At 39.9% G+C, this 144,179-nt stretch overlaps 3 protein-coding genes across 6 annotated transcripts; 1 reads left to right on the top strand and 2 right to left on the bottom strand.

The window, feature by feature from the left end:
• Positions 1-2,195: 2,195 nt before the first annotated feature.
• On the top strand, positions 2,196-73,524 carry RB1 (RB transcriptional corepressor 1). Its single transcript, XM_058018306.1, has 27 exons — positions 2,196-2,284; positions 2,467-2,584; positions 12,487-12,599; positions 14,500-14,634; positions 15,532-15,570; positions 16,346-16,413; positions 17,931-18,041; positions 20,271-20,419; positions 21,154-21,231; positions 24,831-24,940; positions 25,859-25,936; positions 28,688-28,775; positions 29,230-29,346; positions 30,037-30,093; positions 30,177-30,208; positions 30,287-30,363; positions 30,576-30,778; positions 65,882-66,000; positions 66,423-66,562; positions 67,222-67,367; positions 68,200-68,304; positions 69,276-69,389; positions 69,474-69,640; positions 70,517-70,547; positions 70,859-71,004; positions 71,254-71,303; positions 72,281-73,524. Exons 1-27 carry the CDS (start codon positions 2,196-2,198, stop codon positions 72,352-72,354), a joined length of 2,754 nt encoding a protein of 917 aa, XP_057874289.1. The 3' UTR covers positions 72,355-73,524.
• On the bottom strand, positions 43,623-46,508 carry LPAR6 (lysophosphatidic acid receptor 6). Its single transcript, XM_058018308.1, has 2 exons — positions 45,266-46,508; positions 43,623-45,057 (listed from the first exon to the last, which is right to left on the bottom strand). Exons 1-2 carry the CDS (start codon positions 45,932-45,934, stop codon positions 45,037-45,039), a joined length of 690 nt encoding a protein of 229 aa, XP_057874291.1. The 5' UTR covers positions 45,935-46,508; the 3' UTR covers positions 43,623-45,036.
• A 1,518-nt stretch (positions 73,525-75,042) lies between the features above and the next one.
• Positions 75,043-108,131, bottom strand: RCBTB2 (RCC1 and BTB domain containing protein 2). Of its 4 annotated transcripts, none has more exons than XM_058044135.1 (13): positions 108,043-108,131; positions 100,204-100,264; positions 98,098-98,256; positions 97,463-97,613; positions 95,767-95,933; positions 94,947-95,105; positions 93,882-93,989; positions 91,649-91,791; positions 89,747-89,937; positions 86,136-86,262; positions 82,703-82,839; positions 81,964-82,094; positions 75,043-78,693 (listed from the first exon to the last, which is right to left on the bottom strand). In XM_058044135.1, exons 2-13 carry the CDS (start codon positions 100,240-100,242, stop codon positions 78,553-78,555), a joined length of 1,653 nt encoding a protein of 550 aa, XP_057900118.1. In that variant the 5' UTR covers positions 100,243-100,264; positions 108,043-108,131; the 3' UTR covers positions 75,043-78,552. The 4 variants fall into 4 exon arrangements, with proteins under 4 accessions (XP_057900118.1, XP_057900128.1, XP_057900107.1 ...); XM_058044145.1 differs by lacking the exon at positions 108,043-108,131 and adding an exon at positions 107,847-107,894; XM_058044124.1 differs by lacking the exon at positions 108,043-108,131 and adding an exon at positions 104,160-106,174.
• Positions 108,132-144,179: the final 36,048 nt, after the last annotated feature.

Raw genomic sequence — 144,179 nt, forward strand, 5'->3', positions numbered from 1 at the left:
CTTTTTAAAAGGAGCAATGCCCTGAGGGCCATGAGACAAATTCTTTGCCTGCCATCTGGACAGTGCAGGGCCTGGATGCAACAGCATGTTAAAGCAGCTGTGAAGAAAGCAACCCAGGAGGGTGTGTTTGTTTCCTTCTCGCTGACAGCTGGCATGCTCTCCACTGGCTGGGACCAAGTCTTCTGAGATGCTTTGCTCTCATTTTGAATTCTTTTGTGCTCCTAAAGCCAGTTGTGAGGAGAAGGCAATGGACTCAGCTGTGGTATAAGGGTTCAGCTTACTTTTCCAAGCTGGTCTGTCTACTTGTCTGTGGTTCAGTGGTTGATGACAGACAGTCCTAAACCCCAAACCTGCCACAGCATTTGGTACCATCTGAATACAAGAAGTATTTAAATGTGCGTAGAAGAAGGGTAAAATTACTGCCACAGTTTTACTAGAATCATAATCAGGAATGTCCAAATCCCACAACAGTCTACAACTCAAACATTTAATTTGGAGTTTATGTACTTTGATTTGTTCTGTATTCACTTTTCTGTAATTGGTTTAATTGAAATTATAAAGCAGAAAGCCAGACACTCTTCTCCTGTTTTAAGTTAATGAATCTAAAGGATAAGCCAAATTACTAGAATGTGTGAATGTAAAAATACTAGGGAATTTTAATTGTGCAACATATTAATGCTCATGCTGATTTTTATTTGGGTTTTTCTTAAATCCAGAGTTTTGACAGCAGTCTCACTAAAAGTAGTTGCTTTACAGGTGAATGACAGATATGTGCAGGTAGTAAGAATCCTTACATACAAATATTTTTCCTTTTCTAAGAAGTTGTCATCATGTAAGTCTGAAATGTTCTTGTTTGCAGCAGAGATTGGCCTTCTAAATGTGAGTATGCAACTGCCGACAATAAAGCAGACTTTTAAGATCTTTGAATCAGTGCACTGGCAATTTGAATCTCATTGACTTAAAATCCAGGAGATGCCCACAGCCCGAACTTCTTACATTAAAGGTAATTTTACCACACAGTGATAAAAATAAAATTTCAGTTAGGACTTGGACGAGTGTCAGATTGAGAGGTCACTGAATCACCGAATCAATTTAGGTTGGAGAAGACCTCTGAGATCATCGAGTCCAACCTTTGACTGGTCACCCACTACCTTGTCCACGAGACTGTGGCACCAAATGCCATCATGTTAGTTGTTTCTTGAACATCTCCTGGATGGTGACTCCACTGCTGCCCATGGGGCAGCCCATTCCAATGTTTAACAACCCTTTCGATGATGAAATTCCTCTTGATGTCCAACCTAAACTTCCCCTGGTGCAGTCTGAGGCCACGTCCTCTTGTCCTGTCACTTGTGACCTGGGAGAAGACGCCAACCCTCGCCTCGTGGCAGCCTTTGCTCAGGCAGCTGCGGAGAGCATGAAGGTCTCCCATGCCTCCCTTTTTCCAGGTTAAACACCCCCAGCTCCCTCAGCCGCTCCTCACAGGACTTGTGCTCCAGACCCTTCCCCAGCTCCCTGCCCTTGTCTGGACTTTCTTCTCATGAGTAATGGGACACAGTTGAGTTATAACTGCAGCAGTGCTGAGTATGAAGGCACAATCTCTGCCCTGCTCCTGCTGTCCACATTGCTGATCCAGGCCAGGATGCCATTGGCCTTCTTGGCCCCGTGGGCACACTCTGGCTCACGTTCAGCTGCTGCTGACCAGCACCCCCAGGCCCTTTTCCCCTGAGCCACCTTCCAGCCACTGTGTCCCCAGCCTGTCGCTGTTTTGGCCAAAGTGTAGGACCTGGCACTTTGGCTGAACCAACACATCCTAAAGGATCTGCAATTCCTGCCCTGCTCTGCACCTGTGCAGTCATTCTGTACAGTTTATTCTTATGCAAGATCTGCGTTCCTTCCCGTCTCACGGAAAAGATGTATCGGCTGTACCCGCTGAGTACCCGACGCGCCGGGCACGGCGGGGCGCGGGCGGCTCCGTGAGGCGAGGCCGGGCCGCGGGGCCGCCTCCGCCGCTCGGTCCCGCCCCGTGCCCGGGGCCGCGGGCGGGGCGGGGGCGCGGCCGCCGGCGCGGAAGTGACGGAGGGTGGCGGTGACGCCGTTTTCCCGCGGTTCGGGCGGCGGGCGGGGGCCGGGAGCGGGAGCCGGCGGCCCCTGGTCAGTGCCGCCCGCGGCGGGCGCTCCCGGCAGCCGCTCCCGCCATGCCGCCCAAGCCCCCGCGCAGGGCGGGCTCCGCCCGGACGCAGCGCCCCAGCCCCGACGGCGGCTCCGCGCCGCCCGCCGCCCCCCGGTAAGCGGTGCCCGGGCCGGGGGCGGGCTGGCGGCGGGCGGGCCGGCCCGGGGCTCTCGGCGTCCGGCGGTCCGGGCTGTGGGGCGGTGGCATCCGGGGCGGCCGCGGCAGCGGGCGGTGTGGGTTCCGTGGGCGCCCCGCGGTCCCGTGTCCCCGCTGGCGATGTGCGATGCTTTTCCCAGGGTCGAGGTGGGCGAAGCGGACTTCGTCGTGCTCTGTGATGCGCTGAAGGTGTCGGAGAGCGTGAGGGAGAAGGCGTGGAAGACGTACGAGAGCTTGTCGGCAGCGGACGGAGCTCTGGTGAGTAGCGCTGCTCGTAGCATCGCTCGGCAGCAGAGTTCTGTGCCCCAGCTCACATACTGAGCCGAAACTTCGCTGCAGCGGCCGCCGAGGGTCCCACGGCCAAAGCTCATGTACTGTGACTTAGCTTTTTCCAAGTGAAGGTAGACTTGGAAAGAAGTGGGATGTTGCCATGCTCATGTCTGTGTAAACTAGCTTCTGTAGATTGCCCTTTTTTGTTAATATTTTGTTATAAAGGTACGTGCTCAGGAGTCCTTTTAGGTTACTAACAAGTGGCAGTAGAAAACAGCAGCATGCGATCAGCTAATTCTTTGAACTGCAAGTTATTTCAAATATGTCTTAGTCAGCTTTATACAGGCAGTCTTTCTGCGTGTTTCTGTGTATTTTTTCCCCTCTGTATCCTTTATGAGGCTGCAGAAAGGGTATGGAGATTACTATTGTAGAGACAGGAACGTTTCCTTTTTTTGTTGCATAATGTTAAACCTGTGCTTATCGTTGAGGCATTTCCGTTCAAAGTTAGTCATTGGGCATGTGTAAACAGCTTAATAAAGTGTTAGGGCCTTTCTTGATTTTTGCTTTTCCTTCTCCTCAGTATGACTGCTGTGTCAACAAGCTGGCTCAGAGAACAGCTATAATACAGCTAAATCATGGCAGAAGCTTTGTTAAAGAGTCCGGATGCAGTTTTAGAATACCCAGCTGGGGTATTATTCCCACAGTGAGCACTCGTGTTGATGTGCGTGTTCTGACTTCTGCTTACCCTTCTGCAGCTTGAGCTGTCGCTACTAATAGTTTGTAATCTGTGTTTTTTAAACTGCAGTGTGGCTATACCAAGTCTTGATACATTCACATCACAGAGTAAAAACAGCATGGAAGAGAGACTGTGCACAGCTCTTTCAGTAACAGATACAATTTCTCGTCACGGATGTTCATGGAAGCATTTACCTAAAAGCATAGTTGAGTTCCCCTGTAAGAATGAAAACAGGAGTAGTCAGGTCCCTTGACTGAAAAAAAAGCAGGGCAGGTTGCAGTATAATCCTGCAAATTTCATTTACAGGTGAAGTTTTGTTTTCACTGATTATTACTTAGCAGTGGCCAGATAAGATACATGGTGTTTGAAACCTTACAGCATCTCATTGCTTCCTTTACCTATTCAGAACCAGATCTTCGTTATGATATATAACTAATATTTGTTGTCTTGCAAGTAAAATTGATTGTTGAGAGCCTTTCAATGTACAGGGAAAAAAAATTCTACATTATATTTCAGTCCAGGGCCTTTCCCTCAAACTTAGAGATGTATCTGCAGGGTGTTGAAATGAGTAAGCTGTCAAGTGTGTGCCTCCGTGGGGATCTGGAAGGTGCTGGAGTTGCTACTTCTAGCTGAGAGCAGGCTTCATCTGACTCTGAAGTCAAGCAAGTTTACAGCCTGGCTAATTGCTGCTTCTTTTCCCAAGTCAAGCTGCTGTGGTGAGCCTGGCTTCTCAGGATGACTGTCTAGTTCAAGTTGCAGGGATTCAGGAGGAGGCTGTTCTTTTCTTCCCTCTGGAAAGGTGTTATGTTGGAGGGGCTGTCCCAGGGTTTGTCCTGCAAGCACCAGCTGCACGTGATTTCATCAGTGAGGTTCAGCAGTAACCTGTTCAGTTCTGAGCTGGAGCAGAAGCTGTGTAGCAGCTTTCTCTTCTCAAGCAAAAAGTTGAACAGCAGGCCACCAGCTGAGACAAATACTTACCAGAACACTTCTGTTTTGCAGTGTAGTTGGTTTGACTTGAGGAAGCTTAAATCAAAAGGCTGCTGATAGAAATAGAGGTGGCATCCAAAAGTCCCCCTCTCAAGCCATTTACAAAGTACAAAGACCTGAAACCTTGTCTTTCTTGGCTCACTGGCCTTATTTTATTGTGGTTGATGTTAGAATTGTGCCTGCCAAATCTCTGAGGATGTGAAGAGCACGTGTAGTGGTAAGTGGGAAGCAGTGTGGCCCAGACTGTAGGTGCTGTGGTAACTGGCAGATACTCAGGGTGCAGATGTGGTTTGGATGCAGTCTGAACATCTGCTGTATCCTTGCTCAGTGAATGTTTAGTGACTTGAGATGAAAACATCTTGTAGTGCTGTCCTTTTTGAGTCGCTCAGGGTGCATGTGCAGTGACTGCACAAACTGGTTGCATGTGGCTTAAAAGTATAAAGCAGTTATTTTTGGCAGGCATATACACAAAAATTGCTAGAATGTAGTGACTTACCAGCCTAAATGTGCCTGTGCTACAGTGAGATATTTTACTAACCAGGTAGGCATCAGCCAGGAGGAGAGAACTTATCTGCTGCTCCCTGGAATGAATGCTAATGCCTACTGGAGCCACTGTTTTTTTTCCTTCAGGATGTCACACCTTTCCACTCTGATATTTTTTCTTTTGAGCATTTGAGCTACTAGTGATGATACTTTGAAATTTCAGCTTTCTTATCTTGCACTTCTTTCCATGCTCTGTAGCTTTCCTTGCAGTGCTCTCCAGTTATCTGTGTCCACAGCATGTGAGTCAAGGATATACAGATGCACCCTCTTCCAGCTGGGCTGTGAGTCCTTGAAACAGCTGAACCTCTTTGAGAGGTGTGGAGGAGGAGGAAGGTGGCAAGAGAGAGATGGTAACACAACTTTTCTGGAAAATGTGGCTGACCTGTAGTTGTAAAAGCCAGGTCTGCAGAGGGGGATTGCTCAAAAGCATCACAGCTGTCTGTTAAATATTTTGTTAAATATCCTGGTGTTTTCCTTCATAGTAGGAGAATATTAAAGCTTCACTCTGTGACAGCCAAGTTTAATGACATTCTTCTACAATAAAATGGTAACTCAAAATGTCTTAGAACCCCAAATGCTGAATCAGCACTCTTGGTGTGTGGGCTGAAGGAAGGTATCTGATGTCTAATCAGAAAGATGTTTCTTTTTAAATTCTTTTGCTGTCTAGTGAACTCCCACACAAGCTTATTGTGAACATGGAAGTGTTTATCTAAACAAGAGCTTTTCATTGGTGTCATACAAATATTTTTGTTCTCTCTATCATTTCTTTATCAAACCAAGCTACCTAGATGAACAGAATCTTTTAGAGCTGTAGTTTTTATAGTCTTAGTTTCAAAACTTTTACACACTTATTTTTATGTCTTAGCATTGGCTCTGATCCTTGCTTCTCTTGTACTCTTAATTTTTTGTAACTCTCCTGAAATCTGTATTATGAACCAAAATGCTTATAAATTCTAGATGGAATGAATAGATTTAGTGGAATTACTGATGTACCTTGGTGAGCAGCAGGTGATTGGTGTAAGGGATATTAGAAGCAGTCCAGGAAGCCATACTAATACTGCTGTGAAGAAGCTCAGGGCATTTGTTATGTTCTGCTACTGTTTGTTTTGGTAGAGAGCAGCAAAATGAGAATCTCAAGTAGAATATGGGCTGATACAAGCAGGAAAGAAAAGCTTGAGCAAATTGTTGCTGAATATATTGGAAAGAACCCATGTGGGGAACAGGATGATTTGGTGACTAAATTGGAACCAAACTTCTCCAAAGAAAATGAAAGTGGTTTAAGAAGTTGATAGAATTTGGAGTCTGCCAAGGACCTTAAGGCATTAGGGTCTGCTAATGCTTGGAGCTCATCAGCTTAGTTAGCTGTAATATGTGGGGCGTGGGTAGGAGCTCCATTTTTTGTTGGCTGTTCATAGCGCTGCTGGAAAATGTGGCTCACTGTTCTCCTGCTGCAGCTCAGCTGTTCAGAGTCAGGAATTCCTGAGCCATTTTTATCAAGTATTTGTCTAACCCACTATTTAAAAAATTGTCGTGGTGCAAGATCTGCAGTCTGCCTAGTTAGGTTTTCCTAGTTTAGCTTTATTTGCCCATTTATTTTATTCCCCCAAGTACTGTGCTAATTTGTTCCTGTTGTAATTCAAGCCAGTGGTGTAAAATTCTGTACCAGCCAATTCTGTACCCCATGAGAGATGTATTATTGCTGCCTTTTCTTTTCCTTCAGAAAGTCTCTAGCATATGAAGATGTTCTAGGCATTTTTTCTTGTCTCTAATTACTTTTCTTGTCTCTAATTACTTTTCTTACCTCCTGAAATTCTCCCCAACTGGTACGCAGATACTGCAGAGCACTTGATTTGTGCAGGAGTTGAACTGCTTTCTTAGTGAAGAAATTAACAGGTAAACTGTTGCTTAAGTTGAGGAATGAAGTAAAGACTACTGAAATATGGAAGGTTGGTCTGCATAGACAAAAGAGTTCATGTTCAGCAGGCCAAGTGTCCCCAGTCCATAAAATTTCACATTTAAAGTGAAAAAATTCCTTTTGGTTGTGGTTTCTTATTAAAAAGAGAATATTTTAATTGGTAAGCCACCTCATCCTCATGTTAAAAGGCAGAGAGGCTTCTTGCTTTTGACAAAAGCATGAAACACATATGAGCTAATGAAGTATTTTCTGTCTAGACTTTGTCTCTAATTTATAGAACTGTAGCTGAACTGAACCTGAATCCATTGAAACTTTGGATGCATGAGCAAAATTACAGCTATTTTAGGATCCTCTGTTATTAAAAAAAGAAGAGCTACTGAAAGTCCCAAAACAAACAGATCATCTCCATGGCCTCTTGCTGATGATATTCAGTATCTTAGCAGCAGATGGGCCACTTGTATGTGCCCTTGGACTTGAAAAGCTCAAGCAACTGGTGTAGAGTTTTTTTTTACTCATCTTCTGCCTATCCTGAGGAGAGATTGATGACTTCTCCAGTCTTGCTGCATGTAAAAGTGTAATGGGAACTTTGCATATCAGATGAACTATTTTTACTACTTCACTACTTTCGATTGCCTTCATTACTTTCAGCTAGTATTTTGTTTGAATTTGATCTCCTCTGTTGTGAACTAATAACAATCTTCTATCCCAGACAATGTTCAATAGAAAATTTAAACCTGAAAAAATGAATATTGCTGAAAAAATGAAGGATCTGTCTTTACACAGAACTCCTTATATGTAGACAGGGCTTATAATGGTCGCAGATTTTTTTTCCCCCCTGGGGTATTCTTCCTGCAGGTTTTTATTCTGAACAGTTTTCTATTGTCAGAGCTTCTTGAGTCTACTCTCCAGTCCTCTTCCACCCACTGTAATCAGAAACACGTAAAGTCAGTAAATGGTTTGAGTTGCAAGGGACCTTTAAAGGTCACCTCGTTCCAGCCCCCTGCCATGGGCAGGAACACCTTCCACTAGAGCAGATTGCTCAGGGCCCCATCCAACTTGGCTTTGAACACTTCAGGGATAGGGCATCCACAACTTCTCTGGTCAGCCTGTCCTGGTGTCTCACCACCCTCACAGTAGAGAATTTCTTTCTAATCCTGATCTAAACCTGCTCTCTTTCAGTTCAAAGCCATTTCCCCTTGTCCTATTGCTACATGTCCTTATAAAAAATACCTCTCCCGCTCTCTTATAGCTCCCTTGAGGTACTGGAACATGCTCTAAGATCTCCCTGAAGCCTCTTCTTCTCCAGGCTGAACAGCCCCAACTCTCTCCAGCTCCCTGATCACCTCTGTAACCTCCTTTGGACTATCTCTAACACATGTCTGTGTTCTTATACCATCAAGCTAGTTCTCCATATTGATTGGAATGTAGTAACAGAGATTTTATGTTAGGAAGCCAAGTTCCATATCTTCCTCTTCAAAAATCAGGTGCTTGATATTTGCAGTGAGACATCCTATATCCCATTTGGTTCAAGTATCCATCTGTGTTTGCATATTTTTCGTGTGCATTTCCCTTGACCTTCTTTTACTCAACAGCGTTTGAAGTTTCTATTCCTGGGTCACTTTTGTAGGCTGTCACCAAAATTATCATCAGTGTTAGCAGAAGAGTAAACATCTCTAACTGCATACTAGAGCTGGGACTTCCTGTGACCATCTCCTCCTTGGGACTGATTAACTCTGGAGAACCTCTGGAGGCAGGGAACACAAGTTATTCCTGTTAGTGCCTTTTAACACCTTTCAGCTACATTTGGAAAGAAGAGAAGCAAGAATCCCATTTTACAATAATTAAATGTTGGATGAGCATTTTAAGCTAATGACTTCTCCCAGGTTGTTTTCACTAGATTTAAATAAACTAGTCATCTGGTAAAAATCATATTCAATAAAAGTAATGGTAAGTCCAGAATGAGAAATGTTTTGTAAGAGTTTTAGATCTTTTCCTACAGAAAACTATATTGATTCAACACAACGTTGCCCAAAGTTATAGCATGGGTCCCTTGGAATCCTAAATAAAAGATGATAAAAAGAGAAAGAAATCTATGTGGACTACTAGATGTTAAATAATTTTAGGGCTAGTGATTGGTAAGTATGCTTTGCTTCATGATGAGTTGCATTAAGGTCACTGCAAGTCATCTTTCTGAAACTGAAGGACAGCCAAGGGCAGATGTTGAGCTGTTGTCCTGCCCATTTTCTGTAGTGATGCCATATCAACAAAGATCTTGAGTCAGACTGGTGTAGGACAAAACCCTCAGAAATTAATTTCTGGCTATGAATTTGTCTTCATTTCATTCCTTTCATTTCATTTAATTTCTTCAATGCATTCCCATGCATCCAAATCCCTCTGAGATGAATCATCTACTTTGGCTGTAAACAAAGCAAAATAGCTGGAAGAAGTGATGCTGCTGTGTTTTTTGTTCAGCAGTCAACTTTAACTCATAGGAAAGAAGAGGACTTTGGGAGGGAAGGAGTGTGAAGAGTGTGACTTGCCAGGAAGACATCATCTTATTTCCTCTCCCTTTCCCCTGCCCCATGATGTTTATATTTGTTCTGGTTTCAGCTGGAATAAAGCTGATTTTGTTCCCAGTAGCTGGTATAGTGCTGTGTTTTGGATTTAGCATATGAGAATGTTGATAGTGCTGATATTTTAGTTCTTGCTAAGTAGTACTTGCCCTAAGTCAAGGACTTTCCAGGTTCCCATGCTCTGCCAGTGGGCATGCACCCAAAGATCTGGAGAGACCATGGCCAGGACAGGTGTCCTGAACTGGCCAGAGGGGTATTCCATACCAAAGAACATCATGCCCACTATATAAATTGCCTTGGAGTTGTGCTGGGAGTTGCTGATTGCTGCTCAGGGATGGGCTGGGTGTGGTGAGCAAATGTATTGAGCATCACTTGTTTCTGTTGGGTTTTATGTCTCTCTCTGTCTTTCATTTCCATTGCAATTATTATTAATGTTGTTATTATTGCTGCATTTTATTTTGTTCCAGTTATTAAACTGCTCTTTTCTCAAGCTATGATGGTTAGTTTCTGACACACCTCCTCACTGTGGGGATGAGAAGTGAGCAAGCAGCTGTGTGGTGCTTAGTTGCTAGCTGGGGTTAAACCATGACAATATTTATGGATTAAAAACACTGCAATTTTCATGCATGGCTATGGCAGATACCTTATTTTCTGAGAAAACTGCAGTTCACCTGTGTCTTTGGTTGTTTTAACCAGCAGCAGCTGGTGGGATAGTCCCAGTCTGGTGCTCTTTCATGTTTTCCTGTCTCAGCTGTGTTATAAGGCAGGCATGCTGAGGTGCTGCTCACCTTTTCTTGGCTACTAGGAAAAAAACCCCAACCCACAATCTATTTATCTTGGGTTGTGTGTAATTTTTCTTGTTAGGCCAGTAGTCAGCCAACATCTTGTGTTGAGGAGAAGTTGTCCAAAGCATCCTGTACCTTCAGCAATGGGTGTGGGAGTAGTGCTGATACTGGAGTTTGGCCATCTGTAATGGTTTGAATCTCATGGATGGCTAGGCTGCCTCTGAGGCTGCCTTTTTGTTTAATGCTAGAAACAAATGAGTTATTACCCCCAACCATACTGGACAAGGGGTTTACAGGTTGTTCTTGCAAAACCAGACCTCTCTGCTATCAATTAAAGCATTGCTGTGGCCTTCTAGCACTCATCCTGCCAGAGTTGAGCTAGGCTGCCCAGGAAAGCTGGGCTTGTTTGCATAGGCAACAAACCAGGAACAATTTCATTGCTTGGTGGCACTCAGTCCTCCTGCCCCGCAAGATGTTGTATTTACAGGACAACATCATGGCCTGAGTTTGCAGGAGCATGGAGTGAAATGAACTTATTTAATAAACAAGGTCAGCTGGCTCCAGGGGCAGGGGTATGCTCACTGTGAGTAATCTTCTCTCTTGGTAGTTCACTAGCTAGCATTAACCTGCATAATTTGTTATATCCCTTTGTATATCAGCAAATGCATCTCTGTCTGTCAATAGCTTATTTCAAAGTAATTTTCTCTTGTGCAAGGAGATGTGATTTGTAGAAACACTCAAACAGGAATGCAGGAAGAAAATAGTGACTTAAATAATTGTCAGTTATCACACTGTTGAGGGTGGCTGGTTAGTTTTGTATTGAAGCCTGTTCTATAACTATTAACAATTGCTCAAGCCAGTCAAAGTTTTTCTTCTTTGGAGAAAGCCCCCAGCCACTCTTCCCTGTTTTATAAATGCTGTTCCCAAGAAAGACAGAGAGCAACTGTCACCAAAGCAAAACAAAATGTTGGCAGTATTAGTGAAATTGTATCATTTATGGGTACAGTGGGTTATTGGTCATGGTTACACTGCTGAATAAGCAAGGACGTGAGTGGATGCTGACAGTGCAGAGGATTTTGGAGCAGGTTTGGAAGACTGGATAACATGGAGTGAGGTTGGTCTGGTGCAGTCTTACTCTTATTACCTTTGGGGAACATTTTCTAGAGTGAGCAGGCCCCTGCAACTTGCACTGGTATTGTCTAGGAGGTAACTAGGTGGAGTGATTGGGGAAAGGATAAAAAAGTAGGCTGGGGAGTGGCCTAAAGCTAGGCAGTGTGGAAGAGCAGGAATGCAGTGTTTCCATTCCCTTGCTCCTGGTGCTCCATTTCACCTCTGTCCTCCAACACATGTCATGTCCAACCTAGAGCTGTGGAGAATGCATTCAGATCCTGCTCCCTTGCTGTGGGCCTGGGTGGTGTTGCAGTTTTATTTACAAGGATGCTGGATACCTGAAAAGCATTTTACAAGTTTGCTATTTCTGCAGTTTTGGCCTGCACCCATGCCTAGTTCTGTCTTCAAGATAGCTTTGTTTCCAAAACTTGGGATATACCTGCTTAAGGGTTTTTTTCCCATGATTCTACAAGTCATTGTTCTTCAGGGGTTTTCCACTGAGTTGCTGTTTTGGTGGAAGGGTATTGGAATCTTAAGTGATACCTGTCGGGCTTCAAGTGAATGGCTCGTGAGCCATCATCAGGAGTTCTGCTCCATGTGGATGCCATGTCTGTCATTGTGGGTTGGCTTCTTTTGATGAAGGATGATTGGTTATAACTTGCACTTTCTAAACAGCAGAAAGCAGACCTTAAATGTAGATGTATGGTAGGAAAATGGCTGGAAGTGCTTGTTACTATCAAACTTTACTAAGCAGAGATGGGTTTGTGGTTCAGCAAACCACGGTGATGAGTGGTTGACAAAGCTGTACTCATTTATGAGTGTTTATTGCCTGTCATTGTAAAGATTTCAATTTTGTTTTTATGATTTGGCTTCTTATTCCTTAACTTTCAGTGTGTTGTTATGATCAAATATGGTAATTTAGGAAAAAAAAAGGAATCATTACTTCTGCTCTGCAAAAACATTCCGTGGAACCAAAGCTTGTATTTTGAAGCTTTGCTGAATTGTATGGGTAAAATTGATCCTGTACTGTAGGAATAAAAGTTGAAATGCTCAGTCTTTTACCTGTATTGTAAAACCTGGAATGGTTTTCTGTTATAAAATAATTGGCTGTCATAGTCAAATGTTTGTTTGAGGATGTTTTGTTTAACCATTTCCAATCATGTTTGGACTAGGTATTGTCTTCCATGCATTACCCATTTCTGTTGATTAATAAAACCTCTTTCCTCTCTTTTTTCAAAAAGGCTTGCAACACAAAGAAAAAGGAAACATGGGGTGTATGTATCTTTATTGTAGCAATTGATCTGGATGAAGTGACATTTACTTTCACTGAGCTTTTGAAAAGTATAAAAATGAGGTAAGTGAGTTCAAGTGTGTGAATTTAGGTTTTAACGATTAACTTGTCAACATTTTTATGAAGGGAATGTTTTTAAGGCATAGTGAATCTTTGTGCATATCAGACTAGTTGATTTTACAATGAAAGTTACTTACAGAAATTATGAATATACTGGTAAACTAGAAGTTGAGGGAGCAGTGATATTGTTGGATTAATCTGTAGTTGGCTTTGGTTGTATCACGCATCTCGTTGTTCTTGCTCTTCATAAAGTATTCATTGGTTCAGGTTGGTGCAAATTGCACTTAAAATATTTCTTTATTTCTTTCCCTCTATGATGATTTTCCATAAAACCTTCTTCCCAGCATTAGGCTTAGGCTAAGTCAAGAAGTGGGGAAAAGAAACATTACTCCTCAAACAGTTTACCAGCATGCTGCTCTTTCTCAAACATTTTAATGCCTAGCTAAACTTTGTATAGTTCATATACTCTTTCATATATTCTTTTATTTGGGGGTGTGTTACTTGTTGTATTGTATATTAATTAATTTAATAATACAGAAATTAAGATTATAGTATCTGCTTTTAAGGTGAATTTAGGTGGGAACAGCAACCTTGTGTTACATTCATCTAAGGAAAGGATTCCAGTGCCATCTGCCTGGAACTGTGCCATGTGTGGAAAGCATGTGCAGGAGCAGAGCCTCTCAGTGCTCTAGGGCAGGAGGCCAAGTCCTGGCAATAACCTCAGGCTTGGGCCAGAATATCCTTTTCCTTGAAGTCATCTGGTATGGTTAGGCTTCTCCATGCCCTCTTCTACCTTGCATCATCTCCCAGAGCAGGGTCAGGTCCAATGTTTTGACTTAATCTCTTCATTGTTGACTGCCTTGGAACTGTGTGAAATCCAATTGCATTTGTGCAGCGACGTCCAGCATGTTCCACCCTAGTTCCACTGACAAATTGTGCTGAAAAGTGAGAGACTTTTTCCCTTAGAGTTTCAAAGTGTAAGCTGTTACTCTATGATTGTGATGCAATATTCAATTGCTTTTGAGCCCTGGGCTTTTTCTCAGCTATAAGGTCAAATTGGCAGAGATTTCTACTAGCCGTCCTCTAGAGCCTTCAGATGCATTTTGAGCTTTTGACTGGTTTTGTGTCTTGTATCTTTAATCTGACAAAGATCAAAAAAATCTCTGGGAATATTGTATTTTGATAAAGGATCAAAATATATTTGATACAGTTGAAATAGTTGAAAATATTTGATAGCTTCCTCCTCTTTAATTTTTAGCATTCTGCTCATTTTACTTAAGAATGTAACAAAATGCTTCCTTGGTGGCCATAATATTACATGAATGAGTAGGGAGAACTTTGATCCCTTGTGTAATATTTCCAGAGGGTGGAGATGTCCTGTTGAAAGACTTGAAATTCTATATAATTCAATGCATTCATCTCAGTTTTCATTCCTAGGTCTTTGTTTAGCATGGATGGAGCCAAGGTTCATGTTCTTAGAGTAGTAGGAGTGTTTCTAAAGCAGAACAGGAGAGCTGAGAGGTGTGTGCTGGATATTTGTGGTATTACCAGCACTGCAAGAACAAAGGTGTGTCTAGTTAGCAGATTCTGACTTCCAGAGATAATATCTGTGCTAGGCAGGAAAACCTTCCTTCTGTGGTAGAGCCTGTATTGTGAGATAGCTCTGAACAGTATTCCTGCTGTCTGGAAAATGTGAAGGTGGGGCTCAAGGTAAACAGGTAATGTTTCCCAAGGCAAAGGTTCAGTCACTGGTAACAGTAGTAAGAACGTGCTGGAGTCTAGTGAAGTAAGGCAATGGGTTTTCATGGAGATGTGGTTTATTTTCTCTTTCTTAAGAGCTATTTCAGAATACTTGTTTTCACAAGTTATGATAATGTGGCATCTTTTTTTTCCCTTTTTTCAGTGTATGCACATTTTTTCAGTTTCTGAAAGAGGTGGATGTTAACATGGATACTGTAAGCACTAAAGTTGATAGCACTGTATCAAGGCTGAAAAAGAAATACGATGTATTATTTGCACTATACCACAAGTTTGAAAGGTAGTGTATGCTTTTTTCATTTTGAAATTGATTTCTTTGTCTGTCAACATTTAAGTATTGGAATTTTTCAAATGGTTTGTTATAGGAGCCCATTTAAACTGTTGGGCTAATATTTGCAGAACAGTGAAATTGAGCTGTTTACATGCATTAAATAAACACCTCTTACATTTTACTCCATAACTATCACAATGCTGTGTTAAACAACCCCCTTGCTGCAGTACAAACTGTAGTAAGACTTGCATGGCAAGTGATTACTACTCACTTTAAACTTTTACAGATATAAAGAGGATTGGTTTGCTGTCTAAATATTTTTTTTACTTAACATTTTGCCTTCCGAATCACAAAAGAATCTCAAATATATCTTAACCTTTGAAAGGGGTAGGAGATCACCCTTTGGTAGTTTGTAGAATGAAGGCATGTATATCCTAGTTTGTTTTTGCATAAACTGATTTTTTTTCTTGAAATGGTATGTACCTAGAATAATTGGGAAGCAACATTACACCACAAGGCTTGCAGTGGCACTGAAGTACTAAAGATTTTTAAATGCCCTTTTATAGTGTGTTTTGTGCACCTGTAGTACACTTTGCTGTGTTGTACAAAACACTGAGTAACAATATATGTACAAATCTTGTTTTTCTAGAAGAAAGCGACTTAATTATACCAAGTTGAAATTGTTTTGCTGTCTAAGCTTTGACATAAATATGCAAACAACAACATCATTTCAGGCTTGGCAGGGCTATAGTTGATCTGTTGTTAACTGTTGAGTCAGCTTTTTGTTTTAAAGTTAGAAAAATGTTTTGTGAACTGATGTCTTTTTTTAACTAGATTCAAGTCAAAGATACTGCATAGTTTGCTTACCAAATCATGTTCAAAAATAAGAATTTTTTTATTTTCTAGGACTTGTGGCCTTATTTATCTGGAACAACCTAGTAGTGAGTAAGTTTGATTTTCCTAAATTGGGTTTGTCAAGATAAGATGTAAAACATGATGGCATGTTATCTTTTAACCCTTCAGGACTGGCCTAAGTTGTAGTATGCTGTGTGTTTACTTTAAATTTAGTGTGGATTTGAATTTCAATGAGATGATGGGAGATGCAGAAATTATCTATATTTTACATATATATCTCTATATTTGTGATTTATACACATTATGTATATAAGTATATTCTTACTTAAAAACATATAGAGTGTGTGTATGTATATATCAGTAGATATGTATCATGTTTTTATATATATTTTATATATCTATCCCTCATCCATGAAATATTGCCACCAGTGGCATATGTCTCGGCATGGTGGAAATGGACATTGGGATGGAGCGTGAGCTTCCTAATCACAGCAGCAGATGAGTGTCCTAAAAGATGCCCTAACAGCTTCCCAATGAGCTTGAGTTCATGCTGGGGCTGGAGAGCAGGGCATCAGTCAGAGACACATGAGAAGACAGCTCAGAGCAGTTGAATTGCCCACATTCAGTTTCTTTTCCGAGGATTATACAGATATTTCCTGATTCTTCAATGGCTTTACAGGGACTTAAGTTTTTCAAATGTGTAGTCATAATTACAGAGGGAATGGGATGAGATTTTTAGTAAGCGTAAGTCCATGGGAAATGTTGCATGTTGTTAAATAGTTCCATAGACAGAAGCGTGTTTTCAGACATTGTAGTTTAAATTATTACAGAGCTATCAATGTGAAGTATTTTTGTTTCCCTGCAGGATTTCTGCTGAACTCAGTTCTGTATTAGTCCTAAAAAATTACTGGATTACTTTTTTGCTGGCAAAAGGTGGGTTTTGTTTAAAACACAGTAATTTTGATGAATATTTTTGAAGTGAGTGTACTTGTTTTACATGCCCAACATGACACTAGTATCCTTATTACAAATAAGTATTGTACAGACCCAGCTTGGCTTTTGTAACTGCTCAGTAATATTTCTTCATATACAGTTTGGCTGTTCTTCTCGCTGTTAGACTTTCTGTTTATAAACATAAGCTTTCTAAAATTTCTATGATTTTTCCCTTTTTCTTTAAAGCTTGCTGTTCTTAAGTCTTCTTGCTGTATTTAAGTCTATTCTGAGGTTCTTTGTAGTCTGCCAGCATTTTAATAATGGATAATTATCTTTAAAAATGGCATTTTTCAAAAATAAGCTTATATATATATTATAAATTATATTTAATTAAACATATTTAATTATAAGGTATTACAGTAAGTCTTTGAAAGCATGGCCTTTGAATGCTACAAATCTTTCTTGAAAAGTTGTAAGTTACAGTTAATGAAATGTAACTTACATTTCATTAATGTAACTAATGAAATGAGTGATGAAATGTTTATAGTGGTCCATGGAGTTCCTGTCTCATTGTACTCCTACTAAAAAGGGTGAATCATGTCTCTCAAGTGCTGCATACTGCAGGTGTGGGTTATCAGTGAAGTGTATGCATCTCTGATATCAAAATCAGACTTGGATCACCTGAGTTTTTTGGAGCTTTGTCGCTAGATTTCTCCAAGCATAAGCATAAAGCAAAACCCGCAAAAGGTTTTTTTAGCCTGCCTTTTCTTGAGAACAAAGAAAGCTGAAATTTACTAGAAGATAGTTGGAGTTTCAGAAGAGCCTGGGGGATGCTTGCTACATCTGATAGAAAAGAAATACAAAAATTGCCATGTAAGTAGAGCACAGCCAGATCTGTACCTGTTCAAAACCACTATCGACTTCCTGATTTTTTTGTGGCAATGCACGCTGTCTTGGGACAGCTCTATAGATCTTCTCTGGCATATGAGTCATAACTTGGGAAAAACTGGAATTATGCAGCACTGAAAGTGCTCTTCATGCTATTACTTGTGTGACTTTTAAGTAATTTCATAAAAATTTGACAGGCTGAGCCTACAGCATGACAGCATGTTTTGAATTTCTTTTCACTGTATACTAGCAGCTCCTGCTTTCTGAATATTTAGCAGCTTTCCAAAAGCTTGCATGAGACCACAGAAAAAGAAAGCAGGGAGGAATTACATGGAAGTAAGGGGTTATTCTTTTACAGTAAAAAGAAGAATCAAGATTGAGCACTGAGGGCACGGTTTTGTACAAAGTAATTTTGTTTGTGTGCTGTCTCTAAAGCCATGAACTGAAGTGCCATGAGTTATAAAATCAATAACCTTTAAAGAGCACTGGCATCCTGTATGATGCTTCCTGGATTCTGTTTTTTTTTGTTTTACTATATGAACTTCCAAATCCTTGTTTTGCAAAATTACTTCTTGAATTAAGTCAGCCATTCTCAAAAAGGTTTTCTTTACTGTTTTAAATATTTGCAGGTAAAGTGTTGCAAGTGGAAGATGACCTGGTGATTTCTTTCCAGTTGTTGCTGTGTGTTTTAGATTATTTTATCAAACTGTCACCTCCTGCTATGCTCAAGGAACCATACAGTAAGATTTTTTTTTTTATTTCTCATTCAAGTAGAAAGTAAATTTATTATATTTCTATTAGCCATGCCAATATTCATAATTAACATAATTAAACTTCTTAAGCTTATTGAAATGCAATTATTTTTTGTTTTAGTCAAATTTACATGATAGTGAACTTGAATTCAATTACCTGAATGTGGCAGTATATTTAATATAATTTTTGCTGTGTCCTCTCCCCATACTAGTTGTTTAGGGACTTGTTAAAACAGCAAGTCTAATTTGGTAAAAGAATTCAGGTTCTGGGTGGATTATAACTCAGAACTATTATTTAGGTTTGTCTTGAGATAGAAAAGGGAAAAGTGGTGGTATCTTACTGTATTGCTGTGGTGGACTCTTACTTTATTGATGTTTAACAGTATGATAACAGCAGAAATGTACAAGATACTGGACTATACAGACATTTAAAACAAATACACAGTGGATATCAGCTCAAAATAAAAGAGTAAAGGTAAAATGTAGACAGCTTTGCTTTTATTACATCCTGTTTGCTATTGCAAGTGTCACTATTTTAAGTAAAAATAGAATGGGTCTTCTGTATAAAAACTTCTATTCAACAGTAAGCTTTTCCCCATTAAGTTTTTATATCTAAAACCTGGAAAACCTCACAAAAAAGTTGAAGTAAATATTTATACAAACTTTCAAAGATAGAATGCTATTTGAGTTAACTATTTTCTTCAGCTAGCTATGGAATTAATACACTGAAATATTTGGAGCCACAGGATGTGACTCAGATTTTTAGTAATTAGTTTATCCTCTGGTGGGTTAAGATGCAAGCCTTGTATATTTAGCTTAAATGTATTCTTTGGTAACTAAACATCTACCTAAGTTGTAATGTCATGCAATAGATACGGTATTCACTACTATATTCTTTAAATTCTGTATTTTGGAGATATTTATCTGACCCAGTGATTATTTGTTGCAGGTAAAGAAAAATAACCTTGATCTTATTCTAATGTGAATAAAGGATGAACTTGGGACAAGCAGATCCCTGCTTTCCTCCAGTACTATTTTGAATTTAAATTTGAATTTGAATTTAAATTCATTCCTAGTAGGACAGACATATATGCTGCTGCTTATTTCAGGTGTTATAAAGCAGATCCTTTTCAAAAACCACGGAATTAAAACTACCTGGTTTTGAATTCTGTGTTCACACTGATTTATTTTTTCATAGTAAAACTTTACAGAATAGGAGCTCATTTTTAGAAACAGTTTGGTTCTGTGCATCATACCTTGAAAAAAAATTCTGCCACTTGAGACTGAATTGCAGATATGAGTGTCACTGTCCTAGGGGCAAAGCACTGGGTTTCTGATGTGAAGCTGTGTATGAACTGTCAAACAGCTCTGCATTCTTTGAGAAAATAACACAATGTATTGTTCAAACCCTCGTGACCAAGAGGCTTCATGTTGTGATAAATGATGCCAGGCCTTATGATCTGACTAAGACTGAGGGGATTATGATGCAGCCACCTCTGCAATGTAGTTTGTCAGGGTTTCTCAGAACAGTTGTCAAATGCAGATGAAGTTACAAGTGAGAGCAGCATGCTGATTACAGTGTCAAGTTTAAACCAACAATATTTAATCATATTAATGTATGTTATTAATATAATTCACATATTTAAGCCATCTGTTTTGAGTTTAACAAAATGAAATATTTTTACCTCACAGTATTAAGGTTTTTTGATACTTTCTTCTAGGTAGACCTGTTTGTTTCTGCTTGTGTGTCTGGGGGTACTTGGGGAAAGGAGGAATTCCCTCCAGGACCATATTTCAGGTTCCCACCATCACTCAAGTTCTGCATTGATTTATTGACCTTCAGCTTCTAGTTTTATACTTCTTTAAAAATAGAAAAATAGTTACTCATCTGTGAAAAGATAAGGCTTTCCTAGCTTTGCAAAACAGATTTTCTGTTAAAGCTACTTGTAGAAAGTGCTGTTACTTTCTGTGCAGAGTAGCTTCTTAAAAACAAAATGTCCAAATACTGATACAGGAATTTAAAAATTAACTTTCTTTTTGTATACATTTTCTGTAATGAAGGTTTCTTACCTAGCTGAACGGATGAGAAAGAAAATATATTTAAGGGGAAGACTTGAAAAAAGTATATAAGAAGTAGCATCTTCTAGGATTAATAACTTGAATTTCCTCTTTCTTAAGATGGCTCTAACCTTGTGATGGTTCTGAATGTCTCTGCAGAGTCTTCTGTGCCTGCAGTGACTGTGAATGGTTCAGCTCGCACTCCGAGGAGAGGTCAGAGCAGGAGTTCACGCACTGCCAAGCAGCTTGATACCGACACAAAAATTATTGAAATCCTTTGTAAAGAGCACGATTGTAATTTAGATGAGGTAATGCCTGCGCTTCAGAGTCTGATAGATCTTGCTGCTAGACTCCATCTGGAATATGTATTTATTTAAATGGTCTTTTAAGTGTCATTATTTGGGCCAGCTTAACTATTCTGTCAAGCAGTTACCTTCAGTAGTGAAAGTATTTTACCATTTTATAGTTTCTCTACTCAGTAGTGTAAAAAACAAACAAAAACCACCCAAAACAAACGCTTTGGTACGGGTGATAATTTTGCCAGGGTAACTGATTTGTGAAGAATAGATTATGAAGTTACAGGCTGATCACAGCATGTAGCATATGGATGCAGGGCTGCTATGATGGAGTTTCACAGCTGCATCCCATGATGAGAAAATCTATGCAAAAAGCACATTGCTTCTGTGGAAGATCTTAAAAGGCCCCCATTTCCCTTTCACTCTGCTGTTAAATCTATTTCTGTGTAAAAAGGACTGGTTTTTGAATATTCAAATGGATGATGGAAGCAGAAATGTGATAGGGCTGGAAAGAGTGCAGTCCTTTTCCAGTTTAATCAATTAGTATTCCACAAAAGGGTTGTATTTGCTTGCTTACATATCACAGTGTTTTGAATGTATGGCAAGTTTTGTTCTTGCTTCATTGAAAACAAACCACAGTGCATTACAGAACTGTCTCAGTTTCTTGATTTAAAGATGTGAAAGCAGTGTATGCATGGCTGACTCTCTACCTTGCTAATGCTACATTTTTTCCTTTTTGTTTTTAGGTCAAAAATGTGTATTTCACAAGCTTCATTCCTTTCTTGAATTCTGCTGGTATTGTAGCTTCCAATGGACTGCCAGAGGTAAGTAGAGGAATTTAAGACATTGTGGTGGGCAGACCCTAGCTGGGTGCCAGGAACCCACCAGAGCCTCTTTTAACTCCTCTCTGCAGCAGAATGGGGAGAGAAAATATAACAAAAGTTCATGGGTTAGATTGCTCACCAAATACCATCACTGGCAAAAGAGATTCAGCTGAGGGATGTTAGTTGAATTTATTGCCAGCAAAATCAGAGCAGGATAATAAGAAGTAAAATAAATGTTAAAAACACCTTCCCCCCACCCCTGCCTCCTTCCCAGGCTCAACCTGCTCCCCATCAGCAGTGCCAGGAGATGGGGAGTCACTTTATCACATGTTCCAGCCACTGCACAGGGAGTGGAGTCCTTCCCGTGCTCCAGTGGGGTCCTTTCTACAGGAGAGCATCCTCCATGAACTTCTCCAACATGAGTCCATTCCACAGGCAACAGTTCTTCACAAACTACACCAGTGTGGGTCCCCCCAGGGGTCACAAGTCCTACCTGGAAGCCTGCTCCAGTGTGGGCTCCTCCAGCATGGGCCTCCCATGGGCTCACAGCCTCTCTCAGGCACCCACCTCCTCCTCAGGCTGTGCATGGATCTCTGAATCCCCATGGACCTCCCTGGGCTGCAGGGCACGTCCTGCATCACCATGGACCTCCCTGGGCTGCAGGGCACGTCCTGCATCACCATGGACCTCCCTGGGCTGCAGGGCACAATCTGCATCACCATGCTCTGCACCAGGGGCTGCAGGGGAATCCCAGCTCTGGCACCTGGAGCACCTCCTGCCCCTCTTTCTCCACTGACCCCAGTGTCTGCAGAGTTGCTCCTCTCACATACTTTCATATCTCTTTTCTCAGGCAGCAGTTGTTTCTCTGTAATTGCAGTTGTTTCTGTTTTTCCCTTCATAAATATGTTATCACAGAGGTGCTGCTATAATTCCTGATTGTCCTAGCCTTGACCAATAGAAAGGGTCAGTCCTGGAGCCATCGGGATTGGCTCTGGTGGACATGGACAAAGCTTCTAGCAGCTTCTCACAGAAGCCACCCCTGTAACCCCCCCAGTTACCAAAACCTTCCCATGCAAACCCAAAACAGGCAGTTCAACAACTGTGTTTTACTTCATGCCAAATTGCTTAAGACACCCTTTACCCGTTGGTGGAGTTCTAATAGGTTCTTCTAAAATCATGTGGCAAAATGAACTGTTTTTTAGGAATGTGGGCTAGCAGGGAATCCAGTATTCATAAAGTATATTTAGCCTATGCTTTTGAATTTAATAAATTAATCTCCTGAGGCTAAACCAGGCTTTGCTCAAAGCAAAAAGCTTTTACACCAAGTAAAACGTAAGAGTTGCATATCCATGACCTTGGTAAGGCCATTCATCTAAAATACAGCTATTACAATACTAGGTCTCTCAAGTCGCTCTATAAATGCTTAAAGTCTTAAATTGCACACCTTAGTTAAAATATAAATGAGACATGTTATTGTAGTGTTGTTGGAAAGATATCCAGAAGATTAGTCTCAGTTTCACAACTTGGCAGAGTTTGGACTGCTGTGTCTGTGCAGAATTGCTTTCATCTTGCCGAGCTGTTGCCTGGATGCAGCAGACTCTCTCTTTGTGCAATTGCATCCAGAGTGCATTTTAATAGGTAACTTCTTGCAGTGTGTTTACATTCATCATTATTAAAAATGTAAGTTTAGCTGTGTGTCACCAGTAGATGTTGTAACCTGAAAATAAGCAGCTCTGAAGCTGATCAGAGCAGTGAGTCTGCCGGGTTCAATCAAATGTATCTTCTGTTCAGTGTCATAGTGTGTTGGGTGGGGAATAAAGTACAGGACTCACTGAAGATCTTAATCTCTTCCTAAATTAATTCCAGGGTATCAGTAGCCTGTTTAGACTTTTTAATTGATGTGTGTATGTATAGTTGGGAAACCCTATATGAACTTCCAGGCAAAGGTCATTATACAGCTTATTCTCAAATCAGAGGGTTTTCATCCAAGACTGCTGAACTTCAGCATAATATCAAAATATTAGCATAAGACTTGCTGGTGAAACTTTTACAAAAGGATGCATTTGAAGAAAAATTGAGTCACACGATCTTTGCACCTTAACCTTGAGTGCCAGAGCAGAAAGTTAGAGCTGTATTTCAGAGGTAGTTGGTTCATACATGTAATCAGCTAACCAAAAATCATGGATGAGATCATCAGTACAATAGGTAGTAATGTGGTACATTTAAATTGACTTTCATAAAAAAACACTGTGCTTTTGAAAAATTTTAATGTTCCTTCCAGAGCAAGAAAAGCTTTTGAGGCTTAATGTTGGTATTTTGTTTGTCTTTCCCATGTATTTGCTGTCAGACTTTATGCATTAATGAATAGATCGATACAGAACTCTTATTTTTGACTGAAGGTTTCTTCCAAGTTGGCCCAGTACAGCCATCTTGTCTGAGAGCTGCTGGTTTTTTTTAGAAATTTATGAAGTACTGAAATATTTTTGATTAAAAGAGTGCATAATCCATTAAGAAGATAACAAAAAATGAAAATATAATTAAGTTTTTAAATAAAAGGAATAGTGATAATAGGAAGTGAAATATAATCTTTGGTTTAATAGACCTAATCTTAAAGTTTTAATTGTGAGATCAGTTTGGAGCAAGTCCATTTGGCAAAGGTAAAGAAGAGGGTAAGGAGCAAAGCTGTGTAGGAGGCATTTGCAGCTTTCTCTCTCTTGAGACTGAGAGGGGACTAATTTGGGTTCATATGCATTGTTGCCTGTTTTCCTAGCAGGAGTTTGCCAGTGCACAGCATCATTTAATAAGTTCAAGGGCTCAGGGAGCAGATAATTGAGGCGGCTGCATACTTCTACATGAGCACAGCAGCAGATTTGGAGGGCCAGATAAAAAAATTGCAGACTTCCAGTTAATGTTAGTCATTCAAAGTAAAAAGAAGTAATTAAAAAAACATTCAGAAAAATCCAGTAAACTTCTCCATGCAAAGTGAAGTCATATCAATCTGGGATTTGTGTCAATTAAGAATTTTTTAACAGTTACTTAAAACACTACAGTGTGGCCATGAAATAACAAGTCTATTTTTGTAGCAATAGGCATGTCTCTTAAGAGCTACTCCAGTGCAGATATATTAATATAAAATGAGGAAACTCCTATTGAGGTAAAAAAAAAGTTTGAGTTTAGGCCCTATTGCCCAAACCAGCAGAGACAGGGACTGATTCAATTGCCCAATAGCTGTTCTAAGAGCAAGCATTTTACATTTCCTGCTCTTGGTGACACTCTCTTTTCTAGAAGGAAAGATTTAAAAATATGGAAATGCTAGTTTGGTTTGCAGGTCTGTTTCCTAATCTAGTTGTTTTTACAGTGTCAAGACCTACATTTCATCAAAAAATTCTTATGATCTTGGATTGTTTTCTCTTATAAACAGTAATTTTCCTCTGGGTATGTTTCAACTGCTGTATAAGAAGTAACTTTGTGAGGTCCAAGGTCATTCTTTTAGCATTTCAACATTCCAGTCATGAAGTAGAAATAACTTATGTTATTCAGTAGATTGTCAAACTTGTTCCTGTATAATAAATTCTGGTTTTTTTCAATGTCTTTTTGAGGTTGAAGTTATCTTGAAACAGTATGACGAGCTCTATCTCAAGAACAAAGATATAGATGCGAGACTATTTCTGAATCATGATGAGACTCTGCAGCCTGCTGTCATTGCATGGTAATATTTCCATTTACTGATTTCATTCCATAAGAGAGTGCAAACTTGTGTTGCTCTCTGCCCCCTTGTGTTATAAATGGAGATCTCTCTATCCTGTTGACCTACTAGTTTTGTAGTTTCAGATAAGGAATTCTGGCATCACCAGCCTTGCTTTACATCATCACTTAAATAATTAGGGAACATATGACTGTGGCTGCCTGATTTGGAAGCTCTGCTCTAACACTTACTCCGTGCAAGGCCCTTTTCATTGAGGGAAAGCTGAGGAATCATGAGGAGGAGGCATGGCATGCCAGCTGATTAGATGTGCCAGAGGTAGTGTTATGGCTCTGAGCCAGCTGGCACTGAATGGTTTGGGTGGTGGATGCCCCATCCTGGGAACATGCAAGGTTGGGCTGGACAGGGCTCTGAGGACTCCCATTTAGTTGAAGATGTCCTTGGTCATTGAAGGTGGATGGGACCAGATGACCTTCAAAGGTCCCCTTCCAACCCAAACCATTCTATGACTGTTTGATTTAATTTGTTTTTCAGTCCTACACTTATATGCTAGCAATTGCTGACAATTCAACATCTCTATAATTTAATGTGAGCTCACCATGTGAGTCTGAATTTATTTATGGCATGAAAATACATGAACTTTAAAATGGGATTAAAATGCAACTAATACCATCTCTACATATAGATTAAGCTGTTTGTAAATGGAATTTTAGAAAAGAAGAAAAGTTTGGAAGGAAACTTTAGAGCTTGTCTAGTGCAACATACTGCTCAAAGCATCTACTTGGGAATTTAAACAACTCAAGTAATTGGGCATCTACATATTCTAATATGTTACACATTTTTCTCTTCAGATTAAGTCTTTATAGAAAACATTGTCTTTTGAACTGTATTAGTCTTTGATAAGATTGTTTTCCATTTCTGTAGCTCACAGTTGGAGAGGACACCACTAAAAAACAGTGCAGATGAGGAAATCAATATTATACTTCCACAGACTCCTGTTCGGTATGAGTTTTTCTCTGGAATGTGTTCTTTTGTTTAATATCATAGCTAAAAATATTTATCTTTAGCATAGTCTTTTTTTAATTTTTAAAGAAATGTGGCCTTGGTTTTGTTGGTTTTTTCCCCATGAACTATACTGTAGTTCTGATCACTGATACTTTTTATTTATAGTAGCTATAAAGATGGCAAAGATGCTTCCTTAAATTTCTTGACATAAGAAAAGTCCTGGAGTATGAAGTTTCTGTATTGCTAAAAATTCAAAATGTTCTAAACCAACTTTGTTCTTGAGAGAAAGTCTAGTGATGTTTAGATTCTTTCCATTCTCACTTGGGCTTTGCTCCGATTTTTCCAAAACTGATGCTATTTAGGGCAAATCATGTGAAGGCCTATTCGCCAGCACTGAATTTGGGCTGTAGTAACTTTTTCATGAAGACACAGAAGTGTCAGTAGATGGCAGCAAAGGTTTGATCACCATCTTAGAGTGGAAAGTGAATCCTTATCTCTCCTTTTAAACAGAGCCCTGTATAGTATATGCTGAAAGGACCATGCTTATTCCTTTGAGTTACCTTACAGTGTCATATATTTTAACCTAGACTCATGGACTCTGCTTTAAAGCCCCCTGAAACAGAGAATATAATGATTTTTATCAGTGGATTTGTATCTGGTCATTTATGTAGAAACTAGTGTATTAAAAGGGTGTAAGTACTAGTTACGAGCATAATGAGACTGAGTTGTATGTTTTCATTTTATGTTTTTCCAGTGTTCTTATGCTTTTCCTTATTATTAGGAGAGTTGTGGCAGAAGTGATTTTTACCAATACTTGGTAAAAAGTAGATTAAAGAAAAATGCATTATGTTGCAATGATTGAACATATTTTTGCTGGGTTTGCAGTTACTTGACTGATGTTATGAACCAAATTGAGGTTGAATGATACAGAGATTTGAAGCACACAAACTATAGTGGGCTGGCCAAACATCAGTGCACCCACTAGAACTATTTGCTCATGTTCTGCTAATACAGAAGGATAAGGATTAGGAGGAGAGCAATGCAGGCTTAAAACCCTAAAGGGTATTCAGAAAACTTTATTAACAGAACTAAAAAAAAAAAAAAAGAAATCTGAACAAACCTTCATAAACCTTCATAACACTTGTCTTTCCCCCAGTGCTTCTTTCCTTTCCCACTAACAATATAAAGAGACAAAACCTGTAACTTTCAGTCAATGTACTGCCTAGTGTTTTTTTTTTTTGAGTTCACTTAGGGGGAGAAGTCTCTCTTGCCATGCCATGGAGACTTTTCCACAAGAAGTAGTTTACTTGTGGTTTTAATTTTCACAAATAGCAGTCACCTGGAAAGTCTGTAATCTTGAAGTCCCTCTCACAGTTTGGTAGTCTTCCCACAGCTGCCATCATGGGGCATTTCAGCTTGTTGGGGTACAGTTTTAAGGATGAGCTGTTCTAGTATAGAAACAATAAGTTCTCCTCTTTAATCTCTGGAAACAGAGGTTTTCTTCTTCTGTCCTGGGGCAAGGTTTCTCATCTTTTTCATCTCTCTGGGTTCAAGCTTCTCATTGGAACACAGCTACTTCAACATTTGCTTGAGTGCTCATGGCTGCGATTAGAACGCTACATTCTCCCCATGCATTCCATGAGTTACAGGGGAAAAAAAAAACGGTCTGGTGTATCAACTATATCTTCACCATACCCTTACAAGACAATTTCAGCCCAAGACTGAGGTATCTCCTCATTCTCCTCCCATCTGGGATTCAACTCCTTCACTGACCTTGGTGTCTCCATGTTGTTTTCTCTAAGTGTTGTTTTCTCTTCACCCTTTCCTTTTCCTGTCACTTGAGAGAGGATTGATGCATGCAAGTTTCATCTGTGAGAGAGTTAACATCTCGCCTGGGCTCGTGGATGGTGATGTGCTCTCTGCTGGTGGTGACTGCTCTTGGCTGCATGGCTGTTTTCCAGCCCCTGCCACTCTCAATTCCAGCCATGGGGCTGCAGGACTGCCTCTGTTCTCTTTTCTGCTGTTTCTTTTCCTGCAGGATGGCTGGGCAGCTCACGGCCAGAGCAGGGCTTAGCTTGGCTCCATGTGAAGCTGACCAGAGCCAGCCTGGCCCCTGGCTGTGGTTGGGACTCGGCAGCAGCAGAGCAGGGCATGGCCCGGCCACTGTCCCGTCACCTGTTCAAAGGCTGGAAGCAACAGAGCTTTTCCTGGGGCTTGTTCATCTTTAAATGTGATTTCACAGGGTGTATTCAGCTCTCTTAAGTGGTTTAACAGAGTGTTAATATTCAAAACTAGCCAGCTGATTGGTCCTGTCAGGTCCAAAGGAAGCTGCCAAGATCCTTACAGGGAATCACTTCTGTAACTCCTGGATTTTTTTTCCTTAACTAAAAGCTAAACTGTGTTAAACTGTTTAACTGTGTTGAACCACTAACACACAAAATTCTACTGGAAAATCAAAAACAGCAGTGAAGAATTCAGGAAGTAACAATACCACAGAAGAGTCAAGCTATTTCTTAGGTGTTAAGCCATTCTTTTGATTATTAAAGTTATCACAATCCATGTGTAAGTAATTAGATAAATTGCCTTGTTAGAATTCATAGTCGTTACCACAGTAGATTTCCTCAAACAGTTTGTTTGATAACTGGAGTGAGAACAGGAATCATAATTTTTTGGTGTGTGGATTTGCTGTTCATTTTCTGGAAACTGTCAACCTTAATGCTTATTATGCATTTTATTGTGTTTTTCCAGAGCGGCAATGAATAACATTCAGCAGTTGATTATGATTTTAAACTCAGCAACTGATAAACCATCAGATACTCTCATCAAGTACTTCAATGTAAGTGACTGCAAAGATGATTTGTGTAGGATTCTTGGAATTACCAGTCAAGCAAAATAGACACCTGTAGATCGGATGCACATGTTTTTGAAAAAGTACATTTTATTTGGGTTGGTTTAAATGTCATCAGTCATTTTAGAAAGCATGCTCTTTAACTGTTTTGTAGTGGAACCTTTTAAGTGCTTAAATACTTCAGTTAGTGAGCAGCATATTAAAATTCTTTTATGTGTGTATTGAATGGAAAAGCAAGAGGGTATAGAAGGGAAACAAAAGAGAAAAAGATGTACAGCACTCTTTTAAATATCTCATTTTTATTTATGCTGATGACCTTATATTGAAAGGTGTTACAAAGGAAAGCAGGGCTTTTAATCATTTAAATGATTGAAATGTTTTTGAAGTAAAATGTCTTTTCTTTGTCTTTCCTTCCCCTTATTTGTTTCCTGTACTATTTTAGAATTGCACAGTGAACCCTAAGGATAGTATCCTGAAAAGAGTGGAAAGTTTTGAACACATCTTCAAAAAGAAATTTGCTGAAGCAGTTGGACAGGGATGGGCTGAAATTGGCTCACAGGTCAGTATTTGGGTTGAATATCACTCACTTGAGCTCTGTTAGCACTAGCTGGTATGAGACTAGACTTAGTGACTCTCCTCATTCAGTGTAGATCAGTAAAGGTAAAAAGTAACAGTATTCTTTTCAAATTGAGGAAGCACTGTAAAGATAGCATGTAAGAAATTCCTCTTAATATGTAAGGAGCAATAGTAATTGGGTGAAAATATGTTGGAAGTACTTTACTGAAGAATGGAAAATTTTTTTGGGCAAAATGCATTAAGTGAAACATATATTTGCATTCATTAGGTTAACTTGGCCTAAAACTGCCAAAGGTGACTCACTTCCTTATAAAGTCAGGAGAGCAGCTGTGCTTTCAACAAGGATTTTAGAAAATAAACCCAACCAAGTTTGTACTCGACAGTCTCCTTCCTGTCTGTCAGCCCTGCTTTTTTATCCTGTTAGCTGTGAATCAGTGTGAACACAATTCAGGTTGTTACACTTGGTTGAATCTTCACATGGCTGGGGTAGTCACACACCTTAGTAGCCCTTGAGGCCTCTCCAGTGTTACTGGCCAGTGGAAATGGGGACAGTAACTTGTTTATAGTGGCTCTGTCAAAAACTGGAATGTTCTGGATTGTTAAAACACAAGAGTCTTGCTGTTGTAGTCTGTCAAAACTCCTTGTAATATTCCTGAATTTCTCATTCTAACAGAGGTACAAGCTTGGAGTGCGTCTCTATTACAGAGTAATGGAGTCCATGCTGAAGTCGGTAAGTTTAGTGCTGCTATCTCAGTACTGGCTGTACCTCTGGAATTACTAAGAATATTCACAAGTTTGATTTATTTATTTCAGGAGGAAGAGCGCCTCTCAGTGCAAAATTTCAGGTACTTGCCCTAAGTTGTTATTGAAGTCTGCTAGTTTGAAGTCTTGGGTCAAATACTAATAACTTCCTTTCTCTTCAGCAAACTTCTGAATGATAACATCTTTCACACATCTCTTCTGGCATGTGCTGTTGAGGTTGTCATGGCTACATATGGCAGTAAGTTAAATCTAGAGTCCTTAATTGCATTGTTACTTATTGATAGTTATTACTATTTATTCTAATATAAATAGCAAAAACCCACCCGATACACAAAAAGTGACTCACTGAAATGTCTGAGCTAGCAATAATTCAATAAATACAAAAAGGAAAAAACATCAAAAGTGGAAGAATGTAGAATATGTGATAATTTTAGTCTGTTTTCTCTTCAGGAAATGCTTCACAAGGTGACAGTACCAGTGCTGAAACAGACTTGTCTTTCCCATGGATTCTCAATGTATTTGATTTAAAAGCTTTTGACTTCTACAAGGTGATTGAAAGCTTTATTAGAGCAGAACCCAACCTAACACGGGAAATGATAAAGCATCTAGAGCACTGTGAACATCGAATTATGGAGTCTCTCGCTTGGCAATCTGTAAGTAACACTTTCAGGTAGAATTTGCCCTTGTGTAATGTGCTTGCCTAGAAAAAAGACTTCATACCCAACTCTATAGAATAAGTTGTGGTCTTGCTGAGATTTGGTTCTAGAAAAATAAATTAAAAGAGCAAAACAGGATTTGTTTAGTCATGTCTTCTGGTTTTAGAAAAAGGAAGCATATCAGAGGAAGAAGTCAGCATAGGTCTGCTGATTTACATGACTGTAAGCCAGCATCATTTTACTAGTCTGGCAAAAATCATAAGGGTAATACCCTTTAACTGTGTTTTAGTACCAAAATCAGCAATAAATTCAATGCTTTTGTTTGAAAGTTAATTTTTATCCAGTTGGTGTTCCTACTTGGCAATAGGGCCTCTGTTCTGGGCATCTGATATATTTGCTAATAGTACTTAAAATATTGTTTTGCATTGTCCTTTGCATTCCAGTCACTTTGGTATTTTTGGATGTCGTTAAAATAAAATGCTGGAAGGCTGGATTGTTTTTTTAGGCTGTATTTCAGTAAATCAAACATTTGTTTCTTCTCATTGTTTGTTACTTATAAACCAGAAATAGGCTGTTTATGCCACAAAACAGGAGACTATAGAGGCTGGTAATTTTGACCAGACATAAAGGAAACCATTTTAGAACCAATCCCATATCTTTTAGTTCTGGAGAGGAAAGGGTATTTTAAGAGGCAGACACTATTTCAGGAAACTTGCAAGCAAAAGGTCTTTAGGAATTGTAACCTTAAGAGGACAAAAGATATACCAGGGTTTGACTCTCTACAAGCAAGAAGTGGCCCCTGCTGCCTTCTACAAAGCAGCTTGAAGCCAGCTTGCTGATCAGCAGTACACCAAATCCACCAGTTTTTACCCAATAAGTCAAACAAGGAATGCAGGATAATCTAATTTAGACCTGGACTTTCAGGCTGGAAAATCCAGAGAGTTTTGTTTTAAAAAATTATGGGCATTGCAGGCTTTTGTGAAACAAATGATAATGTCATCAACAAGCACAGGATTATTCCAGGATTTTTTTGAGTGCTCTGCTTGAATGTGTTTTAATGTTTTACTCTCTCTCCTTGAGTTTCTAGAGGGGCATTTGGTTCTGGTTTGGGGTGGCTGATTTTTCAGTTGGAGGGGACCTGCAAAGATCACCTAGTGCCAGAGAAGGATGTGGAGTGAAGCAAGAGAAAATACTTAGATGGCTGACTCAGGATGCTGTTGAGGCACCCTAGAAAGGTTTAACTGGTGAACAAAATAATGGTTTACTGTATTCTTCTGCAGTTCCTTATCTGGGTATTGCCTCCATGCAATGGTGTACAAGGTTTGCAAGTGTCTGCTTAATTAGCAATTCCCTCGAGAATGGGCAGGCAATTAGGGAAGTGTAGTTCATACCAGTAAATACCTCTGAACCTCCAAACACTTGATAAAGGAGTAGAGAAAAGCCAGATGCCTTCTTCTTACTCCTAAAGAATGTCTCACCATACGTGCTTTCTTTGAGTTAATTGTAAACAGTCCAAGAAAGATGGAATCTCGAGAAAGTTCAAGTGTCCACATATGGTTAGAGAGTGGTCTTGTTTTTTGAAGTTTTTAAAAATTGTTTCCCTCTCCAAGAAACTGTTTAAATGAAGAAGAAAAGCATGGAATGAGTAAAGCTTATGCAAAAAATGCCCAAAAAATCTTGCTTAGTAAATAAGAATAGAAACTTCTGAGAAACATTTATTTACAAATATTTGCTTAATGCAACTTTGATTTCCCCACTTACTTGCTGTCTATTTTTGTTAAGTTCTTGTGTCCTCCACCCTCCCAGGTAGTGCATTTCATTACAAGGCTTGTCTGCTTCAGTTTTTACTCATTCTCCTGACTGCTTTAAAAAGGAAGCCTTCGATGAGAGATTTAAAAGGATTGAGCAATTTAATACCAAATAGCTTGAATTTATTGCAGTTTTGCTTGTCACTGATCTTTTGTGAGGAAAAATGCCTTGTATAATTTCTCAGGGAAAAAAGTCTCAAAGGATCTGACCTTTACCTGACTTGGGAAGCTGCATCAAGTGAATGTAAAAGATTCTGTTTTTTACTGTTTTCTGAAGATAATATATTACTCCTTAGCTACTCATTGTGAATATGTTTATGGCTTTTACATAGCTAGCTGATTTAGTCATCTGTGCTTTAGGAAGGAAATGAAACTTTTCTAGGTCATCCTTTCTTTTAACAACAACAAAAAAAGCATAGCTAGACAAAATAAAGGGTGGAAACCAGTTAAAGGTTCTTCCCAATAATTCTTGATTTTTAAAAGGGGCAAATCCATACTGACTAAATCATGTGGAAAGCAATTCCTTTTTCTTAAATCTTTATCAAACCCTGAGAGAAGTCCTATTTAACCACTCAAATATTTACCAGTGAGGTTATGATGCTTCCAGATGAAGATTATGTAGAGATCAGTTTAGAATATATTAATAATGCTGCATAATTTTTATTTGCAAAATAGAAATACACTTTACAATATTCTTTACTTTGAATTTGTGCTCACTTACAGTATTTTGAGCGCTGTTTTGATTTCATAACTTTAAAGGGAACTGAAATTACTTTAGACTCAAAATGCTGAATAGCCTTTGTTTCATTTTTATCATACTTATATGATTTAAACCCTTCCACAGTTAAAATCTATTTCCTTTGAAAGGGATAGTTTGTTACCTGCCAGCCTGGGAGTTCATGCTCAGCCTTTTCCATAATTCTATCAATTTGACCTCCCTTGTGGCCACCCAAAAAAGTAATTGTTTTGAATATCTCAAATGAAGGTTATGTGAAGGAATTCCAGAATATCTGAATTTCCCGTGCTGAAAGCCATGTCAATTGCCATGTCACATCTTTGACTGAGGTATTGTTGCTGTTTGCTGCAGTTTGTTCAGAATAAACAAGGAAGAACAGGTTTTCAGGCAAGCAAATCAAACACAAAGTCTCTCAGTTTTCAGTCTATTTTGAGTGAAATACCTGTGAGGTGTTTTTGGTTTTGCTGTTCAAGGAAGTAGATGCCTGTGGAGTATGTTTGTTGTATCTGAAGAGCAATCCAGCTGTATTTCCCTGCCTCTCAGCTTCCATTCTGCTCACATGCTCCAAATGGGGAGGTACAAGTAAGGTCCTGTGTTTTTCATGCTGGTGCTTAGAGAATGTGCTCCTTGCAAATGCCCTTTCACAAGTGCAGTGTTGGGATAGTGAAAGGGTCTTGTTCTTCTGCACTGGAGCTGCAGGCCAACCTCAGCCTTGTGTGAAGGTAAAGCAGTTTAGAGACAGAAGCTCTCCACGCTTTCCTGGTTAGCTCTACAGACCATAGTGTTCTGTGAACTTGTTAGCTCCTCCATGTGAGCACTAGGAGTATTCCAAGTGGTATTTCTGGTAGGACTGGAGTTTGGGAAGGTTGCGTGGTAGCTGATAACAGGGGTGAGGGTCAGCTGCATCACCACCTGCAACCCTCCAACAGCTCAGAACAGAAAGTGAGGGTTCATTGTGACAGGCTAAAGGGAATTCAATTCCCAGCCTGCTTTGGTCTGGTAACTTCAGCTGTGGTTTTCATGTTTGTTTTTGTGTGAACAAACAGACGGGAAACTAAAGCAGTGCATTGCACTGCAGCTTTTGACACTGTAGCCTTCTTTGGTTGTACTGCTTTTTAATATGTGCTGTCCTAATTAGTGTTTTAATTTTTATAAGGAGGGAGGAACACCAGTATTGATATATGTTGTGATTTGGAATTGTAGTATGTTTTGGAGTTTTAATCACTGATGCAAGAAAAACACGGCTTCATGAAATTACTTCTCTTAATGGTTGAAATATGAGTAGAAGTAGACAAGTGTGCTTTGCTTTATTTATAATGTCTTTCATCTAGCATTGCTTAAACTGTGCTCCATAATGCTTCTCCTTGTGTAGCTTCTTTTTGGTGGTTTCTATTGTCAATTCAACATTTGCAATGAAATCTACAGTATTGTTTTATCACACAGCGTTGATTTAAAATAACTTGATGTTTGCAGTAAGTATTTGTCATCTAACTGTGTAGTCAGTGTTTATACTTAAATACCTCATCCCACACCAAAGACTTCTGTTGGTTTTAAATTATGCAGCTCACTGCAGCAGAGTGCCTTCGTGCTCATAACCATGTATTCCCAAAGAATATATTATTGCATTAATATGGTGAACTTGCTGAGCTGGAATAACAGCAGACCTACTTTGATCATGCATTAAAGAAAGAAAAAATAAATAATATGTTTAAGATTTGCATAAAAAGCGTTAGACAAATCCAGGTCAGGGTAAAGCTGTGAGCAGTTACAGGTCAGCAAGTGCTTTTTAGTACTTTGGAATAGTACAGGCTTAGCTATGCAACCTCCTGGTCCTTGTACAAGGACACAGTTATTGTGGAGTTCACTGTTCTCAAGTGTTTGGTACCTGTTTCCTTGGATGTACAATTTCAAATTAGGTTTCTGTGCTCCTCGTAAGGAGGAATTGAGCCAGAAAGGGGAGTTAATACATTTTCTTGTGGGTTGAATCCTTCTCAGTAGGGATTTCTGCTAGGGGTGTCTGAAGTCCTACAGCTTCTCTGAAGGTAGATGTCTACATGCAGTTTAAAACCCTCTTTCATTTTGGCATCTTAAGTGATTCCTTTTAAATCAGGAAGTAGGAATGGTCGCACTGTTAACATTTGATACATTAGGTTGCTGGATAAGTGGTTTGCTGTTGTGTTAAAACAATGAATCTAAAATCTTCTGATAGGCAGCCAAGTAAGGCCAGGCAGCAAGGGCTGGGTATTTTTTGGGCTGAGTTTGTACTACTGGCCTCAAAGGGACAATAGTTTGGGCTCAAGTATTGCCCCACAGTCATCAGGTGTTTCCCTGGTAATGTATTCCCTGGCCTGTTCTGACATTTGTCAGCTCTGCTCGGGACAATGCCTAGGCAAGATGTGGGGCATGATGCAGCTCAGGGACTATTTTCAGCTGCTGGTGTGGATTAGCAGTGGAGGATGTGTAGCTGTGTGGGTGCAAGCTGTGCTTTGCCCCTTGCCCACGAGGCCTGAGGACAGGCTGTGGCTCGCTGTGCTGCCAAGCCCAGATGCAGCCACGGGTTCAGCCACGGGCGACTCCCGCGCTGGCAGGTGAGTCACGCGTTCCCGGGCTGCCTTCCCTCTGGGCTGGGGGACTCGTGCCCGCTTCTGCACAGCACCTGGCTTCTCTTGGGAAAGCTGCTCTATGGCAGGCACACTCTTTCCATGCCTGCTGATGTTTGCCTTTCCTCAGGTACAGAAATGGGGGACAACAGCGCACAAAAAGTGCTGAGCGTGTCCAGAAGGACAACATCTGTAAGCGTGCTCACTGGCAGGATGCAATCCAGCAAGGGAGCTTCACCAGTGTAAAGATACAGACATCAGATTGCTCATGCAGACATCACTCATGTCTTGTGGGTTTCTGGATTTTAGGCACCTAGCATCTTGTCTCAGCTTGGAAGTTGCAATGGGCAATGATTTGTAATATGAAATTTTCTAAGGTTTTTCTTGCAGGGGACAAAACATGCTAAGGGTCACCAAAGGATGGCTTGGCATGTGCTCACCATGCTCCTTTTGACAAAGTTACACTAGGAGTATGCAGCTTTAACCCTCAGAAAGGAACTAAGAACATATTTGAGGTTTTCTGTCTGTACATACTAAATATATTTCTGCTTGCATCATGAGTGTGTTCCAGAAGCATGTGGGATGAGAGAGGTCACGACCACCACTGCTCCTCGGCGTGATAGTGCCAAGGGCTCATACTGATTCTGCTGAATGTGCTCTAAATTTTTTTTAAGGCTATGACATTTCAGTTGTCACAGCTGTGGCTGGAAAACCTTCTCTGATTTTGCCTTTATCATACAGGGCACAGTTTTAGGAGTCTGTAAGATGATTGCTTTTTGGGTATTTGTGAAGATAGCACATGGTATAATAATAGAAATATATGAACATATTTATGTTTATATGCTTTTTTAATTTGGCTATATATATACACACACTCTTTAATAAATGCTTGCCTTTCTAGTACTCCTTAAGAGTTTCCTTTAATGAAAACCATGCTGTGCTTTCTGAGAGTTGAAACTTTTATCTGCCTTAACAGCTGAAGGCAAATTGAAAAGCCAGGAAGAATAGCGAATTATAGTCTTCACTGTCTCTCCCATCACTTTGAAAATCTTCCCTGCCACTCCTATTTATCGTGAGGATGACTCAAGCGGTTATTCATGCTTGGGTGTTGCCATTTGAGCAAATCCTCCAGGCTACTGGAAGAGAAGCCAGAACATTTAAAGCTGGTCCTGTGTTTCCTGCTTTTGTCTGTGTTGACAGTGTGTTCACTTCTTGGTAGGCACTCACAAAGTGCATAAAGCACTCACTAGGACTGAAGGATTTTGGTTATCTTAGCACTGTTAACAGGTTTATCTGTTGTAGGTACACCAAGTCAGCCCAACCCTTAAGATGCTCTTGCTTCAAGTACAAACACGACCAAAGGGATTACCTAAGACACAGCAGCTATGCAGAGTTTTTATTCTGTGACATTTAGATGCCATTCTTGATTAAGAGTGTTAAGTTTTTTTCCTGCTGCTTTAAGGTATAGAGTTTCTTTAGTTAAGATAATATGAGTCCTACTTCTATAACTTAGATATATAGGTTTCTTCTGCACTTGAGACAGATCTGTACTTCTGGGAAGCAGTTCATTCTATTTATTTTAAACAGGTATTTTACAGTGGGATTATTCACTTTCCACTGTCATCTGCCTCAGTGACAAACCTAAACTAGATTTATAGTTTTGTCTGTTAAGGTTAGGAGTCATATGCTTAATTCTACTTTAGCAAGTTAGCAAGTCATATGCTTAATTCTACTTTTCAAAGCTGTGTTTCCTCCTTCCTAAGTCATATGCTTAATTCTACTTTTCATAACTATGTTTCCCCCTTCCTTAAAGCATGAAAGGGAGATTAGCAAGAGGTGGTTGTGTAATTATGCCTAGGTTTGCTTTAGGTGGCTGCTTGTGCTGTATCTTGCCTGTAATTGCTGTGTTTGCACGTGGAGGTCATGTACCCAGGCTGTGTCAGGATTGCTCTGGTTATAGATTTACAGCTGTGACAGGGAGCTGGGACTCACAGGCTGTGCTCAGTGGAGCTGCCAGCCCTCTTGGTGCCCCATAAAGATATCTTGGCTGTACACCAGTACTAAGTACAGATTTAGTCACAGAAATGTCTGCATTAGCATGGTAGACTTTTCTTTAGTCTGTTTTTCTTTAGGGTTGGCTGATTAAAAGGAACAAGGAATAGTGCAATAGTTTTCTGGGAATCCTTGCTTTTCAAGTTGTTGGGGTTTTAAAAATTTTTTTAAAGTTTATTTTAATACTGTTCAATGTTTTGTTGGTCATATTTCAGCTGTAGGAATTTGATTTTAGTCATACTATGTTTTTAGGTAGTTTGAACTTTTCATCCTGCAGCACTGCTATATCTGCATTATAAATACCGTGCAGGAATGTTTAAAGGTTGTCCATGAGGGAAAAATGTATTAGAATTCAGGGAGGTATCTTGGCACTTCTTCAGTTTTGTAAAATCTTGCTGACTTGTGGCAAATTTGATGTAACTGTCGCCTTAAATACAAAAGTAAATAAAGCTCGGGTTAAGTTCTGTGACTTGTATCCCTGTTGCTCCTTCCTTGGATGGCACTATGCTCTCCAACTTTGTAGTTTTAGGAATCTCTGTAGTGAAATAGGTAAAATTATTAAAATGAAGTTTGGGTTTGATTTTTGGGATTTTGTTGTTGTTGTTAGGTTGGTTTTGTTTTTGTTTTGGTCTGGCTTATTTTATCTGAGCGCCAAAGTCCTTTTATTACTCTTTCTTTCCTTACTGCTGTGTCATTTGACTCACTCTTGCTAACTTTTCTATGGAAGGTAAAATTAGTTTATGTTAAGAGGCAAAGTGGGTGCCAAACAAACATTCTTAAATGGAGGTTTGGGGTTTTTTTTTCCAGCTGTGTGCTCAATTTTCAAGCTCTTAAGGTGATACTAGTATCGTGTCAAACTGTCAAATTATATATTATTGGAAGATGTTTTTGTTTCTTTTCTTGCTGCACTTTGAGTTATTGCATTCATAAAAGCATGAGGTTTTAGATGCTTTTTTGTAGGCCAAATAAGTGCTTTTGTGCCTGCTTTTATACTATATAAATATATATTACTTCAGGTATGTGTTTGTGTCGCCATCTTACAGTAACTTTCCAGTAACAAAAAGCCCTTGTGGGGGATGTGGATGCCCCTGTTCACATCTGTTGAGCAGGCAGAGTGTTCAGCACCCTCCAGAAAGGTAATCCCTCTAGGTTTGCTGGAAGCTGTTCCTTTGGGGTGGGTTTGCCTGTCAGAGTGGGGTAGGTGCAGGCTGGAAGGTGCCCGTGGTCCAGCTGAGTGTGGAGCCTCTGCAGCTGCATCCTTGGCGTTCTCCTGAGCAGAGGCTGGAGGCTCACCCACGGAGACTCTGCCTGGTCTGAGCTTGGCTCAGGTTCCTTCCTGGACTGCCAGCAGCCTGTGCTTTCCCTTTGGGAGCCACCCTGCCCACAGCAGGGCCCGTGCTTGGCACGCTCTCTGCGCGCCTGTTGCACCTTCCAGCAGCCGGGAGGAACTCACAGATCTTATCTGGACACCAGTCTGTACTGATTTTTTTTTTTTTTTTTCATTTGCTGCCCAGGGGAGTGTGTGAAATACAATAGCATGCAGTATATGTGGTAAACTTTCTTTCACATGTAAGAAGTGTGAAATAACTTAGGTAGACCAGCAGTTTTTGGATTTGATTTCATTAATGAAACATTTTTTGTTAGGCTGAAAAGGTAGATATTTTGGTACTTGCTTCACTGCTTCACTATTCTCATTTTTGTCCATGTTTTGCTATGTACTTAATAAAATTTTCCAATTGACTTCCTTTTGTAAAGCATTGGGATTTGCAGAATTCTTCTGAAAAGCAGAGTTAACCTAGCCAAAGTTGTTTTCATGTGAGGTAGAGTTAATATTTTCACAAGTTGGTTGCATTAATTTTGAGTGCCTCCTGTTGCTAGCATTGTTATTTAAGAATTTTGTTCTTTAAGGCAGGAACTCACTGTTTAAAAAAGATAGAGTTAGGGGAAATATTAAAACTATGTATGTGCGAAAATATTCTTTTTATCTCATCATAAAAGAACTTCTTTCTAGTGGCCTTCCTTTGCCGTTGCTTGTGGTTTGATCCTCAGGTTTAAATTACAGAAAATTCCCCCCTTCTTATGCTGGACAGCTTTTAGTTCTGATAGAACTAGAGTGGGCAGGCTGCTTCTTAAGTAGAAAAAAAGAATTATTTAAAATCTGAATTCTCAGCTCTGGAATTTTTAGTTCTCCAGCAATGTGATAGGTTTTGTAAAAGACCGGAAAATGTGTGAAGAGTTCTTTTTGTTTGTTTTAATTTTGTAGAAAGTTCAGTTGTCTTACGGGAAGAGCTGGGCTTGCTTTTACAGGCAGCTGTTTGACAGGAACTGGATGGGGGTGAGGTGATAAATGTGAAAGGCTTCAGTATCAAACCAGAATTGTAAGAGCAAAACTTCTCCATGCAACTTCTTGCAAAAGTGTTAGACTTTGCAGGCTTGGCTTCCTGAACTTGGCTCCTCTTGAATGAACCCTGTAGAGTAAATGTGCTAATGCAGCGATAGTTGTGTTTATACAATGTTTTCAATATTCTGGTAATTGGATAACGAATGCAGCCCAGGCATTTCTGTCTTCTAGATTTAGAATCATTCTGATTTACATTTTGCCTTAGCTTTTGAAATGTATCATGTTTCATTTTGTCAGTGGTGCTCAAATGTCAGAAACCCTGCAGTCTAAATGATGATAGTCTGGTAAAAAAGGGAACTTGTCGGGATTCACAGGTCTGCCTAGATGCAAGAACCTTGTAATATTACATTTAGTGTTGGAAAAGTATGAACAAATTGGTTTTCATGGATAAAACTCTTAGAAAATAACTTGAGAGAATAAATAATGCTAGAGGATACTGTGCTCAGGCGGGATTGACAAAATTACCAGTCTCAAAGTGAACCTCACTAGATTCTCTAATTTTACTTGAGTTCTTAGTGTAATTCTAGAAATCTCATCTTTGGTTATGATGGTGCTTGAAATTGCAAGTGAAAATCTCTTTCTCATTTGCAAGAGATAATGGAAGAATGTTGGATCAGAAGTGATATGGAAAGATTGAATGACAGTCTAGTGCTCCCTGCCTCTTTCCAAAGAAGTGAGAGGGGCATTTATGAAACTAGTAGATTTGAAACTAAAGGATGTTTGGGTTTCTTAGTTTTTTTTTTTTAGTTCTGCACACACACAATGGGAACTTTTTACTACTGTGAACATTTACACACATTTACAGGAAGACAGAACAAACTCACAGGAGAAAAATTTCTCCTGAACACACGAATATATCTGACCCAGAAAATCCTGACATATGACTGATGAGGTGGGACAGCACTTGAGAAAGCCTTGTGTGCTTCTCCTACTGTTATCTTGTTCCCCAGGCATCCAGCCTTGTCTGCTGTTGGAGTCAGGATTGTAGATTAGCTGCATGTTTGGGGTCTGATCAGCTATCCTTATCTTTTACCTGGTCTCAAGAGCTCTTTTTCAATTTTTGCAATTCTTTGACTGAGGTTACTTCCTTAAGAAACCAAAGCTTGGAGGTTGATTTCATTTAAGGATTCCTTACCTGCCTGAATTATTTTCTATAGAGGTTTTTTACACACTTAAAAAAATATAAAGACATATTTGACTTGGTATTGGTATTTCTTCAAATGTAAAATATTTGCATACTGAAGTGAAAAAAAATCACTTGGCATTTAAAAAATTAAAACTTCAACCTGAATACAGAAAGTATAAAATAGGACATCTTCTGATTTTGATGTTGAAGTAATGATATGTTGAAGTAAGTTTAAGGTATTTATAGCAAATATTTTTTCCTTGTCTTTTAAAACTGCTGGTTAGTTAACTAGCTATCAATATTTGCCTGCCTTTAGATCTAAAACTTGCTTGGAATCAATTAAATTTGCCCTGCTTTTATTTTTATAGGAAGGGTGCACTTTCTGCACTCTGTAGATGAAGAAACCACACTACAAAGAACAGTTTTTGAAGTTTTTATCCTAAAACTGAACTCCTAGCTTTCCCTGGGTAGGCATATGAGTAAAAATAATGCACTTTTAGGAAGTGCTGGTTGCAACACATTCAGATCCTCAGGAGCTCTGACTATGTAAGACTTTTTTTCTTTGAAATGTCTTGGCGTGACTTAGGAATGTAACTTCTTATCTAGATTTTACATTTAAATTTTGTCATAAGACCTTACCAGAGAGACAAAAGAGTTGGTATCAAAGTCAAGAGCAGAGACAGGGAGTGCATCTGTTGAGGAATTGCTCCATCCACAGCTCTCCAGGATAATTTTGTTGCAGAACCAGAAAAGGCAGAGAAAACCTCATGCAGTCCTGAATATCCGGTACCCTGTCTTGCTGTCACCTTGTTGTGGGAGGTACAGTTTTACTCCCCCTCTTCTGAATCAGTCAGATCAGGAATTTTTCAAGTAATGGTTTGATTCGCAGCATTACAGATGATGCTTTTTGACTGTGTTGGGTTTTTTGTTAGGATATTTGTTGTGTATTTTTTTTTCCTCTCCTGTGAAAAAGTGAAAATGTTTAATAATAAAATACAGAGTTTCCTCAGACAGCTTCTGGACACTGAGCTATTAACTGATCAGGAAGCTGTTGTACTGTGTTGCACTGTGCTCTTTTAAAAACCAGAAGCTGCTGCCCTGGAGAGCGAGTGCAAAGCAAAGCTGCTGTCTGTGCTTCTGCAGACTACTTGAGGTAATATGCCAAGGAAAGTTTGGTTTGAAAGGGAAGTACTCATGTATGTGGCTTTGTCTGCTTGTTCTGCTTTTAAGTCAGTGATGGGTTTTTGTTTTTCCCCTGCAGTATTTTAATCTCAGGAGGAGCAGGTTCTGTCTGTCAGGGTGAGGCCCTGGGGTGCTCACTGCTGTAAGGGGTGTTGCTGAGGGGGTGCTGCTGGACAAGTTGTCACTCAATTGAGTAACAGCTATGAGAAGCTCAGGGGAGTAGTACCCTGGAGATGTAGCCCAGCAGTGACATTAGGGGCTTTTGTCTCGCACTTCTTGGAGGGAGTCTAATATTAAACACACCCTTTAGAGAGAGAGAGAGAGAGAGAGAGAGAGAGTCATTGAGACTTCAGAGATGCATGTCTGGGTTTGGACTTTGGATTTGTCAGCGGCATATGGAAAACAGAGTAACTCATGCCAAGAGTTTCATGCACTTTTTTGAATTTGGGTATGTATCAGAAGAGTTTAGGATTCCCAACAAAGATAATGGTTTATTTCAGATGCCATGCAGACGTTTATATCTATGCTGTCTTTGTAGCTTAAGCCCATCTTGTATGAATTTTCCTTTCATAAATTATGTGGATAAAGATTGAAAATGCTGTTAAATTTAAAATTCAATCAGCACTAGCTCCTAGCAGCCATTGAGTAACTCGCTTTCCCAGTAGTAGGAGGCAATGTATGGTTGATTTATAACAGTTAAACAGAAGCTTTGCATAGGGAAATAGACTCATTCAGATAACAGCATATCATATAGTTTGATGGCTCAATATGCATTTTTTCCTACATTGATTCACTCCTCTGTATACAGCCCTGGTACAAAAATGTCTCAGTGCTGTATGTGTGTTGCAGTTGACTGCCCTAAATCTTAAGTGCAAATTTGTTTAGACTCAGTTCTTATTCTCCATTGTTTTTAGGGAGGAAAAAACAACACTTATTTTACCTTTTAAATTTTATTTTATTTTGCAGTGATGTTAAATTAATTCCGAGGAAAATGTACACAGTGTTCTAGTAGCTGGGAAACATATATAGAAGGATGTTTTAAAGCAATTTTGTCTATGTATTCCTGTTTGTGACAGTAATATATGTAGATTTCTCCTTTTACGTGTTGCTGACTTTTCCAAGTGTCTTGATTAATTTTTCCAGCACGTAGCCCCGAGTACTTTGTACTTTTTAAAGTTTGAAGAAAGTAGCATTTGAAATTTTAAATGCTCATGTTCTAATGATTTTTAGGACACAAAAATTGAGAGGAAGTTGAACTCCAAAATTACAGCATCTTGAATTTCTTTATGGAACATCAAATAGTTTCCTGGAAGAAATAATCAACTTGATGCACATGTATATTTCTAGTAAGAAAAGGTCTTATTTTACCAAGAAACTGTACTTTGAGATCAAATTAACTTACTCAGAGGATGTTATTTTCCTCAAAAGTCATGCTTAGTTTAAGAACTCTTCACAAAAGAGTTTAATGAAGTGGTACTGTACCCAGAGCATTAACTTCAGTCATCACAAGTTACTTTGTTTTAATCACACAGGCTTGTGAGAGAGAGAGGTGAGAAGAAAAACCAGTTTGTCTGAGACATTTCCAAATGCTCTAAACTACCAGGAGACATAATTGCTTTATGAGGGCCAGGCTTGTGGAGAGAGCATGTATTTTTATCAGATAAACCTGGGAGAAACAAAGTTCTTGTGACTCACTGATTGAAGCCTGCTGTGAAGATAATGGTCCCTAAGTAGGAAAGTGCAGGGAAAAAGACGATAGGGGAGTGGAGTGAGAGAGGCAAGAGGAAACTGGGGAAGACACAGTAGCTGAAGTGATATGACAATATGGGGCAATTTTCCTGCAGTGTGGAGCAGGTAGCTTCACCCCCGTCCTCAGCAACTTGGAAACTGATATCATTATTAAATTGAGCAACTGTTTTAATTTCAGGAAGGAAAACAACGTACTTTTTCATTTGTGTTTGACTTGAGAAACAACCCTTGGACTTTGGTTAACCTCTAAACTCAAAAGTTCATTTCTAACATACAATCTGTCAGAACAAACCTTTGACACAGATTTTTAAAATACTTTTTCTGTGTGCTATTATGCTTAACACTTTTACAGCCTTGTAATAAACTTTTCAGATGTGAAGGAAGCACAGCCTTTACATATATGAATATATGTCCACAGCTGAAAAAATGTGCAGGCTTCTAATTCCAGTTTAGTCCCAACAGTCTTTTAATATAGTTTATATTGTAGAGTCACTGTCAAATATTTTCATTTTTATGGTCTGAAGGCTGTGTTGAATGAAGCTTTCTGAAACTGGCCTTTCAGAGAATCTGACATCCCGTGGTCTGGTGGACCGGTTCTTTTTTATGGAATTTTGAATGGTATCTGATGTGAAGTAATAGACAATGGGGTCAAAACAGCAGTTTGAAACAGCGATGCACAGAGTGATGGGGTACATAGTCCTGACTGCAGTCACCACTGAGCAATTGACCCAGGTCTGTGTTCTCATAAGGGAGTAGAGTATTAAGGTAATGTTATAAGGCACAAAGCAGAAGCAGAATATCACCAAATGGACAAAAATCATTTTGAGTACCTTTTTCTTGCTTACTTTATTCCGGCTTAGCGTGAGCGGTTTATTCAGGGTGCGTAGGACCATGGTGGAGCAGGTCACGTTCAGGATGAGCGGGATGAAAAACCCAACCGTTTCAATGAAGATAACAATCCGGGACAGGTAGGTTTTCCACGTGTCCTCTGAGAAGTTTTCAAAGCACGTCCTTTGCTCCGTGTTGTTGCGGCGGTTTGTGGACTGGAAGAAGCTTGCTGGTGTGCTGCCTGCTAGCACGGTTATCCACACTGCAGCGCAGACAATCTTGGCGTTCCGTTTGGTCCGCAGGGTCTTGGATCGGAAGGGGTGCACTATGGCTAGAAAGCGATCCACGCTGATGCAAGTCAGAAACAAGATGCTCCCGTACATATTCGTGTAAAAGAGGGTGACGGAAATCTTGCAGAGAATGTCTCCAAACGGCCAGTTTCTGGTTACAAAGTAATAAATCCTGAAGGGTAATGTAAACACGAAAAGCAGATCTGATATGGCTAAATTAAGCATGTAAGTTGTAGTCTCGTTTCGCACTTTCAAAGTACAAGTGAAAATGTAGATGGCTACACAGTTCGCTATGAGGCCAAGAACAAACACCATGCTAAAGATACACCCATACAGAGTATATTTAAAGGAGTCCTCAGTGGAACAATTAGAGCTTACCATTATAATGGTATGTTAAAAATTCCTGTGATTTGGCGTCTTCTCTGGTATTTTTATTGCAACTTTTTGAAATTCCAGAAGAGCTTGCAGGTCAGATGTATTTGAACAGTGTGCTTTGGCAAGTGTGTTATGCTGGGAAGCTTCAGGGAAGGAAGGTGAGCTCTGTGGCAGGGGAGTACATCTCCAGCAGAAACCACCAGGAAGTCTCTCTTCTCTGCCGAGTGCTATTTGTAATCACATAGCCAGTCTACAAAAGTCAGAAAGCGCGTCATTTGTGGCAGATGAGATCACCCCAAAGCTTGCTTAGTTCCATTTCCCACCTCGATTCAGTGAAGCCATTGTAGGACTTTCTGCCTCACTCTTGGCTGCGGGTTGTGCTGGCAAAGCCTCGTCCATCCGAATTCACTGGGAGAGTGTGCTTTAGGGAACGATTTCCCGGACGCTGCGAGGTGTCGGCGCTTGCATTTCCCCCTCTCCCTTCTTTCCATGCAACAAGTTTGTCGGCTCGCAGGCTGGCCCCATGGGGCGGGAGGCAGGAGCAGGAGGGAGCTGCCTGCCGGGGCAGAGACCGAATTCCAGAGCGTGTTTGTTCCTGCAGCCCTCGGCAGCTCCTGCCAGCCCAGCTCCTTGTGGGGAGCAGAGCAGAGCGCCCGGGCGATTTGTAGCGTGACATCACAGGAAGAAGAGGCTGGGCGCGCAAGAATGGTTTCAGTTTGGTTTGTTTGCCTTCCCCTGGCTCTGCTGTACCTGGCAGATGCAGCTTGGAGAGTGCTGCAGCTGCTTCTTAACTCTTTCCATGCCCCCGGAGAGGTCCTTTGTCAGTGTTGCTGGAGTCTGGAAAACTTCCTCTTCAGTTATGATGAGACTTTACAGTGTCTAAACTCTCATGCCCTTAAGTTCCTATTTTTCTTTGGCAACAGCAGTAATTGTGAGATTTCATATAGGATTGAACTAACATTGTGCCTTTTGTTAATAGCTTTGCTCATAATAGAGAACACTAGATTAATCACCAGAAGTCAGCTGAGTGGTTCTGTCTAAATTCCCCCAATACACCAGTACAAACCTCAAGAGGGACAAAGTAACATTGATAGGTAATTAAATAATTGCACCAAATAATTACTGAAAAAGAGAGGGTTACTCTTGGATATTCACAGGACTGAGATATGTTGCAGTGGGAGGAGAGATTTTTTTTTTACTTGTTCCATATTAGAAGGCACAGCCCAAGCTTTATTTCTAATCAGAAAGGTGGCTCTTTTGTTAAAAAAAAATTGACTCCAGTGGTTTTTTGAAATGTTGTGATACAGAAACATTTTCTTAAATATGCAAGCACAGAATTAATGCAACAAAATGCGTATAGTGTACTGTGCAATTGGTTCTGGTTATTTCAAGGGGGGCAGTTACCACATACGCACAAAATACTCCCATTAGTCACTAATAATTGAAACAAAAACATGTTGTAACTAATTGCACTGTTAAGTAAATATTAAAAAAAAGCAGCTCTTACTGCCTTTAGGGGCAGATATGAGATAAATCTCAGTTTAGACAGACTCATTTATTGAACAACAACTTGGATAGACTCACTTCTGGCATCAAACCCAGTCCATTTCTAAGTCTTAGAATAACAAATCTCTTCATATCTGGCTGGGTGGTATGGTTCTTTTGAACTGTATTTTAATCAGCTGCACCTAAGCAAGGCTCTGGGCAAAACCTTTCTAGTCTGCTGTGAAGGAGAGTAAATAATAGCACTTCACAGGATTTTGGCACAGTTTCTTAGTGTAAGGTATGTCAGATGAAATTCAGAAACATGCAAAAGTGGGTCTTGCTTATTTTATTTCAAGTTTTCTTTGTAATCTTCTGTGAAACATTTTCACCTTGATTTTGAGGTGAAATCAAGCAGTTTAACTTCAATAGGCTTATAACCACAAGAAACCTTTTTGGCTATTGAAATCCATGCTAAAATGTAAAGCATAGTGCATCTGGGACTTCTAAGTCAGTCGGAAATGAAAATGTGAGCTTGGCAGAGTCTCTCATATCCCACTTAACATGTACCTTAGCATAAAGGCTTTCCTCGCTTTTCTCACAAAAGCAGTCATCACACAGTAAATTTTGTTTCTGTTCCTGGCAACCTTGCATGGTAAAAGAAGGGTTTTCCTGCAAATGTTCTGCATTAGGTCACAGGAGCTCTGCTCAGTTTTACTGCTCCAACTTTGTTTGCACATGAAGATTCTGTAGGGCAGGCTCAGTTACTGGAATGAAAATCCCTGCAGTACAGAAATTTGGTGTCACAGGTCAAAGCCTCAAGCAATAATTCATGTTTAGGGAGAGAAGCTAATGGCAATGAGGGTGTATCTCACTGGTTAGAACTTATTTTGGTGTTTTGACGAAGGTGTGGGTGCACAGAGGCAGGGTGGGATGTCTGGTCCGTTTTACCACTGTAAATGTGTTTAAAGTAGTGGTCAGGGTGCATCCTCAGCCTATTCTCTATCTCAAAGCTCCTGCCTTGCTGTGGCTCCTAGTTGTTGCTCCTGTTACAAGCATGGATACTACTCAGAGTCTATTTTAGGGCTTTATGTGTATGGTTGTGTTGTCATTAGGACTCTGTTGCCCCTGAACCCTTCTGGTGCAGTACAGTACATGCACTTTGTGCTAATTGATGACCTAAGTGATATTTGTGTATGTCCAGAAACAGCATTCAGCTGCAGGCTTTCTCCACCTGCAGATGAAAGTGAGAAACCTCTGAATTGGCAGGTTTTTCCTTCCCTTCTTATTTCAGCAAGGAGAGTTACCACTGAGCAGACAGGCTGAGTCTTTTAGTGTAAGAGTGTGAATGGCAAAGGTGAATTGTATATCCACTCGCTTAATTTAGATGCAGCTGATTGTAACCAAGCAGTGTTTTAATTTCTGTGAGCTTGTCCAAGCTGAAGAACCTGTGTTAGTGCAGTGGGAGCAGCTGGGAGTCAGGACTGGCTTCCCTTCTGGCCAGGCTCCAGCACGAGCAAGGGGGAAGCTTCATTTTGCTCTCTCCTTTTGTTGGATCATGTTTTAAGATGTTGGCCTTTGTGCTGGCAGGTTCAGAAAATACTTCAGTAGCCCCCAACCCCTTCCATAACTGTTAAGCTTCTTAAAATTTAAGAAGAATTGACAGAGTGATGGCCTTGCTGATACTCCTTCACCACAGGCTGTTTTCCTTTAGGATGGGAAGGAGGGGGTGGGCAGGAGGAAGCAGCTGCAGGGCGGGCCTTGTACACTGAGGGGTTTTTTGTCTCCAAAGGAAACAGTGCTATTGCTGCAGGGAAATGCACATGTGAGTCTGTCTGCCTTTCTGCATCAGAGATGGGAATGAGTTAGGACCTGTCATTTGCTGCTAGTGCTATATGAGCAAAGCCTGCATTTCCATCAACAGGCTTCCTGTGGCTCCTGAAAGGGCACCAAAGGCAGAGTAAGAATGGGCTCCTTAAAGCCAGGAGCTGATGAGATGTTTGAAATCATCTCTCACTTCAGCAGTGAGCAAGTTTTTTTGTACTGGTTCGGGCAGTTACCGCATAACTCTGCTTCTCTGAGTTTAGATGCCTATTTAAGCGATTTTGGATTTGTGTGGCAAGCCTGCTCCACCTCAGGGGTTCAGAAGGAAAAGTGCTTATAACCTTAGCAGTGTCCTAGGAGAGTGGCTGTAGGACAGTCCTCCTTCCTCCCCAAGATGCCACTGAGTTGATTACTTGCTGTCATTTAGGACACAGGGGGCAGGATCCCTTCAATTGAGAAGCCCAGGTTGAGTGGCAAAAACCATTTCACTGAAATAAAACAAGTATTTGAAGGCTTTCCAAGCTTTTGGAGTTGTGCTGACCAGTGTTGTGTTCCTCTGGTGGTACCCTCACCTTCAGAGCTGGAATTAAACCAAAGTTGTGGTCAAAGATGAAATGCATTTGAACTTGTCTAATGTACTGCATTCGGTCTGTGCCCATGCTAATACTGAAAGTTCTTTAGAGGGGGGAGATAAAGCAGCTTCAAAATCAATAGCATTGTAATAAATTCTTAGTGTTTCCAAGGCCAGAGTATGCACTGTTAAATGAGGGTTGTCAGGTGCACAAAATGGTCTGTGTAAGACCATTATTCAATAACTACTGTTGTTGTAGTTTAGAGGCACACCTCTGTCATGGCAGGCATTTGTTCTCACTTGGGTTAAGCAGTTTTATGCAGAAGAACTTCTGCTGTCTGGTGCAGGGAAGGCAAGCCTTGGCAGGATAATATTTTCTTTGACTAAGTATTGTTATTTATTTAGTTATTTTAATGGATTTTAGCTTTTTTTTTGGGTCTATTTACTGGAGTTTCTCTTTGAACGTGTGTTTGTGCTGGAAGGAATTTGTTATGGTTGAGAAGCAGGGCTGAGAGCCAGGAAATCTTTTTGGCTGTGCCACAGATCTTCTGTTCCAATCCTGGCAGTTTTGTATGACTTGGTCCTCAAGCTTCCCTCCACATAAGAGCTCATTCACTTCCACACTGCAGTGATGTGAGACTGTCTTGATTTCTGTAGTTTGAAGCCCTGGGGTGGAGAGCCCTCTATTAAATATAATCTTGAGGTAATTACAGTGGCTACTGAATGTGACAAAAATACTGACATTAAAAATTTGTATTTTTAGATTAGATTCCAGCCAAGCAAAAGGATCCATTAAGAGACTTCATTAGTTTCACCTCCATAAGTCTCTGGAAAAATAGATATAGAGGAGCAGGGCTGGGTATTTTGACCTTCTCAGCTGTCTTTTGGGGCTGCCTGCTCAGCCACCCCAAAGTCACTCTAGGACTGCTTCTGAGAAGTGGCTCACTGCCATCTTAAAGTGCAGTGGTGGTCTCCACCTGTGAAGATAGAGTGAAGCTGTTATGGCACTGAAAATTTCCTGTTTTGTGTTGGTGTGACAGGCAAGTCTTCAAATGAGCATTATAAAACTTAGGATGAACAGAGTATTTTTATCTAGCCAGCCTAATCCCTTGCAACTTTTGCAGAGGCAGTTAAAGGCTCCTCAATGTCACGAAACTTGTTAGCATAATGCATATGAAATCTATACAAATTACAAGTAAAAGTTGATTGTGTAATTGCTTAAAAAGGGAAAAGGAAGCTCAGAATAAAATTCCAGACTTCTTTTTTCTTGTGCATTTGAAATGTTCCTCTTCCCTTTTTGAAATAGTTTCAGTTTCCTTTACAAGAGACACAACTGTTCCTCTCCTGCTCGTAGATAGAGGAAACAATTTCTCTCCTTCTGTATGAGTTTTTAGGCTGCTATAGTACTTTTTTTCCCCCTCCACTCTTGGGCTGATGCTGGAAGTCTAGTTGATCTCATGGTAGTATAGTAGAGGTTAGATAAAAGATGAAATCTTTCCAAGCTTTTATGTGTGGATTGATTGGTGTAAAAGGGATGGACTAAACAGCAAAGGAAAGGATCATAGAGATCAAAAGCTTGAAAAGTGGATGTTGATGTTCTTCAGAGGGAAGAAAAATGGAAAAAAGACTATAAACAATCTTAACAGCATGATTTCAGTGGATAGGAATAGAATGAAAGCAATCTCTAAAATGCCAGGTAGGAAGAGAAATGCCTTAAGTAGAAAAAATACCTGAGTTCCTAAATTTTCATTTGCATTTTTTTCTAACTTTAAAAAAGTGTGTTTTCAGATACTCTGCAAACATGATTGAAATAACATCAATACTTGAAATTTCTGTCTGCTGTAGATGCAGGAAATAAGTTAAATGCCTTTCCCAAACACTGTGGCAAGTTCTGGCTCTTCTCATTCTTATACTTTCTAAGTCCCAGGATTAAAAACTCAAAGTTTGAGTTGGCAGAAATTTGCCAGATGTTCCATGGCTAAATTTTTTTACTCAAAGTACTTTTCAAGTGCAGAACATGACTGTTTTAAGAAAACCTAAAAAAAATTTAAAAATCACTTGCCATAGTAAGCAAACATTAGAAATTATAGGAAAGAAGAAGTCTTATCTATTATTTTGGAAACTCTTCTAAGCGTAGCAGGTGAAATGATCCAGGTAACAGAATTTGTAGAAGGACATCTGTAATTTGTCGTTCTAAAGCAATTGCTTGCTATTTTTCATATCTTTAGTGTAAGGTTTTGCCCAACATATGTTCTCTGGGCAGGATTAAGGTAGTCTGGTTCTGTGTCAGGATTACTGGTGTTACTGCACTGGTTCTTGAGGACATGTTTTACTTTCATGTCAAATTACTTGCAAATCCTGCATCCAGTGTTTACAGCCTCTTTTAGTTTTGGCCAAATGGAGGCCTCTGACTTTATACACAGAGGATTTTAGCCTCTATTTGTCAGAGGCAGCAGGAAGCCCACAGTCACATTCCTGTACTGCTTTTTATAAAGTATAGCATTATTAAGTTATTGAAAGAATTTGCCATAGTCATTCAATAAGATCTGTGTGAGTTCATACTGTTTAAAAAAACCCAAACCTCATGATATTAATTTGGTTTCCTTCACAAAACTGGAACATAAGAAGTTGAGGGGGGAAGAAAAGTTTCATAAGAATTATTCAAGCTGGTAAGCTAATTAGTTTAGATAAATACTGACATGAAAATGCTTGTCAGGGGAAAACTGCTGCCAAAAAGCAGAACTTGGGCTTGATTAATGTGAAGAACTATTACTTTCTAAATGTGTAAGTCAGCAAATAACCTCTTTAAATTCTGCATGATAAGATCACTTAAATGATTATTTAGCATATCATTAGTACTGGTAAACAGCAATTACAAATACTTCAGCTGACTTTCCCGTACAACTGCTCTTTCCTTCCAGCCCATATCCTGAAGTTTTATTGAACCAATTTGGTACTTTATGAACCATTTTAATGCACTGTTTACCACATTTAGCAGTTGCTTTTTCAATGTGGCAATCAGCTAATACCTAGAACATAACAAAGAAAATGTCAAAACTTTGGAGGATGGACAAAGGTCGTGCTTCTCAAGTGACAATTAAAACTTTTTCTGCTGCAGTCTTGGAGAAATGGAGTGATGTTCTCAAATGCAAAATGATCAATTTTCATTGAATCTCTGTTAATAACCTTCCTGGAAGTGGCAAGGTGTTTTTCTGGGAGACATCTGCCATTTGACCCTGGCAGAAGAGGGGAGACTGGAACCCACATCTCATGCACTGAGCAAGTGTTCTTGTTGTGAGGGATTTTTATCCTTTGCTGTCAGGGAGTGGGCCCTCTGGAGGAAAGGTGTTCCATATGTGGAAGTGTTCAAGCCCGTGGGGAGATGGGGTTTTGAGCCACCTGGTCTAGGCAAAGGTGTCCCTGCCTCTGGTGAGGGTTTTGGAGCTAGTTGATATTTAAAATCCTTTTCAACCCAAACCATTCTGTGATAATGTATTTAGCTTCAGAAAAAGGCACTACACTGAGAACAGAAGCTTTGTGCTGTGTTTCCTGGTGAGATATCCTTGCAGTAGTATTTTGCTCCTCCAACGAAGGTGGTAGAGGAAGTTCCCGGTAGTGTTGTGCAGCCAACAATGTCCTGCTCACGCTTGCTCGAGTCTCTGGGTTTTGCCAAACTTCTTCAGCTGCTGTCCGTGGTGGTTTAGTAGGTATGAGGTACCTGTTGTGAAAGTATCACAAGGGTCCTACTTCTGCTCACAAATATTCCCTTAACTTTCTCTGTACATCTTGAACTCCTTGAGTTCCGATACAGGTTTTTATGGTTGATTTAAACAGTTTAAATGTGGGCTGTTGCTCAAAGTAATCCTGCTACTGTCCATTTAAGCCTCTCTTCCCTTGTGCAGTGTGTACATGTGCAGTCAGCAAATGAGGACAGCTATTTGATTTAACACTAATGCTCACAAATACATAATCTGCAGTCAGAGCTGTGCTAATGCTGAAGCAAGGGATGAGGCATAAAGTGCAGATGTGTAACTTGGAGAAGCACCATTGTGCTTACACTGATTTCAGGCAGTGGTGAAACTGTGCTGGAAGTGTTTTGGCAATGGTCAACTTTGAGGCTTTCACATCTCTATTGTTTTGACTCTTGGCCAGATGTTACCCTGGTGTTGGGCGGTGTGAGGTTTAAAAGCCTCAGCTAAACTCAAGAGTGAGATCTGTGCTCTTGGTCTACTACCCTCTAATTTATTTTCATGTAAACTGTTTGGAATGATGATACTTATAATGTATTAAAAGAGAGCCATGTATGCCTAACTGATTTTTCACAAAGTAGGATAAAAATGAGCAGTAATGCAGACATGGTATGCATAGTCATGCTTTCTTACATAAGATTGATGGAGTTATAAAGGATGACAGCTTTCTAGGCAGATATCTGATCCAGAGTGCATTGAAGATGCTGTAATTTTTTTTACTGACTTAAGGCTGTTGGATGCTTTGGACCGACCGTCTTCACTCTCGATATTTGGTTTTTGTTGTCATTGTCTCAGGCCAACCAGTCTAGAGTTAGAAAATCACAGACAAATAAATATGCTACAGGTACCTCATATCACCTGCAGTTATAAAGTGGACAAAATAGAGAGTCAGGTAGCAGGGAGATGGATTCAGGTTGAGATTGTAATTTGTGGGTCTAGCCTCAGAAATTCATTAATTTGCAACCTCTTATTTCCTTGGAAGTAAATTATAAAACCTGTTTTGTTTTTGCTGTAGCTCAGACATTATTTTCTATGCTTTAGAGTAGCTATAGAAAATTCCCACTGAATGACAAATAAAGAACCTGTTGGATACTTAAACCCAACCAAAAATCTATATAGCAGAATTTCTACTGGATTGAAATATCTTAGTAGATGTACCTTGTATGAGCTTTTCTTAATAAATCATTTATATGTAAGGCTTCTTGCTGCTGTTCTGCTGTGCTTGTGGGCTCTCTTTGTGTTTTGGTTTCTAGATGAGTTTGGCACCAATATGTTTGTGGTGAAGGCAGTGGAGCTGCCTACATTGACCAAAAACATTTTCCTTACAGTGAAAGTAAAGACAGCAGAGTAGAAGTGCATTCAAATCAAAGTAGCTCCTTTAAATTTGACAACTGTTTCCATGTATTCTTTGTCCATCTTTCTTTGAAATGTCAGGAGTGTATATATAGGTGCACAGATAAACTCAAGTGTATATACCTAAGACAGTGCGAAAATGGTCTGCTTCTTTACCAGAAGTAATGTGGTGAAATCTCAAGGTCAGCTTGTGTTTTTAAGTCTTCCTTTTATTCTTTATACTTTCTGAGGCAGGCAGGTTATCCTGATTAAAGTGCAGCCTAGATCTTTGAGAGTTATGACTTCTTAATCTCATGTGAAAGTATGTGAGAGGCAAGTTTGGGAGAAATGGCTGAGCTCAGTTCAGGTTTGTTTTTTCTAGACCAAATATGAGAAGCTGTAAAATTCAACTAAACTTGGAATTGCATTATTGCCTGCATAATGTGAGACCTTTACAGGCTCTGGAGCTTGAGAGGTAAAGGGAAACATTTTTGGGGGGTTTCTATAAGCTCAGCACTTGAAAATCCCTTGTCAGGAGAGGGTATCTGCCCAGTCATCACAGCCTTCCTGCACCTGCTTACCCCACAGGAAGTAAACAGTAACAAGTTCAGTGTGATTGTTTGTAACTTCAGTAAAACAGAGGTGAAATACTTTGATTAAGTCTGCACAAAGACAGTTCATGGAGTGATCAAGACTTAAAATGAGCATGTGATGCCTTTTAAAACACTGCTTGGTGAGCTTCTGTTTTGAAATTGCTAAAAGATGCTACAGCCAGATTGGTAGTACTAGCAGAGAGCTCGAAATGCTTTTGTTGGAAAACACTGGCAAAATGTAGGGTTTCTGCAGGAATATGCTTCAATGAAATTTCTTCCAAAAAGTCTGACTGAAGTAAAAAATAAGGTTTTAAGAAGCTGATAAAGCTTTCCTTAAATTTAAGGGAGAAAAACTAGGATTAAAAGACTTGATTTTTCTCAAATTAGGATGCAAAGCATAGTGCTTGCCTCAGAAACACTGAACTTGGGTTTTGTTTTGTTTACAAATGACCAAGAATTTCTTAAAATAAAAATGCAGAGCTTTGATGGAAAAGCACATTATTATTGAAGGATTTCACATTTTTCATTTGTGTTTTATAGCAGGTTATTTGTAGTTTAATGAGATGAGGGAAGCATGTTTTGATCATTTAGTAATTGAGTTCACCTTATCACCTAAGTCAGTTTTACTGCTTTATTGATATGTACTCTTCATGTATTGCCTAATGTCATTGATTTGTTGCTTCGGGGAGAGTCTCGTGAGTTCTTTCTATGTACATGGTGCAGTTTTTAATTGTATGCCAAAGTCATATTATTAAAAGGAGCAAGCATTGTACAGAGGAAAGAGAGAGCAGAGGGCATAAAATTTTCTTGATTTTAAATCCACTCTCTACTCAGGAGAATCTGAGCACCAAAAAAAAAAAGGGACATCAAAAAGTCTTGACAGTCCTTGAAATCCTTTCTTTTGAAATGTTGTTCCAAAAGGAGGCCTGGCTTCCTCATTATCTTTGTGAAGGCCCAAGACGCAGATGCCTGTGCCTTGGCAGGATTTGGCTTTTTAGTCCCCATCTGGGTGTGTACTTCTGGACATGGCTTTTGTAGAGCCCCTCTGAGGCAGCTGGTTGCCCTCATGGGTCCTGCACCAAGCCTCCAACCCAAGTTCTGCCTTCAGGTTCCACAGTGGGTGGGCAAGGGGTGCAGGTGGGATGCTGAGGCTGGGTCCTGCACTGCACAGATGTGGAGCACAAAGGTTTCCTGTGGGGAGGGAGCTTTCTGCAGTGGTGCTACTCAGATGTGAAGGGGGGATGGGGGTGGATCTGGTTTGTGATGTTTTGGAAAAAACCCAACCAAACACAATATTTATCTTTCTGTAGCTGTAGATTGTAAACCTTGAAGAAGATAAATGTTGTTTTCCTATGTCCCTCTGAATGCATCCAAATAGGAATGCACTGGGCTTTAAACACCCTGCTGGAGCAGGGAGATCAGATGCCACACTGTGTTCCCTTTCAACCTTAACCATTCTGTGGTTCTCTAATTCCCCACATAATTTTGCTCTAAATATCCAAAGGGGAAATGTTGCACCTTCCAGTGGGTTCTTCCAGAGCCATCACTGATCAGTCTTCATAAAAGATTCCTGTGTGGCCATGAGAAAAGGCACTGAATATCACGTCCTGCATTATTTTCTGAAAAATAGTACTGGCCTAGTTCGCAGAAATGCGAGCTCAAACTTTTTGCAGATGTTGATGTGGTCAAGTGTGGTCTGCATTTACCACATCCACACACTCACTTAGACATTAGATAAATTGTTTACAATTTTTTGCACCTTTTTATTGGTTTTGCCATTCTTTGTCAGCTACATTTGTTGGTCTTAGAAAAAATTAAAACTGGTATATTGCATTGTTTTAAGGTTTATTTAGTCTGCTTTTAAAGGGTGCTAGAGTAACTTCATGTATATTCCATGTATATGGATATTCCAGATATTCCACATTTTAGTGTAAGATAGTTTTTTGACTCCTATCATTTGCTAAAGGATACTCTTACATTTGATAATAATAGTTAACAATTGTTTCTCTGCTTCAGATCTATGTGCAGCTAATGATGACCTAGTAATTCTGCTGACATAGTAATTCTTGCATTGTTTCTCCTGTGGTTATACAAATTTATGGTTTGTAGTTATGGAAGCCACCTAATGCTGTAGATCAGTGTAATTACCCTTGAGGTGAGTGGTGGGAAGTGAAGGAATCACCAGGAAAAAGCTGGGGTGGTAAGGAGATCAGCACTTTTTCTTTCTTTTATTTTAGTAGAAAGCTCTCTAGTATCTTTTATTCCTTTTGACAAGGGCATGTAGTGACAAGTGCTACGGCTTTGAACTGAAAGAGGCTGGGTTTAGATTAGATATTAGTAGGCAATTCTTTACTGTGAGGGTGGGAGGCACTGGCACAGGTTGCCCAGAGAAGCTGTGGATATCCCATCCTTGGAAGTGTTCAGCCCCAGTGGATGGGGCTCTGAGAAGCCTGGTCTAGTGGAAGGTGTCCCTGCCCATGGCAGGGGGTTGGACCAGATGACCTTTAAGGTCCCTTCCAACCCCAACTCATTCTGAGATCTCCCTCAGAATCAGCTTGCAACACTTTGAGAGAAAAGAGTGGAAAACCAATTAGTAATTGATAAAACCGTCAATGTATGCAGTTACTAAGAAGTGAGTATGAAACAGGTGTAACATTAAAAAATATATAGAAATCAGTGCTTTCTGGTAAGACAAGTTATTGAAAAGTTCAGGGTGTTTCTAGTGATTTTTATACTATTTTGTATCACATATTGTCAAAATTCAGCTATTTATTTTCAGTTTGGGAAGAATGTTTTGTTTTGTTTTTTAATGAACTCTAAATAATAGCCCAAGACCTTTTTTAACATTCTCTTGTTGGTTTGATTTCCAGTGCAGTCTTCCTTACCTCCGTTATGCTACATTTTGACTGATTGTCAAATAAGTGCTTGTAAGGCAAAAATGCTTAATTGGAAATATCTTCTTAAATTCTGCCAACTGAGCACTCAGAAGCTCAGCATGTGCTTCTGCTTCAGAAGCCAAGCACAGCAGGGTGGCTGCCAGGTCCTGTCTGCCTTGGGCTCATACCAGGGCACAGAAACTGAGCTTGAGATATCTCATTGTGATAGTCATACAAGTATTGGCTTAAATTGAGATCAAAACTCTCCTCAGAGGGTGGGTTTCTACCCAGAACGTTGACATGGATAGTTTTGTTAAAGCATGAGGTTTTTCTTTTTTGTCCCATCTAGTTTTCTTCATATTGAAATGTTTTCCAGAATTGGTTGATAAATCCATGACATAAAATGGTTTGCATGCTCATGTTATGTTTTCTTACAAAACATGGCATGTTGTTTAAGGAACTCCAACTTGTGACATTTTTGTCTTCTAGATTATATGAAGTACAATTCAAGATATTTTTAGTCCTTTGTTTCTTTTAAATATCACAAGCAGTCTGCTCCTAATGGTTTGAAGGCATGTAACAACCCCTACCTAGTATTAACTTTTCTGGGGAATTGCTCTTTCCGTGCATGCAGCTTGGTCACATCCTCTGCAGGTTACCTGTTACATCTTCTTTTGCTCAGTCTGTAATTGATTGACTCCTTGGGTACATCACTAAAAGATATTCTCCTGCTCTTTCAAAAACTGCTGTCTACAAAGTTTCTTGGCACACTTAGTGCTTTTAGGTTGTTAAGAGAATTGTTTATGGTACATTGTAATTTGTCCAGCTAATGAGAAATTGGAAAGAGCACTAAACTTGAAACTGAATCTTGGGCTTTGACCGAAAGTCTCAGAGCTGGCACTTCACTGTCATGGTTCCACTTGTACTTGTGAAAATATTTCCCAGAACTGCTCTTAATTGTTTTTCTGGGGACTGAGACTGTGTAAATGAAACTGATAGAAAATGTGAGGCAATACTATGGCAATTTGATTGTTACAGTTGTAATTATGTAAATAAGTTGTCTTTGCCAAGATAGACATTTTGTGACCCAGAAGTTCCTCTGAAGAAAATAAGTGCTTGAGTGCTGTTTTGCTCCCCAGTGTAAGAATTTTTCCTGCATAGAAATAACTATAAAACTGTTATTTCTAGTACTGCCTGATGTTTGTTAACATAATGGTCCCTTAAAGCATCTCTCCTCTACTTCCTGTGCTGAAAATCATTACACCCTGTAGTTTTTTCACAGCTTAAAGCTGTTGGAAAAATTTTCAACCTCAAGATTTTTTCTCTTGATATATTGTCATTTCCAGCAGTCAAGTGGTTCACATCAGGTGGGCTTTGGTTTATTGCTCACAACTTCATGTGCAGATAGTGGGGGGAAACTGGTATTAATTCAGTTGTCCTTGAGACCTCTGGCTCTTGCCCAAAAATCTTGAGATTTGTCCAAGAATTAGTCATACTGAAGCCTGGCTGTCCTGGGAGCTAGATGATAAACTTGCTAATTACTTCAGATACAGATTGTTTCTGCAGCAGCACTGCCAGTGCATTACACAGATCCCTCTGGAAGATGCTCATAGCAATTGTTTTGGGGAAAAAAGTGTGGCAAACGAGCCTAAAATTATATTTTCTTGGATAATGTGCAGCAAAAAAAAGCAAGGATTGCTGCATTTTGTAGTGCTTTCTGTACCTGCATGTGCACTTGTGTGAACTGAGCAGAAAAACTGCTGAAGGAAGTGGTGCAGGACCTGCAGACCCTGTAGTAGCAGCCTGCCCAGGGTCATCCTGAGCAGTGTAAACAAAACAGTTGTATGAAAGCATAGTTCTGCTTGTAGACTGTCTTTCAAAATTCCTTTTGAAGTGATTTTTAAAAGGTTAGCCTCACAGGCTTGGCAAACACGAGCAGTCCTAATGACCAGGGTTTGTTTTTCCCCTTGGGTATTGAGCTGGTGATTGGTTGCAGGGCCACAAACCAGTAACTGTGTCAGAAGTTCCCTATTTGTCAAGCATTATCACTGGTTAGTGTAATATTTTTGAACATAACCAATAGTTTTAGTCACTATGTTGACAGAAGGTCTATCATCTTTATGGCTAAAAAGTGTTTTCACATAATTCCTTCTGCATTGCTAGGAAGGATGTCTTCATGTTGCTCTTGTACTGCTCTTGTAGAGTGAGGTGGATCCCATGGACCTTTGCTAAGAGATGCTCTAAATCATAGAGAATTGGTTAATTTGGGTTCATTTGGTGAAGAGTAATTTTAGGAGCAGAGGGGCTGAAAAGTATGGCATTGATTATTCTGAAATAAAGTCTGATTTCTAACAAGATTTGCCAGGTCTTTCCAGAGACTTCCAAGGAAGAGTAGATTATTGCAAAGCTGTGAGGAGAATGGATTTGCAGCATCATTTAAAGCAATGAAGTTTAAGATGTATATTCAGGCTGTGGCAGCCTGGCTTTCCTTCTCTGGGGAGATTTGAACTCCTTTGTCACTAGATGAAAGGAGATCCTCACAAAGCTGGATGGCTCTTAAATGCTCAGGTTGAGTTGGATAGGAATAGGACACATATTAAACATACACACACTGTTTGGAGTTAAAAGCAGATCTGCCAGTATTCTTAAATGAATTAAACGATTAACACTGTAGTTTTTAATGTTTTTCTTTATAAATTTCATAAAAACAAGTCCCAGTATGAATATAATTTATATAAAACAACTCTTGTGTGAAATTAGGACACAATCCTTAATTTTGTTGATTTTTTTCATGATTATTTCAGTTTAGACTGTGACATCTACTTTGTTTTAGCAGGTCTGAATTATTTCAGAATTCTGGTAACTAATTGTTATGTGAATCTTCTGAAAACACAGTTGCAAACAAAAGCCAACTTTCTGGGCATGCAGTTTTCCCTTGGGAAAGAGGGTTGGAAATAGCTGGTGCTGATCCAGTCCTTGCACTTCCATTCCAAAGCTGTCAGTTCTAAACTGGCTCTGTTTTGCCTAAAAAAATCACTTCCATCTTTTATAACATTATGAAGAAGAACATGTCTTAGCATTATGTGTTGTATTGACTGGTATAATAATCTGAAAACAAGCAAAAGAAAAAAAGAAAGCCCGAGGCAAAAAAAAACCCCAGCACCCAAGGGACCTTGGCATTGAGATATATACATAGTTAAGTGCTAAACACTGCATTAAAATTTAATGTGAACAGATGACTAAAACCTGAAAATATATTAGGAAATTATTACCAAAAACAAAAACGTCAAGCATACAGAAAACAAAAGCAAATTTTTTTTAGTAGTGAACTACTAATAGCACTGTTTAGAGTAAAGCTGCTCAGGGCTTTTTCTCTGTGGTCAGTGGATACACCCAAATCCCCAGGAGGTTCTTCCCCATATATAAGGATTTAAAGTTTTTAAAAATATTTTCATGGAAACCAAAGTCCAATTAAACATGTAGTTGGGATAAAGCCAATATACAAAGATTGGAAAGCAGGGAAGCACCTGTGTGTCCTGTAGTTTAACTGTAGCCAAATAAAGAGTAGCAAATAAGAAATTCTGCCTGTTTTTTCCATAAAAGGAGCTTTCAGACAGGGAAAAATCACTGCAGATGCTTGTGATGTAAATGTTGCTGCAGGGAAGCATCCTGCAAAGCCACTCTTAACAAAGCCCCACTTAATGCATGGAGTTTAGCCTTGCAGAGTTAGTTAGCCCTGGGTGTTTTGAGAGGGGACTGAGTCAAACTTGAGCCTTATTCTTGATTCTGGTTCCAGCAGCCTTTTGACCCTGAGAAATTTTAACTCTTCTTTTCTTGCTTTCTCACTTTTTGCACTAATAAAATGGGGTTTCTGCAGCCATCTCAGGGAAGGTCTCGAACGAAAATCAGCATTTAGCTTAATTACTGAAATTCATTCTGTGGCTGCATCTAGTAACATTAATCACTTACTGAGCATTAAATTAATGCACAAATTTCAAATCTCCTTTCATGTTAAAGCAGTGCATTGGAGGTGACCTGTTCACCTTAAGTGCTACTTAAAAGCTTTAAAAAGCAATATGAAATTTGTAAAGGTAGCATGAATAACACGGCTTTAGAAACGAGTTCCTGATAAATATTCCTGTTCAATTAAGCTGGGCCTGGGGGTTAAAGTTCTTTTGTGATTATTACTTAGAGGACTGGTAATTGCTTGGTAAATGATGTTGTATTTCTCTCATTTGATTCTTGAATACCAAATTGTGGACTGAAGCTGAAATTTGCCCTGATAAGCTTGGAAACGCCCTGCAAGCTGCAGAATGCACTTTGAATTCACAGAATAGAAGCGTTTTTCATTTTCAAGTATAAAGAAAAGAGACATGGTTGTAATTAAATCTACCAGTTTTACAGCGTGGGGGTAGTTGCACTTGAGAAACCCCCTCTCTCTGTGTTTCTGCATTGTGGCACACACAGGTTTTTGTGAGGCATCGTTCTTGTCAGTGCAGCACCTACTCCTCCAACTTCTCCACTTCTCCAAGTGCAACCATGCACTTGGAAATGTTCCTGTGAGAGTGGTGGGGGTCCCTGGGGAAAGAGCAGAGGGGGCTGCACCTAAAGTCTGAGAGGAAGGTGGAAATGGTGATCAGCCAAACACCTGCTTTAAATGTCACCAGGTCTGAAAGCTAAATAACCTCTTTCTGCTCGTGCAGCTGCAGGGCTGACAGGTTTGTGCAGCCAGCGTAGGTGACAAGGCTGTGGTTTGCCCGGGGACATGCACTGAGCAGGCTTTCTCACAGCCTGCCATTGCTGGTGCTGGCAGCTCTGCACTGCTGGGGCCAGGTGGCCTGCAGCACCCTCTTTGTCTTGCCAGCTTTCTCACCACAGCATCAATTTGTATTTGTGGGAACCAGAAGAGATGTGTGGGACTCTCTGCATCTTGCTGTTTGAGCTCTATGGGTAGATGTTTCTGCACAAAAATGTCCTCTTGCTGAAGGTAGCCCATCTAACTGATGGAAAGCAGCAGTCAGTTCTCTGCATTCCTCTCAGATAAAATTCCACATGCTAATCAGGTTGTGGAATAGGTTGTTGTCAATAAATGCACAGCATCTTGTACTTTGTGTTCTGCTCTGCTCCCAGCCTTCGTGGTGTGGCTGCCCTGTCTGTTCTTCGTGTTTGTCTGGCTCTGTGATTCTCTGCAGAGCAGATTTAAATCTGGGTTTGCTTTCTCTGTTAGCTTTCTGATGGTTTAGTTGACTTATGTGGGGGTTGCCTGGTTGTTGAGGCTGGCAGGTAGAAGGGGAGTGGAAATGATGCAGAAATAGGCAGATCCTTCTGTGTGTAGCAAACTGCCGTGTCCCCATACCTTATCTAGTGGAATCACACTCAGAATAATGTGAGCAAAATTGGAGCAGGGGTGAGAGAGGACCTGGAACTGCTGGTCTCAAGTGCTAACTCAAGAACAGTAACTTTTTGCTTCTCTTTCTAGACCTCTCATTCCCTTTCATCAACCCCTTTTCCTCCTTCATTAAAATAATACTTTTCCAGTCACTAATCACTAAAATGTGATGTGAATGAAGCAGGGTTCACTCTTAGTCAAGATATTTCAGCAATGGTTGCTCTGGGAAACAAATCTCGGTTCCTCAGAGCAAAGTGAAGTGCTGGTGGGAATAATAAAAAAGGAAGAGGCCAAGTGGCCAGAAGAATGAGAAATGGAGCTCATATGCCTGTGTTTCCAGGAAGGGCAGCACTGAGGGACACAAGGGAGAAGTGTGTGCACCCTAAATGAAGGGAAAAATGATGCAAACCAGCCCAAGAGCTGAACTGGTTGAGAAATGATGGAGAAACAACTATGTGGTTATGAATCACTAACTGATGGTTTTTTCTGTTATGGATGAAACAGCTCCAGTATTGCCAAAATCATAATTTAAAACTTGCAGTGTGAAAAATTGTAAATCTTGTCACTCTCATCTTGTTATTTTGAATTTCTATTTGATACACTTAAAAAAGATGGGGTTTTTTTAGGAATAGGTCTAAATAAGGAATGTCTTACTGCTAGTTTCAATTCTAGTAAATGCAGTCTAATTTTACTAGGTTATTTCTTATTGCCTTAGCCAGGTGATGCTGCATGCTTTCATGCATGCTGTGCTCCTGTTCATAGCTATAGATTTTTCATCTATGCCAGTGAATTTTAATAACTAAAATGTGCATTTGGAAGATCAAACAGACCAGGAACCATCAGACAGTGCATTGTGTACAGAGCAATGAGCTGACAGATGTTGCTGCTGTCTTTTGGGAAGATCATTTGAGGAAAATGTTGCATGTCTGGTTTTGCCCACTTAATCCTGGGTTTTATGGACAGTGCTTCCCCCGCCTCTCACTCTCCAGAAGGCACATATTTGCTACCCAAATGTTCCTCTGTTGCTTCAGGAGTTCTAATGCTGCACTGGTGAGAGGCAACACTGTGCTCAAGGATGAGTCTGCTTTTTGAAGGAAATAAAACAAACAGAAGCCATCAACCCTGTGCTTTCAAATTTATTTATAAATATGGTGTCAAAATACTTTCCCATGTGGTCTTGCTGTCTCAGCATCATTCTATTGTGTGTGACATGCAGGCAGGCTGAGACTTTGTTTCTGCAGGACTGCTGTTTATTACTAATGTCAGCAGAAGGGCAGATGCGGTTTCAGCCAGAACCTCCTCCATTCCACTTACGTTCTCTCTGCTCCTTCTCTCTCACCTCCTGCCTCGAGCTCTTTGTTTCTGATGTATTCCAGAGGACTTGGTTAAAGTACTGGTAGTTTGCCTCAAATCATAATTTGGGTTTGCTTAGGGCCATGAGGGCAGAGACTTAATGTATCCAGAGTCACTCTAACTCTCTCCAGAGGTGGCTCTGGATCGTGATACTGCAGAGACTGAATAGTCCCCAGTGCAGTTAAGTGACTGTGGTTTATATATTATCTATATATTATATATTGTTAAATGTAAAATATTGGGTAGATGTTGTAGCAAAAATGGATTGACAGTAGGTACAACAGTAACTTTCAGTCACCAATGGGCTGAGGTTTCCTTCAGCTGTTTGTTGGTGGGTTTTTTTGGGTTTTGGGTATTGGTTGTTTGGTTGGTTTGGTTTTGGATTTTTTGGGGTGGTTGGGAGAATTTTTTGTTAATATTGTTCTGTGTTGTTTGAAATGTGACATTTTCTCTGTTTTGTTGTATTGATTATTCCTCTTTTCAGAAATAGCTTTAATAGGAAGTAGTAAGGACTCTAGAATACAACTAATACAACTGTCTCAAATCTGCAGTTAACCTATATCTAATGGACTGCTGTTGAAACAGGAAAAAAAGCATTTGATGTATTTAATAACTCAAAGTTAAGTGGTTAAAATTCATTTGCAAAGTATGAGTGTTCTGAAGTATTTCAAGCTTTAGCCTTCTGTTGAGGTTCACATTTTGGTCGTTGGTTTTAGAGAAGGAACTAAATCCATTCAGAGTTGTCTGTTCTTAGTGTGATGCAGGATTCCTGTCATTTTTCCAGGGGTCGCCTCTGTTTGATCTTATCAAGCAGTCGAAAGAGCGAGAAGGCCAAGCTGATCAGCCTGAACCCACTGCTACTCCCAGTACACCTTTCCAGCATAACCACACTGCTGCAGACCTGTAAGTGAATGCCTGAGGTCTAGGGAAATGTGAAATTGATATTACCCTTAATATTAAAATAATTGATATTACCCTGAATATTGAAATCCACCTGTATTCTGCTTTCCTACTTCTTAGGCTTGGTACTTAAGTTTTGGTAAACCATTGTATTTGCAGATATTTATTATACATTGAAAGTTAAATCAGCTGTTGAAATATTTTTCCCCACCCCTATAAAATATGTAATCGTAAACTGTTACATCACTTGCCTAGGAATAAACAAGTCCCTGTATCAGGTGTTGGGGATAACAGGTCACAATAGCAATTTATTTCTTCTGATGGGGAAAAGGGAAGAGTTCCTGCAAGTATTATTCATGTAGAATTGAATAATGAAATTTCTTCATTCTGTGATGTTAAATGCTTAATATATGTTGAACCTCCAGCTATCTTTCTCCTGTGAAATCTCCTAAGAAGAAGGCATCTCTAAGTGCTACTCCCCCTCCAGATGTTCCACCTGCTGTGACCCCCCAAACACCGCAGAAACCGCAGAAATCTACCTCCCTCTCTCTGTTCTACAAGAAAGGTTTGTTCCTCCTGCATGTGCTGACATTGCAAACTTATCTCTTGCTCTTTATCCCTTTTGAGTTTTGGCAGTGAGCAATTCTGAAAAGTTTGTTGTAGAATCTGTAGTGAACACCAGGCAAACCTCTGGAAGAAAGGGCAAAATGGTGCCAGCAGGTGGTTCCTGTGTGCACTCTGTGAGTTAGAAGTGAAAACCTCCCTATCCTGGCTGGAAGAATGTCCATATGGGCTTTTCTCTCCTAGCATCCTTTTCCCAGCAGTGACCATGCAGAGATGTCCTGTGAAGCTGGACAACTGGGCAGACACGGCTGGTGCTTTCCCAGGCTTGATCTTTATCCCACTTGGGGGGATTCCTGAACCTTTTGTGCTGTGTCTGCTTAGTAACTCTCAGCAGATTTGTGTCCAGGTGCTTGTTTGAATTGACATAGACATACATGTGCAGTGGTGTTTGCTGTGGCCTTCCACATTGTCTGCTGTCTCATGTATGAAAACCTTTTCCGTTTATTTTGAGCCCGGCTTCTACTGCCTTCACTTGATGTCTGGTAGATTTTTCCCTTGGAGACAGTGAGCAGCACAATGATGCCCCTCCTTCATTACATTCCTTTCATTTTGTGTGCTCCTGTTACAACAATTGCAGTTTATTTTTCTTTGTTTCTGAAGTGTATCTACTGGCCTATCGTCGACTCCATACCCTGTTCCTTCACCTTCTCTCCGACCATCCTGACCTGGAACCCTTGATCTGGACCCTCTTCCAGCACACACTGCAAAATGAGTATGAACTAATGAGAGACAGGCACCTGGACCAGGTAACAAGGACAAAAAATGTTTTAAAAAGTTAAAAAGACTCTCCTGAACAAAATGTTCTTCGTATGTTCTTAGCCATTAGAAATTGTACTCTGGGGTTTTTATTAATCTCTTGGTCACTGAAAGGAGGGCTTAGTTTATACTGAAGTCTGTCATCTCAGTTTTTTAAGCACTGGCAATTACTTGATATGGTACCTTCAAGTACAGTTTTGAGCTTTTTACAAAATAACAAAAACTAACCACAATTTCTAATAATTTTCATAAAATATAGTGATTTTCTTTGCAAAGACACTATGTGTGGCTGATAAATTTTTTTGTTATTCTACCCTAAAATTGCAGCATACGGTAGGAGTTTGAGAAGGCACCATCAGCTCCAATTAGTTGTTTGTCACATAGAAATGGAGGTAGCATTATGTTAACTTATGTTCTAAAAGTTCTTTTTAAGTTGAGTTGTCTGCTAGTTTATAGAGCACAATCAATAAAAGAAAGTTATTTACATTTATTTAAAGAAGAAAAAAAAAGGCAAGAAACTCATTAGTCAGTAATTCTTTGGACTGTGATTTAAGTAAGCAATTCAACATTATGAGATTTGTGATAAAGCAATGAGATTTGGCAACTCTGAGAAAAAAAACTGTGCCAACAGGAGTTATTTAAAATTCCTTTGCAATGCCCAACAACCCTCAACATTCTGAGTGTAAATCGTTTGGGAATTCTGTTTAAACTGCATAGCAGACAAAATCTCATCAAATAGTTCTGCCTTTTAAATAAGTTTTGCTTGCTTAACTTGAAATGAAGAAGCTGAATTAATTTTCAGTTGTCTTGTTTCTTTAATAGATCATGATGTGTTCCATGTATGGCATATGCAAAGTAAAGAATGTAGATCTTCGATTTAAAATGATAGTTTCAGCATACAAGGAGCTTTGCAACACAAATCAAGAGGTATGGAAGTTCTTAAATGTTATTCCTCCATAAAAAAAAAGGAAAATTTCTGCTTCACTGCATCTCCATTTTGTGGAGGAGAAAACTGACTCTAATACTAAATATCTCTTAAACATCTTGCATAAATAGTTTGGTAACTCTCCTCAGAAAACAAATTTCATTCCATCTTTTGAAAAGTATGTAACAATGGTTTATGACTGTATTTGGGGTCTAGATGAAAAATTTATGTCTAGAGCTAATAAGATTTTCAAAAGTAACACAAGTTTCTTTATGAGTTGTCTAACTTCCTTGGAGCATTAAGGGAAGAGAAGCAGATTACTTTCTACAGAAGCTTTCAACAGAAACACAGTTTGATAGCAAATAGAGATGTATGGCTATATATCAAACAGCTGTGTATGTATTAAAGTTGCCAGCTTAATTCTAACATGAAGAAGTTCCTTCCTTCACAGGAACTTCAGTGTACTGAAATTTTTGCACAGCACAGTAATGAAATCTATAGAAAACCCCTCACTATTTAATATTTAATGGAACTGTAGCATCCCCTCAGTAGCAGAATTTCTCATAGTGTATTTGTGGATCTTGGCTAAACTCCAGACTTCTGTCTCCAAGCCTGTAGAACTGTTTTATCCCCATCAGGTCAGTAATGAGTTTTTTAGCCTTCCAAGGCATGCACAGTAGTCTAGACTTTTTGACACATGGGTGTGAAAGCAAATCGTACTTAAATTTGGAAAATGTTAGAACTGTGTTCACACCAAGGGGCTGTGCCAGTTAATGAAGTAGGTGCTGGTGTTCAAACACATGTGGAAAAATCCCAACAGTTTAGAGAAATTACAATGTCTTGAATATAGCTCATGTGCCATCCTAGCTCTTAATCTAACACAGACTTTGAGTGACTTTATGAGTTTGTCAAATGTAAAATTTTCATTCCTTATATTTTTTTAATCTGTGTATGATTTTCTCACTCTATGCAGACTTTCAAACATGTTCTTATCCGAGAAGAACAATATGACTCCATCATAGTCTTTTACAACTTAGTGTTTATGCAGAAGCTGAAAACAAACATTTTGCAGTATGCTTCCAGCAGGGTAAGCCATTACCTCTGTTCATTATTCAACAGACTAGAAATATACAGGCAATCAAACCTTATGATTATTTTATTATTTTTATAGCCTCCCACTCTGTCACCAATCCCACACATTCCTCGCAGTCCTTACCAGTTCTCCAACTCTCCTCGGCGTGTCCCTGCTGGCAATAACATCTACATCTCACCTCTCAAGAGCCCATACAAATTCTCTGATGGGTTTCAGTCACCCACAAAGATGACTCCAAGGTCTAGGTACGTTGTTGACAAGCATTTTTGGACTAAATTTAAGGTATTTGGGAGATATTAGTGGAAGCAAATTGAAAAACTGCAGTCTAGTTTGTCTGTGGCTATCATATAATTTCTATTAATAGTTTTTATCCTGTATTTGGAATCTCTATTCATCATTCAATGCTTTTCTGTTGTGCTCAAGGAGATTTTTTGTAGGTTTTTTCCTCTTTTTTTTTTTTTTTTTTTTTTTTACCCCCCACCAAAGAAGAGTTTCCTGACCTGGTTGCTATAAATGTTGGTGGCTTTGACCCTGCATGACACTCCTGATAAACACAGATGAGCTTTGTCAGCTCCTTTAAAGAGAAAATACTTTTTTGCAACAAAATGTTTGTTTAGCTGGCTGAACAGAACATTTCAAACTGTTGGTTACTGGCTCTTAGCAGATGAGGATGACAGTAAATGTACCAGTTTCCAGTGGCTTTTCAGACTAGGATCAAGTGAGTCCCACTGTGCACAAAAGTTTAAATGTTATTGTGTACTTTAGGTTGAAGTCCTGCATGACTTTGATTAGCAGACACCTGAAGGTAGAGATGAGAGGATGATTTTCTGGGTACCCAGCACTGAAGGCTTTTCTTTCTGATACAGGACAGACTCTGGGGGCCTCTGATTCTTTCAAGCCATAATTTCATGTCTGTCTGTGTGATTCAGTTTATTTGGTGATTGAGCATTCAGTGGCTCAAAGAGAAATGTCTCAACACAGTAAAGCACAGTATGGATTTGCACTGTTAATGCAGAGAGAGAGGAAGAGATCTTGTTAGTGCCTTGTGCTAACCTGTGCAAATTAGTCAATGCTTCTGTCATGGTTAAATGGAGCTTAAACTTCTCTTCTTCATTTGGCAGAATTTTGGTGTCCATTGGAGAATCATTTGGGGTGAGTTTTAACATCTTTGATGCCTGGTCTTAAATGCATGTAACTTTTGGAGGAATGGGGTAGCCTGCTCACATATCTAGAGCAGGCCAATGAGTGTACCTGATTTACTAAAGTAATTCTGTTAACTCCTTTTAAATATCTAGACTTCACCTTCAAAATGTGTTGCATTTTATTTTAGTTGCTTTGACACAAGATAAGGGTCCTTAAAACTCCAGAGTTTTAAGAACTCCTAATTTTTTTGGATAATCTGCAAAGTTGGAGTGGCTTCAGGATTTATTGGCAATTCTTTCCCTGTTTTCTTGTCACTTCAGACTTCTGAAAAGTTCCAAAAAATCAACCAGATGTTGTGCAACAGTGAGGGGCAGCTGAAGCGCAGTGCAGACGTGGGAGCTGCTGCCCCGAAGCCACTGAAGAGGCTGCGCTTCGATATAGAGGGGACGGACGAGGCAGATGGAAGGTGAGAGATTGCCCCGGGCTTTTCAGAGGTGTGGCATGTATTGGGGTCTCAGGGCCTTCATCCTAACTTCCTCCTGATACCCTCTCTCGTGTTAATTTGTGAGCTTTAGCAGCTGAATCAAATGAGAGATGGGAGCATGAAGCTCCTCAATTACATGCTTTGATGTCAAAAAGTGACTCTCTTTATTTAAAGTTTAGGTTATGAAGGTGTAAAAAGTTACTAACTTAACCTTATGCTTTCTTTCTGTAGCAAACACCTACCCCAGGAGTCCAAGTTCCAACAAAAGCTTGCAGAAATGAGTGAGTATTACTTTTCTCATAATCTGGAGAGCCCTGAGTGCCTTGGATAAGAGCGCTTGGGCCCACTCAGATGAAAACATTGTTCAACACCGATGTGATCTGGATAATTTGCTTAGCTTTTGTACTTCCTGCATATAATCTTGAAAATGCAGATTACAAAATGGAAATTTATGTACACAGGAAAACCGTATGCAGATTTTTTGTTGCTTTGCTTTTATAGGGAAATGTCTGAGACTGGTTTTTCTTCTGCTGTGGGTCAGCATTTCTTTCAGATCTTATGGCATCACTTTTCTGTTTTGAAATGAAATTCAAATCTAGCTCATAAAAAGCAAAACAGCCCCACCCCCACGTCTGAGTTGTATTTTCCACTTGTGAGAAGCACACTTGGCCTGGCCAGGCATTCTCACTCTCTGAGAATCTGAGCTCTGCAGCTGAGCAGATTTGCCCATTAAAAACTCTTACATTGCTCATCAAGATAGGTATGAGTGTGGATCCAGGCTTCTGTGTTTTAAGGTAGGGAAAATGTTTCAGTGTTGATTTATGGTGGGGGTTAAGAAGGAGAGCTCTGTCTTGTGTCCAGTGGTGTTGGTGTGTGCCACTGAGGGGAAAGGGCATTCCTGGGCAGGCTGTCTCTGGGATGTGGGCACTGCTCAGCCCACAGCCTCTGCCTGGCGAGATTCCTGATGTGACATGGACCATCTGCCCACCTGGAGGGTGGAAATGGACACAGTGAGGGGACAGAGACAATGAGAACTGGAGTGAACAGGTGGAAGGAATTTCATAAGATCTGTAAGATTGAGCAAGAATGGCTGAAACAGTGCAAAATCAGGTGTTCATCCTATAATGAGGGATTTGGTTTGTTTACAATAGAATAATGTACTTCTATTCCTTGTGTCATTACAACTTTTTCCAATAATCAGTCCAAAGTAATTACGAATAAATATTTCATTCTTTTTCTTTGCTGGGTTTTCTTGTAGCATCTACTCGAACAAGAATGCAAAAGCAGAAGCAGAATGATGGAAATGATACCTCAGCCACTGAAGATAAGTGAGATTCTTCTCAGGACCAGGGGCTGCACTGCCAGCCCTCTTAAATTGTTTTTGTTTTACAGCCTTCATTAATAGAGTTGCTTTTTAGTTGCTTTCAGTTCCAAACTGCTAGTTGAAAACATTTGTACTTTTTAAATTGTTAAATGTTTTCCATTATACTTTGCCTTATGATGTAGCATATATACAATGTAAGCCACTGAATTTAATTTATATATTTTTTGAGGATTTTTTAAAAGTCTTGGAAAGTGTCTGAATTTCCTGTTGCAGCATTACTGATTTAAGCCAGTTCAGTCTCGTTGGATTGAATTTTTTATGTCTAAAGGTGAAATGTTAGCTAGAATGATTTTGAAATGCACTAATTTTGTTTCTTAGCTTTGATTATTAGGTTTTCATTATTTGCAAATTTTGAAAATGGTGGGCCAATTACTGCAAAGACTTCCTGTCTCTGTTCATAATTAGCACATCAAATTCCCATTAAATTAAATGGGACAGCAGCTGGGGGCCTTGCAGAGAAGGGGCCTCACCTCAGGAGTACAACCTGAATTCAAAGTGAAATCATTTCATAGCCTTACTACTGACACCAACACTTGGCATTTTGTAGTTTTTGCTTCCCCAGCTCCCACCCCAGTGTCATTTTGGAAGGCAGTTACACTGTCCCTTAGTTTGAATTTCAGGGAGTATGAATCCCATAGAGATTCATCCCAGAATCCCACACTGAAACTTCCCAGAAGCTGAAGCTTCTTCCCATATGCAGAGTAATTGATGTGCCCTTTCTTATCGTGGGAGATCTCAAGTATTACAAGAAAAAAACAAAACAAAAACCCCCCAAAAAACCCCCAAAAACCAACAAACCTAAACCATACCTGGTACTCACAAGATTTCAAAATTCTAAAGATGTAGAATTTTCTTGATTTCTTCAAATTTTCACCTAACTGTAGCCAAGCCAGAGAGCTTGAGGAACAGCTGGAAGCTGAGTGTCTCCAGCTGGGTTCCAGGTAAGAGCAGCCTGGTCTCTAAAAGCACAGGGCATCCCCATTGGCCTTACTGCAGCATCTGCAGTAAGGTGAACCCACGTTGGGAAAACCCTTCTGCCTTTACTGAAAAGGCAGATAATTGGGCAACTTGTCAATGGTTGCAACTAGCAAAAAAACCCAAACAAAACCATCCAATACTTTTACTACAATACTAGCCAATTAACAAAAGCACGTTTTATTTCCAGTGGATTAAAATATAAGCAAATCAATTGTCCTGCTTCAAAATTACCCATTTTTATGAATGTTAGCTTTTGCAGCTTGTTAAGTCAAGAACAGCTACAGTAAAAAAGCATGCTATTAATGGCACAAACGTTTTATACCAATGTCTTCCAGGGAGCTTATTTACAGATTGTTTAGCTGATCCTAGAGTACCTAGAGTAGGAAGTTTTTTAAAGTTCTTGTGTTGATTCAAAGCTAACCCTAGAACTACTAAAAATTCTATGAGCAGCAAAAACTGTAAATTAATTTAAAAATAATATTGAGGGAGTTTTAGACTCAGTATGGCTCCAACTTCCTTACTGAAGATGTACAGAACTTTCCAGAGTACCTTATGTTTATTTTCTCACTTTTTGCAGTTTTACAGACAGGATATGTGTTAACCTTGGGGTGCACTGACTGTAAGCTCTGTTACAGCAGTCCTTTGGCTGGAGGGATGATACAGAGTCCAGTATCTACACAGATTCATTCTTTCTTTACTGTGACAATGTGGTTTTTTTTGTTCAAACAGACTGAAGGCTTTACATCAAATGTACAATATTATTTTATACAACTAATCAGTTCCTGCCTTTCAAGATAAATAAAATAGCTTTTAAAGGATTTACAGTCAGTGATTTTCTTATATTAGGTGATTTCATATGGTACCTATCCAAATAAATACATACTGAAACTAATGGCTTTTTATTAGATATGGAAATCTTACTGTGTTTGACACCACTTTTCTTAGAGTGAGACCTTGCTGTACTAAAAATGGCCTGGAATATTGAAACTTTTCCAGGAAAAAAGAAAATTTGGAATCACAACAGAAGCTGGGCACAAAATGTGAAGGCTATTTTAGGTGCTCTTAACATCAGGCATCAATTTCTGTAGAAAGCTGAAGCTGCCCTGGGTGTAAGATGAGGTCAGGTAAATTGTATCCTTTAAAGGCCCATTTTGGTCCATTGGTGCTTAAGGGAATGGAGTCTGTCAGCCTGGCTCTGCAGCCATGTGAAGGTGGATGAGCTGGCTCCCAGCCTCTTCATTTGATGCTTTATACCTTAATCTCTTCCTGCTGTCCACTGTTTCCAAATGCTGTTTGTTCTTACGTGTCATAGGAGCTTATTTCTTCTTCCGTGCTACAAGCTGACATATTTTAAATGTAACAAGCTTGTCATAATTTACATTTGCTTAAGAAACAATGATTGGTGTTCTGAGGACCATTTTATTAATCGCAGTTTATTAAGTCACCAGGGCATTGATTTCTTGAAGACATTCTCCAGCTTACAAATGTGTTATCTGGAGACGCTGATTTTTAAGAACACAAATAGCCTTCAAGGTACCTCTGTGAAATATTATCTGCTTTACTTCCCCCCCCCCCCCCCCCATACAGTCAATTCAGTCTACAAGCATCAAACTTTCTTCATTTTTACTGAAAAGAAAGGAAAAAAGTCCCATTCAAACTGTTTTAAACATTATGGCATTTTTATTAATGGTCTATTAAACCAGGTAAGCTTATATAGAACAAAAAAATCATTTATGTAAAATCAGGCTGTAAACTTTCTACATCATTGGGTGGTGGCCAATGAATCCTGCCTCTCTGGGGCAAATAAATGCTTTGTTTTACAAGGAAAGTCCATGGAAAGTGTTCAGATCATACAAAAACAGCAGTTTACATAGTTACCAAGCATTGTAACAGAACTACAGGTGGATACTAGATGACAAGGCAGTGCTGGCTTTTAGCTTCAGTAACTTAGTAGAACCTTCAAATGATCCTACCCATGTACTTTTTTTTTTTTTCCAGACTCCTTTCTTGAAAAGAGAACATTGCTTTTTATTTCAACCCCAGACACAGTTTCTGCTTGACCAAATGTTCACTTTTTAATAAATATCTTTTTTCTGTTATATCCTAAAACACAACAATACTTTATTAAGTATTTAGTCTGCAAGATACACAAACACAAGGTTGCTGCAGTCCATCTGACCACAGTAAAAAGCATCCCTAATTTCTTCTGAAATGTCCCACAGTTGGGTTTCAATATTTACATCCATGCACCCACATTTAACCACCTAAGCCAGTAAGGGTGGTTTTTCTTTGAACACATGCAATGAAAATTTAAAAAAATTAAATAAATAAGTGTTTCTATGAATGTAACACTATTACATCCAGGTCAGATGATACAAAATAAAAGCCAACGCTGACACATTGGACCTTTAGAATCACCCTCATTCCGTCCAGAGATGCTTTTTCTCAAAATTACAGGCTTTGTCAATTATTCTGAAATTGCAAGTAGGCTTTAATGTGTATGGTTGGCTGGAAATAATGAGCAGGAAGGAAGTAAATTGGAGAAGAAATGACACTTTGTTCTATTAAGCCAAAAATGTCTTGTGCCAAGACAACTGCAATCCCTGTTCAACTACTTCATTATGAACTTGAGCTAACGGAGGAGAGTGGTCCCTCTCTCCAGTGCTATCATTCCATGGAGCAGTGTCCCCAGACAGCCAGGGAAGGTTTGTGATCAGATGTTGAGTCAGAAAAACCCCCATCATTTAACATTTATAATTTTTTGATTCTTCTGAGTAAAACAACAGAAACATGCGGAGAGACCTTTCATAATCCACACCTTAAGAGAGCTGGTGTGACCAGTGCCATGCCAGCAGCAGGGGAGGGGTTTCCCAGCTGGTTCCATTTCCCAGTGGGACTGGATGTGTGCCAGTGTGCTGCCATGGGGGTGGATGGGACAGGGGATGGTGCCAGCTGCTGCCCCAAGGCTGGGATGTGGTGGTACACCCTTGTTCTGGGCACTGCTGCCCTGAAGGAAGTGCTGGCAGGTGAATCTGGCATCTCAGGCTTAGCCAGGGATCTGCAGCCTTGGCTTTCATGGAATCCCTTGTGCCCACACTGGCATGATCAGTGCTGGGCTACAGCACACAGGGTTGGCAGCAAAATTGTGCCCTACGGTGACACTGTTTCACTGTCTGCAGGAACCTCTGGCTGTGTGCTGGTGCCAAGTGCTTCTCAACACAAACTTAGCAAAACTGATCTCCTCCCCCAGCAAAGCTGTGTTTTTGATGAATCAGCATTATGGATTGGAAAGGTTTTGACCACTTCTGTTTGAATACAAAATACTGACACAGCTGCTAAGAACAGACTTAACACTGCTGGAGGAAGTCATACTCATCACTGAGGGGGTGGCAGAATGTGCTTGTTAGCAGTAGATAATCCAATGTATTTCTAGTGAGAGTCTGAGGCAAATATCAAAAACACAGTTAAATATTTACCACAGCATTTTCTAAAATATTTGCTCATCAACCTCTTCCTAAGTAAATTCTGCTACCTGTGCGCTTCACCTTTCTAGTCATACACACAGGGCCTGGGGTGAAGGGGGTACTACTCACTACTCCTTTTCCTCTTTTTCCTCATACTCTTCCTCAAAGAACAGGATTGTTTGAGAAATGAGCCTCCAATATAGTAAAGAACAGCTGTTTCCACCTTAGACATGAAGACGTGATAATTTAAGGGAATTAAGTTCTTAGAAAGCACATTTGAGGATTAGAAAACATCACTGAAGGATGCTGTGGCACAGCAGGGACCTGCAGGAAGGCTGCATGACTACTTACATAATTATATTTGTGAGTCCATAATTATATTTGTGAGTCCATCTGGTGTCCCGAGCCTGGTCACCCAGCTTTTTTCTTCCCCATTTGTAAAATACTGCAAAAGGCACTTGAAGTCACTTCACTCAGTTAAAATCTGAAATTCTCAAGGTTAATTCACAGTTACCTGTTACAAAATTCAAGTAAATGCTCCATAAGCTCCACATCTTCTGTAACGGGGCAAACCTCTCTCTGTGCAGCACTGGGTGGATTTTCACCTTAATTCATTTCAGCCAATTAGGAATGAAGCATCTACTCTACCTCAGCCACCAATGATCAGTGCTGGGAGAGAGGCATGGCCAGAGGGCATCTCCTCTCTCCTGAACAGCCCTGAAAGGAAAGTGGAGTGCTCACCTCACAGCTCTGACCACAGGAGAATCTGAAATGCCCTATTTGGACAAGTTACCTTTATCACCATTTGGAATATAATGTCAGTTCACTCTTAAAAATTTAATTAATTTGAAGTTACCACTTGAAAATCACCTTTTTCTCCATTTTTCTGAAGTTGATCTGAGGAGAGATAGTAAAACTAAATATGCCTCAAGCAGAACTTGAAGAATGCTTGTTTGGGTTTGTAACTAGGTGGTTTTCTTAGTAGTCAAATTCACGGCATGACAATTTACATCCCAGACAAACTTGATGAGTGCTTCCATTGGGGTGCCAGGGACATGCCTGGTGTAGTGGAAAGGGAGACCCTTTTCATTCTGGCCAAACAATGAGACAAGAACTCAAAACTGTAATATCCTGCTGAAGCTCCTCATAAATTAACTCCCAAATAAACAACAAATGAGACACACCCTTCTACAAACCACAAAGCCTCGCATCCTAAAGAACTTATGGAACTTTACCACATGTCCAGAAACACAAGTTTGTATCTCCACTGGATTATAAAAAAAGCCCATGATGGCATATTAACCGAGTTTTCAGACAAAAACAGACGATGAAAGTTTTAGCAGCAAAGAGGTCACTGTGCCATGAAATCCAAACACAGACTGTTTAAAAAAAATTAGTAACTAGACAGACTAGATAATGACAAGCTTAGTTTGCTTGACTTTGGGTAGGAAAGGGTAGTTACTGCATTAGATTTTTGTGTTAAATTCTGGCTCTTGGCAAGGAACAGTCACCACACACCTTCACTGTAGCCATCCTTACAACAAAGCCTACATGTCAGTGGACTTCTACACACTCCCTAAGCTGATGGACACCGAGACTTTCCTTCCAAACCATTGCACATTCTGACCACGGGGTAGTTCTCCAAAGGGAAAGTATTTCCAGAAGGGAAGAGGATGTGCTCTTCAGCTCGGTAGTAGTCAGACCTCAATTTCGGAATGCTCCCACTCTGCTGGCTTTGCTAATGAAGTTTTTCAGGAGGTCATGGTCCATGTCTGCAAAGCCTTGAGTTTGTGTAACAACAGTCAAATGGTTTATGCAAAATCTGAAGCAAAATTCTTCCAAGTCCTAGGAACAAATTTGAGTAATTTGTATATGAATGACTGATAAAATTATGAACATTACTACTTTGTTTCAAATTTGTCATTTAATTAGCAAAAAATATACCAGATTGTTCCTATTATCAACCCCTTTTCTATCCTTTTGATGAGATCACAAATGATAGGATGAAGTTTTTTCATACAAACTATTCAATAAACCCACTTTGAGAAAATAGGAGTAGCCACCTAAATCAACTCTAGACCTCCATCACATTTACTAGAATTTACTACATGCTCATTAGAAAAGTTACCAACAAGTGAAGCCATCAAATTGCCCCAAAAAGAACTACTAGAGCATCAATAACTCATTTCTTGTCCTCCCTGCACTGAATTCAGTAGTGAATGTCCTGTGAAAAACAGCAGATCTGCTAGTCATGCTGGAAATAAAAGCAGAATATGATGTAAAAGGGGATGATACTTGCTGAACACAAACTGCATGTTAGGATACATATGTCTTTCATGGCAAACCTAGGAACTGAATTCCTCTGTCTAATGGGATTCCCAGAGAGCACAAAAGGTTCTGTCTTGTCCTGGTCTCACTGTAAGAAGATGCTCAGCACAGCATGGCTACAAGCCAAACAACCACGATTGCATGCAGCAAATTCTTCCCACTCAGACTCCTCACAACAGTGGCAATCTTTCTCTCCATGCACTGGCTCAGCCTCCTTTAGTTGGCTCCTATGCAACAACTTGCTGTGAAGAAAAATTAATTACCTTCTGCATACAGAGCTGGAGCCAGCAGCAAGGAAGTCAGAATTAAACCATAAACTATAAAACTCTTCAAGGGTTACAGCAAAAAGAGTAACCCAAGCCAATTTGATTCTATGTTAACTACACAAACATTGCAGCCTGGCATTAATAGTAGCAAGACACTCAGCAGACTACCTGTGCATTTTCTTTTGAAAACTTTTCCTTAGATTCCACGTTTCAAGACGTAACTAAAGCATAAACTGAAACACAAAATATCCTTAAAGAAGAAATATGGTATAGCAAGTATCTCATCAACAACTACTGGGAAAGTAGAAGAGGAATGAGAATAGAAAAAGCAAAAAACCAGAGGAAATAAAAATGTAGACAATCAAAGACAGTGACACCTTAAGTTCCAGCAGACTTCTGAAATGGCACTGTTAGAACCTGAGCTGCTTTACAGTCAATGTGTAAATTTTTATACTAGCTAAAACTATCAGCAGCTAGTTTTTCTGATGCTGGTATGAATAGAACCATAGGTTATAGAGAATCAGTCAGTAATTTTGCAGTTTCAAGAAATACTGTCTTTTTAATTCTGTTTTATAGAAGATGATTAGTCTAAACTTTGCTACAGTGTGTATGAGAAATATGCTTTAAATTAACTTGTAGCAGAAACTCTTAGTATTTTCTGAGGATAGGAAAAAATATTTTTATACATCTTAAATCCTAACAGAGGTATATGGTAGTCAAGTTAGTCTTCATTTAATTTGCAATGTGGAATGGCATGTCACACACCACTATAATCTTTCACTTGCAGTGTTCACATTTAATGACAAAAAAAATAGAATTCTATCCCTTCAAGCTTCCAAAACATAAGGCCTCTTTCATAATCCTTCTTTTGGCAGTTTTCTACTGAGGTCCTGACACTGCACATTGTTCTCAATGTAGTACACTAGAAGATATATTAATGTAGTACACTAGAAGGTCCTGGTTTATTCCATGATTCCTTAGAGGTTATCCCCATGTTTTTGAAATCTTTTTTTTAAGAAATCTTTGCTGCCCATCCAACCCTCTCTGACCCGTGGGTATAGGCAGGAGGGCAACAATACACCCCAAGTTTGGCACATGCTGCAGCCAGGGCAAGTAAACCAATTCCTCATCTGACAATTGTGCTAAACTGTTACAGTATGTTTTGAAAGAGCAAAACACTGAATCATAGAAGGAAGAGGAGGATAACATGTATTTAGTTATCCAGCAATCCCTTCTATTGTGCTTCAGGCCTTATAAACTCTGGTACTTTGTTCAGGCTAGTTTCACTACTTCACAACACACCTGAACATATCTTTAAATCCTTCACCAGATACAGACCAACCAAAAGTACTTCTGCTTTGAAGATGTTCAAAAATTTTGGAAAGTTTGTAGGAGGAGAAACTAAAGAATAAATTTTTAATGAAAAATCTGCTGTTAAGAGAACCAAACCATTGGGTCATGCCTTCCTGTAGAGTTTTCCCTGCCATGCTGGGCTTGTAGCAGCACAGCACACTGAAGGCACAAGTCCTTTTTGACCCAGCCATCCATGCCCTCTGTTTCTGCTACCTGGGTTACAAATGCCTAGTAACTGGCAGCTGGCACTCTTACTATATACTGATCTCTTGTTATCCTCTCTTTCAATGCACAGAACTCACTGAATTCCAGTCTCCTCTTTGCAACTCCTACCCAAATTCATCTCCTGTAGTTTGCTGTCTCCATACGGCACTGACTATTGTAACATTATTAATTCAGTGTTTGTTTCAGTCTCTCCTACTTGCCTCCCATACCTGAAATGTCCCCTACATCTGAAATACATAATCAGACTTTTTGGATAATAAAGCCCACCACACAGTTATTTCCACAATCATCACAGCACTAGGAAGATGAGAAAAGGAAAATATCTTTGAAAGTTATTTCTTTACCAAAAAAGCACGGATAACAGGCTGACTGCTAGTGACTCATTCCAGAACCAAGGGCAGAGCAGATGACAGGATATGGGGGGAGTATTAACAATAGGTAATTTATTGTATGTCAGCATAATTCATTGTAAACAGCACTGCTAAAGTAGATTTTTTTAATAAAAGCACAAGTGTAAATATGCAGGGACTTTACAGCTGACTCCTTCCGCTGCCTGTAAAAGTCAGCACCAGAATGATTGTACCAGACACCGGCAGACAAAATGATCAGGTGGAGAACTCAGGAAGTGAAAGGGCAAAATCCAAAGGCAGAGATGTAAATGGCAGTGAGAAATTTGTATGCCAAGCCCTGCAATGCCACATGACAAGGAAGGAAGCAGATTAAAAACCCTGACTCACGGGGGCAAGCCAAAAGGGCAGGAAGAAAACACTAAACTGGGAGTTTTAAAATTTTTATTTAACAGCTTAAAAAGGGAAAAAAAACATTTGTTAAGCCAGAAAAGGAAATTACATTAATCATGCCTCATCAGTTAAATACAGTCATGTTTACATTAGGCAGCTTCATTTCTCAGAAAACATCTGCTTATCTGAGGAGAAGTTCTTACCTGAGCTTCGTACTTGACAGCAGCAGAGAGGAGAGCAATGGCATTCTCTTCACAAATGCCTTGTTTGATCGTTTGCTGGCAAAGCTTTTTCAGTCTGTTTTCTCTATACAGTGTTGCCAAATCTAGCAGCCCTGTGAAAATTTATACACCTTTAACTATTCTGGTGCAAAATATATTAGTGGCTTTTCAAGTTAATCAATTATCCTTTTGTTTTAGGCTGAATTAATCAAAGATGTGCTCTGTTTTTTTTCCCTATGTGATGTGTGCATTTTTAAGGTCCCCTACAGACCTATCAAAAAAGGAACCATTTTATTACTATGGAAGTGTTCTATTCTCTTGTTCTCATTCTGGACATCAATTACTGACTTACATCCTCTTAAATTCATGCAGGGAAGAGCTCCCTTTTCATTCCAGATCAAAAATCACTACAGCTACTCAAACAAGTAAACTTTCAGGATGGCAGTAGTGCCTTTCTAAATAAAGGGAAGTTCTTAGTAAGAGCAACAACGAGTTCTTTCTGAAAACTTTTCACCTTTGATCTCATTGCATGCCCTCCACTTATCCTCCTTGGGCATGTTTACTGCTACTGCATCTTTTCTTCCTGACACCTGCCACATTCAAGATTAAAGTGCTGAAGAAACTAAAACCAACAAGCTCTGCTTTCCTTACTCTGTAATGACACCTAGATTGAACTTTTCAAAAATAATCATCTGGAGTAATTTGCATTTATGGCAAATACCTATTGCATCTTCAGGAGGGAGCCTAATGTTGTCTGTATACAGATATTCCAGGAAGGCTCGGTAAACAGGGTAAGAAAATTCACTCATTTCTATAATTTCATCATCATTATTGAGTACGGAGCGGAAATGTTCACACCTACAAAACACGAACAAAAATTGTACATGGCAAAGAGTTAAGCTTGAAAGATGAGCTGCAGCAAGAAGTTGGTGAAAAAAATAAGTCAGTCCCACAGACTGAATACAAAAGCAGAACCTCTAGCTACATGATTTCTTGCTTTGAACATGTTCATTTCTTTAAGTCTTACAAGCCTGATATATATAACTCAGAATTTTATTTCTGTTGTTAATATTTTATGGCAGAATCCATTTCCACTTACAATATCTACAAGGATTATCCATCTAGTTTTGGTGCCATTTTTTAAAATCGATTATACATTAACAACAAATTTTATTACCTGTCTCGTAGCACATAAAGTTTACAATTAACTTAGACACTTCTGAGATTTGACCCTGATTTCTCCAGCATTTCCCAATGAAGAGGGAAATTATTAGTAATTTCAGATATCATTTATTCCAGTGTCCGAGTCCATACACAATTTAGCATTAATCATGACATTCAAGGATTAACTTACTGAAAGTGAAGACACTCTCACTCAGATCTTTCATCATCTTTTCCTTACAAGTCTGAACACTTTTGTCACAGATACAAACAAGGACAAAGCACTGCCTTTGGAAGCTGTAATCTGCAACTTCCAGTTCACAGTAATTTACAATGCACTGTAACTTACTGTTCCCTAAAAAGCATCCTAGCATGCACATTGTTTTCAAATGTTTTGGTGATAAAAATGAACATCTCCACTTCTGATAACTTCTCCTAAAACAACCACAATTTAATCATACTTCTTTGTACTACACTAATTTGTAACTCGCTCACATCTGAATTTTCTCTTCTTTTACTCAAACTTCCCTGTAAAAAGTAAGATGGTTTCCTTTTAATGTCTCTGAGACAAAACTACAACTTAAAGACAGTATTACTTAAATCCAAATGAAAAGTAATTATTTAACTAATGACTTAAGTTCTTCACATTTTACTTGTTAATGAAAGAACTTTTTTAATCTTAGTATTTGAGGATTTTAATAATGGAAAAATAATGGAACCTCTTGTCAAATTCATAAAGAAATAAAGTCATTATCCAGCTTCTGCCACATCTTTTACCACATTCCAGCATTGGGAGAGGCAGACAAAACCTCATTGTTTTGCTTCCCAGAGCCCCGTGTTAAGTAATGGTGAGACCACGCTATCCATCCAGCATGGGTCAGACCTTGGGAATGGTCTGTGCACCAATGGCACCACACAAAAGTCAGAGAGAAGGCAGTACATTGATCCCTGAAAAATTAAGCCAATGAAAACAAAAGCTGGTCAGCACACATCCTCCAGTCTGCAATTATCTTGGAGTGAGTGATCTGTTGGAGCGTCTCTCTCACTGTCGCTGTCCCTGAGTGGACCCAGTGCAGACACATCCAGCTCTGGCTGGCTGAATGCAGGGCTGGCAAATCCCACCCCTGCACTGGGATGTCCCTGCTCCTGCAGGCAGTGATGGCCTTGGGCTGCTCTCACTGACATTCTGGGTGCTCCCTGCCATTCCTCCACCACTGCCTGCCAGTAACCACCAACAACGGGATCCAGCTCAAGAGCCGGAATGGAACAAGATGGAAAGAAGTCCTCATAAGCAGTAAAGAAATGACTAAACAACAAAAAGGAACTTTTAGCAGCACCGCTTTCATGACAATGCTCCAGGCCAAATGTTGCAAAACATCTTCTTAAATACTTTGATCCAGTTGCACCATGACAGTAAAGAAAATATTAATTTTACAGGCTGTGCCTGTGCTTTATTATTCCCTCACAGTATTTTGGTAACACCATATATGTAAAATCATTTTAGAATTAGATATTTCCTTCACAGAATGCCATATAATCTGATAAAAATACAGCAAGAAAAAGGAAATATGGGAAAGCTACATATAGGCTGATTATCAGGAAAACGAACCTCAGGAACTGTCATCATCTTATTGCAGGGGCTCCATACTGTTGTCTCCTGATTGCAAAAGTTTCTTGTGGTCATCTCCTCAGACCACTGACCCTTTCTTCTTCACAAAGCAGCCAACTGACTCCAGTTCCCTTCTCACCCAGCCACTCCACTCTTTTATAGCACTCTTCTTCTCATTGCTCACAGCTGTGGCCTGTTAAAGTCAGGCCTGTTCCTAACCCTTGGTGATTGGCCCAGCTGCAACTCCTTAGGGGTGAGATTACTTTCTACTATCTTTATTTACTTGTATTCTATCCCCCTACCAGGAGCATTTTGGGCATACACAAGATTTGGTGTGGTATCTGATGGAGAACATGTGGCATTCCAAATGATGAGGGTGGACTATAGGCATGAATGTAATGAACAAGCAATGAGACTAGTAAAGAGAAGACAAAAGTAATACAGGTAATCAGAGTAGTAAGAGGAGAGCAGAAAAAAAAAACCCCAAAACCAAACAACAAAACAAGGACAGGCAAGAATTAACAGGGAATTTTAATTTCACACAGTAATATACAAGAAATCACTAAGAGGGCTCAGGAGCAAAAGCAGCAAGATGAAAGTGGTGATAAGCTGAGTGAGATAGCCAAGCATTTTGAGAAAAAAAATAGCAAAGAGAGAAAAATATAACAATGAGGAGGATGAAGCAGAAGCAATGAGGAGGCAAGGCAGAAGAGATCTAAAGCAGTGTCTCTAGAATATCACAGCAGAAACCACATTAGCAGTAACAAATTAATCTCTCTGCATGTTAATAACAATGAGATCATTCTGTAGATCTGCTTACGTAAAATCTCATCATAAAGTGGTCTTAACTTGCAAAAAGTTGTAAAAACAGAAAAAAAAGCCAGCTTAAAAGTCAAACTCACTGGTTAGAATGTTTAAAACACATAGAACAAGAAATGTATCATAAAAGGAGGAAAGAGATCATCTGGAAGATGCTGAAACAACTGAAGTGTTCTGTGGAAGGAAAGAGTGCCAAGAATAAACACAACCCCCTCAAATCATTCTGGTGGAGGCATCCAAGCATATAAAGGAGGAAAAAACTGATTCTAACTACTGACAAGACAGCAGAAGGAAGTGAGCCTTTTCCTTGGCAGCAAAAGGTTATTGGAAATTGAGGTCAAGGACATTTAGGAGCACAAAGGAGGGAGGGAAGTGTAGGCAGATAGTAGAGCAACATGTTTGACAATTACAAAGGGAGTAACAGTGAAGAACAGCAGATGAGTCCCTGACTCAGGGAAAAGGGAATTTATAAGAGTAAGTCAAGAATTTTTTTGCAGTGATGACTCAGCACAGTGGACTACACTGCACAGTTTAGTTTATACAATTCATACTGTTTGTTTCTTACCTAATTTTAAGAAGAACTTTATGAACATGAATGTACTTTCCATCCACTAGGAACTTCAGGTCTGCAGTTTCAGGGTTGTCAAATTCCTTCTTTAGTGATTGGGCAACTGTTAGATGGTCATCAGGCTCTAGAATAAATAGGGGACTTTATATAAAGTAGTAAACAATACAAATATCTCCCACTACAACATTCTGGGTATCTGTCAGCAATTAACAGTCTTAACAAATACATCTCCTTAAAGGTAGCAAAACCCCCCAGCAGCCTACGTGTTCTGTCTGGGCCAGAAAAGCAAAGAAAGGACAGCTTTCTTCAGTCCTTTCTAGTTTCCTGCTCCAAGCAAATATCTCTATTAAAAACCTCTGAAATCCACTCCTTTAACTCATCTATATAAGGCCAAGAAAAAAAAAAAAAAAGTTTAATCTCAGAAGTTTACTGCACCATATGATAGAAAATGCTATCAACCATTAGTCAGTAAATTATATCAAATTGAAACTGTTAGTTATTATAAGAGCCTCCAAAGATCAATAAAAAAATCATAATAAAATTTTCTGAAATGCTTCCATAAGGAGGCATTATATTACAGCAAAAATTAATCTATTACAGAAACAACATATTGGTTGCCAGTGAAACTGTCCAGTGCAATATCACTACAAGTAAATACCAACACTTACAAGTTTATTCTAAAAGAACTGTTTTCCCTAGACTTAATTGTGTTAGAAGCACAGTGTGTCAAGGTCTGCATACTCCTGTTGGTGTCATATGTCTGTACATGTCTGATATTTGCATTATAAAGTTACCAAACAGCTTTGAAAAGTCCTCCATTATCTGCATACAAATTTTTACCTACTGAACTGATCTAAATCTCCATCACACAGCATCAGAGAACCATCTTCTTTAATACTAGTAAAAAAATCAACAACACACTCTACCCCCAAATCTCATTCTGAACTGTGACAGCATTTTGTCTTCTTACCATATAAATACATATTATGGGTTTAGACAGATCTTGTGGGTCAGTAATTAGTTGTTCTCTACAGAAAATTACATAAATGCTAGGTCCTGTAACCTATCAAACTAGAAATTAGAATAGTATTCTGCTGAAAATGGAAAGACCTTCTCCACAAGCTCTAAAAAAGCTTAACACACACACACACACACACACACTTTCATACTGTTACACTTTGTTTAGCACAGTCATTTTGCGCTTCATTTAGAGAATGTCAGGTATACACAATTTGGGTAGGTACACATAAAATGGATGGGGGAAAGAAACCCAATACAGTCATGATAAAAAAGAGAAATGTTTCTGAAACAATGATACAATAAAATACTTTGTTAGTTCTTATTTTGTACAATGTGTGGTTTATTTATTTTGACCTCTGATTCAAAGTTGACTGGCAATCCAGGTGTCTACAAAGACACATCTCCAATTGACTTCTTACAGCCATCAGAGGAAAACTGAATAGAGTGGGGTTCAGCTTTGAAACTCTTAGGGGGAAACCAGCTGCTTTTATTTGTTACAGCAGTGAAAGGGGAGCCTGAGGAAGGAAATGAAGAGGCAGTTCCCACTGACAAGGCACAAAGCCAACAAAACTCCTTAGCAGCCAGCGCTAAGAATTGTATTAGAAATGTTAGAACTGCCACAAACATGGAGAGAATGGGTATGCCTGGGTGTGGAAGCACACAATAAAAGGGACAGAGAAGGGCTGTAAGCATGGCAGATGTCCATGGCATAAAGGTCAGCAGATGTAAGATCCCAGGACACAGCTGCCTGAGGATTCTCACCACGCATACATCAGATGACAAACAGCAGTGAGTCAGTCCTGAGAGCTTGCCAGGGTAGGACAGGATGAAGAGGCCAGTCACCCTCAGCTCCTGGAGTGTGCAAAAAGGCACAACTGACTCCAGCACAGTCACCTAACTGAAAACAACCCAGCAGACATGACAAGGACCTGATAGCCAGTGTCCTTTTTCCTGTGTCATCACAAGGAACCCTACCTCCTGAATAGTGCCAGGGTGCTGGAGGCACTACTTGGCAAATACCAAAAAGTAGCTTTGAAAGTACATCTGAAACTTGTTTTATTTAAAAGTAAAGTAACCTTTCCTCCTGTAAGGCTTCACCTTATGCTTTGGTGCAACATTGCTACACTGTTGTAGCCCTATTTCCAAAGGGACTCGGAAATTAAGGTCAAAAAATCCCAAACCTCACCAAAAACCCACACAATAAACAAATACACAAACCCCCCAAGAACAACAACAAACAAAACGCCAAAACCCACAACAAGTCAAAACAAACACACAAAATACCACCACAACAACAACAACAAAAAAACCCAGTAAGAAACCAAACAAAAAATCCAACACCCCAGTAATTTCATTAGGAACCATAATGGGATTAAATTGCAGCTAAAGAATGAGCTCTCTGGTAGCCAATGCTGTATACTTAACTCTACTCAAGGCCATTAAGACAGATCTCAATGCTAATCAAGCACCTGAGATCCACCAACACTCTTCAGAAGACCAGGCCACAATCACTTGTGATGAGACTGAGTGCTTGTGGCCAATTCAGAACATGGGAATTTGAACCCCTCAATTCTTAGCAGTCTACTTAAGGGCATCAAAGAAAGCTTCAGAGCTCCTCAACTCAAATCTCCAAATTCAAACTCAGATTTTCCACCCAGAGCCACTGGACAGTCACACACAGAGGTTACACAAAAAACTTCTCCCCAAACCTGAGGCACTTCCCCATAGAAATGAGCTCTCGGGATCTCTACCTGGTCAGAGTGACCCCAAGATATGTTAGAAAGTCTCTTTTCCCAGCCTGGCAGTCGAAGAAGGAGTCAGAACTCTTCATTTCTCGGTCTCAAGGTTGTTTTTTGTATCTTATCTATAAAATTCTTTCTCCTGGCCTGCCCAGGTCCGCTCAGCAGGACAGTCCAGGCACTCTCACTGCCCCCGGGGCGGTGTTATCTTCTTATACTAAAAACTATGTGTACAATATTTACAATTACTGTCCAATACCTATCACCTATGTTAGACAGTAAGCTTCTACTCTAAGTCAATCTGAAAGTGCCAACATCACAGCAGAAGATGGAGGCTAGGAGGAAGAAGGAGAAAGGCTGGACACGCCCAGATTCCTCCTCTTGTCCCCTGAACCCCCGTTCTAAAAACCTCAAAAATCTATTTTTCACCCTGTGATAAATTCACTATCATTCTACTTAAACTGTCGTGGCTTGTAATCCTTCATATAAGGTTGGTAATTGTTTTTCCCAAGGGCTAAATCAAAGGCACAGGGGTCTTGGGCTCTGTGCCAAGGTCTCTGAGCCCCTTGGGCAGGGGCTCGAGCCCTCCAGGGCAGCCAGAGGAATTTCCTGGGTTCTGACAATGAGCCACATCAATAAAACAGACAAATGTCTAGCCCTGCCATCAGGCTTTAGCAATTTTTTACCATGCCACATTACCACTTACACACATATAACATGTCACTATGATTATGCTTCCTGGTGTAAGTTTTTGTGAGTAACTATGTTTAGGCTTCAAATACACGCAACTGTTGTATGAGCTACCAGTTCTGCTTGGCAGGGGTCAGAACAAGGAGCCTTTGGGCTCACCTACGGAGAGCAGGCGCCACATGACGGCGGGCGTGGCGAAGCAGGCGAACACGTCGTCGGTGCAGGCGAAGTGGGTGAGGTGTGGGAAGGTGACGGACTGGCCCCGGCACTGCCCCCACATGTACACCTGGCCGCTCTGCGTCTTGGCCGCCGACGTGTGCGCCGAGTGGCAGGCGGCGATCTCCACCACCCTGAATTTGCGAGCAAACAAAAGGAGAAAAGAAAGTCACTCATCGTGAACAAAACGCAGTGAATCAGCTCACTGCCCCCTGTCTTTCTCTCGTGCAAGACATGCTTTTAAGCATGCACATAAGCAAGAATGCTTTCTGGTCACACACAGCAAAATTAAAAGGCTGGCAGTGTTTCTGCAAACAGCGGGCACTCCAAGTTTCTCTTTGGGAAAGCATCTTGGGAGAGAGCAGCCAAAGCTGCAGCAGAGCCCTGTATCTACTGCAGCACATCCTCTGCTGACCCCTCAGCTCTCTCAAGCAAAGCTATGATGAGTTTCAAGTCTCTGAATGTCCTCGGTGGTGCTAGGCAGTGAGGGGAGTAGCTGTATTAAGCTGCAGAGAACAAATACTTCGAGAAGATGAAGAGGGAAATAAGGATGCATTAAAAATAATTAAAATTGCATTTTGGCTTATAATTGAAAGACAATGAAAGTCTTTTTTCTGTTTGCTTATTGGTAACAATCATAAACCAACAAGTTAAACATACTTCTTCTTACTCATATAATTATTATTACTTATGTTTAAAGGACTTCCATTTTGAAAACTAAAATTTAGAACCAAAAAGCTGTTGAAGCTGTTTTTAAGTGTCCTTTAGCTAGGCTATGTCTCTAATCCCAAGACTGATTTAGGACTTCAAAACTCCCACTGTGTACAGCATTACACAATCCACTGTTTTGCAGTCTGAACTACTGCTTGTTTACTTGTGTTCTCAGCTGCCTGGGGATAATGGCAGGGAAACAACTTGTTTAAAGCTGTATGCACAAAGCTTGCAGGCTTTAGTGAGGCAGTATTTTCACTGACACCAAGAATTCATATTCTGACCGACAAAAGCCAAAGGTAGCATGCAACATTAAAACTTGTATTAAATTCTTATTGTAACATTTTAAAAGTGTCTGGAAAAAATCAATAACATTTGAAGCAAAACCACAAGTACACACACAGAAATAGCAATGTTCAAGATCAGGCCATGTCTCATCACCAGAGCAGAGATGCCACTTCCTCACAATGATGTACTCAGACACAGGGTTAAGAGGGACATCTCACTTTCCTTCTTACTCACAACAAGAGCCCAAAAATTAAGATTTCTGATCATATACATACTTGGCTTTACAACAGAAACAACTTCTCCACTGTCCCTCAAGAACCTAGAGGAAAATATTTAACTCATAAAAATCAAAGCTTTATTTTTAGGCAACAATACCAAGAAAGAAGTCCTCCCTTTCTCTCTCTCCTGATTATGAGCCAGATTTAATAGCAGAAATAACACAAATTGCAGATGTCCACCCTTCACTTTTTCTGAGTACACTTCTTGTGAAAAGTAGCATATTAAAATACAATTTATATTCACAGACAATAAAGCCTTTATTGTTGATTTCAAGCAATGAAACTACACCACTGAAGGGAAAGTGCAATTAAGGCCTTTAAAGTACAGTGCGAGCCAGAGCAGAAAATAGCATATTCAGGCTCAGAATGTTCAGTTTCTCTTTCACAGGGATGGTTATGGGACAGATTCAAGCACTTTCAGTGAAAATTCTCTACACATTTAGCAGATGAACCATTGCAAAAAATTTTAGGCTCCTTCTCCCAAAAAAAGATTAAAAATACCATAATTTCATGTAGTTCTTCTGTGAGTATGTCAACCAATGTCTGATTGCAAGACTCTAAGTATTACCTGTCCTTATCCACAATAACTGTTGTAGGGTAAGACTGGTTACTTTTATTCCCAGTACCTAACTGGCCATATGAATTGGCTCCCCAGGCATATATCTGACCTTCATCTGTTAGCACTAATGTATGTGCATAGCCACAGGCAACCTGTAAGGAATAATAAAAAGAAGAAAAACTCATTTTTATGCAATAGTAAGTTAATACAGACACATACATCTTATGCTATAGGTTATGCCATTGATTCTAGGCTAGTGTAAAAATTAAATATACAGGTAAGTTTATTAAAAATGGAAGGAAAGTAAATGAAGTGACTTTGGGGGAAAAAATTTACCAATGAGAAACCCTGACAGATAATCTCAAGAGCAGAGCAAAAAGAATAGCTAGAAACTGAGAAAGAAGGAAAGCTATATGACAAATTTAACAATACCCAGAAAAGTGAAGATGGTCTGTCTTGCATTGACCTGGCTCCATGGACAACTGCTCCAATATGAATAGCTTCACCACTGGAAAAACAGCTAAGCTCTCCCTGTCTGATCCTCTCATCCCTGACTAACAGCCACACAAAACTGCCCCCTCCCTGTGCCAGAGGGTCAGAGGATCCTCTGCTGAGATAAGTCCCCATCCCTGGAAGTGTTCAAGGCCAGGTTTGTTGGGGCTCTGAGGAACCCAGTCTAGTGGAAGGTGTCCCTGCCTATGGCAGGGGATGAAACTGGATGGTTTTTAGGGTCCCTTTCGACCCAGGCCATTCTGTAATTCTCTAAACTTACATCACTGCAAGAAAACTCTCACAGTACAGTCTGAGAACCATACAAGATAAGCAACAAGAGCAATCAGCCAGGAAAGAGATGAAAGAGAGAAAACTCTCAATTTTGATGGCAGCCCACAATTGTATCAACTCATAACTTCACGGAAACCCCCTTGGTCCTGCTGAGCTGCCTCCTCAATCAGATTGTCCAAAAAATCCACTTCATATACGCAGCACATGCCCCACATACAGATACACAGTGGCAACATTACCAGCAGCAGTCCTGCTCTGCAGGAGTTCGTGTAACTTAGTAGACAGCTACCAAAAACCAATTTACATTGTTCATAACTAGCTCACCTATCTTAATATGATCTGCAAAGACACACCATAAACACATATACTCCACTGACATCCATGAAGCATGTGATGTACTTTAAGTGAAATAAACCATCAAGTTATTTACTGAGTGGAGATCTACAACATGGTATTAATCGGTATCAAGTAAAGGAAGTGGATGGAAACAGAATCTAATCCAAACTTGCTGGAGCATTCACTCTCTAAACAGAAGAATAAGTACATAATACTTACTTTATTTAATGTTACTATCCAACAGCAGTTGCTACCAGCAAAGCTACTGTCTACATCCTAGGCACTGAATATAAAATGATGTCATTAAATAAGTTTCTTTTAAAATACTTAAAAAATTCATAGCTTTCCTGAGTAAACTCAGTAAATAGGATCCAAAGTTCAAAATGCTCTTGCAAATTTTCACTAGTTACAAAACCGATGTTTTCTAACAGTTTGTATCATTTACCTGTCAGTATCCTCTATTTCACATGAATCAATTAAAAACTTCCAGAATCAGTCCTGCAGTAACTTTAAATATTTATTGTATAAAAGAAGTTATCAGTTTGCTAGTTACACTGGTGGCAGCCCCACTACTTGGTAAAGTGCAATAATCTCCAAAGGTCAAGACTAACTGTGGAATCATACCAAATGTTAGCCAAATGCAGTGGGAGGCAATTTATTCAGATTCCAAACACCAGTAAGTCACTGTGGCTGGAGTGCATTCTGAAATGAAATTCAGTCCTCAAGACAGACAAAATGCTAAACTGCAGCATTTTTGCAGGAAAAAAAGGCACAGGTTAATGAAGAATGGAATATCCTAGAAAGACTCTGTTACTTACTAAAATAACAGCAATATTTTTTAATTAACTTTCACAGGGAGAAAAAGAAGAAAACAAAACAAACTTTTTAGTGGTCTAGTCCTCTAAGTAAAATCCTGACCTCACTGAAGTTAATGGCAAAATTTCCACTGACCTCCACAGGTCACAGTTTCTCCCCTGTTGGGAGAGGTCCACTTTAGGACACGTGTTTCATTCTGATGTCACTTTTTAAACAAAGGACTATCTCCTTCAAAGGCAGCACATGCTGTCTATGGGACTCCTGCAGAGGCTCCTGGAGGGTTTGGGGAGGAGCAGCACAGACGTACCCGCTGCACACGAATGCCCTGCAGGGCTGCGATCCGGCACGGCGTGGGCTGGTTGCCGCTGCTGCCCAGCCCCAGCTGGCCATTCCCATTGTACCCCCAGACATAGACCTTGAAACAGAAACAGGGACTGTTAGCTGCTTGCTACTATTCACTTCTTTTTGTTGTTTTAGGTAAACACAAACATATTCACACATATACCTTCCTATATAAACACATATACACACACACACGTTTTTCTTTAAAATGCCGGTTATGTACTCATCTAGAATTCTTCCACACTCACGCTCTTTAGGAGTTAGATTATGTAGGACTACAATATTTTAATAGGAAGAACAGAAAATCAGTGACTCATATGGCTGCTTGCCAGAACAGAGTAAATCCAGCACAATACTTCCCTTCTTCAAAGAGCTGATTTCTCATTCCAAAATCTTCTAACAGAAAACACACTAGAACAATTATAAAATGGAAGCTGTACACAACAGTTTGAGTAGGCAGCTTTAGGCCAAACATAAGAAAAAGGGAAAACACTGAGCTCTGATAATTTCAGTGACATCATGTTTTACTGCAGTCAATGGTTACTTAGTTCTAAACTCAAGTGTTTGGAGAAATAGAGCTAGCAAGATGTATACTGCCCAACATCATCAGCTCATATGAACAAAGTGTAGAACTTTACAGCCTCCCTGTATCTTTGCAAAGAGAATAAAAAAGTATGAGAGAGATTCAAGAGGTACTCCAGTACAAAAAATATATGCAATGTACTTTTGTTCTCTTAAGATATGTGAATATGAGCAACTGATAATTAAAATATCGTTCAGTGATTATTCTCACATTCACTGATTACTCTCACATACAATACTTCAGATTCTAGTATAGACAATAATTTGTCTATGAATGCTAAAGCAGCAGTGGTATAATAACAAAGGTGGTTATGAGCAGTATAAGCAGCTAGACTCAAGGGAGTTTGCAAAGGTAAACTTCCTTTCTGAGTAATAGCTCATTATTACTACGTGCCAAGTTACTACATGAAGTAAAACTCAGTCCAAATATTCACGTGAAGTTTCTTACCTCTCCATTTTCCACCACAGCCATAGAGCACATCTGCCCACAAGCTATATTAACAACTATTTTATTTTGTAGGCAGCCAGTAACTCTTCGAGGAATTGGTTGATTTGCTGTTGAACCAGATCCAACCTGGCCTGAGTTATTATAACCCCATGTGTACACCTGTTGCAAAAGAATCGTCATCAAAGATGGCTTTAAAATATACAGTTCAAAGTATACATTCAAGAGAGGAAAAAGCCATATGAATAAAAAAATTGTTTTTTTATGTGAAAGTGGATGTATGTTTTCAGACCAAGGAAGACACACAGGTTTACAAGTGAACTGTTTCTAATAAAAATATGCCAATCTAAGCATTTATATATCCCATTCTTTTATGTTCCTCCATTCGAAGGTAAGAGGAAACATGATGGCTGCAGTTAATGCTGGAAGGATCCATTGCTACTTTTCCAGAACCCAAACTAGAATATCTAAGTGGCACAAATGCCACCTCAAGGTAAATTCCAGGAAGCTTTTTACTTTGGCAGGTAAAATTCCTTACAGTGAATGTGATTTACATTAACATCAGCTGTAATGCCACTAAGCATTTAAAGTAGAGTACAGCATAGGAAGGAACTGGCTGTGTAATTTGTTATTACAAGCAGAAGGGGCACAAAATCAGCTATGCCCTCACAAGTTTCAATTTTTTTGAAACATTTGTGTTACATCAGCACTGTGAGGATTGGAGGAAGCAAGGTCTAATGCTAGAGGTGAATACTGTTTTGCTGTTTCTCACATATGTGAGTTTCATTAAAAGAAAACAGACACTTGTTCCCACTATACTCACCTCTCCATCAGAGGTTAACACCATGGAGTGGTGAGAGCCACAGGCAACCTCAATGACTTTCTTGTTCACCAAGTTAGTAGAGACTTGACAGGGAATGAAGCCATGATTTGTTGTACCATTGCCCAGCTGACTGTAAGCGTTATGACCCCATGTATACACTTCTCCTTCTACAAGAAAAATGTAAAGAGCTGGTTGAAAAATCTCTACTTTTCCAATGAGTACAGAAGACAAAATTACAAACTAAAAATCAAATTCAGTAACAATATGCATACTTAAGTGTATAAATACATTTATGACCTATAGGGCTGTTCAGCCCATGGATGTACCAATGCTACCAGGCTCACATAGTGTTGACCACAAATCCAAATGGATAGTATCAGTGTAATCATAGCAAAGGAAAACATACTGCTGCAAGAAAAGGGATGGTGTAATACAGAAGACAAAAGGAAGAAATGACAGTCAAGAGTTCTCATTTAAATTTCTATTTTACTGATAACTAATCAGAATTTCTTGTCCACACCCTGGCACTGTTTCTAATTTTGGAAAATTCAAAAAATAAGCTTTCATTTCCTTACAATATGCATATTCCCTAAGGAGGATTCCCTCAGAACTACAAAGGTAAAATATGCTACACTAAAACAACACTTCTCTACAATAACTGGTTAAATCTAATTACTTTATCCTATCAAAATTGAACAACCCTTTCCTCAGTTCACCAACATGTGAATACAAATTTCAGTAAACATGTGAAACATACAGCACAGTAACATACAGCAAAGTGGCAATGACAATAATTAACACAAGAATTGTGTAACATGTAACAGCCCTCTAAAAGGGAAGTTTAAAAGGCTGTGCTGAAGATACGCTATTAATGCAAATGGAGTTATGAGTAAACCTCATCAAGGATCAGCTCCTGATCTGCTCTTTGGCAGTACTTCATCATCAGGTTAAGGAGTGTGAGTGTGTCAGTGGGATCTGGCAGTAACAAAGCTCAGAGGAATACAGATGTATACACAAAAAAAGTGTGCAGAATGGTCTCCCATGAAGACTGGAGGAAATGAATGTAAAAGAACACATTTACAACATAATTCCACCTACTTTTAGTCATAATCTAGAATACTGAAAAACATTTCCTCTCATTGACAGAGACAGGTAAGTGTGAATATCATCAATTAGGCTCTAAGAGAACCTTGCTAGGAACATAATATTAATAATTTTTCCTCTAGTGTAACATACTTAATCATGAACATAAAAGCCACTACCACAATGTGGATAATACAGCATCAGTGCAGGAAAGCATGAAGGTAGGAAGCCAACATAAGGGTCTTTAAAGCACATCCAGAATTAGGTACTGGAGGGAAAAGATGCATTTTGGCCGAAGGACATTGTTGGCACAAGAACACAGGGGCATAATGTAGCCACTAATGCATTCCAAGAGCTATCAGAAGTCTTGAACTTAACTGAGAAGTGAAAGAAAAAACCTTTCCAAAAGTAGTACCAAGATCAAAGTAGGGCTTGAAAAACTCCTGAAAATAACAAGCTACCTGACGTGTCATATTTGCCAATTAAAATACTTTTGACTTAACAGCCTAGAATGCTCAACTCTCTCTCTTATGTTACCAGCCCAGACCTTTTACACCTGCTGGATGAATTTAAGTGGACTCTCTGAAGAATTAATATTCAGGTCATACTTTACCTTCTGTAGCAAGAACAACATGAGGGCCACTTCCATAACTCAGGCAGGCTATCTTTTTGCCACACAGGGAATCTAACCTCCTTGGTTCTATAGTGCTCTGCATGTCTCCTGTTCCCAAACAGCCACTGCAGTTCATGCCAAGCACAAAAACCTGTAAGAAAAGAATCACAGACTCATAACTTAGGTTGCAACCAAAAGCTTCCTCCAAAGGTCAACTAGTCCACCTCTGTGCTCACCAAAGATCTAAACAGATCAGCTGACTCAAGGCCATGTTCAAGAGATTCTTGTACATGTCCAAGGAAAACAAATCTCACAACTGCTTCAGGATTTAACCCCTCTTATGGCATTTTTTTCCTAGTATTGAATCAGAAAATGCCATCTTGCAGTTTGTGTCCACTGCCTCTCATCCTGTCACTATGCATTTGCAACAAATACCTAACTCCATCTTCTCTTTGTTCTATGATTGTGGTAAGAAGCCTTTAATTTAAACTGAAAATGTTTCATAGCAAACAAAACAATCAGACATTTTTGCATGCAACTTTCTCTAGGTGTATTATTATACTACTGGCCTTCAGAACAACTTGATACATGACTGATTAAACATGTCCCATTCATACACACTCTTGGACAATTACCTCATCATTTTCAGTTGCATACAACACTTCATTACCAGCACTGCCAAATACACAGGCTTGACGAATTAACTTGATCTCTTCTGGGGAACAGAGAGAAAAAATCGGCCATTTCCCAACATCCAGCATCTTCAGGGCTGACAAGAGTGTTGCCTCCAAGGCCTAGTATTATAAAAAATGCTATCAAATATCTGCACAGAAAAAATACATGCCTTTGCAAATCAAATCACCATCTCCTTTTTCAGCCACAAACTAGTATTTTAATTCTACAACGCTTAAAAGGAAGACATTAAATAAACATATAAAATATATCATGATCTAGAAATAAAGGATCAACATTAATGGAGAAAAGTACCTTGTAGGAGGTTAAATGGTGAGATCATATATTCACTATATTCATGCAACATTAAGTGCTGTCTTACAGAATTCAGTATACATTGAATTCTGTAAGACTGCATTCCAATATAAAGTGAAAAGTTCATATTAAAAATCTGAAATCTGTGTATTTTCCCTTGGTGCTAAAATTGCTGTTAAAAAAAGAAACCATAAAAGAACTCTGCCCAAGAATACACTTATCTTTGAAAAATATGGATATTTGTTTTCATGTATGCATTTTTCCTACTTCCAAATTATACAAAAATGTGAAGAAATTCTAGTTTGGAGTCTGAAGCATGTTATATCAGCCATAAGAATATTGCTTCTTCAATTAGTATCACTGACTATGAAAAAATATACACAGGAATATATATAACATTAGAAAATTAAAACCAACACCCTAAATTGACCCTAAGTTAAATTCTTTTGAAAAATACCAGCTAATCACACATTTCTTTATTATTTACTTCAGAGGAGGGGAAAGAAGGATTGGCCATATTCACAGGAAAAAAAGTTGCGGTTTTGATCACACTAGTTCTTTCCCCATTTCCTTGCAGCAAATAACTGACCAACTTCAGCCAAATTTGCAAGTTGAAAGGGAAGTCAGATTCTGCTGACACAATCAGCTTGGCAGCAGGCAGCTGGACAAACAGACATTATGTTATGAAATAAGTCAGTGAGCAAGTAGGTCCAAGCTAATCCTAGCAGACATTGTTCCCTGTGACACGTAGCAGGGTTATCTGGGACGAAGGACCAGAATCCATATGGAATCAGTCTTCGTTCATCTGCTGCTTGCAGAATAATTTCTTTTATGTCAGGAGGTTACTATTCATTCCACAGAGAATTTTAGGCCCTCTTAAGATATGATAATAAATACTGAAAGCATCACAGACTATTCTTCCAACTGCATCAACAAAACTGCATCCCACTTTTGTGCAAGACCGAAGAAGCCTGAAATTCAAAAGGACAGTCAGGGTGTCCTTCAATTTTACAGACACCTTTACTGGAATAACATATTGGTTTCTTTATAATGTGAGCTCTAAATTCCAAGTGCTCCGTGGGTCAGAACCCATTCATCTTGTATAGAAAAGTTGTTTTTTTCTTTAACCTTGTTCTACAAAGCACTCATGTCGTACCCTCATAATTAACAGGTTAAAAAAATGCCTCAAACTGTAGCATTTTTTAACACTAAAATAATACACTGAAAGAAAAACTCCCCAACTACTCTTATAAAAAGCACCTAAGGAAATACTTATGATACTGATTAAAAAAACAAAAGAGAAAGAACCAAAACTTTATCAGACAAAAAAATCCATAATCTAAATCCTGTCTCTGGAATTATTAGTTACACTCAGTAAGAGATATTCTTCCACTTTTCAATACTTTCTCCCCTCACACAGTTCCACGTTATGTTTTGTTTCAAAAATATGAAAACCATTTCAACTCTCAGCCCACCAATATTTATATCCCGTAAGTGATCAGTTCCCTCATTATATCGCACAAAGTAATGAAAGGCAGACTTAGACACGAATCTCTGACGTTATATGAGCATATTGTTCTTCTAATATTTTGTGGATGACTTAAGCAAGATTTCTTCAGCTAGTATAATTTCTTCTAACCATAGCTTTTGTTTTCTGTCTACCTTGGAAAGTACTTGCATGTACTAAGCTATTGCTAAATGGAACCTTTTGAGCATAGCAGTACAGAATTCCCAATACAAATCAACACTCTGACCTTGGCACTGACTCCTTGAGGAGGAGGTTCATCCTCCATATGGACTTGTGCTTGTGTCCCCCTGCAGAGAGAGAGAGCTGGGGTTAAAATCATCATATCATATTGCTGAAACAATACTTTCTGAAACCATCCACACTTAATAAAGCCAGTTAAGAGAGTTATCTTCTTCTGTGGGGTGAGAAAACAAGAAATGCAAAGCTCTCAGTTTTGCTGTTACATACAACTATACAATGATCAGTTAGGCAGACTCTGCTCTTCTGTAGTCTTACTTAGAATATTAACTCTTGGACAAAACATCTTTTTAAAACAAATAGGAAAATTAATCAGATTGTGATTGGAAAGAAAGATGTTTTATGAGCACCATACTCCAATGTCTTTTCATTGCAGCAGAAATAAATTGAGAACCTTCTTGACATAATGCTTTAAGACATTTCTTTCAGCAAAGAAAAAGCACACTGCTCAGAGAATTCAATTTCTGGCTTAAGCCTTCAAAATTACTTATTCCTGTTCCATTCTGAAACCAATCCTAGAAAAACATTTGTGTCTTTTCAGGTTTACTGAGAGCTGCTAAAAATTCATTCTGCTTCAGAAAATATTGTCAGCCCCATAAATTACCTGTATAATTTCTATTACTTACATTATCAATAGAAACAGATCTTCAGACCAGCTGTTTCTTCAGAAATATACACAGCTCTACTATCCTAAAATTATTTCCTAACATAAAGCCATGCAACTTTGCTTTCAGTAAAACTACAAAAATGAGAAGCAGCTCGGAAGCTGCACAAGCCTCTTTCACTGAACAGTGATGAAAGTTGTACACATAATTTTCTTTGAGATACATTGGTTCGGACATAGCTAAAATCTGTTTATTTCTCGCATAAAATCACGTCTCTAAAATTCTGACTACAGGCAGAATAACATCCAACAAACAGTTACCATTTTATTAATTTTCAGACTAATACCACATTAAAACAAGTATCAAATGTAACTGCATAAAACAGCCTAACTTAATACTAAACACATCTCTTATGTAAGACTTCATGCCTTAAGACCCAATTCAGTTACACAAAATACATGAAATTAGTATGACTAAAGTATGATAAATGTTAATGATTCAACATGTAATCTACTGAATAAACAAACAAAAATTCTTTTCTTGAAACAAATAAAAACCTGAACAACTCTGCAGCTCGACCATGCTGAATATGCACAACTGTTAAGCTTAAGCTTCAACACAACCCACAAATCTACACACACAGAGTGTACTTTATACAGCTAGTTTGAGACATTACATGAAGAATTCAGCTCATATGTGAAGGTCCACGGTGACTTTGACCTTAAGGCTCAAACACACAACCAAACTGAACTGGAAGCCAAGTTATATTCCCCTTCCACTAGGACAGACTGAAGGGCCGACTCAGTCACCTACACATCAGCACCTGCTGGTATTTGAGATGACCTTGGGGATCCCTGACACCAAACAGTGCTGGCAGATACGATTCAGGACCCACGGGATATCCACACATCCATGCCAAGCTGGAGCAGCAGCCAAGAAATAAATGGCACCAGACAGTCCTGCCTGCGCAGCTGAGCAGTGCCCTGAATGAGCACACACAGCCTTTTAGCAAGATTTACGCCTTCATGGAAATGGGGGAGCTTGCTGAGCTCTTGCACTTAAGAAATCGCTTATTTTCTTCAACATACTTGCTCAAACAACAAGAATGCAACAGTTGATTTTGTGGACATTATTCAAAGTAGAAACAACTCCCCTAATCCAGGCCTTTGCCTGTACTACTGAACCATTCTGAAACATTTCATTTCATGCTAGCAGTCCTCCTGTGAAATTGACTATCAAGGCTATCCAGTATTTTGCAGCACCATTTGATACAAAACTGATATCCACGATTCTTCAGGTTCCAGTATTTCACTTCAATTGCACCAGTTCAGACAAAAGCATAGTTTCACTTAAAAGCAGTTGATTTGTTAGCATAAAGGTACATCAGGATCTAACCACCTCAGTTAATTGATAAAAAGTGCTCCACTTCATTACTTTTCAGACTCCCGACAGTTTTGCCTTGACTTTTCTATAACAAAGATCAGTTACATGCCCTCCCAACTCAAAAGTTAGAACATGTTTTATCTTCTGCATAACTATGATAAAATTACCCTGCAACTCAATTTTCAGTTTGCTCTGCAACCACAGACACCTTATTTCTGAGCAACCCCACAGGAGTAAACAGGGTGACTCAAATTATGACAGTTTATTCTTCTATCCAAATTCATGTCTTCTAATAAAAGTACATACTGAGTGCCACATATCTGTATCTGCAAAGTCATTCTTTCTAAAAATCTGTAATTGATTTAGGAGTACATATCCACCTGGGGATCCCAAAAATTAAGATAGAAAAAAATTAAACCTGTTTAAGAACTATTCTTATCCATACATGTTTAAAATATTAGCAATTATTCATATTTTCCTACTTGCATGAATTTTTCTCCAGAAAAATAACCATTGTGAAAGCAGTCAAGCAAAGAAAAAACAGTATTTTATCAAAAATGAAAAGACAAAAACCTCTATATTTGAGTAAATCAGGTACAGGAGAAAAACGTATCCTAGCTATTTCAGACAAGTTACTGGGATTGTTTGTCTACTAAATCTTATAATATGTGCACAACTGCTAAAACCCATTACTTTAAAATAGCTAGCTACAACATTTAAAAAGAATGCAATACTTATTTTAGAAAGTAAAAAGGTAAGCCAGAAACAATTCTCATGGCTGAAAACTTAATAACTTTCCCTATCTGTATTTAAAAAAAAATAATTCTGAAGTGCAAATCTAAAGGAGAAAATATCATTATTGTAAACATTCATTTCTTGAGGCCGTGCACAGCCTTTCGATATAAATATATATATATTAAACTTCCACAAATCTCTTATCTGGAATCCAAGTACCATTAAGAATCTGGGCAGCATACTCTGGCAGTCTGAGTTTAGGTCTTGGAAACTGGAAGCTTTGACCATCGTTTTGGTCCAGCCACAATAGGTTTTTGGGTAAGACACACACGCCTCTGCAGTACACGTAAGATTGAGTTAAAGAACATAAATACTAAATCTGGTAGCCAAGCTTCATTAACAGTCCCAGACCATTTAACCCTAAATATTTAATCAGGTTCACTGACTCATCTGAATGTAAACATTCTTGTGGACTCTCTCTCTAGGAACTTGGCAAGCAAACAAAAATTTTCAGAACTCCACTTAGTATTTCCTCCCACTTAACTTGAGCATTTATGAACCTCATCTGCTGATTCAAAGGTCTGTCTGCAGCTTCTTCCCCAAGGACTCTAACCACAGGCTTAGGAAAGATTACAAAGCAAAAGTCACAGAGAAAAGTGACTTGATAAGACTTTTAGAAAAGGCACCTAACCTTCTCTGGTATTCCTGATTTCTCAGCAGTTTCCTACAAGAGTAGTCATTACACGATGCTAACTTGTCCAAGCAATTTTGCAGGAGAGATCAGATCACCAATACTGCCAGCATGCACTCCTTGAACAGGTCACATTCCTTTCTAGGAAGACTATTTCCAAAATTATCTTCTTTCTTCATTTACAGTGAAATGCCAGTACTACACCCAGTGCTGACAATAAATTGACAGAACTCAGCTTATCATTTATTCTTCCACTGATGTGGCATTTTCCATTAGCAAAAAATTGCAGACCTTAACAGTGAGTGGTTGTTTGGAAAACTTCAAACTCCAACTAAAGTATAATCTTCTCTCCTTCCTTTCTTGCTCCATGACACCAGACTGTGAATTCTTTGCTCCTGATGCAAGTTCCACTGTGTGCCTACTCATTACACAAGCAAATCAAGGCACAGTTCAGAGGCTAGATCCAAGAAACTCTTTACTGGCTCCATGTCCAGGAGCAAAACCTCAGCCAAGCATCTTGTCAGACACTACCTGTGTTTTGGCATGACATCCAGCTCCATCTGTTGGCTCCAGGGATGGACACCCAGCACGACCTCACTGAAGTTTCCTGAGGTTCACATGCAAAATCCATATTCTAAGTGATGGTAAGACAAGTGCTCATATTAAGTCTCTTCATTTTTCTCATTCCCACTCCAGTTACTTTTTCCCCTTTAGAAAAGTCTATCACCATCACTGCTGTAGAATGGTGGATTGTTGACCAGGCAGCAACAAGAGAGGAAGCAACTGGAAAAAATCATCATCACCCACCAGAAAGAAAATATTTAAAGCAGAAATAAAAAAATAATCCCAAATTTTTTTTTCCTCATTCTACAAACCCTAGAGTCAATCTGGAAAAAATAATACCACACCTTTGGCTAGCTATCTACTTGACTTTAAAAAAAGAAGATTTGAAGAAAGAAGCTGGCAACTACTAAGAAAGAGAAGCTATATAACAAATAAATAAAAGACAGAAATACAAAGACAAGAAAACAGCTGTGTTTACTAAAACTTAAGCCTCCAGTAGACTTACTGATATGCCAAAGTCAGCAGCTAAAAAAGCCTGATAAGAAAATGTCAATCAAAATACATTTTCACTTAGAAGTATTTACACTTCTTTCTACACATGTAAAACTACCTTTTGAAGGCAAACAAGTGTTTCAGATCATGGAAACAAAGCAAGAACTACTTTAAGTGCTGAAAAGTATTATAGGAAGATGCTGGAGTCACTTTCACATAATTACTGGTTTACTTCTCCAGTAGAAGGAAAAAAATATAATGAGCATTATCTCTAGACCTTGAGATGAGTTAAAATAATCAAACATTTTGGGAATCCCAGTCTCTTGGGAACAAGATGCCATTCCTGCATCAAAATCTAACCTCATGCAATCTAATGTAAACTAAATCTAGCCTGAGGTACCAAGGAAAAACATCTGTTGACAATTTTGATACGGCTAATGCAGGATTGTTCAAAAAATTAACCTGAAAAGTTCCTTCTCTTTGCTCAATTGTTACCCAAACTCCTGTAATCCAAACAAAAACACAAACATAATAAAATACAACTGACGCAATTGTTGGCTCTGCCTATTTTATATTCTACATAAAATTTCATTTACTATGCAACTGATTTGGTAGAATTGATAACTTATCTTCATTTTGACCTTCCAACATGAGAGGTCAATGAACCAGCTCTAGGGAAACAAAATTAATCCATAATTAATCCAAAATTAATCCATTTGTTAATACTCTTAACACTGTCTGCCTAAGAAGATGCTACATGTTACAGGAGAGAAAAAACAGTAAATAGAATGTGCATGAGAAAGAAAAGTTACCCCACTTCCTCTACCAATAAATGATACTGTTAAATACTCAAATGTACAGTTCCAGTCTTCTGATACTGGAACTGCTGGACATTAAGTGGCAAGAGCATAACAGCATCAGACATAACAAGCAGAGGTTTCTCAACCCTTAAAAAGAATTAAGAGACAAAATGTTATTGTTTCAAGGCAGAAGTTGGAGTATCTAACATTAAGTATATCCACTGCAGTAGCCTCCTCCAAACTGCAACAGATGATATGCATCATGATACCCAGGCCATTTTACCTCAATTTTATCACTCAGTGGTCTTACTTCTATTAAAGTTTTCACTTACATGATTAAAGAAACTTAAAAAAACAATTGTCTGTAACTAACTCAGAATTACTTTTGCTATTCCTTTGCAATTCTTACTGTCCAACTGGCACTTTACCTCTTCACTTTCATTTTGCTTAACTATCCTTTTTCTCATCTTTATTTCTAAAATCCTTTTTGATGGTTAGAAGTTGATTTCAACAGACCTATTTAATTTTTTTTTTGGACATAAATTCCAGATGGATTATACCTTTGGCATAAAACAGCTTTTTAACTTCTTTACTTTATAGGGCCCTCAGGACTCCTGTACAAACAACATCACTAATTAAACCTCTTGATTTTTCCAAGTTTCTAAATGAAGAATTTCAAACCTGTTTAGTCATCTATTTCTATTTATTTAATCTAATTAGAAATGCGACCCAAGATCACAAGCTGACCAATGAACCACCTTTCCCCAGAAGTTTCCCACTGCTTACCTGAGAGCCAGTCTAAGGCAATTCAGTGCTTATTGGGCAAGATGTGTGTAAGATCACCTGGATCACTGTGTGTCTGACTGATGCCATCACCTGCATCTCTTGGCTGCTCAGCCTGGAGAAGAAGAGGCTCCAGGCCACCTCACTGTGGCCTTTCAGTACTTAAAGGGGGCTTACAAAAAGCCCCTTTTAGGCACTGAAAGGAGGAAGGAGTGTAAAAAGGAGGGAGAGTAACTTTTTACACAGGCAGATAGTGATTGAACAAGGGGGAATGGGTTTAAACTACAAGAGGACAGAATCAGATGAGATCCCAGGAAGAAATTCTTTACTCAGATAGCGGTGAGGGCACAAATGGTTCGCTGAGAAAATTTGTGGATGCCTCATTCCTTGCAGTGTTCAAGGCCACTGGATGGGGCCAGGGGCAACCTGGTCTAGGGAATGGTATTCCTGCCCATGGCAGGGAGGTTGGAACCAGATGACCTTTAAGGTCCCTTCCAACACAAACCATTCTGTGATTCTACAGTCTAAGAAAGAAATCCATCTGTGACATAATTCCTGACAGTATCTCTCAGTAAGTGATATTCTTATACAAATCCAACTCCTGTGGTCCATAGCAGACACCATCAAAAGCTCTTAAAATTTTCTTGTGTCAAAGCAATGACATGCTTGACTGTTTTTCTTTATCCATAGTCTCTTCCTGCTACTTTACAGTCCATCACATCATTCACATCCCACATAATTCTGTCACACTTATTTCCTATACCTGGATGGTATTATCTCTTCTATCAACACTGAGCAGGACGGTTACTTCTAAACGTTTCCTTTACTCCATGTTTGCTTTCACATCGTCCAACATGGAATCATAGAATGATCTGGCTTGGAAGGGACCACACACATAATTTTGTTACAACCCTTGCCATGGGCAAGGACACCTTCTGATGGACCAGTTTGCTCAGAGCCCCATCCAAATCGGCCTTGAACACCTGCAGGGATGGGGCATCCACAGCTCTCTGGGCAACCTGTTCCAATACCTCACCAACCACAGTGAAGATTTTTTCCTAACATCTAATCTAAATATACTCCTTTTCAATTTGAACCTGTTCCCCCTTGTTCTCTCACTACATTCTCTTATAAATAGTCTTGCCCCATCTTTCCTGTAAGTTCCCTTAATGCACTGGAAAGCACATCATTCATCAGCCCGAATAGTTTCTGATGGTGCACAAGCATCACTCCTACAGACCTCACCCCATTCGCAACCTGAGTAAAACCTCTTTGCTGACTGTGCCTGATATTAGCAATTTCACTCGCCAAGGAAACGCAACGAAATCCTCCCATCTCCCACACAATAAACAAACGGTGACTGGTTCCCAAAGTATCCCTTTTTTTCCTTAAAACCTCAACCGGGCCGCCAAGCTCAGCTCGCCTGTAGTGCCGCCGCCACCACCACCACACCTCTGCGCACCTGCGGGCAGCGCGCACGGGCACCGCACACACGGGACTCCTGACGGAGCACACGCAGACAGACTCACAGACACGCAGACAGACACGCCGCCATCCCCGTTATCGGCCATTTACACACCGGGTGCCTGAGAAACGAGGCCCCGCGGAGCGCAGCCCCGGCCCGGCCCAGCACACGCAGCACGGGCGGCCGCGCCCTGCCCCGGCCCCGCTCCCGCTCCCCACCGCCGGCCGCCCAGGGAGGGGAAGCACAGGGAAGGGGGGAGCCAAGCCCCTTCGCTTCCCTCCCCTTCCCACCCCCGTGCTCCAGCGCTTACCTTCCTTCTCCCAGGCGGCGGCGGCGGCTCCTCCCCCCGCCCCGGCGAGCCAAGGGAAGATGCTGCCGCGCTCAGGCGCCTCCTCAGCGCCGAGCCCGCAGGGAGAGGGGAAGGGGAGGGAAGCGGCTGGCACCTCCCAGGATCCACCCACTGCAGCAGGAGCGTCGGGAGCCGTGGCCGCTGTCCTCAGAGCGGGCCCCGCGCCTGAGGGGCAGTGCTCGCTGCCGGGGAGAGTGCGGGAGAGGCTGGAGCTCTCCCAGGGCCTGGCCTCGGGATGACATGGCTGCTTTGGGAAGAACCATGCCCAGAGCGAGCTCAGCGTCTCGGCGGGAGACACCACCCCTTCCCGCCTCCGAATCGCAGAATCAATCGGCTTGGGAAAGACCTCTGAGGTGCTGAGCCCAGCCTGTGACCCGGCACCACCGTGACAGCCAGACCGGACACTGAGTGCCACATCCAGGCTCTCCTTAAACACCTCCAGGGACGGTGCTTCCAGCAGGTCCCTGGGCCGCCCGCTCCAGGCTGGTGCCTGGGCAAAAATACGCGTGTCAGCCACACACATGGTCAGAGGGGAATGTCAAATATTGCCGTGCTGTTCCAACCTGCGATCGTTTAATTTTTTTTCCCGAAGGAAGTGAGGAGATATTATGTATTCTGTATCTCCTATGGCTTATGTTAAAAATTAAGCACTCCCAAAGAAGATACGCTTGATAAGTTTTCCTGAAAGTGGCAACCTGGCTGTTATGCCTGGTTGTGTCTCTTACCTTGAGTGTGACAATTGCCTGCTGTTTGGCTGTGAGAAATTCTCAGAGACCCTTGCTGCCATACCCAAAGATATTGTTACATTATTGCTGTGGAAACCTTATTCAGAAGGAGAAAGTTTGCTCTGGAGCTAAGGAACTCCCATCGAAAATTAAATTCCTTTATGCCCTAGTGAAGGTGTCAGGGTTTTTTTATGGGAATGACAGCTTCATAAGGATGTTTTGACATTTTAAAGATTGATGTACTCAGATGCAAGCCTTTGGCTGTCCAAAATGAGGTTTGTAAATGTACCTAAAGTTGCAAAACCCCCATCCTTAATGGTACCAAAAGAGCAGAAGTTCCATACGTGTATGTTCTCCATACTTGCTCTGTGGCATGGCAGTCTCCGTCCATGGGCTACATGTGCCTTTCATCCCATTCTTCACCTATATCACACATGGAGTGCCTGCAGTGCTGTGCCGACCACCAGTGCTCTTCCCTGATGTGCTGCCTAGCGCACAGAATCAAAGAATCACAGAATGGTTTAGGCTGCAAGCTGAAGCTATTAATATTTAGATTGGCAGTAAAGCAAAGAGTAATTGTCCCCTAAAACATTTGTGTGTATCAGTTCTATAGTGCATATTTTAAAACAATATTGGGTATTTTTCTAGGAGTTATGCTCAATGTGACTCACGGAAGGTCACACTTAGAAGCAGTGGAGCAGGTGGTGTATTTGATCCTCTGAAACAAAATGCAGTTTGATACAGTGGTGTCCCTAAATCTACAAGCAATAGATGTAGATCTACAAGCAGACAAACTGCATTCTGAAACATTTAGCTAAAGGATTGTGTTTGGTGAATAACAGCTGAATGACAAGGGATATAAAAGTGAAAAAGGCTAATTTCATTCATGAATGTGCCCAGACAGGAATCAACAGTAATTGAAAGGTAATTTGCATCCAGTAATTAGTATTTTAGGTTATTAGGATGCTGCATTTAACGCTACTATACATTTGGATAGGGATGTTGAGAGTGAGATAGGCTGCATGAAGATGATCAATGGCTTGAAAATTAGACATAGCTAAAGGGATTATTTGTTTAGCTTATTGAAAAGAGTTTAAAGGTAATTGCAGTTTTTAGCTTCCTTACAATGAGAAAACATTAGGTACTGAGTGGCATTTTAATTTAATGGAAAAAAAAAACTATAATAAAAAGCAGTGGAGATATATTAAAGCCTCAGGAGTTCAAACGAGAAATGGTGCAAAAATTTCTGACAGGGAAAGTAGAAAGTGGCCTCCATTATTTATGCCTTCAAGTAAAAACTTGATCCAGTTATTTCTGCCTTTCCTTTCTTGGCATTTTTTGAAGTCCTGTCTCATTTTCTTCCTTTCATTTGAACTATCCCTGGGTTGTTTTTCTTCTTTCCTAAATATAATGCCAAATTTAGAACTCAGCAGCAATGAAAGGAAGGGAATTGGAATGGAAAGGAATGCTTATTGCAGGGAAGTTAGTCTGGATGACCTTTAAAGGTCCCTTCCAACCCAAAACTATTCTATGATTGTATGATTCTAATATGTGCCTGTCTCATCTTACAAGCAACTTGTAGATCCTTCCAATATTTCAATTAATGACTAGGATGATGCTCATTCCATTTCTGTTTGACACGAAGCCAGGAAGGACTGATGGTGCACTGCAAGGCAGTCCAATTTTAGCTTGTACAGTAGCATCACATCAAAACAGGTAAACCTCATACTGGCATGTCCAAAAATAGTATCTTAAGGCAGAAATGAAACATTGCCAGGTTGTGAGAAAATGCTACTGCAAAGAGCAAGGATAATTTTTGATCACTGCATGATCAGGGAAAATATTGAAGCAAGGCAGATCCAGCTTTGGCAATAGAGGAAACTGCTCTCACAGTGATAATAAGGAAGTTGGGAATTGATTGCCCAGTGAAGTTGTAGTTTCTGTGTTTGAAATTGTAGATCAAAATTAAAGTAACTTTTGTTGATCCTAATTCAGGTAATGAAAATGGATCAGATAACTTGCTGAAGTTCTTTCATCTTTCAGGATTTTATCATTAGTTCCATTGTACAAGAAATTTGCTCCATTGTAGTTTCCATGTACAGGAAAAAAAAATGCAATAAGAGGTACAGAATCTGCAGTTAAAACAGGAACAAATAACAGTTTTTAATCAAAGCAAAATGTCTTTTGTGTAAGTGTTGATTAATAAAAACATTTCACAATAACCTAATTTTTCCAAATACTCGAGGAGTTTTATTGGCTGAATTTCCTTGTAAAAGCTGTTAAAGTTCATTGTTGTTTTTGGGAGGATGGACTATTTTAAGAATGGAATAACAGACTACAAGTTAGATGTCATATGGCTGATAGAACAAGTCTAGGAAGAATTGTCTATCATGCAGTTCTATTTTCAGTAATGTCTTATAGGTTGATCCTGACAAGTATTTGCTTATATTCAAATGCAAGCTCTGTTGTGATTTTGCGATACTACCCATAGTGTTTGCAACAAATCAGAATTTTCTGAGTTTTGAAAAGTCATGATTATGGAAATATAATTCTTCATGATTTTTGAGTAAGCATTTCCACAGTTAATCTTTCACTCCCATTCCCCCTGAGTATCATCTTTTGCTGCCTTCAATAGTACTGTTTTTCAGCCTAATTAATCCCTTTTGATCTTTTCAGATATTTTAATAGAAATACTGTTTCACTGTCAGTCTCAAGGAGCAAAGACTCAAATTTCCACTACCTCCATGCTTAGATATTACCTATGAAAAATTTGCTTTAAATTATTTTTAAATCTGTGAAGCACGAACTTTAGTGATGCCCATGTAAGTTAGGAAAACAGTTTTCTTTTGGAGTTACATCATACTGTGTACAAAGAAGAAAACAGGAAAGAAGCTAGATCTGTGACTATTACCATTTTCTATAAGTACTGTCATTTAATTCCTTGCAAAAATTCTATTTCTAGCACCACAGATATTATTTTTCCCACAAAAAAGGTTACAGACAGGAAATGTTTTGGATAGTGTAAAAACATTTCCTGATAAACATTTTATCACAGCTTGATAACCATTTCCTGTTGGTAGGATTTGTTTTGAATATTGACATTTTGTTTGCTTTCTTGCTATAATTAACACCCATATGGGATCTGGCTAAGTGTGCTCATCCTGTTAAACAAAGATTTTGACAAGTCACAGATTTAATTATAATGTCATGCAAGAGTTTATATTGTCCATTTCCCTTCATTTCAACTTTGTCTGAAGCGCTAAATGAAGGAGCAATACACGAGCAGCATTCTGGGAACGGGGAATTCCCAGAAGGGTGGAGTTTCCTCAATATTCCAAATAGAGCATTGTCTGCTGTGAGCCCAGTGCTTTCAGTGAGCTTCCAAAATAACTTTAGATGAGAAGGTGGGACTTCATATAGGATCTTGTTGTTCAATACAGACTTGGACTTGAATTGATCTGAAGAATACCAGAAGAAATTTGTCACTTTTACGTGACAAAAATGTCACTTTTAATTTTAACTTTTAAGCAGTTTTGAAGCATTGTCCTTGCTAAGGAGACTTCATTCAAGAATTGTGAAATTAATCAAATTTTTTAGCTATCAAAATATCTTTTCAGACAGCAGACATGCTTTTGCCATTTTTGTACCTACCTGCTTACTTTGTAAGTGGTGAGAGCATCGCTACCATACAGCTCAGTCTGGTTCTCAGTCACATGAAGATCACAGGAATATTTTAGCTATGCCTCTGCTAAACTGTAGATGGCCAGGACACTGCCTCTCTCCATGCCTGGAGGCGTAGCCCAGCTCATGTCCATATTATTTAGGGCTGTATTCCCCTTAAGATCAGATTGGCCAATCAACACTACATCTCAAATGGCCCTGGAGCTCCCCTGTGCTGTTTGTCACCCTGTGGCCTTCAAGCATAACTTTGCTTATGTCTGCAGGGTTTTTTATCCAGTTCATTGTATTTGAAAGTGGCTATTCATTGCCTTTTGTTTAAAAGTTTCATTTCCACAGTTTTCTTTCCCCCAGTTTAAAAAACAAAATAAAAAAATAAGTCACTTAAATGAAAGCATGTAGTATTTGAGGGTGCAACACCCACTGAGATAGCTTTGAGGGAGTCTGTAGAGAGCAGATTTGGAGCAGGGTTATCCACAGAGCCCACTGGAAACGGTGTTTAAGTGCACTGCTCTTGAACTGTTCTAGCTGGCACAGGCCGAGTCTGCTGGGGAATCAGCTGAGCAGCAGCCTGGGTGATCAGAGGCCAAGTGGTCAGGCATGGGGAGTTCATGGAGTCTAAATAACACATTGCCTTAAGCTTTATGTCTGTTGGAAAGCCCTGAGGAAACAAGAATATGGAGGTCAAGCCTTTGGGAAAAGCCTACATGCATAGGGTTTAATTTGAAAAAAAAAATTAAAATTATTGGTGTGTTGTGGATAACTACGTTTTGCATGCACATCCTGAATGTATTCTTGGGAAAATATCCAAGGAAACAGAATTTGGTGGTGTCTTTTGGGGGGTTGTTTGTTTGCTTTTAATTAGACTGGAAGAGAGTAAATAAAATATTCTTACAAAGAGTTGGTCCCAGTCATGCAACCCAGTGCTGACTGCACAATCTATTAAGGCATCTAAAAGAAGGTGACATTAATGTAATCATACATGTCCCTCACTAAGGATGAGTGTAAAAATATGAAGTGTTTGTGGAACAGGAAAATGAACTCACAACCTTGATTTATGTTATTCCAAAAGAAAAGAAAATTGGTTGCACTGAATCCAGTAATGGTGAGGCTAAAGTAGATTGATTTTCTATTATTGGACTCTAGCAATAAGTAATAAGTAAGGCAAAGTGAATGCTATTTATGGATAGTACATTGTATCCATTATCATCATCTGTCTTCTGTGGAGCAGACATCTTAGCAGACATTGCCTTTGACCCTCAGGAATAAAGCAATTTCCTGTACTAAAAATGTAAAATTTATGGCAGCATGTGTTTGATGAGGTGTAACATTTTTCACCAAAGTGCCTTTAGTTGTGTAACTGTGTTATTGAAAGACAAGGTAATTGCTAATTTCAAGCAAATGCTTTAGCATTGTTCTCAGATATCTTTCTGGAAAGGAATATATACAGTAACCTTATAAGAGGTAATGACTTATATCTCAGGTTTTGTGGGATTTCTGTTATTTGGTGCAAACAATTTAAACACAGTCTGGATTTTTTTCCATTGGAAATAATTTGCAAGTCACTCTCTGGGCTGTTGAAAAGCTAAATAAAATCAAGCAATTGCTTTTTGGATGTGTATTAGTAAGAATGTTAAAGATGATAGAAGCATCCCATTTTATCAGAAGCCAAGAGCAATGTTACATTATTTATGGTTGCTATAAAATGTGAACTTATAAAATTAATTGTCAGAAGAAGCCTTTTTTTCTTTTTTTTTTTTTTTTTCAATGTGCAGCATCAATCCTAAGAGTTAAAAAAAAAAAAAAAAAAGTAGTTTTCCTCCTGCAATTCAATTTTCAGAACTTTAAATTTTAAGATTCGGGAAGTGCTAAAACTTTGCATGAACAAGTCAAGGGAGAGCACTCAACTGAGATTGCTCACCACAAGGGTCTCCTGCTGAGAAACCTCTGAGCTATGAGTGCTCAAAGCCTAGGATATTATTTAGAGGAAGTTTTGTATTTACTTACCCTGTTCTTTTCTAACTCACTGCCAGAGAACAGATTTTGTTAGAAGGCTTGACCCATTATGGCACTTTTCCCATTATGTGTCCTTATGCAGAGGATGTTGAAGTATGTGTCTAGCTTTTGACACTGCATAACACTGATATGCACTTTTTATTTCCTGTGAGGAAATGCTCAATGCTTTCTGGGATTGGAGTATTTTTTGGTGTTTTGTTTTTAATGGAAGCATTGTTGCTGTTTGCTGATGTAAGGATTCTTCTCTGTTAAGGTCAGAGGGAGTGAAGATTTTGGACAAGTCAGAAATTCCCTGTAAGAGCAGCTGGGCAGCCAGGCATTCCCCAACCCACACTGAATCTAACATTGAAGGCATCTGATATACTACTATATTAAAGCATGCAGAAATTAATAACTTTGAAAAGATAGCATACTATATGTTCTGTATAAATGTATTTTATTGCCATTAGCAGCATTGTAGTATTCTACCATATGCTCATTATGAAGTCTACTCCATATATAGATCTTGATACACTTAAAATGCTACACTAATCTGTGATATAGCAGTTCTACAGATGATTTACAGAGCACCACACATAAGGGAAATAGATGGTCATGTTTATTAAACAGCTACATCAAAAAATAAACTGAGAATTTGAAATTAATATTAATCAAGCAAGCAACAAATCTGGGTCTACTTGAGGAAGTGATCATGTTTCATTTTCCCCAAAGTGATGTGTAACCATTAGTTCTTGAAATACATGGGGAAAGGAAAATAAACAAGTTGCTCAGGGGAAAAAGCTGGAGCTATAAACTGGACATGAACAATTTGAGTTTTCAACTTCATTTGAAATATTCCTGAAATCCTTAATCTTTCCCAGTGACAGGAGTCTTTGGATCACCACAAGGTTTCAATGTTCTTTTTTGTAGCCTAGGAAATCGCTCACACTGCACTTCACAGCTTTTTCATATGTTTCTCTAAGTGCAAGTCATGGTGTGTGACAATTCATCAGTCATCCTGTCAGTTTCTCTTTCCATGGAAAAATGAAGGTGGTTCTAAAAAACTTGATGGAAATTCTGCCATTCAGGGGAGCTTTTGCTTTTGCAAGAGAAACTGGAAGAATAAAGAAGCCTTGCCAAAATGATAATTTTGTCCAAATTCTAATGTCAAAACCTTTAATCTAAGTAAAATGAATTTATTGGAGTCATAGATACAAATCATGCTTTACAGTTTAGCAATGAAACAGAATAGTTGATCTCAAATTCTTGATTTGCATGGAAAGTGAATTACATATCTTTTTTGTTCCACTTAACTTTTTGTCTTTAAGGGGTATGGTTTTTCTCTTTTATTACTCCAGCTCATGAACACCACATGTTCAACAGTTTTCCTTTGCTTCTCTTTCCTCAACTCCCCTACCTTTCCTTTGAAAGGTCTTCTTGAAAATCTCACAAATGGGATGAAATTGCTTCAATTGAATCTCGCCTCTGGCCTGGTCATTAAATGGCCAAAGCAGGGCTCTGACCCTTAAAACAATAGATGCAGGAGTCCAGGAAGTGCTTTTGATATGTAAATCGCATTCTTCAGTAGAGTGCTTGGCCCAGACCTGTAATTAAGCACCAAAACAGAATTATCGTTTCAGATGTCACTCCTGTTTGCTACTTCCTCTGGGTCTGGCCATCATGCATAAGCACTGGTCTATGCTATAAACAAGACTTGGGGTCAAGTTTGGGACACACAAATCTCCTAGGCCAATGTTCAAGGAATACAAGTGATGGTCAATTCCACTTCTTTCAGTCGTGGAGGTCACATGGTTTTGCATTTACCCCAGTTTCACTTGTGGTCAGTGGTGTTCTCTCTTGCATTGTTTTGAGATAAAGAAGGGTCCCGACTGGTCCTGGCTATCCAAGGAATGTGTCTGAGTTGGCATTCTGAAGAAGAAGTCTAATCACCCTGAGTTAAGTAACTCACCTCCCATCAGTGGATTAGTATTTCTTCTGTCTGAAACATTAAGATCCTACAATGTTAAACATTCTTGCCGTGAACTATTTCCTCTCTCTTCCTTTTCAAATCCAATACAGAGACTAAAGTAGAAAATGCATTGATCAAAATCAGAGAGGGTTTCAGGTGCAGCCTGAAATGTATGAAGGCCTCCTGAGGGAAAGTTCAATGCCTTAAGTACAGCCTGTTCAGTCTTTCCTTTTTTTTCTAACTTCAGAGAACAGTTATCAACTTTGTGCACTGCTTTGTTATGTAGATGTTGGTTCTAAATATTTATTTGTAAAAAAACTGGGAGTTGGATAATGGATGGAACCCCCTTAGCACTGAAACCCTTAAGAACTCCTGCATGTATCACTTTCAGAAGTTCACCTTATAGGTATGCGTTCCACTGACTCCATTTTCAAAGGGCAGACTTGTCACTGCTCCACACCCACACCTTTCTTATCTGCAAATCAGGCCTAGCATCACTAAAGGTATTCTATTCATGTGAAGGAGGACTTTAATGACAGAAGACACTTTTAGCCCACAGCTCATGAAATAATGTAATGGGGGTGGATTAAACAAATAAACTAAATAAATAAATTTTTAAAATATGTGTATAAAAGCTAACATGTAACTGGAAGGTAGGACTCCAGCTGCCAGGTAACTGGGTACACCATAATGGTTTATGTTAGCCCTGAAGTTACTTAACCCCATCAGACAGGAACAGCAGTCTCCAGGCACATCAGGATACAGCTGGATCACATCTTGATTTGCTCTTTTCCAGCAAGTCCCATGGTCTGGGTGGATGAGTTGAAGCAAGATCGAGTGGAAAAGAAGTGTAAAGTTCTCATTTGGAGGAAAGAGGATAAGCAGCAGAGCTGTGCCCCAGTTTAGCTGCTTGCTCGAGCCAGTGCCACCAGGCTTTTCTGGGCACCATCCTTGTAGCAGATGGAAAGGATTTGAGGAGAAAGGCTCCCTTGGACAATGACCACCAGCTAGGAGAAGCTGGCACTTTGTTTATTCAGCTAGAGAAACTCTCTAATGAGACCAGTTTCCTCCCTGAGGAGCCTTCTCTTTCCCCAGGCAAAGAGAAGAATGAATATTTGAATTCCAATAACTTCTGAAAATGCACAAAGGCCTAATTTCTCAAGGACTTGACTGTGTTTCCCAACCTGAGTCCAAATGCCATTTCCAGATCTGTATGCCTGTATATCCAGTGGCTTTCTCTCAACTGACATCTGGGCCAATGCAGATTCCAGACCTGATTGTCACAGACATATTTTATGAAAAATCCTTTTGCTGGGATTTTTTCTCTTGAGAGGCTGAGAGGCCTCAGAAATGAAATGTAAACAATAATTATCTGCTGCTGTGGAATGCAACAGGTGGATCTGTGACTGGTCTCATGTGGTTGTTTTTAATTAATGGTCAATCACAGTCCAACTGTCTTGGACTCTCTGGTCAGTCAAGATTTTATTTTCATTCCTTTCTATTCCTTGCTAGCCTTCTGATGAAATCCTTTCTTCTATTCTTTAGTGTAGTTTTAATATATAATTTTCTTTTAATATAATATATATCATAAAACAATAAATCACCCTTCTGAAACACAGAATCAAGATTCTCATCTCTTCCCTTGTCCTGGGACCCCTGTGAACACCACCACCCCTGACCTGTGTGATTGCACCAGGAAGAAGGAGGTCTGACTGTGAGCACTGCAGGGCAGTACAGGCTGGAGACCTCTTTCCTCATGTCAGGGAGCCAGATTTCATTAATCTTTCATGTCCATTGCTATTTCCCTTTTGGCATAACATGGACCAAGAAAGCCCAAAGAATCCCTGAAATGGCCATATGGAACTTTGCCCAGCACACCAGTCTCTCCTTGTCCCTATGAGTGCTGGTCAGGATGAAAAAACAAATGAGAACCCAGGCCTTTCAACAGGGCCAGTATCCAGCTGTGCTCACTTCCCCAGGACACTCACGAGTCTGAGGCTGGGCAATGGCTTTTTGGCAGGTTTCATAACAATGTGGAATCAGGAACTGACATTCCATCCATGTCCCAGCTTCAGTGCCTAAGTCCTCTGAGGTTCTCCAAGTGAAGTGCTTGTCACTCCTTCCCATGCATCATTAATGGAAGCACTACAGTTTGATGTTTCTGCCAGGATACTTTAACCAGCCAAGGGAATAAAGATTACATCAGCATTGCAGGATTTGCTAAGTAAACAAAAAATATTAAGATGCCATCTATTTTGCTAGACAGATTTAAGGGAGTGCAACAGTAACTAGAGAACAGACTTGCTCTTAGCACATTTTCAAAATTTTTTTGTTTGTTTATTTTGGAACTGCTTATCCATAAAAATTCAACTGCCCCACACACCTTTCTAAAAAAAACCCCATCTGAATTAGGAAAAAGAAATGTGCTGTTATGGACAAACACAGTAACGTTGCAAGCTGTGATTGGTATTGTTGTTGAAAGAGAAGTTTGCCCTGGAATATCACATATTAAGTATTATTACAACCACATAAAAACTTCAAGTAAAAAGCATCTCTAAATATCTAATCAGATCCCTGAGATGCTGGGTGCCATTTGTTTCCAGATAATAAGTTTTGATCTCCTCAGAGTTGTGGCCCATAACATTTCAGGGGACATAGGTAGAATTTTGTTTAAGAATAAATTTGGATTAAGAGGCTTAGGCACAATGCATTTCTGGTACTTAATGCTCAAGGTTTGGGGGTGCACACCAAAGCACAGCCTCTCAGTCTTAATCCAAATCCAAAGATTTCTTTATGTTTCTGCTGCAAACCCAAAGCTTAAAGCATTTCTTAAACCTCTCCCTGACCATCTACACTTCTCTCATCCCAATTTAAGGCTGCTTATACTTCCCATCTCCCTGGCTGACAGCAGGGCCAGTGTTCCTCCAGGAAAGAACACGGAGTGGTTTGTCACTCATGTCACACATGTCAGCCATGTGATCCAAAATGGTTTGGAGAGGTCAGGCACAGTTGACCTGGTCTATAGGGATGAAAAACACTTGGAGAACCCCCTGACAAAGTGGTATGTTTTTCTCTGGACATACAGTTTAGACTGTCTCAGAAGACTTTCACAGTTTTTTTTGTGACTAAGCAGCAAATCTGGTCCCAAAGTAGTTCAAGTTTGCTTTTGCAGACCAATGCTGAATAATGAGGTAGAATGCAACTCCCCTCATTATTTTGGTGGTTCTCACACTGGACTCCAGAGCGTCTTGCTACTTCTCTCCCTGCATCCATCATGTTTAACACAGCTTTGAATCACCCCAGTGCTTATCAGTTTGCAATACAAATGCAATTGCATGAGTGCTACTGGAGTTAGGTGGCTGCAAGCAGCACATCTGAAACGTGAGGGTACTTAGGTCAAATACTGAAGATTGTTTTAATGATTTGCTTCAGACCATGAGCAGGATTGTATAACCTGACTGCCAACACTTTCAAGATAATTTAGTGACCAAGTACTTTAGGGCTTCCGTTCTGTGGTTCTAGGATCACCTAATTCAGGCATGACTGTGACATGAAGGGTGGCCATTCTGCAGCTGCTGGTGGTGCTCTCCAGTGTCCCATCCTACACACTGTACATGGACACCACAGAGCAGCCAGACAAGAGGAACAGTGCTGAACCTGGCTCAGTCTTACTTAATGACATTCCTTATCATCCTCACCTGTATGTTATTTCTTCCAGATGGAGCCGGTCAAGCTGCTTCAGCCATGAAAAAACAACAATATCAATCAGGAGAATATCAAAAGACAGAAGGTATCATGAGCAAATTGCACTGAATAAACAAAGTAAAAACACCAGCTTTACTTATAATGTGTAACCTGATGTCTGTATTTGTCTTGTCTCTACCACAGCCTACTTTTCAGGTCTTCTAAGTACTTCCACAAAGGCAGTTTCCAAAAAACCCTTTAGGCCACTGGAACCATGTGGAGTTTTCTCTAAAGGCAGGGAAGGGAAGGGAAGGGAAGGGAAGGGAAGGGAAGGGAAGGGAAGGGAAGGGAAGGGAAGGGAAGGGAAGGGAAGGGAAGGGAAGGGAAGGGAAGGGAAGGGAAGGGAAGGGAAGGGAAGGGAAGGGAAGGGAAGGGAAGGGAAGGGAAGGGAAGGGAAGGGAAGGGAAGGGAAGGGAAAGATGAAGCCCAGTGGTCTCTTTTACCTTATAATAACAGCAAATCAACCATAAAATATAGTCTATATATCTCAGTCCCTGGTAGTCCTTCCTGGTAACCACCATTTAGCATCTGTTTGAAAGTCTCCCATGTTCCTTCCCTTACAGAAATTGTTCAGGGGAAGGCAAATTTGCCCTCTGGTTCAATGCTTTGGTGTTGCCAGGACACAGGTCCATGCAAACAACCTTTAAGCTCTTTAGGGCTAAGCAGCAATTATCCAGCTTTGCCAGCTGACTGGCTGACTTGCTGCCAGGGGACTGAAGCAAGGCTGGAGACTTCTAAGCATATTGCCTGACCAGTGACAGAACATGCAGGCTACAGATTAGCTTGGTTCAGTGGACAGAAAAAGAAGCAAAATGAGGCTAAATGGGGTTTGGTCAAAATAGATATTTTTTCACTGGGTGCAAGCTTCATATAGAGAATCCTGGGATGGAGATATTCAAAATTTTAAGAGAAGTTTCTCCCAGCTCCAGTTTATCAGAAGTATTCCTTTAGTGCAATTTTGTCCCCCACAGGGGCTTCATGTATAGGGAATTGTTCTTCAGAATCTCTTTCTTTGTCCTTTATTTCCCCTTAGTGGAATTTCTTTCTAGGGGAGACCTATGGTTACAATCCTATCTAAAAAGTTCTCTTCTGTCCTCTACCCAATCTTCTAAAAGCAAACTTTAACTTCTTCTACCTGTTTCTTTGTATCCAAATGGCTAATCAAACCTGAAATTTAACTGGGAAAAATCAGTTACAGGGAAGCAAAAAACCGAACAAATACTGGCTTGCCTTTGTGAGTACTAAATTAGGGATGCAGCTTAACTTCAGTATCACAGCCTAAATTAAGGAAGCTCTAAAATATATTTGAAGCTTCAGTTTGTTCGTTGCTCTGCTTGAGCAGCAGGAATTTTGATGGGATAGAGTTCTATGAAGCAAGGAAATTAGGAATTAAAATACAAACCAAAAAGTGCTATTCAAGTTGTACCTTAATCTTCCCAGCACATGCAAGCTTTGCCATCTATTCTACGGGAAAATGTTTCAGAGACAGGCAAAAAATACATAAGCAAATAAATAGGGATAGAAAATAATCTATGTGAAGAATGCCAGGCTAAAAGTGAGTCTTTCTATTATGTGGAATATCAAGAGGAATCTGGCTCGATTCTCCAAAAATAAGACGCCTCACAGAAGTGTAAATAACTTCCTTTGTTAATGAATCTAAAGTATTCCTTCCTTCATGCTGTGAAATGCCATGATCTCTTAAGCAGGGACAGGAGTTGATGGTGACATGAGTTGAGAGCAGTGTTTGTGTTCCTCAGTGAGGCCAGATCCAGCCCCCACACAAGCAGGCATCAGAGGTAGGAGCATCTTTCCTGCATTTAGATATCCACAGGGTAGGCTATACAATCACCTATGGATCCCTTCTAATCAGTGAAGAACAATCCCAATTTTGAGGGGTGATTTACTTTATTTTAGGTGTCTCCTGTAGGACAAGGTGAATTAAATCCTGGTAGTGGCCCTTTCTCTCTGCTAAAATAGTTGGAATTTGGGATGGTGACTGGCAAGAAGTCCTTGTTTGATGGGGTAAATCCATCACTGGCTACTAGGCTTCATGGGAACATGGCTGTTTACAAGGTAACAGCATGACAACCTGCTGAAATGCACTGAGATTTTGGAAAATCTTCTGATATTTAGAACTTGAAGTTGTTCTAAAGTGTTCTTTGGCAGTGTGTGCAACCGTGTAGTGAACTACAAATGATAGCTAATGCTTTCAGTTGATTTTCAGCAGGACAAATCAGTTTAAGTCACACTTTCTTTACTCTGATGCAAAAAAATAAAAAATATCTGTTCTCTCATTCCATCAGGAAAAGCTGAACATAATCTTTGAACCCACAGGCTTAATTTTAAATTGATAACTTCTCTGGGTATTTAAATTGCAATGAAGATATTAAACAACATAATTTCTAAAAAATCTTGATACCTCTTTAGAACAGTGACATAAAAAATATTGGATATTGGATATTATTAGCTTCACTACATACTGGGTTACTTAAAACTGCTTTCTGAAAATTCCTAAACCTGAAGGTTTAATTATTGATATCTATTCTTGTCACTGACTAGCTCTCTCTTTTTTGGTCATGCTAATAATAGTCCTAGTACTATTTCTCTCTCTTCCTATTTTGTGGTTGTTCCTCACTGTCTAAATTTTCCTGGAGTTTTAAACCAGCTTTACTAAAAAAATAAAAGTCCATATGACCACTTCATTTGCTGACCTCTCCCCATCCCATCTCCTCGACAAATGACTTTTACATTTCTTGTCCTTTTTCAATCAAATGAAACAGAAGAAGTTTTCAGAATAATTACATTCCTAGCAGATCTGTGAAGACTGACGGCTCAGGAGAGGAAAGAGCTGGACAAAGGGCTCTGCTGGTGGGCAAACAAGCAGACCTAGGTCATGGCATTGCTTTGGCCCCAGTGTGCAATTATTTTTGTGGTCCTTAGAGATTCCAAGGAGACTTGGGGGGAAGTTGGGCTACTGTGGTAGCACTTAAGTGCACATAAAAGGAGGGGACTTAAATCAAGAAATCTGATTTACCTATTACTTGTGTGTTGCATGAATCAGGTTCTTTGAAGGGGCCATTTTTTTGCCCTCTGGTTTCTTTTTCTTCACTTTATCCTGTTTAAATGAACTGATAAGAGCTTTCTAAACTTGTGCAAATACGCAAACAGACTGGAAACTGAGTCCATTTGACCTTGGTTCACTGCCTCAGAATAAGCTTTTCAGCATGTTTTCAAGAAAAGTAAGTAAAATTCCAGGAGAAGCGGTGTGTGATCTCAAAGTTTTAACGTGAACTCCTTGAACTCAGAATCAGGGCTGCTGTTTCTATGCCTGAGAATGACATACACTGTGGATACACTGCAATTAGTGTTACATTTACTCACTACTTGTGGAAGCCTCAAATGGGATTGTGGCCTCTGAACTTGATGTATTACAAGTGCATGTGTGCAAGAAGCAGAATGAGATACAAACAGAAGCAAAGAACATTCAATGAAGCTTTTTCTGTAGATTAGACATGGCCAAGAACTTTTCACCAAGGCAACTGTCAGTGCAAAATGCCAGTTATCTGAAATGAAAACTCCTTTTTGTACAAATGCATTTGTTTCAGTTTCATCATCTGCATGTGATAGGAAGAACTCCTGGGCTTGGTCTGCCCTGTGCAGAAACCTGTTGCTGTCTGAAGGAAAAAAACCTCTCTGGAAGTTCACATACTGGGTATGAAGCTCAGTCCTGGAACTCTTATCACAACTCCCTCCCTGGATGTCCTGCTTATGGAAGGATCCATGTGGGCCTGGTCATGGGAGCTTCTCCTTGACAAAGTTTGGGCTGAGCTACCCACAGCCCTAAAAGGGGCAGACAGCACCTCTACTGTGGGCTCTAACTCCAGCTGGGATCTCATTGTAAGAGGGAATTACCACTTTGTAAGGAGGAGGTCATGGTGCATCTGGCACTCACGTGATTTGGTGATTTTGTACTAACTGGGTAAAACTCTTAACCCTGTAAAGGTTTTAACACTCTACCACAGAACAGATTTTAACCCACCTTGGCTGTGAAAATGAGGTATTTTGAAATTCCTGCTTTGTGACATCTTGAGGCAACTGAAAGAGAAAAATAATATTAATAATTAATATGATTTTTACTCCTTATCGCATATAGGCCCTGAAACCTATGTCTTAAAAGTTCATGATCTGGTATGGGGATTGGGTACTTTGCAGAGTAGCATAGAATCAAAGAATCATAGAATTGTTTAGGTTGGAAAAGACCTCTGAGAACATTGAGTCCAGGCATTAACACAGCACTGCCAAGTCCATCACTAAACCCTGTCCCTATGTGCCACACCTACAGACCTTTTAAACACCTCCAGCGATGGTGGCTGGGGTTGGTGGGATCAACACAACCTTCCAGTAAAGTGCTGCTGGATTTTGAAGCCTAAATACCCTTTTCCTATTGTTCTTTTCTAGGAGGACTTACAGTACTTTAAAAACTTTCCTTTTTCCCCCCAAAAATGGAAATAAGGTATTTTTTTTCCTGGCAGTTTCATAGATTATAATTACTTCAGCCATCACAGAATTATGTTTTGAACCACACATTATAAGGCAGATCATTGTGTTTAGACTGATGGACACCTAGACTTGCAGTGAACCAAGGCAGACAGTGTGATTAATGAGTTTCTGACCTCAAAATTTACATCTGGATTGGAAAAGAAAGTTTGAGGCAAAATTTGGAGAGAGAGTAAGTGTGGGTTAGCCTTTTAAACAGAGGGAAGATTATGGAGAAAGCTTCCTAATTCAACTCCTCTTTGTGCTGGCAGTTTTATTTCAAGGAGTGGCAGAATTATGTCCCACTCCTGCAATGTACAGCTGACATTGGCTGATTACTGCAAATTAAGACAATCTGCAGACTAATTTTAGATGTGTTGGAAGTGAAGCAAAGAATCAGGAAGTTGTTGCTTTCAATTTTGTTGTGAGCCTGTTCTCTCTTAGGGAAAATCACATGATATGCATGCATTTATTCATAACAAAGTACATCAGACACATGGTATTTCATCATCTCTGGTCTCACAGGCCACATGCCAGTGAAAAATAATTACAAACATTGGCTTTGGTGGCATTTATGCCCAAGGTGCTAGTCACCTTGTTTCTGAGCAAACAGGCAGGGAGGGATGGAAAAGCACAATTCATGGGATCTAAGCAACTGTGGGACATAGGAGAAAAGAGGGAGCCATCGTGTCCTTGCAGTCAGGAGCAGTTCTGCTGACAGCAACCCATTCCTGTTCCTTGGGCTCTGCACCCACACTCTGCCTGTGCTCTCAGCAGGTTGTATAAGCACAGTCAAGCTCTTATTTTCATGCAGGTGTAAGCTTTTGATATCCTGACTTTTTAAGTTCAAGCTTTTGTGTAGTATCCTTCTGAGCAACCTGGACTGTATTGTGTCAATGCCTGTGTCTGAGCTGGTTGTGAGTCATTAGAGAGGGGCAGTGGTGTTGGGGCCTGATTTTAAATGTCTGATCTGAAATAAATGCACTGCCTCAGACATGCCTGCTTACTTCTTTTTACTGTAAAGAAAGCATGGGATACAGGTAAAACTACACAGATTGTAACTTGTGTACAATTTGGCACTAACAGGAATTCTACTTCACCTTAAAACCAAATTTTAATTTTTCATATTACTATAATAGTGTCTTCCAGCTTGCTTGGAATTTACCGTAAGACAGTGTTTAGATTGGAATTGCCACTCAGAATTAAAAGGCACATTGAACATTTCCTGTGACCCTAGCCAATGCTGCATGAATTGAATCAGATCATGGGTGTAATAAGAGATTCAGTCTGAAATAACTGAAAACAAGAGAGCAGTGCCAACACTTAGAGCTACTGCAGAGGGAGAAATTACTGAGTTGAAGCAAAATGGTTTCAAAGTTTGATTCCTGGCCACAAATCAGCCAGTAATTAGACCATGGAGAAAAATTCTGACAGACCATAGACAGGTGTAGATTGAGAAAATAAGTAAAGGAAGAGGTCACCCTTAGTTTTACTGAGGTCTAAATTGGTTCTAGATTTTATTCTGGATTGCCTGTAATTTGATAATTCCCATTGTGTTCCTGGAAGAGCACAAGAAGGAGCAGGGCAGGTAGATTGCATAACACCGTGCAGCTGTGTTTGCTTTGTGACACACAGCACTGTTTGCTGTACCAGCCTGTGTGTGCTGCCATGTGTCCATAGCTATAACTTGTCACTCTGCTTGTATCTGATGGGAGAGGTTGGAAATGGAAGTAAAGTCTCCTTTCTTAAAATATCTTTATTCCTGTGAAACTTCACCAAAGTAGCTTGCTATAACATGGCTGTTTTCCTAACATGATGGTAGTAACCAAAGGTTTAATTCAAATATTCCTACTCAAGTGTGTAAATCATTGCAGCAGCTAACTCCCTTAGTAGGGAGAAATACAGGAAGAATGATACTGTATGCAATTCTACCAAAGACAGTGATACTTACATAATTATACTCCATAAATAAAGTTTCCATATACAATTGGGTATGTTCCAGATATGCAGTGATGTGGCTTTTCCACCCAGAGCTGCAGGAAAAGGGGAAGATGAGAAGTGGCAGCTCACCAGCAGTTCTGGCCAAAGGCATTTTGCTGGTGGTGCTGCTGCAGGCTGAAATTTTCTGTGGCTCCTGGGAAAGCTCCCTTTAAAGCTGCTCAACACTGCTTCTTAGAAATGAACTCTGTATCCTCTCTGGAAACATCTGTACTTGAATTAGGGCACTTGTTTGTAACCTTTTTCTCAGCCTCACAAAGGGACTATCTCAGCTGGCTTTAACACAGGTACAGGAGAGGGGGCTGTCAAAGCCACATTTCCTCCTCTCACAAAAAAACTGAGGAAAACCAGAATCCAGTCATCACTGAGATGTTGTTATTTTCTCTAAAAAAATCCTCTTCATTCAGGCATGTTTTTATTGCCTAATGCTACTCCTAAATATACTCTGTATTATAATATACCTCAGCACATTGTGTTTAAAATAAGAGATTGCGTGATCTAAAACCCAGCTCACATATTCACAGAGCAATCCTGAAGTTTAAATAAATCCTGTATCCAACTGAAAACTGAAAACTAAAAGGTAACAAGAAGAAAAAAGGCCAAGTATTATGACTGGTCTTTGGTTGCCATTTTGGCCAATAAGTTGAGACTGGTGTGTTTAGATCTGGTAACAGAGACAGCCTGAATACATGAGAGCTACCTGCACATCTGGCACACCAAGCTGTGCTAAAAAAACATGAGTGCTTTGGATTTTGGATCCAATTTCTAAAATGTTAGGAAATGCCAGGGAAAAAAATGTACAGCCAGCCTTAATTTCCCCCCTTTGTACAGACATGTTATAATATGGGCTTTAGCTCTTACTTTTCCTCCAAAGAATTTCTGCCTTGATCTGCACAAAGAGGAAGAGTGCTGATTGTTCAAGAGCTGCTCCTCAGTTTGCTTTATCCTGCTTTAGCCTTCAGCCTTTGCCCTAGTTTACTGGCAATGAAATTAGAGGACAGTTGTCCAAAGCTCCCTCTGGAGTCAGTGGGGACACATTAGGGCTTCCTCATAGTTTTTCAGTTCAGCACAGGTTTTGAGTTACTTTCTGGAAGCATTTCTTTCTCACCTTTCTGCAGCAGGGAGCTTAAGATGAATAAGTGCTTGTATCATGCACTTTAAATCAGCATTTGTTTAGGTGAAAAAAAGCTGTTCCTTAAGCCTTGTTTACAGAAAATGTTCTGTTCCTTTTCTCCAAACAATGGCTAATTTCCCTATGTGATTTGCCATGATACATACTGGTTCAGTACCTCAGTGCTTTACAAATTATAACATTTTTTCAAGGTCCTGTAAAATGAGGGGATGACACAACTGCCATTTATCTGTTGAGAGCTGATATTCTCAATAACAATAAAAAACCCTGATAATTTTGGCTTCCATGTAGTATGCATTATATATAAATTAAGAGGGAGTTCTTGTTGCCTTTGGCTGTAGCTCTGTGTCGATACATGAAGTCCAGATCACCTCACAGGATTCAGGGCAAGCCCAGAAAAATGCACTTTGTGAGCCACTGTGAATGGCCTTGAGTAGACAATCTGCTCAGCATCATTTAGGATCCTGGAAAGAGAGCTTCCTTCTCCACAGCATCTTTCTGTCAGCTGAACTGCATGGCTTTCTCCTCCTTCCCTTACCTCATTCATCAGTTGTTTTACAATTTCTGTTAGTTTAGTTCTTCCTGCTTCCAGGTCTGCCTTCCTCTTGGCCCCCTTCACTTCTCCAGCTACCTCAGTCTGGGTTTTTATTCCCCCGAGCCACATCAGGAAACTTCCTCAGCTACCTCAGTACAGTGGAAGGGTCTCCCAGGAATAGCTCTTTACAAGAAACTTCTTTAAAAAATTTTCTTGGCATTAAGTAACCACCTTGGCTCTGGTTTGAAGCTACATCTGAAATACAGAATATCCAGCAGTCCATAGGTCAGCTCCAACACTGAGTTGAGACTCTGGTTGAGATAAATTATCTCCCACTCACAGTAGTTTTTCTTGTCACATTTTGGCTTTGCTTGTAGGTTTCTTATCCAAAGTAAAGCCTGACCTCATTAAAATATTGGCCCTATGGACTTTGTGCCATGTCATGACTGCTATTACTTTAGGCCAACCCACAGGAGAAAAGAGCTTGCCAGCCTTCAAAGTTCAGAGGCAGAATCAAACATGACTGACAACTTTCCTACATTTCAAGTTTTCCATATTAACATCCTGATCCAAGTCTGAATGTTTTGAAAATTCAGAGACCGGAAAGTCTAGAGTCCACTTTTGGATTTTAATTTAACCTCAGTTTTCTTGGAATTAAACACACAGAATTACATCTGATTAGATTGAGTTTGGACGTAGTGCCAACAGAACACTTATTTTAGCTAGGAATGATTTGGATAACTCATTCCAAGAGTGTAACACTGAAGTTGGAAGCTTAGTTAAATAGAAATCAGGAGGTAGAGTTAATGTTTATAATTGTTACAATATATTAAAATAAAATCACAAAGAATAACTTTATATTAGCTTATTATGCTTTTCATGCTCACAAGCTGCTTTTCAGGCCTGAAGAGAAAGAGCAGATGTAAGGGCAATGAGCTTGAGGGGTATTTCCAAAAGCATTCCTCAGCCTTTGCCCAGATCATGTAGTTTTCTGGCTATTTTGTGGCCATTCCCCACAGGTCAAGCATCAGTTAATTTATGTCTATGTCATTGTGGCTATATTAGGATCTTGAAAACCTTACACATGTCTCACGAGAGCTGCTGTTTCAAAGACAGATGGTTGATACTTCCCTTAGAGCACCTCAAGCCGGTCCCAGCCCCCTCGGCCTCTCGAGCAGCCCTGCGGCAGTGACCAGCTGGCCTGGTCAGCAATGTACACCTCAAAACCACAGCCCTGTCCAGCCACTTGTGTGGCAGCCACAGAGGCACATGCATCACACCCACATGCTTTCATTCAGCTGCTCCTCGGCTACTGGTGAAACTGTCCCTGGTGTTTGCAGTGCTGACTCTGTGAACCTCTGTGACCCAGTAATATGACCCTTGTTAAGGGCTTCTGCCCTGGGTTTTGCTGGGGGAATGAATGCATGAGGCACATAAATCACACAAAAATCTTCTGGTAAATGGGCATTTATAGCTCTCCTTGTTTGGTATCATCTTGTCTAAATGCTCTGCATTGGAACCACAGATTATAATACTTTTATGTTTTCTTTCTCCTTTTTTTAGCTAATTTATGGATTGAGTACACTCTCTGAGCAACATGGGTGTACAGGCAGGTTTTGAACTCAGAAATTATGGCCTGTCTAGTCTCGTGGAAACATGCTAGGGACTTTGTACCACAGTTATGAAATTTGTTGACTCAAGCACACAAAAGAAACAGAATCAAACCGAAAGTCATTTGAACCTAGGCGGATGTCAGATGGAATTTAAACCTGAAAGAGGGCATCTGCTAAGGCCCTTGATTTGTCCTTTATAAGTGAAAGGGCAGAACAGTTTCTTCATGGCAAGTGGGACTAAGAAGAGCAGTCAGTTCTTGTCTTTAGTACAACACCACATGAAAAAGAAGACAGGATTGCAAAATTAGAGGTGTGTGTAAAAACACAGCACAGGTAGATGCTTTCAAGATATGGCAGTTGCAGATGGGAATTCCCAGTTAATGGGATATCTTGGATAGCTGATCCTCTGGCTCCTGGTAGTCAGTTTGAGCTGTGCTATGGCTCATTGGGTCTGGTCTTTCTCCTGTATGGATCTACTAGCAGAGAGGACAAGCTGTAACTGCTGTATCTCCTTGTTGCAGAAATGTTGCCCAATATCTCCCTCATAAAAGGAGGGGAGAGACTCCACATATCCATTCTATATCTGAGTGGCGACTCTTGTGTCACAAGGTTCAATAATGTCCAAAATATTTGTGAATACCAGAGTTCAATAAGGACAGGACGAAGAGTTGATTTTCAACACACCAGCAAAACCAATTCTGTTTCTCACCTTTGCTCTCCCATCTGGAAACAGTTCCTCATCTGTTCTAAATTGTTGTGTCAAAGAAAGAAAAAAGCCATCATTCCTTCTCTCACTGCTTCCTCAGCTTCCCCAGCAGCAAGGGACAGTCACACAGACCACCGCAATTCACAGTGCTTCTCTCAGCCTTGCTGTGGCCCTCTCAGTGACAGGAAAAGTGGGGGCAGGAGCTGACCAAAAATTCCCTAAAAATTCGTGCTTCATGGGGCAGAAATATCCAGGGTCTAAGTCATATGAAAAATATGCATGAAAACAGGAGTATTGCACTTTAAAGTATTTTCTAGAGTCACTGAGAGTTAGAAAAGCGGAGAACACTTTTCACTGAAATGTGTCCTTGTCATTCATAAAAATACTGTGGGTGGGAAATGCCTTTTATACTCTGTAAACCAGGCTGAGCTGCTTTTTATGCTCCACTTCACTTCTTTTGGGTGTGTGTTTTATTCCTCTTCTAGATGGCGCCAGTGTCTCATCACTGAGATGGCTCCTTGCTCCCCGTGCATCTTATTTTTATGTTTTTAATGACTGCTTATGTAAAGAACTGAAATAGGTGTTTGCCAAGACCCATGTTTGCATCCTGTTCTGCTAACTTTTGCCAGTGGCTGATATTTTTCACACAGTCTTGACTTTATGGCACGGAACATTTTCTGCAGGTGTTCATGATTTTGGTATTTCTTTTACACCTGTTTTATGCCTTATTAAATGGAACATGCCAGTTAACAAATATGAAAGAAGATTAAAGATATTAGTCCAATTTTTCCATGCTCCTGGGCCCTCAGGAGAGCAGCCCCATAGGAACAGACATTCTCTAAGAGCAGAATGGACCCTGTGTGTGCTGAGACATCACAGTTCATGTGTAAGGAAGAAATCAGGGGGTTTGTGGTATCCTTGCACATGTAACTGATGCAGTTCAGTTTGTATTCTCTATTTCACTGTAGTTTTAAATGCTTTACCACCTAATTTGTGGTAAAGCATTTAAATTGGTTCTTCCTACAGGATGCATGTCTCTGATTACAAAGAAATGTGATTTTCCACACTTATTTGTTTCAAAGATGATGCCTTTTACTTTCAGATGAATCATACAAAGACCCAAGAAAAGGAGCTGTTAGGAATAAGGAGCTATTCCTTAAGTTAAGGTTTGTTTTTTTTTTCACAAGGGCGTTGTTGCTTTCTGAAGTCTGGACCAACATTTTTTTGTCTACCTACCCTGCCTAACAGATTTTTTACTATATTGCTCTGATAGTCAAAATCCATACCTGTCACTCACAAGGTTTTCTACAACATGTATCATCCAAGACCCCAAATGCCCTCAGTGGAACGGGGATTTTCTGGCTTTTCTAGTAGGAATGTTGAAAGAAGAAGGAGGATTTTGTGGCATACCTGAAGGTTAAAACCAGTTTTTATCGTTTTGATTTCCTTCAGGATATCGTTCCCCATTGGAAATCTTGAACTGAAAACATCTGTCTGTGACTCACAGCTTTGATGCTGAGATTTGTTTCAGCAGCCAGCAGCTGCCTGGGTGGCACAGGGAAGAGGGAGCCCTGCTGTAGCAGGTGTCTGTGCCTGGACCTGGTGCTTTTCTGCCCAGCTCCCAGGATGGGTGCCTCTCTGCACCTTCAACACCTCAGTCCCACTGCCTTGGTAGTGCTGAGGGGTTGCTGTTTGCAGCCCTGCATCCTGCATTTTACTCCCAGCTCTACAGCCTCTCACCACAGCTGTTGTGGTAGCAGGTTTCAGAGCTTCTGAAGTGGTGCCTTTACCTTGTTGGGCTCATCCTCGTGTGGTTTTTCATGTTTTTTTCATGGTTTTGTACCTGCAAACCCAGGCATGGTTATAATGTATTTTCACAGAGGACAATTACCACTGGCAGTAGTCTGCCACCTTATTTCCCCTTTTTCCTTATATCTCATTTTGTAGTTTGAATCAGAGAAATCTAAAACATAGTTTTTAGTAAAGTAGATAGCAGTAGTTTACACACTTAATGAATATTGTCCAGTAATTTACATGCTGCCACCTAAGAGGCTACCAAAGGATGATTCTCATCTGGGTCCCCATCACTGCTCTTCCTGCTCTGACTGTTGACTCAGACACTTCTCCCTTTCTCCCTTCTCTTTCCTGTGGTATTTTTTTGTTTCTTCCAAAAACAAACTTTCAGCATTGGAATGGATGTCAGCCATCAGCTGCAGAACCTGCAAACAGAACTGCATGTGCACCTCTTAGAACATTCTCTGTGCATCATAAGCACAAAAATGACAATCCTCTGCCATCCTGCAGTGACACTGTGCTGTTCCTAAAAATAGCCCTCATGCTTCAACCATAAGAAAGAACAAAACTCCCTGGCCTCTCTTTTGATATACATGGGAGAGAAAATGCAAGTGTATATAAAAGCAAGTTCTGAGTTCAGACTGAAAAAGGCTTAATTGAGGAATTTGAATTCCAAAGCCACTTCAGTAAAAAAAAGCACTGTTTTTAATCCAGATGATTGCAAAGTGTCATATGAACCACTCTACACGTAAGAACTTGCTTTCTTCCTTTAACAGGAACTGGCAGGGACTTTTGCTAACTCTGTAGATATAAATGGAGATCAAAGAATGCTCACACCCACAGATCACACATAATTCAGCAGATTACTGGAAAAGTTAAAAACCCCTTAATCAAATAGCAAATGGCAAAATTATATGACAAATAGGCATCCATTAAGAGACTGCAAGAACCAGCATGCCTGAAATTCTACTCTCCCTATTCACACCAATTCTCCCTATTCAGACAAATTCACTTAGCAAGCAGATTGACACCTCTTTGAGAAGTAATTCCAAGTCAGGTTTTAGGTATTTTTAGTTCTTCTATAACACAATTTTTCCTTTTTCCAAACACGCAAGTGAGAAGTCTGACCTTTTCAAAGATGAACTGAAGCCCCGCTGTGAACAGCCCTGGCTAATAGAGGCTTTGCCATCCCATGTCTTGAATCACATCAAATCTGTTAGAAGAGGCTAATAAAGTCAGGTACAAGAAGGGGCAAGAGGCTTGCGGCTAACAAATTATCCAATTTTGTGTGAGGTGTTTAAGCCTGTGGGCACTGTGGCTGCATGTTCTGGCATTCTGCCCGCATTTACACTGGTACCACCCTGTCAGCAGCACCGCAGACCAAATCCTGCATCACTGCAGCACTGCTGTCCAAGTGCTGTCACACTCCAGAATAACCGAGCTCTTTCTTCTGCTGTCAAGGACAGACTTGCCCAGTAGGACACAGATGGCACATCTGGCCTTGCTCAGACCTTGCACCACCCCTCAATGGCATCTCCTGCCTCAGCGCTGCCCCATGGCCAAGGGACTCAAATTTACCTCACTACAGGTATGTGCCTGAAGAGATTTCATGCTTGAGTAGCTGTGTTTGCAGCCACAGCCTATCCTGGCTTGAACGTGTGTCATCACCCTCCCAACATTTTGACAGACGCAGCACGGATTGACAGGCCTTCAGGGCACAGAGCATTGCAGCACGTGGCCTGATTTAAAAAACAGATGGAGATAGAAAACCCAAACAACAGAGCTGACACCCTGATTTTGCCTTGATGACTTCCCCTGAAATGTGGGTTGAGGGTACATGTGCCTGACTTCTCCCACAGGTTCACTTGGACACACAGGGAATTGCGCATCTTTCTCTGGGGAGCCTCACTGTGCTGCAGCCTAGGGGTGCAGTGAGAGCTGTGGCCATCAGGGGTTCTCTTGCTGCTGCCTGACTCCTGCCTGAGAGCCCTGGGCAGGCTCCCCTGGGCCCTCAGTGTGTCAGGCTGCAGCCCCAGGCTTGTGTGGCTTCTGCAGGGCTTCCTCAGGACACTGCCCCTGAGAGCCCTGCAGTGCCTGGGGTGAGGAAGGAAAACAACCGTGTTAAGCCTGGCAGGGGAAGTGGAAATGAAATATATACTGCTTGACTGTGTGTGTCTTGCATCCTGACTTGTTGCATTAAAGCTCCCAAATCCCACACCACTCCTTCATCACACCCAAGTGTAAATCCCTGAGGACTGTTGTCCCCCCTCTCCCATGGCCTAGGCACGTGGTCTGCCATGTCCATGGGTGCTCTCAAGGTGTGCTGCATTTGTCTGAGGCTTGTAAGCTTCTTCTGTGGAAGAAGGCCTTCAGGACCTTCCCCCATGCCAGAAGAAGGCCTCAGTGTGCTGGTGGTTTGTCTGTGTGTCTGTGTCATCTCATGGCCACCTGATCTTGTTTTCCCTCGTTCTGTGACAGGAGGAAGCCACCTTGGTGAAAACAATGTTTTCATATGCTGAGGAGCTGATAGGAATGAAGTAAATCCTTCCCAGCACTTCCACAATAAGTTAGGGCTCAGAATTTTGCACAGAAACTATCTACAATGTTGTTAGTAGATGCTGGCCAAGAGGCACATTTGGCTTCTAGATATAGCATGGACTGATCAGAATAAATTTACTTTCAAACATTAACATTATAAAGTTCTTCAGAAAGTGCATGGTGGTAACAATCCATTCCCAAAACTAAGTGACAAGTGACAAGGTGAGGAAGGTTTGTATCCTTCAAGGCAACATCTTTTCTGAGATATAAACATGACATATAATAGCTTCTAGGAAATAACACACTTACTAACCTGGTCAGAAAAATGAGAGTTCCAAGATTGTCTGAGTAATCTAAAATCATTTTAGTCTTCTTGTTAAATTTTGTCAGAATTAACTACAGGTATAAATTACTTTTTCATTTCTGGTTCCTGTAGAGGGTGTTGAAGTACTTCTTAATGCAGTGTCTGCCTGTACTTGTTTTGGTGGTTCATAAAACTGCAGATACATTAAATATGTCTCCTGAGATCACAACTTTGCTTTCAGTTCTTTGCTCAGGCTTGTTTTTCAGATTTTTTTCCTCAATCTACATGGAGATATTATTGAACAGGACACCTAATGCAAGGAGCACTGTGTTGAGAGGCGACCATCCACATTTTGGCCCTTTGAAATGTAACTCCCACTGTCTAGTTTCTTTGGAGCACTCCGGCTCAGCTGGGGTATTCAGTTCAGGGCCTGCATATCCCCTGGGATCCTTGAAGACACTGTCCCTTCTGACAGTCAGGGATTTGTTACCTCTCAGATCATTCTTGACATATCATCTCTCAGCCACAATAAACTCAGCAAAGCCCATCACTCTTCATTAGCACCTGGCAAGGAAAGAGATCAAGCACAAAATGAACTTGGTGCACTTTATGACATTGTCCTCAAGCCTTGGCTTGGGAGCTGACGTGCTGGGCACAGTACAACCATTACTTGCAATAGAACAGTAGCAGAGGGACTATTTTAGGTGCCATATAATTTACCCATAGCTAGTAACAGGAACACACACAAAGAAAATACTGCATTTGAGAATTAATGTCACCGTACATTAACTAACACTTCCATATTTTGCAATCTTCATCTTCCTGGACACTTCAGGTAGGCAGTGCAGTTACCAATACACCAGAGTTTGGGAAGGAAGTGCTCTAAACGAAATGTCTTACAGGTATTTTCCTAAATAGATACAATTTAGCTGTTCCTTGGTATTTTCTAGACTTATTTTCTGTGCCTTTATGAAGATGGTTGCTTAGAATGAGTTCCTTCCACAGGCAGGCTGGAAAGGCAAGATCTACAAAGTGCCTTGAACATTACTTTCTTCTGGCATACAATGATAATGAGACAACAGCTCAAACTTATTTCAAAATTAATAACCTTTCCTTTTATTCACTGTCATGATTTTCTCACTGATGAAGCCATAATTTTAATGTGTATCAGAAATGAATGCATATTGATTCACTTCAAAGAATCTTTCTTGCTGCACAGGTAAGTAATTTTGCTGTAAAAAAGACTCTTTCCTATTTGTCCATGCATGCACTAGACATTTGTAGTTTTAGACCACTGACTGCTTAGATCAAAGTCCTTAAGCCATTTTCTGAAAGTTTTTTGTTACTTTTGCTAATAAGTTGCCAAGAACAACCAGTCTTAAAACAGAAATATATCCAAGTGAATTTCAGTAGAGAAAGATTTGGTTTAGCATAGGTAGTCCAGCTCCTCAGTCAGATGCACTCTAGAATAACTCAGGCTGCTCCTTCAGCTTATTTTGGGAGTTTTACAATAGTTTATATAAGAAAGCCATCTGCACCAAGTGAACTTTGTGCACATACCCTGCTTAGTGAAATATCACTGCATCACCTCTCAGAGGTGCAGTCACAAAGATGAGACATCAAAGCTTCAGTTCAAGACTTGCTTTGGAGTCAAGGTCACATTAAGAAAATACCTGCTCTTTGGACAGAAGAGACACAGATGAGTGGGTTGTAAGACTTGTCATTTTCCTTTTTGCACATTTTGCTCATACTTCTGCAAGGCTTTGCACACCCCAGCCCCATGGATTACCTTGGCTCAGGCAAATAATTCTTTAACCAGACTTCAAGCAGCACCCTATGCCAATAGACAAGTGTTTGTGCATCAACATAAACAAAATAAAAACAGGCACCCTTTAAATTAACTGGAATATTGTCTATCCTGACTCTAATACTGTTTTCTCTGCTGCAGTGGAATCAAAAATTTCATAGCCCCAGTGTTCTCTGCAGGTTTGTTGCACTGAGGGAAGGGGGAATAAGGGCTCACTGGCTAATTCATTCATCATCATGGATCTGAGGTACAATTTAGTAATGTCTCCCAAAAAAGCAACTCCTCTGGCAAAGTCTCTCTTCTTCTTGACATCTCCACGTAGGTTTTTCTCTCTTTTGCCTTTAATGGGAAATGTTTCAAGTTCTGTAGCTGCTGAATCAGTATGTATGCCTGCCAAGTGACAGTGGTTTTGTAAAATCTCCTTGTAATCTACTCCATGGACAAGATATTATATTAAAAGTAGGAATGCTCAGTTCATTACAATTAGTGTTGGTGCCTTTGCATGGTAGGCAATTGTTAGTATATTTTTCAATATCTTTTCCCTGCTTTGGGAGCCACTCTAAATTGTTTCTGCAGCCAAGGATCCTCTCCCTCAAATCAGATCTGTCTGTTTTCTTATAAACTCATATTTTATTTACTCAGAAATCTCCTGTTTCCCAACAAGATCATACCTCAACTCTTGTCCTGAATCTCTGAATTAGCAGGGAAGATGACTCTGCTCTGATACATTATAGTCATTCCTATTTTTCATCTCACTTCCCAGACCTATTGCAATTCCCATGACTTTGGCTAAACTAATAAGTGTGCTGAACATCCTCTAACACTGAGCTGAATGACCTACACACACATTACAAAACTGACTGCTTCAGACTTTATGACCCTGTGTTTTCCGAATGACCCATCGCAGTGACCGCGGTAACTTCCAAAACATACAAGGAAATTGGAAGACCCCAGGCTGGCATTCCCAGTACCAGATTGGTTTAACCCTTTAGTAGACTGTCTGGGAACACTTCTGACATCTGAGAACATCTCTGTGCATGTATCATTTCATTCTTCTCATTTTAGCCTGCATGTCTTAAAGTAGCTGTTCCACAGACTCATGGTCTTCCTAGGAATATCCATTTGTGAGATTTCCCAATGAGGGGTTTTCCAGAAATAACATCTAAGGTTAGCATTTTTTTCTACTGCAAATGCTACTAGTGTTCATTGTTCATCTCAAATCTTAGATATACAGAATTGTTGGTAATTGCTGCCAGAACCTCCTCACCTGTGTTTGAGGAGATCCCAGGGACAGCTTTCAGTGGACAGTGTACCCTGGTGACCCTGGTGACTGTCTTCCTCTGCCTCAGAAGCTGAGGATATTTCTTTTCTCACTCTGTTCTCCTGGTGTACCCAGCCCCATCTATCTGTTGCAGACTTTCTTTGATATCCTTCCTACAACTGGATGAAGTCTGTTAACAAAACTATTATTTCCTTTGTTTCTTGATTTAGAAAGTCGCCCTCAGCAAATTGCATACCTTGGGTCTTGTCCTCCTGGGGGGCTGAATTTTAGCCATGCAGCAATTGGATGCTCAAGCCCAAGACAACCTTCAAAGGACCTGACTTGTGCCCCTAATGAATGTCTGGGCACCAAAGGCCTCATTCTCTCCCAGCACTATTTTGAATGATAGCATTCAAGGTTCCATCAAACCCAGCTTTCCCAGCCCCGTTCCTGGGAGAGAAACAGGCATTTGCAATATCAATATTCTTTCACAGCTGTGTTAGCAACAATCCACCTCATTCTATTGCCGTCCATATTTTATTAGTACTTTTCCAAGTATAAGCAGGCATCATGGATACGAACAAACTGAATTCCCACAAGACAATTCCTTGTCTCTGTCAGTTCAGGTCTTAGTGTTGATCTTTGTGCTTTGCTCTTCAGCCTGTCTTTATCTATTGATTTGTGATGCCACTGGGAGAGATGGAGACATCTCTGCCCATCTTCCGAGCCCTTCCAGTCACAGTCTGACAAGTACTAAACATGTCTGAGTCTGTCATCTTGAGCTGTTAAAATGGAAAAAAACCCCAAACCCACCATTTTCCCTTGATTCCTTTCAGCTCTTCCTGTGCTTCAAGAACCCCCCTTACAGACTTTCAGTTAAATCTTCAGTCTTAAAACCTTCACATTTTTTGCCAAGGAGTTTTAATGTCACTTAGGAAGGCATTTAATTTCCAGTATGATCCAAGTGTGGCCTACTAGCTGGCCTACTGGCTTCAATAAAAAGAGATTCTCCTGCATCAGACATATTCTTTTCATGCTAAAATTAATCCCCTGATCTTTAATTTGAGGAATTAAGTCCTCTATTAAGTCCTTAAATAACTGTTTCAGGAGTAACTTAATACTGACATATTTCTACCTTACAGTGGAAACCACAAGTAGATGATTTTTTTCCCAGGGGTGTCCTGATATTGCTGTATTTCCCTTACTAATCAGAATGAAGTAGCTGCCATCACTCCCTTCCCTCCCCCATGCCTTATATATCAGAATTAAGCTGCTTGCACAAGGTTAACCCTCTGGAGGCAGAGATGCCCATGGAAGGGAGGAAAAGCTGTAGCAGTGGCCAGTTTGATCATCATCCACATAAATAACTGAGCTCATAGCAGTGCCTTGCTTGCCAAGTGAACTTCAAAGTGGATCTGAACCAGCTTCCAGGAAATACTGGAGAGGTGTTGGTACTTGTGACCTGTGCTCAGCAGGAAGCTGAGTATCAGGATCTCTCTGGCTGTGCTGTCCAAAAGGCTCCTGGCATTTGTGCAAGGCCAAGAAGAGGCAGAGATGTAATTCCAGCTGGGGGGAGAGAGTAGGGGCCAATGGCTGCACAGGGACTGCCTGGGTATTGGTCAGTGACAAATAAATAAATGCATTCTGTATTATTTCATTACTTTCTCATTTTTTGCAATCTCTCTTTTCATTACAATTGCTATTAGTGGTAGCACTATATTTAACTGTATTTAAATTATTGTACTGTTCTTAGCCAACAACATCATGGTTAAATCACAACACCATATTACATTATTTTTGGGTATATTATTGTTATGAAATAATATTACTTAATAATATCATAGATATTGCAATAATATCACAGTTGTAGGTACCTCTGGATACTGTCTAGTCCAGTCACTCTGCCTCAGCTGGAGTAGATTACCTGGGACTCCATGAAGGAACAATATTAGCATTTAGCCACTTACTGTGGAAGAGCCCTTTGGTCATCATGACCCTGATGTGCATGAATTCACAGCATCTTCAGAATCAAAAGAAGCAACAATGCTCAAAGAAGCAACAAACACCTTAGAGTTTTAAATTTTGCAAAGGAGAGCTATATAAAGGAGAGTGTGTTTATTAAGTGTTTACAAGGGCATTGAATCTCTGCACACAACTTTAGTACCAGGTAAGACTTCTACAGCAGAGGAAGAAAACAAATACTTTCTGTTAATCCAAAAAGATGTTGAGAAAGCACAGAGGGAGGGCAGCATACATGGACACCATTGAAAGGAATGCTGCTACAGACAAGAAGACTTCCTTTGAGCAGCTGAAGTTGTGCCCAGCAAAGTGAGTGGGAAGATCTGTTTGCTGTAATTAAGGTCAAAAGTGCAGCAAGGCAGGCCAAAAAATTTCCTCCTAAATCCCCCTTCCAAATTCAAATAATCCAGGGAGTTATTTACTTAAATCAATTAATAAATCCTAAAATCATGTCAGAAAGCCTGACAGGGGTTTGTTTCAGTAGCTCAATGACTGGAATGTGAAACATGCGGGCAAGAAAAAGCCACGGACAGAAACAAAAGCATTCATAACTTTTGGATCTATCCACTGAAGAAGAGTCTGGATACCCTTTCTTGCAGAGAACATATCAATGGATATCTCAATTTTAACTAAAAGTGTCTTGGAACAAGCAGAGAGTATTAACCTTAATGAGTCCCCATTACTTGATGGTTTTTATCCAAAGTGCACCCAAGAAGCTCCAGGCAGAAAGTGCTGCATTTCTCACTGTAATGTATAACACTGCACTTACAACTGTCTTACTACCAAATGAATGGAAGAGAGTTAATGTGAAAAATTAGGCCACTAATTTGGAAACCTGGCATGTGTACTGGGCAAATGACTAGTAATGCTCTTAAAGAACCATAGAGAATTAGTGGATACATGAATAAAACAGATAGTGTGAGGAAGAACTTTTTTCTAGTGAGGAAGAAATTTTGCAGTGGTAAATTGTATCACTAAAAGCATATTGGGTTCCTCTGAATGAAAAGTTATGAGAATGAAGGAGATCTAGGACTCAACATATCTGATGATGTCTAAACAATATTGAAGAATCTGAATATAAACCATTCAAACAATTGAGCAGCTGGTGCCTGGAAGGGAAGGTGCTTGTATTAATAATGAGGAGAAAGTGTAGAGGAAAATAATTTTTTTAAGGGGAAAAAGGGGTTGCTACCTGTGTGTTCTGGAAGCTTTTACTGGAACTTAGCTGTCCCACATAATAAAACAGTCTAGAAAGGAAAGTAAAAAGTGAGGAGATAAAATTTGAAGATGATATGCAGAATACTTTGCCATTCTGCAAAACAGCGAAGATGAGGATTGACTTTGAAGAGCTGCAAAAGCCCCATGTGAGTATGAATAAGAGAGTAATTAAATGACACATGAAATTTAGCAGAGATGGATGCAAAATGATGTGCATCAGAAGCCTCTGTGTTTGGCAGTTTTACTTCCATCCCTAAGATGGAGCGCTCTGAGCTCACAGCTGCCTCTCAAACACAAAAGTTCATTGTATGAAGAATTAGGAGTTCAGGAGAAGACAAAAAACCCCAGGTACTGCACCACTGGGTAAATCCACAGCTTTTTACATTCTGTGTAACACTGAGGGCCCCTGCTCAGTGGTTATTAACTCAAATAAGTTTTACAGTTTAAAATGAGCAAATTGAGCAACCTGGCTTCCACACATAGATTGAATGTGGAGGCTGGGACCCTCCAGCCTGCCAGAAATGATCTGGAGTTTTGTCAAAGGTCTACAGCCTGGAAGGGGTGATTACAAATTGACTGTACTCACACCAAGTTTGGAAATCAAAAAAAATCTTTCACCAATGCAAATGCCAGAAGGATGCATACTTGCTGTCACATGCACCGTGATTTTCTGTTCTGGCTCAAGGGGCCAAAAATAATTCAGAATGAGCAAACAAAATTGTCCATGCTAAAAATTATTGCAAGGTGGCAGAATGCTAAGGGAAGTAGTATACAAGTTTGCCTTGTTCCTGTACTTCTTTGTCATGCACACAGAAGACTGCGTGCTGCTCTAGTTACATCCTCATTCTGAACCAGACAATGTTTTCTTCATATGTAGGAAGGAACAATTTTTTCCTCTCCTTTTTCAGTGGAAGAAGCAAGGAGTCTCAAAGAAAGGTGACAGTCAGCAGGTACAATAAAGATGAAAGAATGTGATTTTCACACAGGTAGTTCTAATGTATCTGTGTCTAATGTACCTGATCTAATTCTGCAGCATTTTTTCCATGATGTTCACTCATTCCAAGGAATTCTTCTGTGCAAGATGTTGTGTTGCCAAAGGCTGACATTCATTCAAGGAAAACCCATCAAGGGTTATTAAATCTCCAGACTTTTCTCCTGCAGCAAATCTTTAAGCAAGAATTGTAGACAGCTGAAAGACTATTCTAGGAAAACATCACTACATACTTGTTTTTTATTGAACTGCTCCACAGGCATCCTTGATTTGTCCCCTGTTACAATCAGGGTGCCAGGCAAAGTGAGCATCTTGACTGATTTTGTGTGGCGTTTCTTGACATTTGACTTGCTCTTGCAGTGATGTGAAGAATGTGTACATCCATAGGTTTGATCTTCCAGAATCTGATCTTCAGGATAAAGCTTGGTTTTTTAACATTCAGCTGGCAGCAGTAGGTTGGATATATTATCTCGTTTGTTTTAATCATTGACACCAGAAAGAGCTTTTTCCCAGGCACACACAAATGGTGGAGATTCAAGGCTAATTCCTATTGTATAGCTTATAATTCTGAATGGTTTAAAGAAGGTTACAATTGTGCACTATCAAAGGCAGTCTCTCTTTCTAGCTACAGTCTCTCCTGTTGCTGGTGAACACAAGCATGGCCTGATGGTCACCCAGGAGTGAGTTCATACATATACACCAGCTCCTCATCACTAGTTTGATATTTTTCTTTGTTCCATTGAATAGTTGCATTAAAGGGTAGCAAAATATTTATGTTTCTATGGCTATGGACTGCAGTCATTATATATTGTATCTCAAGAAAGAGCCAAACGTAATTTGGAAGGTATCTTTATTGATGAGAATCTTAGCTATGGCTAAGATTTCTTGTGCTGAAGCAAAGGAAGTTTTCATTTTAGTCTATTTAAAGTTGTGTTAGTTTGCCATTTCAAATAGCAAAGAGCCTCTATCACCCATTTGCAAATTCTTGACATAGCAAAATTGTGCTTTCGTTTTTTGGATAATTCGAGCACTTTAGTGTTACAATTCCTGTTTTAATATGTGTCAGCAATACAAGTGATGGATCTATGCACTAGAGAGATGAAAAATGAATAGAAAACATTCCTAAAGTGGGAGCATGCAGTTTCCTCAGCCAATTTGCTTACACCAGCAGATGTTTTCAGTATTGCCTGTCAAAGGGAAGCAGAATTTTCCAGTGTTATATCTGGTGGATATTGTACATAATGCTGCTTTGCAGAGATGAGAGCAGAGGATATTAGACCTAGGAATTTTGCTTGACAAAAGGCAATGTTGCTGATATGTAGAAGGTACTCTATTACCTACAGAGGCTATAGTGACCATGCTTAATTATGAAAAAAGAAAGTAAGACATGAGACTGTAGGCAAATTTGAAGATTTGGTTTATATGCAAAACTTGTCTTTGATTAGTGGCAAAATGAAAGGTTTAAATTATAATGTAATGATGTTAATACAATCTAAATGCTGATACAAATTTGCTAAAAGTAATTTAGCTGGCTC

The sequence above is a fragment of the Melospiza georgiana genome, chromosome 2 (assembly GCF_028018845.1).
Source record: "Melospiza georgiana isolate bMelGeo1 chromosome 2, bMelGeo1.pri, whole genome shotgun sequence".
Lineage (NCBI taxonomy): Eukaryota > Metazoa > Chordata > Aves > Passeriformes > Passerellidae > Melospiza > Melospiza georgiana.

What these genes read in the sequence shown, in the direction of transcription:
- RB1 (XM_058018306.1), top strand. Translation starts at nt 2,196, where the DNA reads ATGCCGCCCAAGCCCCCGCGCAGGGCGGGCTCCGCCCGGACGCAGCGC. An exon ending in GGGCTGAAATTGGCTCACAG is followed by an intron (nt 29,347 to 30,036) that starts GTCAGTATTTGG and finishes TCATTCTAACAG; the next exon opens with AGGTACAAGCTTGGAGTGCG. An exon ending in CTCTCAGTGCAAAATTTCAG is followed by an intron (nt 30,209 to 30,286) that starts GTACTTGCCCTA and finishes CTTTCTCTTCAG; the next exon opens with CAAACTTCTGAATGATAACA.
- LPAR6 (XM_058018308.1), bottom strand. Translation starts at nt 45,934, where the DNA reads ATGGTAAGCTCTAATTGTTCCACTGAGGACTCCTTTAAATATACTCTG. An exon ending in ATAAAGTAAGCAAGAAAAAG is followed by an intron (nt 45,058 to 45,265) that starts GTACTCAAAATG and finishes ACTTCACATCAG; the next exon opens with ATACCATTCAAAATTCCATA.
- RCBTB2 (XM_058044124.1), bottom strand. Translation starts at nt 104,188, where the DNA reads ATGGAGCTGGATGTCATGCCAAAACACAG. An exon ending in CCCTCCTGAAGATGCAATAG is followed by an intron (nt 82,095 to 82,702) that starts GTATTTGCCATA and finishes AAATTTTCACAG; the next exon opens with GGCTGCTAGATTTGGCAACA. An exon ending in CTGTCAAGTACGAAGCTCAG is followed by an intron (nt 78,694 to 81,963) that starts GTAAGAACTTCT and finishes ATTTGTTCCTAG; the next exon opens with GACTTGGAAGAATTTTGCTT.